The following is a 144,179-nucleotide window of genomic DNA, read 5'->3' as shown; positions in this document are numbered from 1 at the left end:
AGAAATTAGTGCTTGCTGAATACGGCCCAGTTATTACTGCATTAATTCATACAGATCAGCAGCTGACATTGGCTGAAAGGCGGGCATGGGGACATTTCAATAAGTTTGGCTGAAGAGAGCTGCCTCTCCAGGGCTGCCAAACTCCCTCCCCCGCCGCAAGGCACAGATGATGACTCGTGTTTGGAATGACTTTCACATCAAGGGTGCATGATGTTATTTTAATGTCTGCTGGAAATGGACAAATTAAAACATGGTTGGGAGATGTTCCAAAAGTCAGTCATCAAACTGACACCCTTGGAGACCTGCTTTCTCCCAAGCCCATCCTTCAATGACTCCTCAAAGATGGAAGAAATTGTAACATGCTACCAAGGAGATGTAGCAAGACACCTTCTTGTGGATCATCAAACTTGGTATGTGAATCTGTACCGTGTGTAAGCAGTTAAGCATGGTCTCAGCTGTAAGTAACAATAGCTTAAACAAATAAAGGATTATTTGCTTGCTGTTATGGGTTGAATTGTGCCGCCCTCCCCAAAATAATATGTTGAAGCCCTAACTCCTAATACCTCAAAATGTGGCTATATTTGGAGATAGGGCCTTTATAGATGTGATTAAATTAAAAGGAATCCCTCAGGATGAGCTCTTGTGTTAAGTCAGCACTCTCCAGGGAAACAGAACATATATATATATGTGTGTGTGTGTGTGTATATATATATATATATATATATATACACACACACACACACATATATATATATGAGAGAGAGAGAGAGATTTATTATAAGAAATTGCCTTGCATGATTATGGAAGCTGGCAAGTCCCAAGATGTGCAAGGTTGAGTCAGCAAGTTGGAGGCCCTGAAGAGCAGATGCTTTAGTTCCAGTATGATCTGAGGGCCTGGGAACCAGCAGAGCTGACAGTGTAGCTCCATCCAAAGGCTGACAGGCTTGAGGCTCAGGAAGAGCTGATCTTTCGGTTGGAGTCTGAAGGCAGGAAAAAAATGGAGCCCTAGTTCAAAGAAGGTAGCCAGGCAAGAAGACTTTTCTGTTCCTCGGGAGAAGGTCAGCCTTTCTGGGTTCTACGTTCCTTCTTTGCTGATCTATCACCAGTTCCCAAACAGACTCAACTTCATGCTGTACTTACTACCTCAAAGCCCTCCCACCATTCATTCATTCATTTGTGCACAAAAGACTATTCTAAATGCTTGGCATGCATTATCTTATTTAATCACTGGAGTAGAATGGGGGAAAGAAACAGGAAGTCTCTGCTTTTATATAATCTATTATAGATTAGAGGAGAGAAAATATTCACGTTATTACAATGAAATGTAGTCAGGTTTCTGAGAGGGAAGCTGCTGGGAGGTAGAGGCACCAACAGCAGAGAAATCTAACCTACTATCTGCTCACCCAAACCCTCCCCATTCTGCAAGGCCTGAGTCAGCCAGCACTCAGCAACACCCATCAGAATAACTGTGCCTTTGTGTTTTGCTGTACTTAATAATATTAAGGAGCGCTTACCTGGTGCTAGGCTTTGAGCTAAGTGCTAAGCACATTGTATCATTGAACCTTTACAACAATCCCATTAAGTGAATTATCCCCCAATTATAGACAAAGAAGCTGAAACTCAGAGACTCATGTGAGCAGACCTTTGCAACAATAATTCCCTCTTCCTGGAGTCCTCGTCCTCTAGATTGTCACCAGAATGCCTCCTTCCTTGGGTCTCAGTTCAAATGTCACCTCCTCCAAGAAGCCTCCCTTGACCAGTCATTCTTAAAGAGCTAGCGCTCTGAGTCACTCTTGCACATCACTCTATTTTCTCACAGCCCCTATCACTCTCCGAAATTCTATTTTTTATCTATGTGTCTCATGCTTATTGTCTGTCTTCCTCCATTAGAATAAGTTCTATGAGGGTGAGAAAAGTCACCTCCTCTAAGTTGGGCCACTCTAAATCGTTGGCACTTAGAAGGATGCCTGGTACATATTAGGCCTTCAATTAGTGTTCTTTGGATGAAATCATGAATATACCCAGAGTCATATAACTAGTAAGTGACAGAGTTGAGATTTAAACCTAGATGTGTCTTTCTCCAAAGTCCAGGATTTAATGCCTTTTCTAGACTTCATACTATCCATCTTGCTTTTTCTTTTTTTTCATCTTGCTTTAAATTTTATTTACTTTTCTGTCTCTGCTTCATGGTTCTGAGGGCAATGCGACCACATCCTCTCATAGACCCTATAAGGACCCTGCTTTGCTCTCCAGACACTCAGCCCATGTTTGCTGAGATGACGAAGTTTCCATGACAACGCCAGAGAAGGAAGAAGGGCTCTGAGGCCCTGTGTGATTTTCCTCCCCTCTCCACCGAGGTTAGTATCACAGACTGAGAAGAGGTCCTCCTCACCCCGACTCAGGCTGGAAGTGTCATTTGCAGCCTTGGGAGGCGTCACGGCCCCCTAAGCCGATGGCTCCCCGTGAGTGTGGCCACAGCTTACCCTCGAGTGACCCGCAAGCAGGGGTGGAGGCTTCAGCCCAACCCCCATTTGAGGAGTAAGCACAGGTCAAGTCCTCGAGTTTCTTAGAAGATGCTGGTCCTTCTGGCAGGGAAACTTGCTTGGCCCCTGTTCCCGCGGGCAGGATTCTTCTTGACCAATGAGAGAGGCTGGGCATTTCAGAGGGCAGTCAGTCATCCTCTCACTCGGGGAGTGGACACAGTGCAGCAAAAAGCCTTCCCACCTGAACCTGCTTCGGCTTTTCCCATTTTCCCCTGAGCTGAAAAAAACGATGGAACCTTAGGAAACTCCTCGTTCCATCCCCTATATCCGTGCCTGTGTAGAGAGAGCTATGAATGAAGCCTTCCTTTGGCGCTTGCAAATCATTCATTCTGTCGTCATCAGAAAACCCAGAGGAGCAAAGAAGGCAAACTCGGCTCCTCTCTGTGGCCACGCTGAAGCCAAGGGCCCTCTTGGAGGCACACAGAGAGGGTGCTTTCACCTCCTCCTGCGTGGGACCAGCCGCAGCTGCAAAAGCTGCCTCTCCTTCCCTGTGCTCGCCACTCTGCACGGGGATTTGGAAACAGCACTCCACTTTCCTGGACCGATGGAGAAGGCAGCTGCCTAAAGGGTAGGGCTTGACAGCAGCCAGACAGGACTTCCTCCCTCAAAATAGCTCCCTACTGCCTGAATTTCCTCCAGTAACGTAATCCCCTTGAGTCTCACAGAATCGGCCTTTAGGAGAATGCGACTAAAGTGCAAACTCCCTTAGGAAGGCCAATAGTCCACTAGAGAGGAGTTGGCAAACTTCTTCTGAAAAGGACCAGATGGTAGACATTTTAGGCTTTGTGGACCACACTGTCTCCTTTGCAACTAACAGCCTCTACAGAGGTTGCCCTAAAGCAGCCCCGGACAGTGTGTAAGCGAATGGGCATGGCTGTGTTCCAGGAAACTCTATTTACCACGCCTGCGGCAGGCTGCACAAGGCCCATGGGCCGTGATCTCTCAGCCCAGCACGAGGCTGTAAGTCAGTGACCTTTCCTTGCCATCCCTCTACCCCCAGTGCCTCTCCCATGACGTGCACAGTGACGAGATGCTGAAATGTTGTCTGTTGACGTACTTATCAGCTAATGACAGTTCAAGAGAGGCTGTGTGAGAGCCAACATTTCCATAAGGAGCCTCAATAGAGTACGGAATATTTAGAGGCTGAGCATTGAGGAGGGCGGGGCTCTAAATTCAAGTTTGTCAACTTAGCAATTTTAACTAAACAGATCCATTATGCCATTATGGAGTCATAAATCTCCAAATGCCATACCTGGTTGAGATCATCATGTTCCCCATCTGGGGACCAGCAAAAAGTAAAGACTGGGAGCCATGGAGACAAATAAGAAACCCTGGGCATGGTCACCCTTTCCAGCTTTGGCACTTTTGTTATATCCCTGCCCTCAGGGGTCATCTTGTCATTCCGGAGAGTGAGCCGGAGTCCCACTGTTGTGGCTCAGGCGAACCACTAACGCCCTTTGGTAACAGGTTAGCTGTTATACAAAGCTAGGGCCGCAAGGCAACGTGCCGCTGCCCTTCTTTTCTCCCTCACTGCAGTCACATCACTGTGGCGGTCACAGCATCAAAGATCTGCCTGTTGATCTCTTTCAAGATGGTAGAAGCGATGATGGTGAAGCTGAGCAGCGATTTTAGGAGATGATAATTACCGTCACCTTCACTTGGTTGTTTTCTGGACCACCGTCTTGGTTTGGTAGAGGGTAGAGCACAAAGGCCCGAGTTGTGTGCAGTCATTGTGATTCCAGACCTTTGGGGACTTTGTGTCAGTCAGGATAGGTAAGGTTCTGCTACAATAACAAACAACTTCAAAATTTTAGTTTCTTCACACAACCCAAGTTTATTTCTTCCTCATGTTACAGGTCCAACACGGTTGTCAGGCAGGCTCTCACTTGTCGTTCAAGGACTCAGATGCTCCTGGTTTCACCATGACACATATCTTTTTGGTCATCTCATCAGGGGAAAGGGGCATGACATATCATGCCCCGACTTCTAAAACCTCTTCTCAGAAGTGTCATATCTGCTCACATTTGATTTACCGAACAAGTCACACGCCACACGGAACTTCTAAGAGGGTGGGTAAGTGCAATCCTACCATGTGCCTGGAAGGATGGCATAATTGTGAGCTGGCCTAATGACTACTATGGGACCTGAATAAAGGGTTGGGGGCATCAGCTTGCATGAAGAATCAAATATCTTCATTGGAGAGCTATATAGCTAGAAGTTGAATGCTGATACTGAGGAAAAAATTCTGAAGACCCTAGAAATGGGAGTTAATCTGAATATTCCACATGTGTAGCAGGTGAGAACAACACTCATTAAGGAAAGGCAATTGCTGAGGGTCAAGTTGAAGTGGGCTATGGGCTGAAGCAGGTATTAAGGAGAACTCAGGGCTCCACAGCGGGAGAATAGTCACTGCCTTCTTCCAGGAAGAAGCAGCTTTTTAAAAAGTCTGAGATAAATGCAATGTGGTTATCAATAGATTCGGTATAAAACTAAGGGTTAAGCACAGAGGTAGCTCTGAGAGCGGGTAAGACTATTGACATGGGAAAGAGTTCACATGTTCTGATTCAGAAGACAACAAACAGAGTGATGAGGAAGATGCTGGTATGTCTGTCCCATCCTGGTCTACAAGTAACACCCTCCAGGCACCAGAGTAGCACCAGTGACCAAGACAAAACAAACAAACTAGGCATTATAGCACAGCTAGTACAGTTGCACAGGTTGGGCACTGTACATCTTGAGTTGTTGCCAATCACACTGTGATTTATGTGAATGGAACACCCAGGAGTTGTCAATGAGCAACATGAAGAATCCTGGGTCGGGCTTCCCTGGTGGTGCAGTGGTTAAGAATCCGCCTGCCAATGCAGAGGACACGGGTTCGATCCCTGGTCTAGGAAGATCCCACATGCCACGGAGCAGCTAAGCCCATGCACCACAACTACTGAGCCTGCACTCTAGAGCCCAAGAGCCACAACTACTGAAGCCTGAGCGCCTAGAGCCCGTGCTCCACAACAAGAGAAGCCACCGCAATGAGAAGCCCGCGCACCACAACTGAGTAGTCCCCGCTCGCCGCTACTAGATAAAGCTTGCACACAGCAAAGAAGACCCAACGCAGGCAAAAATAAATAAATTAAATCAATCAATCAATCAAAAAAACAACAAAGAATCCTGGGTAGTAGCCCTTTCTCCACTCCCTATTCAAGGCAAGATTTGGACTCTTGCTTTTCCCTTCCCGCAGCTCCTGACCCCATCAGTGTGGTTTCCTGTTTCTGGCCTTGCCCCCAACCCTTTGAATCTGACACAGAGCCAGGTTTTCTGATTTCAACAGTCGGGGCTTACCAGTGCCTCCCTTACATGTTTCCCAGGAGTGAGGTCACAAAGGGTGAATTGAAGACCATGCAAGGTATGCCAGCCTAGAGAAGAGAGGTAGAGGAAGACTACTGTTTGCAGGCACATGGACATCCCCACAGAACACCCCAAACCAGGGGGGACTAGGATGAGACTAGGATTCCCATGAGCGGAGGAAGCAGGGAATTAGGTTTTTGTTCCAGTTCTTGTCATCCTCCTGGTCCACCGAGGCTGGCCTGACATGGAAGAACACTCATAACAGACGTATGCTCAGTGCCTACCCAATTCTCAGTATAAAGTAGGTCCTCATTAAATCTTTGTTGAAAAAATAGCACAAATGTGTATATTTAAAGAACAGTTCATCTTCCCTCTTTCCATAGTCATAAGAATGATGAGAATTTGACCACCAGATAAGCTACTGAAATGTGAAAAAGTCAACCAACAAGTGGAGGGAGAGGAGGTGGGTCTTTGTTCTATGGGAAACCAAGGGACCAGCTAGAATTGGACTGATGCTTGGGGACTGTGTCTGCTAGACAAACCGTCCCTTGTGAATTGGTCCTTATAATTTCAGTCCTAAGATGTTCAGTGGTGGAGTGAGTTTCAGCTCTTTAAATGCTTGTAAAAATACTAGGCAGGGTTAGTGCTGGATCTGGTATTGGCACAACATTTTTTTTTTTTTTTTGTAACAGAATACTGAGGATTCTTTTATTAACTAGCTTGCAGGTAGCTCTTTTTTTTTTAAACATCTCTATTAGAGTATAATTGCTTTACAAGGGTGTGTCAGTTTCGGCTTTATAACAAAGTGAATCAGTTATACATATACATATGTCCCCATATCTCTTCCCTCTTGCGTCTCCCTCCCTCCCACCCTCCCTATCCCACCCCTCTAGGTGGTCACAAAGCACTGAGCTGATCTCCCTGTGCTATGCGGCTGCTTCCCACTAGCTATCTATTTTACATTTGGTAGTGTATATATGTCCATGACACTCTGTCACTTTGTCCCAGCTTACCCTTCCCCCTCCCCTTATCCTCAAGTCCATTCTCTAGTAGGTCTGCATCTTTATTCCCATCTTGCCCCTAAGTTCTTCTGACCATTTTCTTTTTTTTTTTTAGATTCCATATATATGTGTTAGCATACGGTATTTTTTTTCTCTTTCTGACTTACTTCACTCTGTATGACAGACTCTAGGTCCATCCACCTCATTACAAATACCTCCATTTCATTTCTTTTTATGGCTGAGTAATATTCCATTGTATATATGTGCCACATCTTCTTTATCCATTCATCTGTTGTTGGACACTTAGGTTGCTTCCATGGCCTGGCTATTGTAAACAGTGCTGCAATGAACATTGTGGTACATGACTCTTTTTGAATTATGGTTTTCTCAGGGTGTATGCCCAGTAGTGGGATTGCTGGGTCATATGGTAGTTCTATTTTTAGTTTTTTAAGGAACCTCCATACTGTTCTCCATAGTGGCTGTATCAATTTACATTCCCACCAACAGTGCAAGAGGGTTCCCTTTTCTCCACACCCTCTCCAGTATGTATTGTTTGTAGATTTTTTGATGATGGCCATTCTGACCAGTGTGAGATGATATCTCATTGTAGTTTTGATTTGCATTTCTCAAATGATTAATGATGTTGAGCATTCTTTCATGTGTTTGTTGGCAATCTGTATATCGTCTTTGGAGAAATGTCTATTTAGGTCTTCTGCCCATTTTTGGATTGGGTTGTTTGTTTTTTTGATATTGAGCTGCATGAGTTGTTTGTATGTTTTGCAGATTAATCTTTTGTCAATTGCTTCATTTGCAAATATTTTCTCCCATTCTGAGGGTTGTCTTTTCGTCTTGTTTATGGTTTCCTTTGTTGTTCAAAAGCTTTGAAGTTTCATTAGGTCCCATTTGTTTATTTTTGTTCTTATTTCCATTTCTCTAGGAGGTGGGTCAAAAAGGATCTTGCTGTGATTTATGTCATAGAGTGTTCTGCCTATGTTTTCCTCTAAGAGTTTGATGGTGTCTGGCCTTACATTTAGGTCTTTAATCGATTTTGAGTTTATTTTTGTGCATGGTGTCAGGGAGTGTTCTAATTTCATACTTTTACATGTACCTGTCCAATTTTCCCCGCACCACTTATTGAAGAGGCTGTCTTTTCTCCACTGTATATTCTTGCCTCCTTTATCAAAGATAAGGTGACCATATGTGCGTGGGTTTATCTCTGGGCTTTCTATCCTGTTCCATTGATCTATATTTCTGTTTTTGTGCCAGTACCATACTATCTTGATTACTGTAGCTTTGTAGTATAGTCTGAAGTCAGGGAGCCTGATTCCTCCAGCTCCATTTTTCTTTCTCAAGATTGCTTTGGCTATTCAGGGTCCTTTGTGTTTCCATATAAATTGTGAAATTTTTTGTTCTAGTTCTGTGAAAAATGCCTGGCACAAAATTTTGAAGGTATTTTCACCTTGAAAACTAACATCACCTATAAACGGTGTTGCCATAACAATATTAAACAAATAGAAAATTGCTTAAGTCCTTGGTCCTTTTGAGGGAAAGCAATGTATTTACATACCTCTCCTTAGAGAAAGCATAAATATAAGTGATAATTGAATGTGCGTGGGTGTGGAATAACCATTTTTCATGAAATCATGATGCTCAGGAAAATAAATACTGAGGCTGAAACCAAGTCAACTTCAGGCAAACATTTGCCTCCAAATGCATGTGTGACCTCCTCTCTGTTGTCCTTCCCCATTTTCTTCCTGACAGAGACACATGTTGAAATGTAGGCATGGTGAAAACTCGACTCATCATCAATAAGGCTCTTGGCCCATAAATATCTGTCCTCAAATAAACAAAAAACCCTACCGAGAAACAAAAAAGAAAATATGGAAGAGGGGAAAGGGCAGGATAGAGCACAGATCTGACTTGATTTTTAGTACATTATCATCCAATGGCTTATTCTCCGCCAAGATGTGTACTGGCCATCATAAAACCTATGCTTAACGAAGACTTCCATCAACAAATTTGCATAATGCCTTACTTACATGCATAGAATTCCACATAGCATTGCTTCTGACCAAGGAACTCAGTTCTCAGGGAAAAAAATTGTGACATGGGGTTCATACCATGGAATTCACTGGTCTCACCATGTATCCCATCACTCAGGAGTAGCTGGCCTTATAGAAAGTGCAATGACCTGTGGAAGACTCAGTTACAGCACAGTTTGGGAGAATAACCTGAAGGTCAGAGTTCTAGTTAATAGGATGCCACATATGCTTTGAATCAGTTACCAATATGTTTCTCCCAAAGCTAGAACATATAGGTCCAGGATCAAGGGTGGAAGTGGGAGCGGCTTTTCTCACTATGACACCTAATACCCACTCACAGCATGTTTTGCTTTCTGTCCCTGCATCTTTGGGCTCTTCTGGTTCGGAGGTCCAATGTCATAGTGGAGAAACGCTTCCACCAGGTGACACAAAACTGCTGCACTGATTTGGAAGTTGACACTGCCAATCGGCCATTTGGGGCTCCCCCTCCTGCTGAACTAGCAAGGGCAGAAGGGGGTTTCTGTGTTGGTGGATCCTGATTATATACTAAGAGACATCAGTTTTCTACAACACAAGACCTTTATCTAGAACCCAAGGGATTCTCCAAGGTACTACGTAGTACATCCATGTCCAGTCGTAAAAGGTAATGAAAAAGATATCATCTATAGCCAGGGCAAGAAGTTACCATTTTTGTATGGACATTTAAACCTGTTGTGAAAGTGTGTACAGTAGCTGAGTAGGCAAGGGAGTGATCTGTGCTCTAAAGCTACGTTTCTATATTCTGCTCAGTGATGTGAGGGCTGTATGGCTCTTTTTACAGTTGGCTCCTGGTTATATTCTGCCAATAGGGGGCACTAGCGGGATACCAGAAAGCTGGAATTGGGGTAGGGTGAAGACCTGCTGCTCCTATAAACATTGCCTCACGGGGACCCTTCACCCTAGCGTTGATGGGGTCCATCCAGTTTCAGCGCTGCCTAAAGCAGCCTCATTGCACCTTCTTACAGGTACAAGCATAACCAAGTCCCTTCCCTGGAGCACCTAGGTTTTGCTAATCCCGCATCCTTCTCTTTGCTTCCTCAGCCCCAAGAGTAGTAGCTACTTTCACCGATAATGACATTGGTTACTTCGGTAGTCCCTTTTTGTTCCTTTATCCCTCTCACATCTGTGTGATCAATTCTCCATCTTAAATTTTTCTGTTGATATTTCAAATGTGGTTTTTGTTTTCCTGCCTGGACCCTGACTGATACCCAGCCTTAGAAGGAAACTCAAGATTATGTGACATTTCAGTTATTATCAATTTTTTCAGAAAGATTCATTAGGACACTCAGTTGCAAAAAAGAGGCGGGGGGGCATTTTTAAGTAAGTTTAATATGGAATTACTATTGTTCAAAGGCCACTATCCAAATAGGAATGGGAGAAATTCCTGTGAATGCCTGCTGGAAAATAAATTCATTTTATTAAAAGGTCTTCCTCTTTGTATTTGGAGGTTAAAGAAATGATAGAATTTATTATTCCACCAAACAAACAATTTCACTTATTTTTGGTAAATTGCACTAAATGTGGTTTAATTACTGTGTCCAGAATAGCATTTCACATCTGTGGCCCCAAAAGCTATTATTGCTATGGACCTGTGGGACAAAGAAATAGAGCCCTCTTGTGGCCAATCTGAATACTACATCCCCCTGCAGTTCAACATTGATTGTACTAACAGCTTGATCTTTGAAATTAACATTTCTGATCTTTGAACAGAAAGATATCATACAGATCCTGCCCTGGGTTGCCAAGAAACAGAAAAGAAGCCTACTATCCAGAGAAATAATGCCCGTGCTTCTTGGCACTACACAAAAATAACATAAAAACACTTATAACTTGTAAACAAAGTCATTATTAAATGCCCAATTTTTTAAGTAGTAAGTAGAGGGAGTGAGAATAGGTCTGAGATCAAAAGAGATACTTAGATCCCTCACGTGGCAGGGGTCTTAACACAAACCACAGTAATTTCCTTCTGAATTGGTTCTCCACACAAGAAAGGCCCCCGGGGAATCACAGGGAGGAAAATCAATAAATGTGGCAAGAGTTTGACGTGCAGGTGGAATGTGATGAAATATGCACATTATTATCTTTTGTGGCAAAGACAAGAGAACCCAGTGAAGAGGAGTGTTAGAGACCTCTCAGGACAAACTGGAGAGAGAGGGGGCACGGAAGCATGGAGCATTTACACTTGGCAGTTGGATGGCACTGGGTTCAAATGCCATCTTAGCACATCCTAGCTGTGTGACTTAGGGCAAGTTGTCCAACCTCTCAGATTCTCAGCTTCCCATCTGTACAATGGATATAACAACATCTGCTTCAAGACAATGTATAATGCTTCAGAGCCAAGCTCCCTGGCTTCAAATCCTGACCCCGCCACTTACTATGTGACCTTAGGCAAGTTATTTAACCTCTCTGTGCCTAAGCCATAAAATGGGTTAAAATAGTTCTGACCTTCCAGGGTTGTTCTGAAGATTAAACGATTCAATATATATATATATATACAAAACACTTAGAGCAGGCATCTCAGATGAATTTGCCATCATTACTACTGTTTAAATTGTTTTGGGACTTCCCTGGTGGTCCAGTGGTTGGAACTTCGCCCTCCAATGCAGGGAGTGAGGGTTTGAACCCTGGTCAGGGAGCTAAGATCCCACATGCCTCGCAGCCAAAAAACCAAAACGTGAAACAGAAGCAATACTGTAACAAATATAACAAAGAAAGACTTTTAAAAACTGGTCCACATTAAAAAAAAAAAATCTTTAAAAAAAAGTGTCTTAAGATGCCTTCCACGTGGTAAACAGACAAAAAATGTTAGCTTTATTATTGGCTGTAAATCATCGCAGGCAATTTACTTGTTATCTATTCCCTACCTGCTTCTTTTCCTATTAAGTAGAGTCATGTGAAATTGTCATTTTTTAGGTGAAAAATACCTGAATGCAGTAACTTCTTGGTTTGTTGGAATACAGACCAGTGCTTGTCACCAGGTCACATTGAGGATTATTGGCAAGAGTCTAAGATGGGGGAATAGAATAGAGCTTTCTGTCCACATTTGTACCGCTGAGCCCAGGAGCCCTTTCCCCACCTGCAATGATAAGCCCCTTGAGCAGAATAAGTGAGCTTAGTCCCCCCGGCTCCTGTTCTAGCCCCTGGGAAGGAGGAAGAGGAAGCGATGATTGGGGTATCTGTACCAATTAGAGCCCGGCCAGGGAAACAGAGTCCATCCCAGGTAGTTTTAATAGGGGGAACCTTTATATAGAGAACTAGTTACAAAGGTGTTGGAAAAGTTCAAAAGCCACATAGGGGATGTTGAAGCAACCCTGAGATTAGCAACAGCAGGGAGTAGCTACCATCTTGACTACTGGCGGGACAAAAGGCAGAGGGGGCATTGCCAGAGGCAGGGCAGGGCCCCGGCAGGAGAAGGAACGATGCAGGGCTGCCCAGCCACTCCCAGAACTGCCCCCACCCAAAGCAGAGAGGAAGGAGGGGGACCTCTCTTGCTTTTGCTCCCTGGTCTCCTGCCAGTGACCCCCCCGACCCCCGCCCCGGGCTGAACCTAATCATTCTCCTTTGGCAAAGGGGCATGGAGTTTGCAGGGCCTAGCCCCTTGAATACAGAGAAGAGCAGGAAAAAACAGAAACAGATTGGAGAACAGAGAGGCAAATGCCAGTCTGGAGAAGCAGTAGCTGGGAGGACAAAGAAGGGAAAAGAATGGGCGGTGGCAGGGCCATGACATAAAATCCGGCTGCCGCCGTTTTGTCTCTGGCGCTTCAGCATCTTCTTAATCTAATCGGGGTAGAATCCTGACACTTTGCTACTCCAGCCAGGTAATTCCAAATACAAACGGTGGGAACCACAGTTATCTGTCTTTGGTGACTTCATAAGATGGAGAGGGGCACAGGCAACCCAGGCAAGAACCTTCGGGTTGACTTATGACCTCCAGGCAGAGAGGTTAAAGAACCTTCACTGCACGTTCTTCGCCTCCACCCTTTGCTCCTGGTGCCAAGTCCAGGGTCACGGAGCTGGACTTCAGGAAGAGACTCCTCATCTTAGAAGTTACCTCCTCCAAAACTATGGAAATAATGGAATGCCATGTGGTAGCCTGGATTGAACGCTGGAACAGAAAGGGGCAATTGTGGAGAAAGTGGGTAAAGTATTCAGGCAATAGGATTGTTCATTTCTTATTTATTTATTTATTTATTTATTTATTTATTTATTTATTTATTTATTTATGGCTGTGTTGGGTCCTTGTCGCTGCGCACGGGCTTTTCTCTAGTTGTGGTGAGCGGGGGCTACTCTTCATTGCAGTGCGCGGGCTTCTCATTGGGGTGGCTTCTCTTGTTGCGGAGCGCGGGCCCTAGGTGTGCAGGCTTCAGTAGTTCTGGCACGTGGGCTCAGTAGTTGTGGCTCATGGGCTCTATAGCGCAGGCTCAGTAGTTGTGGCGCAGGAGCTTAGTTGCTCTGCGGCACGTGGGATCTTCCCGGACCAGGGCTCAAACCAGTGTCCCCTGCATTGGCAGGCAGATTCTTAACCACTGCGCCACCAGGGAAGTCCAGGATTGTTCATTTCTTAGTTTAACCAATGTTAATGTCTTAATTTTGACAAATGTACTATGGATACGTTAGATGTTAACATTAGAGGGAGCTGGGTGAAGGGTATATGGGAATGTTCTGTACTATTTTCTCTTCTGTAGATCTAAATATATTTTTTAAAAAAACGTTGTTATGACCTCCTCCAGAATGGCTTCTTCCCTTAGCTTCAGCAGGCAGCTCCAGCTAACACAGTGAGGCACCACCAAGGGGAAGCTGACCCCCACCCCAAACCCCCATAACACCAGTAAACACATCCAGGAGAGTGTCGGAAAGCCCATATCTGGGAAAGACTTCTGTAGGACTTTTCATTACCGGTAAAAAGCATGAATTCATAACAGTAGCCTACGCACAAAGAGCATGATTAACTCATGTTGTGACCACACCATGCTGTTGTTCTCAAGGACGGGATTTTTGTTATACCCCCTTCGGCTAAGGCAACGAACTGGGTGAGGTTCAAACTTAATGGACAAAGTTCATGCTCTAAACAAGTTCCTAAGTCAAGACCAACCATAGTACTGGGTTATTTATAAATGAACTGACCTCATGTAGACACTCACTCATCTTTTAAGGTTGCCTTAGATAACTTCTAGAAAAAGCAGAGTATAGCTATACACACACACACACACACACACACACACACACACACACACACACAACTAGTTTAGGAAGGGGTTTGACTCAACAGCACAGAAGTGCGAATTGACTTTTTTCCATTGTCCTCTATCAAGGTACCCAATTTCCCACTGGGCAGTGGCTCCCTTTAAGCCATCTCGATCCAATTCTATAAATTTTCATTCACTTTTGGTAATTACAACAGTCTCATTCTGGTTACCAAGACTTCGTTCTGTGCATCTGAAATTTTCGATATTGTATTTAATTCAAAGTTGCCTCCCCTACCCCCGACTCCCAGCCTCGGCTGGTGTGACCAGTCTTGAAGGAGCCTTTCTCCTCTGCCCTCTTTCGAATAGTTACTCCTCTGGCGTTGATCTGAGAAGAAAGAGGCAGGGGGTGGGGAAAGTCTCTCTTGAAGACTGGTTATGATAAAGTATATTTACCCCCTTTCTGTAAACTCCTGGCCACTGATGTAGCTTCTAAACTGTAGACTCCTCTGTGGTTACAGATGGAAACGGTAACAGTCCTTAGTAACGAGACACGACTGCATCGACTTCAGATCCACGAATGCTGGCCCTACATCTGCGTTCCCCGACAGAATGTGCTTCTGTGGTCGTCACTCTGGAAGTTCCTGGCAAGCCTGTGGCCCCCAGTCTCACGTACCGTCTGCAGCCCTAATCCACAAGCTCAGCACATCTTCGGGGCCCCTCAGGGACCTGCACCTGTGTGGTCTTCGGCCCTTCGTCTCTGCCTGGCTATGCCCTGCTCAGACGAGGGAGGTCAGGAAGTGTGGTGTCTGCTCCCCAGGACAGGGAATGTCACCCCTTCTGACAGAACTCATAATTCGGTAAGTAATTTGGGGGGTGGCCTTCTCTGAACTCTGGGGCAGGACCCATTCATGCTCGCCCTCCCATCCTCCAGGGGAAGGCAGAGGTGAGGAAATGGCCTCTCTTTCTTGTACTCCCCAAAGGAAGTTTGGCCTCGACCTCCAGCTTACATCTCTCCACAGTATGGGACCTAACTCCAGTCACCCCTGGAACTGCAGAGTCTTACACCAAGGATGATCTCTTATTTGAACTTGGCCCTGGAAAAACACAGAGGTTTCTCCCACCAGGAGACCTGTGTGTGAGCTCCAGAGCAGAACAAGATCTCAGTTGGCACCTCCCACCAGACTCCTGGGCACACATGTGTAAATACATTCCGACATGAAACAGCTGCCCTGTCCATAAGACTGACCTCTACCGCTCCAAGGACGTATTCTTTGAGATGCACTGTGGATGCTATAGATCTGTCCCACCGTGACATTCCTTTGAACTTCATGAATTCTTTTTTGCTCTTTTAGCACAGTACTGGCAGGGGATTTGGAAGGCAAAAATGAGCAGTGACTGTTTCAAAGCTCCATCCATATAAAATCCAGAGGATGGGGGAGGTGCCTCCCCATGGACCAGTCTTTGAGGGAGAGCCGTCCATATCAAAGAACAAAGTACTTGCCCAAACTCATCTCAAACGACAGCTTCACACTGGCTGTCTGTAGTGTCCCAGGAGGACGTCCCTCATGTCTTTATTCAAGGGCCACTTGTATTGATGATTTCACAATTCACATCTCCCTGCTTCTCATTTATGTGCTTAGACCGTGTTGAAAGGTCATTGCTGCCCACACTTCTTTCCCTTTGCGCTGCTCTTTCGAGGGATGTAACCAGAATAGAGCAACGGCGACCAAGAGGTGGAAAGGTTCTCTCTAGTTCCATCTAGACAAAATAAATGTTTACACACTGAATATAATTTGTTTTTAGAAGCATTTGCTGATGCCCAAGTGTAAAATAAGTACTGAGAGATAAAGATGAAGGAGGCGTGGTCCCTGAGTTTCCGGAGCTCAGCAGCTGGCAGGGGAGACAGCTAACTGTGAGTGTGCGGATAACGTGTGTCCAGGGTCCTTGGGGAAGGATTCACCTGTTGTTCTTGGTGCCACGGCAAGGCTACAGAAGGAGAGTGTCATCGGAGCTGGGGTCCTGAAGGGTAGGAAGCTGAGGGTGGAGGTGGAGGGAGGCTTCAGCTAAACAAGAAACGGAGAGGCAAGAGCTCATGGTGTGTTTAGTGCTGGTGCTGTGGGGAAGAGCCAGAGCCCAGAGCGCAGATCTTTGGGGGTGATTGCCCTGGTAACCACAGGTCAGTAGATCCTGAAAGATAACCCTGTTGTCTTGTGTCCAGTCCACAGGAATGTGATTACTACACTGCAGGATTTGGGAACAGAGGTGCCCACAGCCAGTCTTTGGTGCTCATACTTGCGCTAAACACTTACTCACTTACCAGGTGGTCCGCTAAGCATGTTACATGCAGCAAACCTCCTTGAATCCTTACAACTACCCTAGGAGTGGGTATTATGTGTCTACGCCCCATTTTACAGAGGAGAAGACAGGTTTAGCAATGTCAGTAATTCTTTCAAAATCGTATAGCAAATAAGTAACAGAGCCAGGTTTTGAGCTCAGGTGAATATGACTTCAAATCTCTTCTTAACTGCCTCTCCTTCCTAAGAGGAATTGTGAGGCACAGAGTTCCACTGATGAATCCGTGTGTGCGATTTATCTCAATTTTATAGCCCAAATCATATTTTGGAGACTCCAAGACTCCAACTAATCAGGATCAGGTAATTTTACCCAATATCACACAAGGGATTAATTACCTTAAGCTTAGGTAAGGAGCATCTCTCCTAAGAAGATTAAAGTTTTTAATTTGGGAGAATGACAGGAACTTATCCCGCACCAGCAGGGGGTCTCCAGGAAGGAGACATGGACATCCCTTAAGGGAGAGCTCCTCCTTTGCCAGGCTCCCCCATTTCTATTCCTCTTGTAGTTTGGTACTCTGGTCCCTGCTGCAAACGACCCTTTAAAGCAGGTCAGGGCTGATTAAGACTGTGGTATAAGAGAAAAACAGTTATTTTCCACCTTGTAGAGTTACTAGACAGAGCAGGGGATCTGACTTTGAAAGGCAGATGTATCCTGTCATCAGAGCTTCATTCACCTTTGAATCAAGATTTTGCCCTCAAATCAGGATTTTGATTATCTTGCCAAGATCTTACCTAGAGCTGTTAGTTTTGTTCAATTCAGCTGTTTCAAGATAGAATGATTTACAGAGCATAGAAGAAAGCTGGGAGTTACAAGGAAAAAAAGCAGCCTCACTCTTGAATCTTATTTAGAAAACCTTATTCATTCATTCATTCATTCGTTCCATACAACAAATTCAGATGGAGCTCCTCCATGTGCTGGGTTCAGGAGGGTATAATATAGACCTTGAGACCTGATGCTTGCCCTTGAGGAACGTGCACCCTTTTGGATGAGAAACAGGTGAGTAACCAATCACAGCCCACAGTGACAAGAGCTACGATATGTACACACAGTCTTAAAAAGTAAAAAAAATGGGGCAACTACCCAGCAGAGAATGCGGTTGAGGAAAGATCAGAGAAGGCTTCTTGGAAAGGTGAAATCTGAGTCCTGAAGAATCAATCTTCAGGAGCATTTAATTCATGGTTTAAAGTCGATTCTCACTTAAAACCAAATCATGCGATCATGCACTCACCTGGACAATAATAACATATGCAGTATTGGTAGCCAACAGTCCAGATTATGGGCAAATTCACTTTCAAAGCAAAGATCAAAAGGAACAATCAATACAGCAGAACACACAACAAAATATACTCTGATGTTAGTTGATGAGGAAAGCTTAAAATTAGTGTTCTTCCAGTACAGCTGTAATTTCAAAGTTAGACACTAGGTGGTGTTCTTAGCACAGTTTGCTGTCTTTGACATTGCCTGGAAAGAGCCAGCTAGGGAAGGTTCACTCTTTCCAGGAAAAAGAAAACAAAACAAAACTCTGAATACAGCTATCATGAAAGTGGTTGTATAGGAAGGAATAATACCTTTCATGGTATCTTTTCCCTACAACGAACAATAAATGTATCTTAGGTTTACAGCAAATGCTTTCTTGTAGACAGTCACATCTACAATGATGTGAACCCCTGGAAGAACAGACTCTCTGGACCCTTTCAGCCAAGTTGTTTTGTAAAGAAAGCAATGAGTCTGGATAATGGAGCCAGCAGTTCATATTCAAGAGTCCCCAGGCAAACTTGACCTATATCACTCAACTTCATAGTCTCCAAGGAGAAGCTTGCAACTTGGGGGAAGTTGTTAGAGAAACGTCAGCACCCAAATCACCAGGTCTGGGCCTTGATACAGAATGCCTGCCTCCCCCTCTGTTAAAAGAAAAATGCTATCTTAGAGAATTAGAGGTACTATGCAAAGCAGGTTAAGCTTCTTGACTTAAAGGAATTATGAGAATACCAGATGTTAGCAATAAGTCTCAAAGATGACAACGATAAGGGGAAGCCTAATCTCTTAAAGCCATCCTCATAAAATGTCAAGAATTTGATAACACAAGGGAAAAAAGAAAAATGAAGGAAATAATTACAACTGAAAGTATTTTAGGCAAACAGGTAAGTTATAGGGGAGAGGAGTGTAGATCTCATTTATTATATGTAAAAGGAATGTTGAAAACAAGAAATCAGCAAGATGCTAGGCTGAGAATGAAAAAGGAGAAAATGACTTACTCTTGATAATATATTAGGCAAGCAGGTCATTTATACCTGGTTTCCAAACACTTGGCTAAGAACCAGTCCTGATCCATGCCAAGGTTTCACTAATCTGTGAGGAAAAGGGGAAAAGAAGGACATGGCAAAAGTTTTTCAAAAAGGTAAGTATGTTGAATTTAAAGAATTTGCTTTTATCCTTAGATTAGATCTTTCCTACCTTTCTGAAATTGAAGGGAAGACTTCCTTCCATGAAGTGGTCACCATAGAGCTGTTCGTGTGTTATTTTGTTATTTTGTTGTTAAGTCCTAACACCACCAATACGTGGCACCAGCGTGTGGGTCCTGAAACATGTTTTTGGAAATGTCATTGGTCTGAGAAACCCAGAAGTCTGAGAACTGCTGTATATCAACAACTCATTTAAGAGAGAAATAGTCAGCCAGGTGTAAACACTCATTGAGTCGACAAGTTCTTGCTGAGCCGGTTCCGTGGGCCAGGCCCTGTGTTGGGCCGTGGGAGGTGAGCCATGAGTCAGCCAGCTCCATCCATCTCTGACACCCACGGTGCATCTGCGGGAGCGGACGAGGTGCTGAAGCAGCTGGGGGGAGGGGTCACATTAAGGATGGTGGCGTATTAGTCTTGAAGTTGGCATGGGATAATTTTTAACATCTTACATACAATCGAGCACTATATTTCTTAAAAGCCAGCTTGGAGTGAGCAGTGTTTCTTTCCTGTAATAGTAGAGTCAGTGAATGTTACTATGGAGTTACTTAAGAGACACCATCCATCCCCGCTCTGGTAGTCGCCGGTCTCTCTCCAATTCTGCGCGGATTCTGACTCTTGCTCCCTGTATACAGTGCGCCACGAAAGGAATCCCTCTAAAGACAGAGCCCCAGAGGTTCTCATACTGAATATCCATATCTATGCTGAAAACGTAGACTGGGAAGGTCTAGGCGTGGACAAGATATTTCTCACCACATCATGGAAGGAAGAAAAGTCTGTTTAAGGGATCCATGGTTACTCTCCTTTCTGATGTGTGCAGGCATCCCTGAAGGACATTTTGAGACTCTTGGGATCATTGACTTATATTTGGAACTCAAGCCATTTACTATCTGGGTCTCCAATCTTCAACGGTCAAATCAGCAGGAGGGTTTTAGATGTAGAAGATTGATAGAGCCTGACAGCACTTGTGCTGGTTTCCATGGTGACATGCTGAGTACTTACTGGTCCTTAAAGACCAACCACATGAATAATTTAAATTATTTATTAAGGGCTGCCTAGCCTAGAATATGGAGATCTGAGTTAAGAAAAAATTTAAAGCCTCTGCTTCTGGAACATAAGTGATAGATAGAGATACCTAAAAGGAGGCTTAAAAGTAATACTTAGGAGTGGTTTTCTTTATAGAAAAATCAAAACATACAGAGATTGGCTATAAACATTTATATATCAGAGAATTGTTTCAATGCATTACCTGGAGCTTTACTTTACAAGATTTTCAGGCCCTTTAGGGAAGTGTTTCAGTACATGTACAACCTTATTCATTCTTTTACCGCACCTTAGTTCCCTTAACCATGCACCTGTGGGCCTTACTTTACCTTTTTAATTCACCTGGAATTATTGTATCTGCAGTATACCTTTCAGCCCGAATCTATCTGGCCAATTTTGGGCCCCTTTGAAACCACGTGGGCTGCCAGCAGCCGTGGACGGTGAATGGTGAGTGCCCTCACCCCTGCCTGGCATCCGTAAACTTGGTCCAGAGGTGTCTTTCCTGTAACCCTCAACACCCCGGCTGGATCCCATGGATCAACTTTGCGCACATCTCTATTCCCAGCTGTGCAGAAGCCACTCTGCTTCTGGCACCTGACTAGGTAAGCAGGATTCCCAAGTGGCTCATCTACCTCTGGCCACCTGGTCTCTACACTCTTCTCCTGTCTGGACTCTCTCATGGATAGATCTGCCCCAAATGCCCTTCTTTCAATTATTTCTTCAATAAGCCACTTCCTCAAGGCCAGCCTTGTGTGGTAAGGCCTTGGGCCACCCTCTTTGAGGACCACCCTTAAGACAGCCTCACCAGATACCAACTGGCTCAGCAGGAGGGCCTGGATCAGAGTCACCCTCCGTTTTCATTCCTTCCTGCCTTCCTCCCTCTCTTCCTTCTTTTGTAAATTCCACATGAGATCTCAGATCCAAATCCTCAGCTCGTGGTGCCTCGTCACAACGGATCCACGCAAGGCTTCCTTCCATACCTTTCTGGTATGTACGAAATTATGTATTTCCTGTGAAAAAAAAAACATTGATGTCTCTATGCAGGTATTTTCAATGTACCCAAATCATATTGCACCATATACCTCATTCTGTTTCTCACTTTTTCACTCAGCATTCTGGTCCAAAGGTCTCTCCATGTTGCTAAGCATATATCAAGCCTGGGTTAACCACTGCTTTATAATGCTCCCTAGAGAATATCCACTACAAATGCTTCTCCATTCTCCCAGTGAGGGACCCCAGATGGCCTCCACCTCCCTGAAAAACAATGAACATCTTCATATATGTCCCCTCATGGGCCTTTGTCAGACTTTCTCTGGTGCAGGCACCCAGATATCCAGCCCACAACAAACCGCTGGATTCCTCAGTAGAATGGCTGGGTCGCAGGATGTATTTAGTCTTAACTTGACCAAATAAGGCAGATGGCTATCCAACCTGGCTGTACCAGTCCACACAGCCAACAGCAGGAATTAAGGATCTTGACATCCCCACCTCTACACAACACTCAGCGTGAGCTCCCGCTTTGTAATTTGTGCTAATCTGATGTGAGTAAAGTAATAGATTTTTGTTTTAATTTGCGTTTATTGCAAACCTCAGTGAGTCTGAGCATCTCATCACAGACTGGATATCATATATTATGTTTTCTCTTCTTATAAATCCAGTGTTTTTTTCCTTTGACTGAATGTCTATTGGAATTCACAAGCTCCCTATCTGTTCTCTGCCTGTTACCTTTGTGCATGATTATTTTCATTGAACAGAAAAACTTATTTATGATGTAATCAAATCCATACACTCTAGACTCATGGTTTGTACTTTGGGGCTCTTGTTTAAGAAGTTTGTTCCCATCTCTGAGTCACAAAGATATTCTTCCTTGTATCTTCTATTAACTTTATGTCTTTGCCCTTTGTACGTTTAGGTCTTAATCTAGCTACAGTTCATCCATGTGCGTGGTGTTAGACAGGTATAGAGTTCTCTCTCTGAGCCCCAATTGTGTTTCATTGGTCTATTTGTTCTTTTATCAGACTTGTACTCTTTTTATTACTATGACTTTGTGGTTAAAGTGAGCCCCCATTCCCCCACCCTTTGCTCTTCTTTTTCAAAGTTGACTTGGTTACTCATGGATCCTTAAACTTCCTTATCAAATTTACATAAAATTGTTGGGTTTCTAAAAAGAAAAGCTAGCTGGAATTTCATTGGGATCTCATTGAATTTATGGCTTTCTTTGCTAAGAACTGACATCTTTATTATATTAAGTTATCCCATTCAAGAGTACAGAATAACTCTTCATTTACTCATATCGTATTTATATCTCTTAATAGAGTTTCATATTTTCTCCACTGAGATTCTAAGTATTCGTTTCTTAATCAAATTGTTTTAGTAACGGCTGCTTAGTAATACTTCTAAATTTCTGGTAAGTCTAGCTCCCCCTCGTTGTCTTATTTTTTTGCTCTTCAGAATATTCCGAGCTAGTCTTTAAAAGAAAAAGCTTATGTATTTATATCTAACCTCCATACAGAATTTATTTTTACAGCTTGATGAATATTCCATAAGATGAATATTACATACTTGTATACCAGAGAGATCACTAAATGTTCTTTGATAAATTAATCCCTAGGTACTTTATCACTTTTGTTTCTGTTGTGAAGGGTATCCTATTTTAAAAAATATATATTTAGTAAATAGTTGTTACTGGTGTAGAGAAGTGCTAGTGATTTTTTTAGTTGTATCTGGCAACCTTGCTGAAGTCTTATCTGTTCTAATAGTTGGTAGATTATTCTAATGGTTTTCTATATAGATGATCTTATCCATGGCAAATGACAGTTATTTCTTTCCCTTTCAAATCCTTTTGCCTCTTATTCAATTTCTTTCCTTGCAGTGCATTTCTCAGGACCCCCAATATTAAGTTAAACAGTATCAGTGATAGTGAGCATCCTGTCTGGTACCCAGTCTCAGAAGGAATTCCTCTAGAATTTCTCCACCAAACATAATGTTTTCTGTAGATACTTAGCATTTGACCTTTATAAAATAAGGGTATTTCCTTCCAGATCTGATTTTCTAAAGAGTTTTTATTTTTAATCATACATAGTTATTAAATTCTATCAGTGCTTTTTCTGGTTCTATTACAGTAATTGTATAGTTTTTCTCTTTTAGTCTATTGATGTGGTAAGTTATATTGACTGATTTTTCTGATGTTGAATCATTTTTGCTTTCCCAGAGGTAAAACTTTCTTAATAATGTCTTATTTTTGTAATATAGATGATGATGATAATGATGAATAGTTAGACTGGACTCACTATATATATATTTTTTTAAATAAATTTATGTATGTATTTTTGGCTGCGTTGGGTCTTCATTGCTGCGCACGGGCTTTCTCTAGTTGCGGCGAGCAGGGGCTACTCTTCGTTGCGGTGCGCAGGCTTCTCATTGCGGTGGCTTCTCTTGTTGTGGAGCACGGGCTCTAGGTGCGCGGGCTTCAGTAGTTGTGGCTCGAGGGCTCTAGAGCGCAGGCTCAGTAGTTATGGTACCCAGGCTTACTTGCTCCACAGCATGTGGGATCTTCCCAGACCACTGGCAGGCAGATTCTTAACCACTGCACCACCGGGGAAGTCCCTCACTATATTTTTAAAGACAATTTTTTTTAGAGAAGCTTTGGGTTCACAGCAAAATTGAGCAGAAAGTACAGAGTTTCCACATGCTCTCACCTCCACACATGCATAGCCTCACCCACTATCAACATCCCCCAACGGGGTGGCACATTTGCTACAATTGATGAACATACATTGACATATCTTAATTACCCAAAGTTCATAGTTTACATTCTGGTTCAATCTTGGCGTACATTCTATGGGTTTGGACAAATATATGACATGTATCCATCATTATAGTATCATACAGAGTATTTTCAGTGTTCTACAAATCCTCTGTGCTCTGCCTATTTATCTCCCCCACCCCACTGCAACCTCTGGCAACCACTGATCCTTTTACTGTCTCATAGTTTTGCCTTTTCCAGAATGTCACAGAGTCGGGATCATATAGTATGCAGCCTTTTCAGATTGGCATCTTTTAGTTAGCAATATACATTTAACGTTCCTCCATGTCTTTTCATGGCTTGATAGGTTATTTCTTTTTAGTGCTAAATAATACTCCATTGTCTGCATGTATCAAAATTTATTTATTCATTTACTTTTTGAAGGACGTTTTGGTTGCTTCCAAGTTTTGGCCATTACAAATGAAGCTGCTGTAAAAATCGGTGTGCCGGTCTTTGTGTGGACATAAGTTTTCAACTCCTTTGGGTAAATACCGAAAGTACAAATACTGGGTCATATGGTAAGAGTATGTTAAGTTTGTAAGAAACCACCAAACTGTCTTCCAAAGTGGCCACAGTATTTTCCATTCCCACCAGCAACGAATGAGAGTTCCTGTTGCTCCACACCTTCACCAGCATTTGGTATCGTCAGTGTTCTGGATTTTGGCCATTCTAATAAGTGTATAGTTAAAATATCTTTTTTAACAAAGGAAATAACACCACAACACTTCTCCCGTACTCAAAGTCTTCTGCTGTTTTCCCATCACAATTACATCCGAGCTCCTTACCATGATCTATTAGGAAAGTGACCATAAAATTTATCTATACAAACCAGGCACTTCTGAGAAAAAAGGAGGCTCTATGTATAATGATGCCAGGAAAAATGACAACCTCACACCTAACCCTTTCCCTGATCCCTCAGCTCCCACCACACTGGCCGTGCTGCTCTTTTCAACAGTTCCCACATTAAGGCTTTCGCACCAGCAAAAACTCAATAAGGATGTATGAAATGCTTAGTACGTGTCAGGCATTGTATCTGGGGATACAGTGAAAACAACAAAGTTTCTATTTTCATGGAGTTCACATTCTAGAAGATCCTTCCTGCTGTGTAAAATAATAAAATAAAATTCAAAAAACAAAAAAAAAAATCCTTCCGTCTAGAAGTTTCTCCCCCCAGATTCTCACATGGCTCAACCACTCACGTCATTCAGGTATTTGTTCAAATGTCCTTGAAAAGGTCTTCCCTGAACATCCCATCTACAATAGGCTGCTCCCACCACCCTGTCAATCTCTATCCTCTGCCCCTAACATTATTTCCCATCAGTACCTGAAATTTTATTAGTCACTTGTTTGTTTTCTTATTTCCCTTAGAATGGAAGCTTCAAGAAGGCCAGGATTTTGGTTGCCTCAGTCACTGCTATATCTCCAACTCCTGGAGCACTGCCTGAACCATCAATCAATTATTATTTGTTTAATAAATAAATAATGAACAGTTCACTGAGGATATTTAACATAGACAAGCCTTTCCCTTTGGGAACATTTAACTATGTTTTTCAAGTGTATTTAATAACAGTGAATTCCTCAAAGATATCTAAAGAGAGTATCCCTGTCACAATCATGCATCCCCTTAATTTATGGGGATCCTCTCTCTGCAGTAAAAATTGGGCTACACGAGGAGACGCCACATATAATTCTGAGCTCCCTTAGCATCACTAAAACCCAGATTGAAAGCACATGCGTGAAAGAGTTAATGAGTCCTTCTCTTTCTGAGATCTTCCACGGCAGATTCATCCACCAGTCTCCCTACTGAAGAGCTGCGCTTTTGAAACTGCAAAGCAAGCACTTGAAAGGGAGCCCTGCCTTTCCTGAATACCCTCAGTGCTGAAGTCTGTGCCGTAGGGGCCCGTCAGGGGTGTTTCCACCTCTGGGCAAAGTTCAGCTGGCTGGAGTTTTTTCAGGTTCTCGCCTATATGCTTCCGAAAGCTCTCTGTAGATAAGCATGTGAGTGAGAATGAGCTATAATTATAAAATAATGAAAACAATTTTCTGTAGAACTTATGGATATTGTTCTCATGAAGATTGTCTGGCCAGTCAAATGTTTTTCCTTCATTCTGCCAACTTTCTCAGAAATTTAATTAAAACTGGCTTTGACGGTGTGTATCCAAGGGAAACCAATTCCTGGTTTTAACTAAGGAAGAAATGAATACTTAAAGCAGGTTGCTATGATGGAACAGGAGAGCACAAGTAGGGTTTTGAACTGGCTTGCATGCCAAATAGAACTGATGGCTTAAAGAATTTGTGGAGAAAGATGTTTCTTTGGAGAAGAGAATATCATGGAAACATTTTACTCAACAGGACTTTTCAAGAGTCATATGTCAAGTACTCCTTGGGAAGTAATTCCGTGGAAACTTATGGTCATTCTGCTGTAAGCATACAGTTATCTCAATTTCAATTATAACACTGCTGAGAATGAATTTTATATGTTTCAATCCAGTATTACCTGATTCCCTATGCTGTCCTTTGTCTATTGTCCTAGACTACAGTTTTGTTTTGGGAGTAAGAATGCAGCTGGTGTTCAAATTCAACTTGAACAACTTAACATTTTCAGTTAGCTGCATGAAGTTTGGCAAGACACTGAATCTTCCAGTGGCTCAGTTTGTTTCACCATAAAATGGAGATAGCATTACCTCCCTGTCGGATTGCTGTGAAGAATGAATGTGCTCCTATGTGGGAATATTTGCCAACTACAATTTGGTACGAGCCAGGCCAGGACCAAGGTAGGGCCAGTGAGGAGAAAAATTTAGGGGGACTCCCCCAAAAGTCAGCAATCAAAATAAATAATATTTAAATACCATATTTTTTAAAAGTCAAATTTAATGCAAAAAAACCCCCCATGATGAACAAAATATCAAAAACACTAACCCTGGGTATGAAAATGTGAGCATCGTTCATCCGTTTGGTAGAGGTATAAATAAATAACAGTTTATTTGACCAACAGTCTTTGCCATCTCACACATTTTTAAGACTGTCCTTTCTTTTCAGCAACTGGTTTCAGAGCTGGGCTGCCATCTGCTTTTGCTTCTTCACTGTCTGGTCAGCTGGAAGCTATTGTCAACTTGCTGTTTGCTTGAACTCTTGCTTTCTCTTCCTTGCAGGTACATGGTTGCCTGACCATACTTTCATTCTTCAAGTTCCTCTCTTGTCCTGTAAGGGGTGCTCTGGTTCTTTGAAAACGTCTTCTTTTAGCTCAAGATTTGGTGTTCTTTAACCTTGGTTTCCTGAGTTAGGCTCCTGCGTCAAACGCTGGCTTTTTTCCGAGGCTCTCAAGGTGATATAATGATGTCAAAAGAAACACTTCTTTACAGTACACTCTCAGGTGAGTTTTCACATGGACTTGCATTCACTGGTCCAGCCAGGTGCCAAGCCCAGGCATACAACCCTCAGATTTTCAGATTTCTTGGAAACACAAAGGCAACCAACATTTAAATATGGATGACATGAAGCAAGTTTAGAAGTTAAGCACGTGTCCCTGACAGAACTTTCTCAAATTCTCTCCTCCTGTGCAAGCGGGGAGTATTCATTGATCTATCATTATCATCATCATCAGATCCCTATTTCTACCCCAAAACTACTCTTTATTGCTTACTTACTATGCGCTAGCTGCTGTGCATAACATTTCTCATCCAATTCTTACAGCATCCTTTTGGGGTAGGAATTATTAGCCAATTCATGGATGAGGAAACACAGTTTTAGGCTATTACAGCTAGCGATAATAGGTTCATTCATTTATTCAACAAATATTTACAAAGTTCTTAACAATGACTGAGGCTCTGTGTTACTATCTTTGGAGGCTAAGACAGACTGCAGCTGAGTTAAGCAGGAAGGGATTCATAGAAGGATACTGAGTAGCTCACGGAATCCTGGAGAGATGTGGCTATGCCAACAGGGAGAAACCCTAAAGTCATTTCACAGACCCAGTCTGGTGAGGAAATTGTCGCCACTGACCCCATCATGGGCACTGGAAGATGCCATCAGCGCTGCCACCACTGCTGGGCTGCAGCCTCCACCAGAGAGCATCTTTGATATCCTTGCTGCTTTGTATCATTAGCTCTCCGTTTGGGGCATCTGTTTGGAAGAACATAAGTCACATGTCCAAACCCTAACAACAAAGAAGGCTGGGAACATGAGTGCCTGGGGACTTCTGTAGTAGGATGTGGGTTGGGTCTTTAACAAAGACTCAATTCCCAAAATATGGAAAGGAACTTCAGATTCTGGTACAGCCAAAATTATGGCAAGTGACCACTACATGGAACATGGAGTCCTTGCCCTGCAGGTACTTACAAACTAACAGGAGAGAAGGTCCACACAAATGACCACGGTATATAAGATATACCACCAAAATAATGTGGACAAGGAGTGCTTCTTGAAGGGAGAGGTAGGAGTTCAATTCTGGCTGGAGATGACAGATTCAAAGAAGGGATCACACTTCTGCTGGGTCTTTTAAAAATTTTTTATTGAAATATAGTTGATTTACAATGTTGTGTCAGTTTCAGGTATACAGCAAATATATGGTAAATCCTGTGTCGAGGCGTATGGCCATGCTGAAGGGAAAAATACTCACGAGTTTAATTATGAAAGAAGCATCAACTGAGCTTATTTCTCCTTTTAGCACTTGTCCTGGTTATAATTCCTTATTTGTGTCTATGATTATTTGAGGAATTAAAGTGGGGTCCAGGACATGCTGGCTCTGAAGAAGATGGGAGCAATAAGCAAATGCTTCGGGCAGATCCCTAGAGCTCACTGCCTGGATCCACAAAATAAGCAGAGAATATATATATATATTTTTTTCTTTTTTAGATTCTTTTCCATTATAGGTTATTACAAGATATTGAGTATAGTTCCCTGTGTTATACAGTATGTCCTTGTTGGTTATCTACTCCATATGTGTATATATATAGTAGTGTGTTTTTTTAAATCCCAAACTTCTAATTTATCCCTCTTCCCCTTTGGTAACCATAAGTTTGTGTTCTATGTCTGTGAGTCTATTTCTGTTTTGTAAATAAGTTCATTTGTATCTGCTGGGTCTTAAATAGTGGTAGAATTGGGAGAGATAACAAGGGTGAGTGGGTAAAATAGGAAGGACCATTCAAAGAATGAGGCACCCAGGTCCAAGAAAGGTCCAAGGTGTGTTGGCAATGAGGACTCCTCATATTGTGCTGAGTAGGGGAAGAGAACAGGAGGTTTATTGCAGAGATCTAGACATGAGATGATAAATCCTGGTCAAAGTACATGGTCATGGTGGGAAAGAAAAAATAAACTCAGGAGTAATTATGAAAGAAGCATCAACTGAGCTTATTTCTCCTTTTAGCACTTGTCCTGGTTGTGATTTCTTAGTTGTGTCTACGATGGTTTGAAGTAACACCTGTCTCTTCTATCAGACGGGAGCATCCATGAGGCAGGAACCATGTCCCCTCTTCCTCCCCATCATATTCCCAGGGCCTTGCACAGTGCCAGCTGCATGGAAGGAGCTCAGGAGATACTTGTTGAGGGGAAGATAGGTTGATAAACAGACTGATACATAATTAGAGAACAGGATATGGAGATAACAAAGATAATTCTGAGGTTTTGGTCATACGGAAGTCTCAAAGACATGTTGAATTCGAGGTTCAGAGGGAACACCTTTGAGGGAGTTTTTCAGCCGGTTTTTGGAGATGAGAGAAAAGTGATTTGTAGCCTAACAGAATTAAGCAGGTAAGCCTGTTCTGCATATACGTGTGATGGTTAACACAACTCAAGCATGCATTGCAATGATGGAATTCCACATGCAGCGTAGATTGGCTTTGGGGAAAAAAAATCATGTTTGAGTACTATTATTTCACACTATCTGCGCCACTGTTCCTATGTTCTCTGGACTGATAGAGAGAGTCAGGACAGCACCGTGTGGTCTGAGTGGAAAGGCATGTTTCCCCTGACGAGCTTCATCCAGCTGCCCACCCTCCCACGCTTGGAGTGTGAGACAGAATAAGAGTGGGCATCTGATCCAGGTTGCGAGAAAAAAAAGAATGTGTGTCAAAGATGCAGCCCTCAAACCCCACCAGGATATATGTGAGGTTGTTCCTCTGTCTTATGCCATAATTCATATCAAGAGCTGATGAATTTTTCACAGTGGGGCTCTAGTGTGTCCGTCTCGTTTTTCAGCCTTGCTCTTCTGGGGTCAAGTGACCCAAGCAGGGTTTGGTGGCTAATAGGAGTGCAGGATTTAAGGAATTACACAAGTGCTGGAGGGTTTCCATCGAGCTCCCTTGGTAACAGCAGCAAAGTGATAGGAAACATTTTATAAATTAAGCTGCTTTAGCCAGAAAAGAGAGTAGAACTGTTGCTTCCTTACAATTAACTGTTTCTCTCCCAATAATAAGAAAAGTGAATGCTGTATATCTGCTCTGTCTTCCCGAGTTCAATTAGAGATAACAACTGAATCTGGGTTGCAGGGAGCCCAGAAAAAACTAAATTATCCAGGTTAGCAAGTAGGGGACATGTTTGAGAAGGGAAAACCAGATAGTGGACATTTGTGGCTTTGAGCTTCCCAGCAGCTTTGATTTGGGTAACAGAACCCACACCTCCCCTGGGACAGTCACCCCACTCTGGTCCCAGTCTGGGCTACCAGGGTGGGCATGTGGCCTACAGAGAGTACTGTACCCTTGGCTGGAGAGGTCACTTTAGGGATTGACACATTTCTTACCAAGTCAGTCAGAGAAATCCTTGGGTCTATAGCTATTGTCATTCCCAAGCAGTTTCAGATATGTACACACCCAGCCTCATAACACAATTACATCAAAAGGGTATTGGAAATTTCTTTGGAAAATGAATTTACCCAACAGCTCTTTGTTCACACTTTGTAACACTCCTAAACACAAGTATTATGGACTGAATATTTTACTGCTCAATTATTGTAACTTGGTAAGATTTTTTGGATTCCCTCATCTTCACTCTGCACTTGTTCTAATTTACATATCTCTGACCCTGTTATTCAGTTTTAAGCCTATATTTTATTATGTGTATTTCCTATATTATTTGTTGAACAAATTATGGGATATTAATAGCCAATTCTGGCTCAGATAATACAATTTTTTTCAAAGCATAGGGATGCCTGAGACAACAGTGGTGAGTGTCTAGAACAAGGGGATATTTGCTTGACTCTTACAAAGTGGAATGCTTTGTTTTCCTAAAACATAACTCCGGTTCTGGAGATGGTACTGGTGGTGAGAGTTCCTTGTTGGGCTTCTGCCCTGATCGGCAATGAATTATTTAACCTTGACAGGTTCTCTTTTCTAATACGGGGTTAGCACTGCTCACTGCACAACTCTATTTGGATTCATGGGTTAACGTTTGAAATCATTTTGACTACGAAAAATTCGGTGTTGTTTCTGTCTTAGTTGCAATGTTAATCCTGGTCTCTGTGAAAGATGAGTGTGCTTAAAGTCTTTCTGTTCTACGAAAACGTTTCCCTTAAGAGTCTGCCAAAGTCACCAGAAAAATAGGTAGAGCCGGCCACCAGCAAAAAGGAACCCACGCTGGACTTCTGAATATGACTCAGAGACACCAAACAAGGGACGTAGAAAGGAGGTGGGGGAGAGGCAAGAATCTAGGACTTGTGGCACAGGACCATCAAGATTTCCAGGAGAAATTAAGGAAACATCTGCAAGGTCAGAGCAGGAAGTCCAGGGCCGCTTCTCAGAGAGGGAAGTGCCTTCCTTGGGACTGTTTCAGTGGAGCTGAAATGCCACATAACCAGGGCCAGGGAGGCCAGTGGAAGACCGGGGAGTAAACTCCAAGAATGACCAACAGTCCATCAGCTCAAATCCAAGTCTTTCAGCCACACAGAAGGGAGGACCGTCCTGTGGATTTGGGACCCAGTAAACCTTGTTAGCCAGGCCCAGATGTAGCTCAACGTTAATTGCATTACAATAAAGAATCTGTGTTCCGAAAAATCTCTTGACTGCTTTTGCCTGAGTTCCCACCCAAGCTTTGCCAATCATGGCCCCGCAAAGGGCTAATGAAAGGGTAATGCAAACAGGGTTGATTGTGGAGTTATAATCAAACAGTTGGGAAACTTTGCAATTTCGGTGCTTGGAAAATACAAAGTCTATAAAACCTCAGCTAAATAACATATAATTGGCCAGAAAAATACATCCAGGAGGGGCTTAGACTGTTTTGGGTATGAAAGGAATGTCTCCCTCTCGCACCATGGGGGTGTGGTGAGGTAGGACAGGGGTGGGTACTAGACCATTGGGGACTCACTTCAAGTCCTGCCAGTTTGGCAAGAAACCTCCTGCTTCCCTGGGTTGGCTCACCCAGCACACAGGCTGCCCCTCTCCGCCTGCGGCACACCCTTTCACACCATCCCCCAGAAGACAGCTCACTTTCGGCCCGACCCTTTAGCATCTCCAACCTTTGTGACCCTCACACTTTACATCAGTCCAGCATTGTTCAGCCTGACAGATGACCCGGCCTCCTGATTTTCTTTAAATAATAGGAGAACGTTTGCTCTCTGGAAACACCAGGCTGCATCCAAATTTAAAAAAGAAAAATGGGAGAGGAAAGCGTTCAAACAAAACTCTTGGAATGGGGCTCCTGTGGTAACATACCAAATAAAGGAAAACAGGAAAGCAATTGCAATATTAAAAATAGATGACTTCCTGCATGTAAATTCTTCGCTGACCTTGTTGATTGGAGTGTGGTCAGTGTTTGCTGCCTGCCACCTCCTGACTTTGTACCAACAGGCAATTCTCAGGGCTCAGGAATCCCCCGGCCCCATTTTAAAAGCATTTGTTTATACATCTGCCTCTGGGCATCAAACCTTTTCGCCCTGATGCTCAGGGCCTACCAGAGACCAATTCCTTATACCTCATTTCATTGCTATGTGTCTAAGGAGAATTGACTGACTATCGAGGGCGCCTCAGAGGACCCTGGAGCGGAGACGTTACCTGTGCGTAACGCCATGCACCTTGATGATGTCAGCGTCTACCACCAACGAAGCATGAAAGTAACATGGAGAAAATAATGCATCATCCTGCTGGAACAGCATTCACTGAATTCTCACTGAACACTCACCACATGCAGGCACTGCTTTATGTACTTGGGACACTCCCATGCCCTTGGTGAGCTCGTATTCTAGTTGGATAAAACAGACAATAAACAATGAGCACAGTACATCAGTAAATTACATAGTGTATTCTAAGACAGATGTATAGAAAAAAGGAAAAGGAAAGTAGGGTGAGGAGGCTGTAGCAGATGGGCGGTATTAAATAGGATAGAAAGGACCTCAGTAAGAAGGTAATAGATAAGCAAAGACTCCACGTGAGGCAGGTATCTCGAGAAAGTGTCCAGGCTGATGTGTAGCCCGAGCAAAGGTCCTGAGGCAGGACCATTATGCCTAGTGAACCGTAAGACTCGGCTTCTCTCTCTTCCACTGCCAGGGAGGCCCCAGACAAGACAGTTTCTCTCCGGGGGCTGCAGAGGAAATGGCTTTGAAGCAGCAGGAGCAAAGATGAAAATGGTTTCAACAGGGGCAGCTCTGGAATTGGGGTGTACATGTGTGAAAAGGCAAAGCCAAAGGTTAAAAAAAGGAGCACGTTCCAAGATTCCACTCCCTGAGTGGAGAATCAGGGCTGGAATCTCAAGGACACACCTAAAACAAGTCAGCAGGAGACAAGGAGGGTCATTGTGTTTTGATTCCCCGCACAGTTAGGAGTGTGGCCCGGTGCCTTCTGAAGCACTAGTGGAATTTGGCCTTGGATCACAGAATTTTAGGGCTGTTCCTTCCCAGTGTGCGTGTCCCCTAGTCCCCTTCTTTGGATCGCTTTGGTCACTGGGATTCTCTTAACAATTTTTCTGTTCAGGGTCACTCTTGAAATTAGATCTTGCCAAGGGATGATCTGTACCTCTCAGGACTCCCCCTCCTCTCTTATTGTAATCGGAGGGCCTGGGGGGAATTCACACCCACAGTTAAAGAGGCATGGGAGTGGCCAGGGCCTGGGAACTCAGGTAATCAAAACACATTTGATTTTCTCCCATAGCCGTTAGAGTTCTAGGACGAGAGACAGAGAGATGGAGCTAGAAGCTTGTGTATTTAAAACCCTCCCAGTTTCCCATGGTTCTTGGGAGAAAGTCAACACCCCTTAACAGCCTTCATGCCTCTATAGTCTATCTTTCCATCCTCCTCCTGGCTTACTGAACACCTGGGCACTTCACTGAGGGACCCTGCTTCCTATAGCCTCCAGGTATACCTGCTGTCCTGGGATTCTCTTCCAGCCCCCTCTTCACCTGTCTAAAGCCTACTCACCCTTCAAGTCCCAGCTAATCAGTCCTTTCCACAGGGCAAGATTTCCTAATCCCCTTACTGGGTTGCGCCACTGTCCTTCCAGAACTTAGCACGGCACTGGTCCATAGTAAGTGTTCAATAAATATTTATGCTTCATAAATTTAGTTAATGAATGAATGAGCAAATGAACAGAAAGAGAAGCTAAAATCAATGTGTATTTTTTTAAAACTGAGGACCAGGTGGACAAAAGTCCCTGCGACAAAGGAGGGAGAGGAGAATAAAAGAAAATAAATTCTTTAAGGTCTGAAGTGCTTTTGCTTAAGGCAATTTTCAGGCCAGGTCAACAAGGTCAATTGCCAGAAAAAGCAATGGGGATTCGTTCTAGGACATTCATCTTCTGGCTTAGTGTTGAAAGTAACATTGTTAGCCTTGTTCACTGAAACTGAAAATGAGCTGAATCCCCCCCAGGCAGAGGGGCAGCAGAAGGGCACAGCCAGGAAAGCTAAGCACATCCAGTCTGGAGGGTAAAGAAACTAAATTACAAGGACATAATTTTAACTTCTTGCTCTGTCTTGATCCAGTGTGGATGACCTTGGGCAAGTCACTTATCTTTTTGAATTACACTCTCATTGTCCAAAAAAAAAACCCCAAAAACAAAATACCGAAAAACTTGGGGACTTTGGGAGAAGAAAGGATTTTAGCCAAGTTTGTATATGACCAAAGGTCCCACACAATAGTGGTATTATTAATGATCACTGATGCTATCCCCAGCTGTTCCCCAGTATGATTTTATTAGTCCCACTGCTGTTTCCTGATTCGTTTCCATTCAGGAAGCTTTAAAATAATGGTTAGCAGAGGGGCACATTGCAAAAATAAAAATTCTCCCTCTTTTAACTTCTCCATCCACTTTAATCCCACTGCCCATCCTTCCTCTCTCCCCAGCTTCAGCTGGAGACCTGCCATTCCTGTGATCAATCACGCTCTGGGGAGAATCTTACTTGGGGGGAGGGGAGAGGATGGGGGCAGGGGGGTTCTGGCCCTGCATGACTGTGGAGTGTGATGTCCTTTTGTGGTGCCCTCAAAAACAGAAGTGAGGAAACAGGCTGTCATTTATCATGTGGCTTTGTAATAGTTGCTGATAATGCAAAACAGCCGGGCCATTTTCGAGGTCTCCCCAGTGAAGTACCAAGTCAGCGGTCGGGGGAGGCCAAGTCAGAAAGGGAGGTTCCCTGTGCGGCTTGCCCTTCTGCCAGGGATCTCCCTGTAGCCACAACTTCCTGCTCGCTGGTTGAGCCTGCCAGTTGCCCCCTGGAGGGCACACTGCCAGGCTGGGGCCTCTCGGGGAAGCTGAAAATTCCCCCATTCTAGCCACTCACATCTCAGTCCTCCCCAAGCTAGGTACCTTATTGGATGCAGGTGCTGTAGGGTGGAGCTTTTGGTGTGATGGTGGCTGCTGGCCCTTGGACCAATCACTGTGGCAGAGGAGAGCCAGCATTCTGGTTGGCTAAGCCTAGGTCACCTGCCCAGTCTTGGCTGGGGGTGAGGCAACCTCAGCTATATCCACACCACGGTGAAACATGGTTCCAGAGTGAATGAAAGGGAAGTGTGATGGGCACCAGAGCGACCACGGGAATTACACCTCCTATTTCTCTGAATTCCCTCTACCCTGCTAACCCAGCACACCAGCTAGCACCATGCCTTTGCCCAAAGGAGGCTTCCATCAATATAAGTTTTCTGGAAAAAAACAAAAAACACTTGAATCCACAAATGAACACAGGAGAAAAGCCATGCAAAGGCAGAACACCATGGAAGCACTTTTAAAAAAGGGACCTTTTCTCCATCAGGTACCCACCTAAGAAGATGCCAAGCCAAGAGAATGACCTTGCTAAAATAAAATAGGGGGGGGCCAGCCTCTCAAACCACTCAGCCGTACTCTCTGCTTTTGACCTTTGCTGCTCTTCTCAGTGTCACAAAGGCTGCATGTTGCTAAGTCAGGGGCTCCTTGCTCCGGCCTCACTTGACTTGCCGGAACAGCAGCATTTGACCCAGTTGATAACATTCTTCTCCTTGAAACCTTTTCTTGCCTTGGCTTCTAGGACATCACACCCACTTTGTTTTCCTCACACTTTACCGGCCTTCCTTCTTGGATTCTTTGGCTGGTTCTCCCCACCCTCCCTTTCTGAATGTTCAGTGCCCAGGGATCAGTCCTTGGACCTCTTCTATCTAAGCTGGCTATCTAGGTGATCTCAGCCAGTTTATGGCTTTATTTTTTAATTTATTTATTTATTTTTTTTTTTTAAACATTGCTTTTTTTATTTTATTTTATTTATTTATTTAGTTAGTTAGTTAGTTATGGCTGTGTTGGATCTTCGCCTCTGTGCGAGGGCTTCCTCCAGTTGCGGCAAGCGGGGGCCACCCTTCATCGCGGTGCGCGGGCCTCTCACTATCGCGGCCTCTCTTGTTGTGGAGCACAGGCTCCAGACGCGCAGGCTCAGTAATTGTGGCTCACGGGCCCACCTGCTCCGCGGCATGTGGGATCTTCCCAGACCAGGGCTCGAACCCGTGTCCCCTGCATTGGCAGGCAGATTCTCAACCACTGCGCCACCAGGGAAGCCCCAGTTTATGGCTTTAATACCATCCATGTGCTATGATCCAATGTGTATGTGTCTAGTCTAAACCCCTTTCCTGAGCCCAGATCTTATAACTATCTGCCCAGCTGATATTTCTACTTGAATGTTTAATAGAGCTTGCCAACCTATCTCATCTACAACTGAGCTCCTGATGGCTCTCCTTCCACTACTACCAAAAAGAAAGCCGTTCCTCCCATAATCTAGTCACCCAGGTAGATCCATCGTGCTGTTCCTGGCTCCTCTCTTTCTCTTCCTCCACATTTTGTACATCAGAAAATTCTATACACTCTACCTTAAACTATATTCAAAACTGAATACCCTCTCTCTTGCTGCCACCCTATTCCTAACAGGTCTTCCTGCTTCTGCCTTTGTCTCCTATCCACGCTCATCCTCATGTCTTATTCTCAACATGCGAGCCACACTGATCCCACTAACACATCACTCAGATTGTGTCAGTCCTCTGCTCCAGAACTACAGTGGCCTCAGAGTAAAAGCTAAACCCTTGTTATGACCTATGTGGGCCCACGTGATCTACCTCACACTTACCTCACTCACTTTACCTCCTGTTAATCACACCCCTACTCCCTCCACTTCCTTCCTCATATATTCCAGAGATGCTTCCACCTCAGGGCCTTTGCACTTGTTCTTCCCTCTTCCTGAAAAGCTCTTCCTCCAAATATCCACACGGTTCCCTCATCAACTCCTTTGAGTATTTACTTCTTAGACAGGTTTTCCCGTCCAAAATTCAATACCCTCACTGTTCTCGTCCCCCTCCCCTTCTTATTTTTCTCCTTTCATCACTATCTAACATTCATATACATTATATATACATATTATATATATATATACATTTTGTTTACTATAGTCAGTAGAATGGACTTTCTCTTGAGATCTATTGAAGGAGGATTCTTACTAAGAATTCTTACTAAGATTCTTATAAGTCTGTGTCATTGTCCAGAAACTTAGTACACAAATGTAAAGATTTATATAATTCATTCTTTTTTAAAAAATTGAGCTATAATTGGCATATAACATTAATTAGTTCCAGGTATACAGCATAATGATTTGATATTTGTATACATAGCAAAATGCAAAATGCTCAACACTATAAGTCTAGTTAACATCCATCATCTTACAGAGTTAAAAAATAATCTTTTTCTTGTGAAGAGAACTTTTAAGATCTACTTACCTAGCAACTTTCAGATATGCAATATATTCAAAATATTCATATAGTCTCCTTACTTATTTTATCTTGTGCATTATGTCTTCTCCCTCTAGATTGTTAGCTCCATGAGGACAGGGCTATTTTTGTTTGTTTTAATCATTAATATCCTCTTAAAACCTACAATAGTGTTTTTTTAAAATTTTTATTGGACTATAGTCGACTTACAATGTTGTGTTAGTTTCTGCTGTACAGCAAAGCGAATCAGTTATACATATACATATATCCACTCCTTTATAGATTCTTTTCCCATATAGGTCATTATTGAGAAGATTTCCCTATGCTATACAGTAGGTCCTTATTAGTCATCTATTTTATATATAGTAGTGTGTATACGTCAATCCCAATCTCCCAATTTATCCACCCCTCCCCCCCCCCGCCACTTTGCCCCCTGGTAACCGTAAGTTCATTTTCTACATCTGTGACCTATTTCTGTTTTGTAAATAAGTTCATTCTACAATAGTGTTTTTACATGAAAAAGGAAAGTAAACAAAGTAGCCTAATTGTACAACTGAGATCTGAGACCCTTGAAACCCATGTTCTGTATTTGGGCTTAACTTCTAACTAAATTCAATCATTGGGCAGGATGGGTTTCCAAGTCTTGAGGTCCAGTTTTGGTCTGGAGGAAGCCAGGAAGATTTTCTACTCATGTTGTTTACTAGCCCAAAAGTTTTCAATAGCTTCCCATTGCCTTCAGGGATCAAGTTCATCCTGCCATCATCTGTACCTTTCCAAGTTATCTCCTGCCAAACTGGTCTATCCACTATTTCCCCAAATTGCCTTGAACTTATCTTCCTCCGTATTCTTTCTCATTCCCTTCTGTCATCTGAAACGCCTTTCTTCATCTCCTCTACCCATCTATGCACACCTACCCCATCCTTCATGACCTCTTTCCTTCCCCACCCGCTGAAATCCAGCTCGTCCTTCAACTCACATCATGCCTCCTTTATTTATTTATTTATTTATTTTTTGGCCACACTGCGCAGCTGGTGTGATCTCAGTTACCAGGGATTGAACCTGGGCCATGGCAGTGAAAGCACCAAATCCTAACCATCAGCCCACCAGGGAACTCCCACATCATGCCTCCTTTAGAAGGTCTTCCCTGAATACTACAGGTAGAATGAAATGCTCCCTATATAGTAAGTTTATTATAGTATTTTTTTCCAACATTATTCCAGCTCGTTGCACAGTACCATAGGGGAGTAGTAAAGTGAGGGCCCACAGCACAGAGTTTAGAGCCTAAGTGCATTGATTCAAACCCAGCTTCTGCTACTCACTGGTTGTATGACCTTGGGCAAGTATTGTAACCTCTCTGTGTCTCAGTTTCTTTCTCTGTAAAATGAAGACCACAATAGTACCTAGCTTACAGAGTTTTATGAGGATTAAGTGCATTAATATGTAAAATACTTGGAACGGTGTCTGCTCTGTGTTTGCTGTTACTGTAGTGGTGGTGGTAGTGGTTCTTAACAATCCATCTTCAGTCCATTTGATGTCGGGGGGTTGAAACATAACAGCTGGATTTCTTTCCAGATGTTTAAAACACATACCTTAATTTTATTACATAATGAGTGTATCCTTTTTTTCTTTCTTTCTCAGTTTGAAGGTACAGGTGAGTTAAATCCATTATAGGGAATTCTTGGTACTATAAACAATTTCACTGATTTTTTTCTGCATACCCAATGTACAACCATAATGCCAGTGTGACACTGAGTTGAATTCAACTCCTGTTTATTGAATTAATCCACTATGAGGAACAGAAGGATGAAGACAAAGTCCTTCCCTGGACCACTATCTATAGAACCACTGTCTCTTCAGGAAGATCAATGTATACACAATTAACTTCCCAATAGCTACTCTATGCTCCATACTACATGGTGCTTTTATTTCTATCTTAAGGTTTCAGCTTTCCTCAGCCTCTCACTCACACTTTTTTTTAAAATAATTTTGAATCCAGTATGCATTCGTTCATTTGAACCAGTTTCTTGTTTTAATGTGGGAACACATAAGTTGTAATCTATTAGTGTCTACTTAATGAAATTGTTTTTGAAACCCTGCCCGTTAACCTTTAACCTGGAGGCCCGTGCATAGTTTCCTTATTCATTAAATGATTAACTCACTGACCAGAGGCATTCATGAGTTCTTGGCTCAGCCTGTACCTTTCTGGCCTAGTCCAGATACTGGGGAGGTTCCAGAATGATCTCCCCAGCCTTCTCCTGAGACACATCTCTGGCTGCCCCATTTGTCTTCCCTTTCCTAGCCGTCCCCACATGCTACTCTCCCACTGCAATCCACTCCCTTTTCCAGGAGGCACATCTGCATCTGGTCCTCATTGTGGTGGTTATCCGACTTTGCAGTTACTTTTATAGATGTTTAATCAGGTGTGCAGGTGAAAAGATGAAAAGTGAAGGGTAGATGTTTCTAAATATTTCTTCAGAAAACAAATTCAGCAATATTCAATCTAGTCTCTTGTCTTCCCCAGAGGCACTGGCATCAACATCCTCTTGTTCAACAGCAGCCTGAGACACTGATTCCTTGAAGATGAAGCCTGGAGCTACAGCTTAACACCCATGAAATTGTTTTTCATGCCTATTAGTGTCCTCACCCTCCACTCTGGATAAACAGGCTCAGAAGTGGTTTATATGCCAGGTTGTTTTCCTTCTGAAAGATGATCCTTAAAGTAACTTCAGAAAACAGAAGGGCAACTCTAGAGATTAAAAAAAAAAAAAAAAAGGAAGCCATGAGTATGTTTAAAAGCCTCTCAGTAAGCTAAGATGTTGTTCACAGAAGTTGTAAAATAATCTTCTACCAGTTACTAACTTTAAAGTAATTTAGAACAAGAGGACTTCTAAGAAAAGATGCCTTATGAGGGTAGTATCTTGGGTCGTTTTCCTGAAGGTAGTTGAGAGGAAACAGTACTCCACAGCCTGATATGGGCCCTTCAGGCTATAAAACACTGAGAATTTTACTCTTGAAAGGGACAAAGAGTTAGCAAACAATGGTATGGAGGAGAAAGGTTGTGGTAATGGCTCATTTTCCTGAAAAATCAACAAGACTGGCCAAGAGACAATGGTCCTTCCATATTGCTTTGCAAATCCTCTAATACGGAAGCTTCACCTTGAAGATCTCTCTGTAATCCAAGGTCAGGGATTGTGGGCCAGCTTTCCCCAATGTACTCAGTGCCCTTGGTCCCAGGCTAACAATGACAAAGGGAAGGAGCCGCACAGAGAAGCTGGATGGAAGATTATAAGACACGCTAAAACTCATCTCAGGAACTTTGGAAGACTACTTTTCCCATTGAGGCCATAACCAAGCTATAATCACAAGTATTTTGATGGACAGAGCCCTGCCTTTTATCAGGTACAGATAACCCTGCTTTTCAAGAGTTCAGTTTACTCCACCTAGCTCTTATGAAAGACTTACATTAGTACCTGTTTTATCTAACCAAAAGAAATCCGAAGAGGTTTCGCTATTACAAAAAAAGACAAAAAGTGAGAATAGAGTTCAGCGTTGGTTTTGCAGCAGCCGTTATAGAGGCGGTGTGCGCCTGAGCAGAGAGAGTGGTACCACCCAGCTCCTTCCCCAGGAACTACACTCAGCATCTCAGCATCAAGCCCCCATAGCTTTGAACTGTGTCTGTGAGCATCTGTGCTTCATCTCCATTTATTTTGTGCATCTGTTAGCAAGACATATCCCAAGGTAACTGCTTCTGCACTTTATGCCATTTCAGCTTAGGAAAGGATTCATAGGAACCTCTACTTTCAGATAGTAGGGGGAAATTTGAAAATTCCAATAAAATGGCTATACCATTTACAAAGGATTAGAGGAATCCACATGATTCCCCAGGCCAAGGACTACCGATGGGCTATGAAGTTCTATCAATGACCACAGTGGGTAAATAAAATAGGAATTTGAGATCACAGACCTCGAGGAGATGAATGAGACAGATGAGGCCTTCATGGGCAGGCAGAAAAGCAGAAGCAGCGGCAGTCTCCATTCATGGGGCTCAGACAAACAAAACTGTGTCAGACAAGATTGAACTACAAGACGATTTGACTGCAGTTTCCAAGGGTCACAGAAAAAGAAGGTGGGAGAATGGTTTTTGTTGAAGAATGGCTTTCTGGAACTTCATCAAAGTAAAAGAGGACCCTATCTAGTTAGTCAGAGCCTATCAGAGACACACCTTTGCAAGCCTAAAACCAACACTCAGTACAATGAGGGCCAGGTTCTTGGACCTCAATGAAAGGTACTGGTACAAAGGTGCTCTTTACTGAAAAAAAAGTCTTTGGCTGAGATGCTGACATTAAAGCATAAAAGTACTACTCATCAATTAAAATAAAGATAGGGAAAACTAGCTGCGTCAAATGTCTTTATGCTACCTTATTTAATCCCAACAATATGTGAGGTTATAAGAAAGGAAAGAGAGGCTCAGTGAAGTGGAACAGTTTTACCAATGTTACCTAGCCAGTAAGTTTCTACCCCAAATTTAAATCTAGAATTGAAAGTTTTTAGAGTCCCTGCTATTTCCACAACACGCTGAGGCAATGGGCTCATATGAGGCAATGGGCTCTGTGTGGATGAAAGAGGAAAAAGACCAAGATGATGCTTTTAAGAGGAAAGTCCGAGGCCTTTCTGTTACTGAATAATAAAGTAACCCCTGAAGGATGAATGGGTAAACCATTCTGCATGTCGGGGCTAATAAGATCATGTTAATATGTCAGCTTTTGCTGGCTCCAAAGTCTCCATCAGCTGAACATCGGGATCCTACTTTCTCTCCACTCAAGATTCTCTCCCCTTTAGAATCTCCGGGAATCCCCAGGGTGTCGTGGGCACAGCAGACTAAAGCTATCCTTCAGTAACACTGCTGCCCTTCCTCAGGTCTCTGCTGCCTAGTCACACCCCTCAGGGCTCTACCTGAGGTAATGACATCCCTCAGCCACCTCCCTAAAGGTGATGGTTACCTGAGCTGCTTCTCTCCTCTCTACTCCAGTTACCTTCTCTGAGTTCTGGGCCTATATATCCAAATGCCTTTCAGACACCTCAGCAGAATGTTCCCAAGATATCTCAAACACAACACATGCAAAAAAGAAATTACCTTCTTCTCCAAAAAGCTTCTTTTACTCTTGTGGGCTGAATTTTGATGAATAAATGACACCAGCACTCACAGTGACTCAAGTCAGAAACCTGGCATCACTGCACCTCTGTCTTTTTCAACCAGACACCAAGTCCATCAGTTCTACCTTCCTAACAACAGTCCATATTTCCTCTCTATTCCCTGAAGGGTGAGAGGGTAAACCAAATGCTCTTGGGCTACATCCTCTTTACTTCCTTCCATGTTTCCTACCAGGATCGCCTTTCCTAAATGCAGATTGTATCAAGTTACCACATTCCCTACACTGCAAAGTCCTAAGTTTGGCACTTAAGTCCCTTCATGATTTGGCCCCTACTCATTTTTCCACCAAAATTGGCTAATACACATGTCCTTAACCTATGACTCCAAAACAGCATGGAAAGACAATATATACCAGGGCTCAGGATGTAGACCACGAAGAGTTGAGTTCCGTTTTCCAAGAATAAGGAAGTTAGATTATGCATACTTGATATGTCAAAGAAGAAACAAAGGATGGCTTGCTATTTGAAATAAGCAACACTGTGGGAGATGGAGACTACTGAACTTCAGCCACTCTCTTAATCATATCTGTTCTGCTGTGTACCAGCCTCCAACGAATGAAAGAGTCATCAAAGAAAACAGCTTTGAAATGAAAATAACTTTATTGAGAATATATAGACGGAATATAGTCTGTGTAAGAAGCATGAATGAATGTAAGAAGCATGACTGGAGGTCAAAAACAAGACTGATGGTTTGAGAAAGAACCAATGGAGACTCAGGAAAAGATGAAAATAATTAACACCGAAAGATAAAAACAGCCTACTGCAGAATCTGGGAGAAATTTCTACTAACCTTAAGGCAAATGGAAGTGCACTGAGAAAACAAAATGGTAGTCTGCTTGTGCTTTCCCTCATGAAACAGAGCGGCCCTAGCAACCTGAGAGATGGTAGCAAGATACATAGATTCCCTTCTCTTGCTCAGAGACACAGAGTCTGTCTAAGCAGAACTTCATACATGGTGGCTGTCTTTTGAGACGGAGAGAGAACTCTTTCTTACTTCACTCCACACCCAAGTTTCTAGCCCTACTTGTAGACTATTAACTTCCTTAAGACAACATGATGTGTGTGTGTGTGTGTGTGTGTGTGTGTGTGTGTGTGTGTAGTAAATGCATCCATATGAGGCTGGTTCATCATAAGTAGAGTAATAAATAGAGTGATAAAGATGTAAGTGGAAACTAAAATGGTCCTTGCTAAGAATTATGGTTCTTTTAAGAAGAGGACAAAAGGGAAACATTTTTACAGCACTTAATATTCTAGGCATTAATCCAAGTGCTTTCTATGTTTTAATCAGTGTTTAGAACAACCCGGTATTAGTCAGCATAGTATAAACTCTGCTGTGGTAAAAATGAAATAAATAACTCCAAAATCTTCGTAGTTAGCATAACACAAGTTTATTTCTTACTCCTGCAAAGTCGGATTTGAGTAGGCAGAGACTCTCCTCCACCTGGTAACTCAAGGATTCAGGCTCCCTCTGTCTTGTGATACCACCCAAGGGCACCCTGGTAGAGAAAGAGAGGATGCAAAAGGCAAACCAGCTCCTACCTGCCCCAGCCTGGCAATGACACATGACATTTCTACTTCCAGCTCATTGGCTGGAACTAGTCACATGGTCCCAATCACAGCAAAGATGCCTGGGAAATGTCAAGGAGCTCATGGATATCCTAGTGAGCACTAACTGTCTCTTTCACAACCCTTGTGAGGAAGGTAATAGCATAATCCCGATGATTTTCACAGACGCTGAGAAACTGGCACAAAGAAAAAATAATTTACCCAAATCCACATTGTTAGTAAGTGATAGACCTGAGATTTTAACCAGACTATCTGATTCCAGAATCTGTGCTTTTAAAAATTATATTATGCAGCTGATCCTTGAACAACATGGGTTTGAACTTCACGGGGCCACTTATATGCAGATTTTTTTCTGTCAGTATGTGCTACAGTACTACACTATCTGTGGTTATGGAGGGCCAACTGTAAAGTTATACGTGGATTTTCAACTGAACGGGGGGGGCACCCCAACCCCTGCATTGTTCAAGGGGCAACTGTATTGCCTCTCAAAAGTAATAGAAATACCAATGATATTATTAATGATTTGTATCAGAGAAACAAACTGTGGATGGAGATAGAAAATCCTCTCTCAGAACCCCAGAGCCAGGTTACATGAGTACCAGCTAGATACTGAGGATTAGGAATTAAATGTGCAATCACTGTTCTGTAGACCTGAGAAGGACTCCACCAGAAGGCTAGTGACCAGCAAGGACAATTGAGGGAAATCCCTGCATCCCGCTTAGTGACCAACACCTGGTCTAGATACATCTCTCTGACTGAGGATCAGGAGCATGAAAAAAATCAACTCAAGACATACAGGAAAGTATTGAAAATCTAAGATAAAGGGAATAGGAGAGTGACAATGCAGGAGTCTCTTCTCTAGAGCAGGGTGGCAAACCTTTTTGTAAAGATCCAGATGGTAAATTTTTTAGGAGTTACAGATTATACTGTTTCTGTCACAATTACCCAACTCTACAGAAGGACACAAAAGCAGCCACAGGCAATACATAAATGAAAGGGTATGGCTGTGTCCTGATAAAATTCTATTTACCAAAACAGACGATGGACCAGATTTGGCCCATGGACTGTAGTTTGCCAACCTAACACTTGTTCTCAAAATAAGGAAATTAACAAATATAATGGATCATTACACATTTGAAAAATATTCAGTTTAGTAGGAATCCAAAAATTAAAAATCTAAACCGTGACGGATATCATCATACCCAGCATGCATGTTAAGTGAAATAAGTCAGACAGAGGAAGACAGGTATAGTTTGATATCGCTTATACGTGGAATTTAAAAAGTCAAACAGATTAGAATGGTGACTACCAGTGGTGGGGGGGGAAATGGGGAAATACTGGTCAAAGGATACAAACTTCCAGTTACAGGATGAATACATTCTGGGGATGTAATCACAGCATGACTACAGTTAACAGCACTATATGGTATACTTGAAAGTGCCTAAGAAAGTAGAGCTTAAATATTTTTACCACGAAAAAGTTAATTATGTGAGATGACAGATGTGTTAACTAATCTTATTGTGGTAATCATTTCAATCGTTTCAATATATATGTGTATCAAATCATCACATTGTACACCTTAAACTTATACAATGTTATATAACAATTACACCCCAATTAAGCTGGAAAAATATATACATGCATATATGTGAGCCAATCTTATAAATATGTATTTAAAACTGCAGAAGATAAAGACAGGGTGCAAACCATAAAATGTTAATAGTGAGTTAAGATGTAAGAATATAGGAGGATGAATCTTTGTTTTTTGTATTATTTGGGTTTTTCTACATAAACGTTTCATATTCAGAAAAAAATTTTATAAAATACAAAAGGAAACTCATGGGCTTTTGAGTCAGACCTGCCTTGAATTCTCTGCTACACACTAGCTGGTGATCTTGGACAAATTACTTTACACCTTTGCCTCCCAATGTTCTCATTTGAAAAAAAATGGACATAATCACACTTCCTTCACATGATTTCTTCAAGGATTAAATGAGTGTGTGTGTGTGTGTGTGTGTGTGTGTGTATACACACACAAATAGTATACATATTAAATGAGTGTATATATATAGTATATATATATCCCTATCTCTGACCTCCAGGAGAGTTAGCTGTGGTTTCTAGAACCCTACACTGAAACCTGCATGGCACTCACTGCTCTACAGTGGCATTGTCTGTGTGCCTGTCTGTCTCATCCACTAGACTGTAGTACACAAACTGAGGACAGAGATGGTCATGGTCATGGTTTCCTAGGCTCCCAGCAAAGCATCCGGCACATTATTGTAGCTGGGCTCTTCTTACAGTCACTTTGGTACGTCTCCTTCACTACCACACTGAACACAGCTCCCCTTGGTGCCTTAAGACCCAATTCTTAGCACACAGGACAAAGTGATCTCATGAATCCTGAGTGAGAAGCAACAAGGAGCTGCAGGCAGCACAGACCTGTACATAATGGGAATGATGGACCTGAGCTGTGGCAACAGAGAGGACCAGGGATGCATAACAATTGCATAATTTCAATCTACCTCACTTTCTTCCAGTCCTCCCCTCTGTTTCACATTTCTTGCAATATTGTAAAATGTTTGCCGAAGACTGGGCAGAGATGAGTGTACAAAATCTGTCTACCAATCTCCAATTTGACTGGTCGTTCTTGCTCTTCATACAATCTTGAATGTAAATCTGTAGTCTCCCTCTTCTTGGCAGTAAGTCGGCAACCCATTCTTGGTAGAACTGTGAACACGATGCCCTTATTAGTAAGGAAATCAAAACAACAACTACTACGAACTGAGTGCTTACTCTAAGTCATGTCCTATGCTAAATGTCTTACATACATTATTTCACTTAGTCCTCACAACAAATCTTTGAGATGAACATTATTGTCCCAATTTTGCAGATGAAGAAACTAATGGAGTAACTTGCCCAAGGTCCCCCTTTTAAAAAGTGTTATAGTCAGGATTTGAAACAAGTCTTTCTGTCCTGTCCAAACTGTACTGCCAAGAATTATGGATATAGGGGACTCACTATAGATCACTCAACAAAAGCTTAGTTAGGAAAGACCCCAATAACGAATTAAATGTCCAAGTATGATGGTAAGTGACTCATCTAAAAGACCAAGGGTCAGTTTGAACTACTGATAAGTATGCAGCCTTTAAGAGACTTTGGTTATAGGGGTAGCAATCACAGACCTCAAAAGCATGTTGGAAGATGACCCCAATTAACACCACTGTGCATACTCAGTTTAGCTGTAATATCAAGTAACCACTACAACATCCTCAAAGCTCCAGGTTCAGTTTTCCAGAGTCACTGATAACAGTTTTGTTTTCAGAACAAACAGGTAGAGTGGGATAAGGATTCCCAGTGGATAGTTAGTCTCTAGCGGTGTCTATGACCCACATTTTAAGCCCTAGAAATAAACACAGAACACAGAAAGGTCTGTGCATCATGTTGGTTCAGACAAAGGTAAACCCAATTAGGTGTAACCAACAAAGTGAAGAAAGTTGCTGAGTAGAAGAAAATTCCTCACCATTAAAAAAAGGCAGCAAGACAAATCTACTTTTCTAGGGGGTAATGGGATTAACTCTGACGTCTGTGCTTAGATTCGAATCTTTGGTGGAAGAAAAGCTTATAGCTTAATTTTGCAAGACCCAGCATGGAACCTTTGTTGGCCAGTAGGGAGATGGGGTCTGAGAAAATTGGATTAGAGCTCCTGATATAAGGACCTGTGTAATCGAGAGGAAAGTGCAATTATAAGTAATTGTACCAGACAAGTCTTTCCCTGTGTGATGTTTCAATTTTAGAAAAGACCACAAGCTGGATAACCAAGCCATCACTGATCTGTCCCAACCAGCAAGTAAGCTGATCCTGTACTGCAACAGTTTTTGCTCTTGGTAACTGGAAAGAATAAATCCTTCTTCAAGACAATCATTTTGAGTTCTAATGTCCCTCTTTTTAGAAAAAAGAACAGTCAGCTCCTGAAAGAAGAAAGACTGCTCCTTCACTTGTTATTGATGTGCCTACCTCTACTTCACTACTCATTTTAATCAGCAACCACCTTCCCTTTTTCCATCCCCAAACTATACATGAGCTGGTTTCAGGGGTGATGCCCTTACCAATGTTCTCATAACTCCTATCATTTAACTTACTGCACTATAATATAATTGTTTCTGTGTCTTCCCATATGAGAATGTAAGCTCTTTGTCTTATTCATTTTTGTAGGTCAGTGTCTAGCACAGTGTCATACACATGGTAAGTTATCAAGAAAGGTTTCTTGAATGGATTCACAAATGGTTGGATGAGTAAGTAAATGGTTAACCCAGAGGTCCTCTGAAGGCCTGCTTTAGGAGGATGTGCCTGGGTGATCTTTCAGAACATTTTGGCTCCTTCTGTAGCCTTCAGATGAATTACTTAATATCACTGAGGTTCAGTGTTCTTACTTATAAAATGAAAGCAACGTTACTCATTTCATTAGGTTGTTGTGAAGCTCAAAATAAGTACATCATGCTGGGTATCTATCCAGGAACCAGACACTGTCCCTTCTCACTTTATGTTCAGTTTGTCTTCTACTGGAAGAAGTTAGCCAGTGTTTCACTGGGGCAGCAGCCATACTATAATGGGGGTAAAATGGTAACTTGGCCCTAATAGCTCAAGTGTTTGAGTCTGAGGGGTTCAGAGGATTTTTATCTGGCGGTGGGTGAGGGGGAGTGATGAGGACTATATCTGTTCCTCAATTCAGCTTATCTTACAATAGAGCTTGTAAATTAGAGTATTTAAGAATAGTGCCCAAACTTCCACTTCTCACAATATTACAGAATAAATACCATGAGGAACCTCCTCGGTTTACAACACCTAAAAATGTGTAGATAAAAGATGTTAAAATGCTTACCTGAGCTGTCAGGAAAATGAAGGAAATCATCAGAGGCTAAAAATACAAGAAAGCACAAATCTTCAGAGGTAACCACCCTGAAGCAATGGGGCCCTGTGGTCATTAACTTATCACTGGTGGCCTAGAGTCTTTATTTTAATGGGCCTCAAGCAGGGTTGGGGAATACAATGCCTAGGACTTAAACCAGATGAAGACATAAAAAGATTCCTAAATAGTTCAGGACACAGAAGTTGACATTTTTAATGCAAAGGTAAACCAAAAGAAGAAAATCTATCCCACAAAGGAAAATAGTAAAGAAACTTTCTTATCTCAACATTGACTCTGGGTAGAGTCTATCTTGAAAATTGCTATTTACAAGTGATCCTCATGAGGGTTTACAGCCAAAATCTAGAATTCACACTACCTAAGTGGTCCCCAAATACTCAACTTTGGAATTTAATTTAAAGTGATTCAAGATTCATAATGACTTCCTGGATAAATATTCCTTAAATCAAGGCCTCAAATAATTCCCTCAGGTAATTATAAACTCACTGAAATATAAAAATTATAAAACACAAGAGGAAACAAGTCATTTGAGGGAGAATAAGTAGAAATAACAAATAGGATTATAGCCACAAAAATGGATGATATTGGAATTATCAATTAAGAAATATAAAATAAGTAGGTTTGATACTCAATAAAAGAAAGAGATTATTTGAAGTATAACAAGGTACTAGATACTTTGAAATATGGTCAGGTGGATTTTAAAAAAGAACCAAAGAGAACTTCCAGGTGAAAAAAAAAAAACTCACATAATAAATGAAACTAGAAACTAAGTGTATAGGTACAGCATTAGATACAATGGAAGAGAATATTAATGAACTGGAAGACAGAACTGAAGCATTACTCAATATTCAGCAGAGGGAAAAAGATATTGAAAAAATAAAACAGAAGTTAAAAGACATTGAGAAGAGATGGTAGCAGTGGAGGTCCAAGCCATGCTGTTGCCCATGGTATGGCAGTGGCTCTGGGGTTTCACTGAGAGGTTCCTGATCAGAGGGGCCACTGGGTTGTCATTATAATTTGGAGACAACAGATTGAGAAATGCACAAGCCACTATACAAGTTGCTCTGAATGTTCTTGAAACATGAGTAACATGTTTGGAAAATGAACTCAGAGTGGCCTCTGTAAACTCTGGATTGTCAATATGTACAGTGAGTCTCTGGATTGATCTTGGAATTTGACATGAAAATAAGAATAATGGAACAGCTCATTCTCTGGAACATATGAACTTCAGTGTTACCAAAAAGAGATTCAAATTAGATCTGGAACTTGAAAATGAAAACATGGGTGCTCATTTCAACACCTATACCTCCAGAAAGCAGATCATGTATTATGCCAAAGAATTCTCTAAAGATTTGCCAAGAGCCGTACGCACTCTTGCTGATATAACACAAAACAGTACATTGGGAGAAGCAGAGACTGAACACAAGTATAGAATAATCCTTAGAGAGATACACGAAATCAAAGCTAATTTACAAGAAGTTGTCTTTTTATTATCTTCATGCTATAGCTTATCAAATACTGCACTTGGATTGACAATGTGGGGACCAACTGAAAATATCAAATCTATAAGTCATAAAGACTTAGTGGACTATATAACCACACATTATAAGAGGCCAAGAGTAGTCCTTGCTATGGCTGGAGGAGTCTCCTATAATGAACAGCTTAAGTTAACAAAGTTTCCTTTTGATGACTTTTTTTCCACACACAAAGGAAAAAGAACAACTCTGGCTCCCTGCAAATTCACAGAAAGTGAGATTTATTTGAGGGATGACAAGATGCCTTTGACATACCTTGCAAGAGCTGTTGCAGCTGTTGGTTGGGAACATCCTGATACAATCTCTCTCATAGTTGCAAACACACTGACTGGCAACTAGGATTGCCATTTCAGAGGAGGAATGAATTTAACTAGTAAGCCAGCCTGTCTCATCTGATGTGGCAACCTCTGCCATAGCTTCCGATCTTTCAACACTTGCTACACAGATACAGGATTGTGGGGACTCTATATGAGTTGTAAACCAGACATTGTTGCAGGCATGCTACATGTTGTCCAAAAAGAATACATGTGACTCTGTATAAGTGTCACTGAAAGTAAAGTAGCACAAAAATTCTTCTAGAAACAAAACATGTTTTTGCAACTCTGCGGTTCAACTCCATGGTGAAGATATTGGTAGGCAAATGTTATGCTATAATAGAAGAATTCCCATCCCTGACTTGGAAGCAGGAATTGATGCTCTAGATGCTGAGACAGTTCAAAAAGTGTGCGCCAAATATGTTTATGATAAGGGTCTAGCTATTGCTGCTGTTGGTTCTGTTGAGCAAGATTTTAACTGGACTTGCAATAACATATGCTGGTTTTGTGATTAAAATGCTCTTAGTCAAAATATTTAGAAATACTTATTAATAAAACTAATAGTGATCTGCAAGTTTTAAGCTATGAATTCTTTTTAAGAAATGAACAAATATTTGGAATTAAATATATTTGGAAAAGAAGATATAGGGACTATAGTTAAGATATCTAACATATACCTAATCAGAGTACAAGAGATAATAGAAAAACTGTAGAATAAGGCAATATTCAAAGAGATGTTGACTAAGAATTTTCATGAATTTACAGAAACAGAAATCTTCAGATTTAGGAAACCCAATGAATCTCTAGCAGAATAAATAAAAAGAAATACAAGGTTAGATAGATATATTGTAATGATACAGCAGAATACCAAAAGAAGGAAAGGAAGAAAGAAGGGGGGAGGGAGAGAAGGAAGGAGAAAAGGAAGGAAAGAGAATAAAAGAAAAAGAAAGACAATCTTAAAGACAACCAGAGAAAAACACAGATTACTGACAAAGGAACAAATTAGGTTTACATCTGATTTCCCAGTAGGCACTATGAAAATCAGAATATAATGGATTTTTTTTTTTTTTTTACTTTTTTTAAAAAGCTTTTAATTTTATATTGGAGTATAGCCGATTAACAATGTTGTGATAGTTTCAGGTGCACAGCAAAGTGACTCAGCCATACATATACATGTATCCATTCTCCACCAGACTCCCTTCCCATCCAGGCTGCCACATAACATTGAGCAGAGTTCCCTGTACTATACAGTAGGTCCTTGTTGGTTATCCATTTTAAATATAGCAGTGTGTACATGTTGATCCCATAATCCCTAACTATCTCTTCCCCTCATCCTTCCCCCCCGCCCCCCAGTAACTATAAGTTTGTTCTCTAAGTCTGTGAGTCTGTCTCTGTTTTGTAAATAAGTTCATTTATATCATTTCTTTTTAGATTCCACATGTAAGGGATATCATGTGATATTTCTCTTTCTCTGTATGACTTACTTCACTCAGTATGACAATCTCTAGGTCCATCCATGTTGCTGCAAATGGCATATTTCATTCTTTTTAATGGCTGAGTAATATTCCATTGTATATATGTACCACATCTTCCTTATCCATTCCTCTGTCAATGGACATTTAGGTTGCTTCCATGTCTTGGCTATTGTAAACAGTGCTGCAATGAACATTGGGGTACATGTATCCTTTTGGACTATGTTTTTCTCCAGATATATGCCCAGGAGTGGGATTGCAGTGTCATGTGGTAGTTCTATTTTTAGTTTTTTAAGGAACCTCCATACTGAAAGATCAGAAAGAGAAATTCAAGAAACAATCCCATTTACCATTACATCAAAAAGAATAAAATACCTAGGAATAAACCTACCTAATGAGACAAAAGACCTATACTCCAAAAACTGTAAGACACTGATGAAAGAAATCAAATAAGCTGCAAACAGGTGGAAAGATATATCATGTTTGTGGATTGAAAAAATCAGTATTGTCAAAATGACTGTGCTACACAAGGCAATCTACAGATTCAATGCAATCCCTATTAAATTACCAATGGCATTTTCACAGAACTAGAACAAAAAATCTTAAAATTTGTATGGAGACACAAAAGACCCCAAATAGCCAAAGCAATATTGAGAAAGAAAAATGGAGCTGGAGGAATCAAGCTCCCTGACTTCAGACTATATGACAAAGCTATAGTCATGAAAAAATTATGTTACTGGCACAAAAATAGAAATACAGATTAGTGGAACAGGATAGAAAACCCAGAAATAAACCCATGCACCTATGGTCAATTAATCTATGACAAAGGAGGCAAGACTACACAATGGTGGAAAGACAGTCTCTTCAACAAATGATGCTGGGAAAACTGGCCAGCTACATGTAAAAAAATGTAATGGAATTTTTTTTTTAAAGCAGAGAGGAAATAATCACCAACGTAGAATGATATTATCATATGACCCAGCAATTCGACTCCTGGGTATATATCTGAAAAAAACAAAAACAATAATTCAAAAAGATACATGCACCCCAATATTCATAGCAGCATTATTTACACTTGCCAAGATATGGAAGCAACTTAAGTGTCCATCAACAGATGAATGGATAAAGTTCACACACACACACACACACACACTATGGAATACTACTCAGCTATAAAAAAAGACAAATTTTGCCATTTGCAGCAACATGGAGGGCACACATTGTACCAATATCAGTTTCCTAGTTTTGACATTGTTCCATAGTTATGTAAGGTATAATCACTGGGGGAAACTGAATGAAGAGTATATGGGACCTCTCTATTATTTTTGAAACTTCCTGTGACTTTATAATTTTTTCAAACTAAAAAACCTATTAAGCCCTTATTTTGCCAAGTTTTTGGCAGCAAGGATGGACAAAACAGGGCTTTAGGAAATCCTGCCACCTGGATAACTTTATAATCCTTTTGGGAGAATAGGTAAGACTCAAATATATTAAAGATAGAAATAACAACCAAAAAAAGGGTTGTAGCTGTATGAAGAGTGCTACGGTTACAAAGTCCTTACACTGCCAAGACCCGAGTACTGAGTCTTTCAAATAACAATTCAAACTGCCAACTGTTGGAAAAACAGCTGTGGTTCAATGTCAAATTCATGCAGTCAAGGTAGAAAGTAGGGTATCCCCAATATTAGACCAAACGGCCTTGCCCCAGAACAGCCCTCAGTTTTCTGCAGGGAAAATCATCTAAAATAGATCTTGCCACATACAACATTCATGTGCTAAGTGGCATACCTTTTCCATAGCTGATCACCACTTGCCCACCAGGCCACTTGCCAACCTGAGTAATAGGGTGTAACCCTGGGCACCGGTCCTGGTCACTAGGCCAGCTGCCCATGTTCTGGGAGGACCTCCACAGACACACAAATTATGCAGACCCTCCCCGACAGAGAGCAATCCATCACTTCTTGAGTACCGTTCCCCTCTTATTTTGGTGAGACTGATGTTACCAAGATCTCATGTTTTCCTTGACAATGAGCCATTAGAGATTTCTGTCCTTTGTTCACCCCTTTCTTTTCTTAACAAATTAAAAGAAATGTATTATGAAATATTCTGTGCCTACCATGGAATATGTGTAATATACGTAAAGTCACTGGCCAACAGAAGATTCCCCACATTAAAAATATGATTATAACTGGCTGTGCCTTCCTCCCCTTTTCCCACCCTCCTGCCTTCACCTCAAACATAACCACTTTCCTGAATTTTGTGTTATCATCTTTTGCTTTCTAAAAATAGTAGACTACAATGTAGGCATCCCCAAACGATGGTGCTCAGCTGTGTTTGCATTTAGCATATGTGTTTTTGCTAATATGGGTTGTGCTTCTATTAACAGTCTTATACATGTCTCCTAGAGCACATACGCAAGAGTTTCCACACTTCCACTTGAAGTGGAATTGCTGGGTCATAGAAATGTGGTCTTTACTTGTTTTAGATAGTGCCAAGTTGTTTTCCAAAGAAATTGTACTATTTTACAGCCCAACAGCAGTATATAAGATTCGGCTTTTCCACATCCTCACCAACACAGTAATATCAGACTTCATCATTTTTTTTTCATCTAGTAGATGTAAAATGATATCTCATTGTGATGATTTTAATTTGCATTTCCCTGATTATTAAGAGAGTTAAGAATCTTTTGGGAATTCCCTGGAAGTCCAGTGGTTGGGACTCCATGCTTTCAAAGCTGAGGCTTTAAACACTGGTCGGGGGAATTAAGATCCCACAAGCCATGCGACACGTCAAAAAAAAAGAAAAAGAATCTTTTAATATCTTGAATAGTCATCTATATTTCTTTTTGTGAATTACCTTATCATGTTTTTTGGATATTTTTTCACTGGGCTGCAGCCATTCTTTGTATATTCTTCATCCTAGTCCTTTGTCAGATGTGGTATCAAGATTTTCTCTGAGTTTGTGGCTTATCTTTATGATATTTTCGGCAAGCAGAAGTTATTAATTTTAATGAAGTGAAATGTATTCATTTTTCCCTTTTCGGTTTGTGCTTTTGGTGTCTTTCAAGTCCATAGAGAAGGAGGAATTCATTGTGAAAGGGAAATTTTAAAATCTTTTAGAAGAAAGTACAGGAGAACATCTTTATGACCTTTGGATAGAGAAGGATTTCTTAAGACCCCAAAAGTGCTAATCATAAACCATTGCTATGTTAACAAACATTTTTAATGATTGTGAGGATAAGACAGGAGGATAAGCTGAGCTCCAGGCACTGTTCTTTAATTATTTTCCCTGGAGAAAAACACTGCTCTGAGCTGCGCTGAAGGGGTGGTTTCAGAACAATAGGCTGTCGGGACAGCCAGGGCCACTGCCTCTGTCCAAATTCCCATCCTTCTCCGCCCCCTCGGCACCGGCCACCACCTTCCCAGAAGGGAGGCACAGGGACCCACAGCAGTTTCTTCACCTTTAATTCTTCTTTGTTACTAGAGCTGATGGGGGTCTGTTTCCGCTAATCTTAACTGTGGCAAAATGCTCCAGGATGTCTATTCTTCTGGTTACATATGGAATTTCCTGGACTTCAGTTGATTGCTTGGGATGGGGGCTGATTAGATGCAGCTATTTCCAGGCATCATTGCTTTTTCTTTCCTGAAAAACCATTGTGTTAGCAACATATTTTTAGGTGGGGCTACATTATTCACATACATTTTCTTTTCTTTTTCACCATACAATTTCAAAGCAAGTTTTCTTCCAAAAAAAAAAAAAAAAAAAGTAGCATCAAGGGCTACTTTCAACAGTCCTATTCTTTATAATACTATTTGGGTAGTCCTGGTAATATTGTACTTCTATAATTTTTATCATTTTAAGGCCCATTTTTTTCCCTGTGCAATCTCATGAGGCTTCCCTCCCCTCTCCCCTCCTTTCCCATACATCTATTTATGGATCATTATCCCCTTCTCCATCAACACCTTCTCAGCTTAGCTGAACGCTCCAGGGAGACTTGGTTGGTGTGAGGTTCTCTCATGATGAATGGGTTTCTTTTCACTCTTCCTAATGGGCTGGCTTCCACTAAGGGCAGCTAATTTCTTTGTAGCTACTTGGAGTAGGTAGATTAGGTTACCAGTATTGCTGCTTATCTCATTCTAAAATCAATGATCCAGTTCACATGATCACCCCCTACAAATCTGGGGAAACTGTTACACAGAAGCCCTAGTAATTGATTAGTGGGTACTTCCTGAAATGAATCATTTACAAGACAATGCTTTGGTTCCCAGAGTATTTGTGAGGCAATTAAGACCTAGTGAGTTGCTTATTTGTTGACTGTTGGATCATGGTCACTTTTTCCTGGTGTAATGTCTGAATCTTACCCCCATTTTCTCAGTATTCTGGCCACCAGCTCTTTCTCATTTCTTTGTCCTGTGCTTCTATCTGAAACCATCTCAGGTAGATGCTTGTGAAACAGCTGATATTGAGTTTCCATCTGTCTTGGTTTGGATGGCACTGAAATGTCATGGATGTTTTGATCCCTGAAGCAAACTGTAGCCCGGATCTGCCTTCTGCCTTGCCTTCCCAGGTTCGACCAATCACGTCAGAGGAAAAGCGAAGGGGATGCATGCGTAGAGGACAGAGTGCCCTGCCTCTCCTCCTGAGACCTGGATGGCCATGGGGCATGCCGACAGAGAATGGCTGCTCTCCAGCTTGAGGGGCTGCTTGAGGCTGGAATCCTTGGTTTTCTATGCATAAGGTATTTATGACTTTGTATATGCCAGGCACTAAATTGCAGACTGTGCCTTAAAATCTGGGTGGACGGGAAGTCAGATAATAATTGCTGTTTTACACCAGGCACTTTCTGTGAATGAGGTGATTCATGCTAAGAGTTTGACTTTCAGCATCATATTTAATCTTAGAAACATTGTGTGTCCTAGATGTGCTCACCCACATAAGAAACCCAAGGCTAGTAGAGGTTGGGTATATTTTCTAGGTCATTCAACAAATAAGTGAAGAAATTCGATTCAAACATAGATTTATCTAACTCAATAAGGTGCTTTTAACCACTACACTGTCCTGCCTCCCTCTTAAAAGAAATAAATGATAGGCTAGAATTACATGGTACTAACTAAAAGGAGGTTACAGAAAGGTGAGTTCACGGTAGGCTGGAGTAGTCAAGGGATATAAAGCAGAAGGGAGGGGTCCACAGAGAGCATCTAATCCCATGTTTCTCAAACTCTTTTTTTAAAGTTGTGGTAAAAAAAAAAATGTAATATTAAAAAAAATATGGAATGCTTCATGTGTTTGCACAGGCGCCATGTTAATCTTCTCTGTATCTTTCCAATTTTAGTATATGTACTGCCAGTGAGTACTCTTAAAGTTTTTAACTTAAACCTATAACATGACATTTATTTTACATTATGACCCAGTAAATGCATGTAGTGATAACTGAAACAAAATTTTACTTCACAATACTTGCCCTATTCTATGCAGTGTACTCCACTTTTCTATTATGTTTTACATCATTCTTTAAAGATAATTCTGGTCATGGCCTATTAAATAGACTTTATGGCCTACAAATCCTGATCTAAAAACCTCAACCGATGGGGACGTTGAGGCCTGGAAATGCATTGAGTACCTAGTGCGATGTCTTGCAAATATTAATCCTAAGTGTCTTTGCTTTATCTCCTTATGTGACCCAGCACACGCGTGTAGCACCTCAGTGGCAGAGCTGGGATAGAATCCAGATTTCCTGATTCCCAGTCCAGGCTTTTTCAGTCAAGGAAAGTTTGTCAAAGGGGAGGGACTCTCCCATGGCAGGGTTTCTTCCCAGGCACCGGTAGAAATAGGAGGAAACAGAGCAGCTGTGGGACACGGACACAGCCTCCACAATAGGCCTAGTCGAATGGCACAGGGCGTTAGAACAAGGCCGTCTAATTCCAAAGCCCATGCTCCTTCTGTGGTTGTCTCTCTTGTTTGCTCAGTAAAATTACCTGGGAGCTCTTCAATAATACTTACGCCCAGGTGACACTTGGAACCAATAATTAAATCCAATGATTTAGGGATGAGGGTTGCCTAAAAAGCTTCCCCAGGTGATTTTACTAGAGAGCTACTGCCTCAATGCAGCGTAGACGGTATCCCTTAAAACCCTTCCTGCTTATCCTTCAAGCCTCAGCCAAAACTACCACATGTAAACTAGATAGCTAGTGGGAAGCAGCCGCATGGCACAGGGAGATCAGCTCGGTGCTCTGTGACCACCTAGAGGGGTGGGATAGGGAGGGTGGGAGACGCAAGAGGGAGGGGATATGGGGATACATGTATACGTATAGCTGATTCACTTTGTGATACAGCAGAGACTAACACACCATTGTAAAGCAATTATACTCCAATAAAGATGTTAAAAAAAAAAAATGACCCCCTCCCAGGCCCATGGAGTCCTGACTCAAATTCACAATCAAAAATTAACTGCTTTTTGTATGGATACCAAGGGGGAAAGGGGTGGGTTGGGAGGAATTGGGAGACTGGGATTGACACATATACATTGATACTATGTATAAAATAGACAACTGATGGGAACATACTGTATAGCACAGGGAACTCTACCTAATGCACTGTGGTAACCTAAATGGGAGGGAAGTCCAAAAGGGACGGGATATCTGTATGTGTATGGCTGATTCATTTTGTTGTGCAGTGGAGGCTAACACAACATTGTAAAGCAACCATATTCCAATAAGAATGAATTTGAAAAAAAAGTAACTGCCTTTCTTTTCTTGTATTCATCTAGCACTCACAGATCCTCTCATCCTGTGTTTGTCTCCCCTGTTACATGATGCTCGGACTGAATCCAGAGCTTATGCCTTACTTATCTTTGTATCCAAGTGTGTAACAAATATTTACAGAATGCCCTTTGCTCAGATGGCTCTTCTTCCCCAAACCACCCAGACCTCTGAAATCTACTCTGATTCAGCTGTAACTCCTAATGAGGGTGATGAAAATTCTCCCCCCCGATCAGTTCTACCTAGGACAAGAAGGGCACTCACTCTAGGAGCTGCAGAATCCTGACTGTGAAAACAGTCGCTAAAGGCAGTGAGACTGCAGCATCCCTTCTCGTGTGGCTGGGCTTTCTCTCCCACGCATTCCCCTCCAGCCGTCTCCTCCAGATTTTCAGATTTCTGACAAGGCAGTGTGGTCCAGTGTTCAGAACCCTGGACAGGAAGTGGGAAAGACGGACTTCCTGTCCTGGTCATGACCGTCAGTGTGTCCTGCAATAGGCCCTCACTTTTCCGTTTTGTTAGCTGGGAATGACCACGTTCCAAACTCAATTGTCACCCTCTGCCCCCTTTCCCCTTGGGGATTATATAAGAACTCTTATATATGAAAACAAGCTTTGTTCAGGTCCTTGAGCTTTTCTGAGGGCAGCTTTGTATAAATATAAGATACCTTTTGTTATTGTTTGCAGCCCAGGGGATTTGCGGAAAGAAGTTGAGAGCCAGCGATGCTCGTTTTTATAGGCAGAAAATAGCTGCTGGAAAAACAACCTGGTGTGTAGAGCATAATGTTCTTATCGAGCAGACAGAATTATCTTTCCCAGGCCGCCATGAACACAAAACACCTGGTGCACACGTTTCCTGCCCCTTCACATATTTTGAAAGAAAGAGACCTTTACCCTGACCTGTCAAGCAGTGATCTTCATGAACTTCTGTCCACAGACTGCGACAGTTATCTTGGCTTGCCGCTGTAGATTTAAATGGTAAACATAGCTGATCGTCACTCGTAGGGCATCTTCCCCACATATCACTCAGATCTTATCAGATCCACACATGCGTTTCTTCTTCCTTAAAATACAGCCCCTGGATGGGCTAAGAGTCAGGGCCTTCCTGACACATCCACCCAACACTGAATTGGGTGCTGTTGAGAAGATGGGAAACTTGAAGACTTGATCCTGACCTGGCCATTGATTAAAATCTTTGAAGGGAAAAAAAATAATAAATCCACTAAAAACATTTAGAGAACCATACAAATCTATTCGTAGTAAGATTCACTCCGTACTTTAAAGACTCAGGTGTTTAAAGAAGGTAGAAATCAGTGTGGAAAAGCTCCCTGGAGGACGAGGATGCAATATACATGGAAAGTGCTCAATAATATCAGTTAAGTGAACACAAGAAACTGGAGATGGGTCTTGAACGACAAAAAGCATTCGAAATGGTGGAGGAAGGGGCAAATAACCATACTGGGAAAGCCAGAGTTTAAGGATTGACTTTGGAGTGAAGCTGATTGACCTGGGTATGCCACTCACAAACTGTGTGATTCTGAGCATGTCACATAAGCTCTCTAGACTTTACTTTCCTCTTCCATTATAAGTCAGTACTAACAATATCTCTATCATAGGTTTGGGGAAGAATTAAATGAGATTAATGTAGGCAAAGTTCTTAGCCCAATGCCGGGCATATGGTAACTGTTCAACGTTTATTTATTGTTATTGTTGTTATTAGTACTAGGGAAAATATAAACAAAGACAGGAATTGCTCAGTCTGAAAATCTGAAAATATTTTCGCCTTAATAAAAATAATCAAAATACTTGGCATTAAGTGATATTGATGTAAATTTGAGCAGCCAGCACCTGCCTCTTGCAGTGTTGGAAAGAAAATGTATATTTATGCCTCCCTCAAGCTCTGATTTTCTGCCTCTTCCCTTTCTTTCAGCACCCTTCCCCATCCCCACTACCCCCATATCCCCATGGCACCACAGAGAGCCCACAATCTCTCTTCTCTGCCCTCTTCTCCCCGCCAATACCCACCTTCTCCCCTAGCCTGGTGAGAGACTGGTGAGTCATAAGGATGGACATGCAACTGTAGCCTTTCAGGCAATGATGACAGGCTATGGGTTCTGGGGACAGAGATTCTCTTGAATATTTCTTGATGCTATCAAGTCAAATATAGACAGCTAACCACCTCTAACACAAGAAGTGCTCAGCAGGAGAATTTTGAGTTCCTTTACAGATCAAATTTTCAAGAGAGAAAAACTTAGGAATTCTTCATTTTCTTCCTTGAAGAGACATGGATTGGACCACAGCACCATAGCTAAGCCATGATGTCACAGGTCATTAAGGCTGTCGGTAGCTGCACACAAGAGCCTGATGCAGGCATCTGCTTGTTGAGCTGTGAGCTCCCACTCCTCTCCCTGCCCAGTGTTGACCATCATATTCCTACTGAAATGGTCTTGGTCTCATTCCCAGGTTCATAAGGCTCTCTTGGCTTCAAATTACGTACAGTGTAAGACCCAAACTTCTCATCCTGGCAGATAATCCATCCCCTTCACATCCATCCCTCCCTTCTTCTCTGCCTTCTCCTCATCTCCTGCCATGATAAACTTCTCCCAAGTGTGCCCCCCAACACCACACGCTTTTAGGTCATTGTCCTTTGATCCAAACCCTTTCCCTAACCTTCACCTAGTCAACTCTTGCTCATTCTACCGGAACCAACTCCAATATCATTTCCAAAGTCAAAACTATCATCTCTTCACCAGCCTTTGGATTCTACAGTTCTTTGTTCCGGGTTGCTTGGACTCCAAAAGTTTAGCATATAGTAGATGCTTGAGAAATATTTCTTGAAAGAATAAATGAGTTCTGACTTCAATACCAGCGTTTATTATGACATATGATAATTGCCCTACTTACTTGTTGGTTTCTTCATAGGCCATAAATTTCTCAAAAGAATAAGGTGAAGGGAAATTGTGTCTTTTATATCTGTATTCTAGGACCCTAGTACAGTGACTCATAAGGTAGGCTTTAAGTCGAAGTGTGAGGAATTTAAAAATTTCTAATATATTTTTTGCAAAAATAATTTTTTCTCATTAGGCATTCTTTCTTTTATGATTTGGCTACCCTCCTCTCTTAATGTTGAGTTGAGGAAAGGGATAGGGAGATGTCTCCAGAATACAGCTGAGAATATGAAAAGCAGGAAAGCAAGGGAAGCCTGCATTAGGTTAGAGTCTCTGGAATCAGAGGCTGAGTCTCATGCAAGTGCTCTCAGGGACACCTTGTAAAAGAGCGAGGGAAGCAAGACAGGGCATGGACGAAACAAAGCGAGATGTGGATTCGGCTACAGTCCAGCCTCAGCCCAATCCCGTGGGAAGTTCCGGGACAAGGGACAAGGATGGCCTCAGAGAATTACCCCACCTGGAGGCAAAGGGGCTGGGATTTTATACCCCTGAATTAGTAGTTGGCTGCAGCCATGCCAGAGGTAGGGGGACACTTCCCCAGCATTTCTGGGTGGAACAGCCCCTGTGGACCAAGAGTGAGTCTTCAGGGAAGGGTCCAGCTGCAAGCCATTGATCATCAACACTCACGGCAGCTGAGTGACAAGAGAACTAGTCTGGGAAAGGGATCTGAGCAGCACAACAAAAGCTCCTACCATACCCCTAAAAATAAAGATGATAGAAAGTGCTTACTCCTAGGAGGATTATGCAAACCTTTATTCAAAACCTACCTCCTCCTACTTCATCAACAAGTCTATCTGGACCAGTTGCTCACTCCTTAACAGATTGGAAACAGCAAGATAGAAGAGGGTGCAGAGACTGTTAAAGGTAAGTGCACCAACAGAAGCCAAAAAGAAACAGGAACTCCAAAAAGCAGAGCAGTGTGGAACCGTGTAGTGTAGTGCCCTGGAGCGTTGTAAATTAAAGTCTAAAAAACTGAGATTGACAATGATGCCCTAAGTCAATGATGCCTTAAACAAGTTGTGTTTTGCATTCTATGTTTAAAAACACGGAGTGATGTGCCACGGAATTTTAAAAGATTTCATTTGAAATTTGGAAGCTTAAGGGATGTGAATAATTACACGGACATTTTATTTTTGCAGATTATCTCCTTCCCTGCCAGCCCCTGAATAAGTGAGGTGTTACTGAACTACATCTTGGAAAACATCTGACCTCCAGGAGCCGTTGAAACTCCTTGGATAGTAGCACAACTTCAGACTTGTTTAGACGTTCTGACCGTTCTGATGCCACCTGGCACATGTGATTACATAATCAGAGCTGATAGAAACCTCTGATCACCACATATACACACAGTCTGGTACAGAGCAAGCTCTAGCCGGGCATCAGACATGTGGGGCTCAAGTTCCTCCACTGTCATTAACATCTGTATGACCCTAAACAAGTCATTTGTCTTCTCTGAATCTCAGTGTCTTTGCAAAGGAGAAATAATCATATTTATCATATTATTATTAATATTACATTTCACCAATATATGATATGTAGTATGTTATATTTATTATATTAACAACATTATTATTATTATGTTTCATCAGCCTGCTATGAGGAGCCAATGAGATAATGTTTGTGAAATTGCTTTGTAAGGGGTGAAAAATAATTAAAATGAAAATGGAGTATTTGGAAAAGTAAATACTCTTTCATTCCTTTCTCCTTTCTGATGCAATTTTTGACAGTTTTGTAAACCCATAAAACTGGCAGAATATACACGGATGCCATCTCCCATCGATTTATTCTGTCCCAGCTCTCTACCACTTGGCCTCCTAGGCCACCCTCCCGGTGGCCAGCCTGTACTCCCATTTCTAGCTCCAGTTTCAGAATGACTGCCTTTGGAGAATGGGGTTTCTCAGGAAGAATATTGCACAATCAGAAAACACTGATCTGCCAAGGCTGTAACATTTTTTTCCTGGAGCCTTTTCAGGAATGTGTCACAGGAGGTGGGGGAGATGGGCCATGGAACAGAGAGTACTAGGCACCGGCCACCAGGTAATAAAATGTCCAAGCATTCCTTTTCAAAATCTAATGAAGACATCAATCTTCATTAAGTCAAAGGGTCTGGGGTCCACAGCGGTGAGATTCACTGAGCCGCTTCAAAAAGCAGGAGGAACAATGACCAAAATGCAGGCCATAGAGCAAGAGACAGTGAATTCTAGAACTCGATGATGTCTGTTTTCAACAAGGGTTGAATTTGCCAATAGCTGTTATCACTAAACATGAGCCCTGAGCTCAGTGTGATGCCAGAGCCAGCTTGCACCAAATCAAGAGAGCCAGTTCTTCATGGCTCTTCCCAACCCCATGCTCAGGGATGTCAGGTTGGGAGCGTGTAATCAACCCAGGTGGCAGTATTTACACCACGGAAACCAGCAGGTGCCACCAATAGGGTCCCCCACTCCCCACCCAGAGAGCCAGCTTACCGGCACACCATTGCTTAAGCTTGTATCCAAATGTCAACAAAATGTGTGGAATCCTGAAATAGCTTTCAGAAGAGCAATGTTGTTCCTGAATTTCCGTGTGAACCACTGGAGGGAAAAAGTTTGTGTATATAAATATAACAAATCCTTTGCTTTCGGATTCCAAATCACCTTCCTCATATAGCCTCTCTTTTCCTTCAGGCTGAATGTGGAGAATGGCTACCACTGAACTGAGAAAAACCTGAGTCACTGTTACATCCTTGGCATTGTCCACTTGATTGTTTTTTCCATGAGTGTTTCCCAGGCTCCAACCTCCATCGGTACAGAGGACCCCTAGGGACAGCAATTATTCTGCAGGGAGTACACCCTCAGAGCTTGAGGGATCCTGTAGAAAAGCAGGGGCAAGATGCTGCTCTCTGCTTGGAGGAAGTCTGCAAAACAGACTGGATTCAACTGAAAGAGGCCAACCTCAGGAGGAGAACATAATTTTCTTCTTTCCATACCAAACCATAGGATTAATGAAGAATCAAGGGGAATAAAAATGCAAACATGCACAATATTCACTTCCACAGACTTTTCTTTCCCTAATGTCTTTGGGGCTATAGCTGGTGATTTGCACCACTCCTTCCCATAACTTACCTAGAGGCTGAAAGGAAAAGGAGTGGGGAAGAAATTAGCATTTATAGAGCACCAGCTCGCTATCAGGTCCTAGAGTGTCTTATCTAGTTAACATAGCAACCATGCAAGGAAGGTACTATTACTTCCATTTTTTCAGAGCAGGAAAGGTAAGAATTATCTAAGGTTACCCAGCTAATGGGTTTGGGAGCAGGAATTTGAATACTGGTCTCTGACTTTAGATTTTGTGCTCTATCCACACTTTCTACTACTTTATTGACCCATGGAAAAACAAAGCCCAACTGTGGAACCAGTTCTGGAGACACGGGTGCAGGCTGAGTCTGGTCCCTTGGGGCTGGCCTTCCACAAGGATACACATTGGATTGTCTAATGAGAGAAAGCTAACAGATATTCAGGTGCAGGACTTGCAATTTCTCAGGGGCAGTTTTTTGTTTGTTTGTTTTTGGTTTTTTTTTTTAGTTTTTTAATTTTTTAAATGCTATTCTTGTCTGCTTACATTCTTTTTATGTATGTATGTATGTATGGCTGTGTTGGGTCTTCGTTTCTGTGCCAGGGCTTTCTCTAGTTGCGGCAAGCGGGGGCCACTCTTCATCGCGGTGCGCGGGCCTCTCACCATCGCGGCCTCTCGTTGCCGAGCACAGGCTCCAGACGTGCAGGCTCAGTAATTGTGGCTCACGGGCCCAGTTGCTCCGTGGCATGTGGGATCTTCCCAGACCAGGGCTCGAACCCGCGTCCCCTGCACTGGCAGGCAGACTCTCAACCACTGCGCCACCAGGGAAGCCCATCAGGGGCAGTTTTGAGACAAACACCAATTCTTTGTTGTCATGCTCATTAAAGATGTAAAATAGGAGAAGAGCATGGGAATCAGAGACAAATCCTGGACAAGGTTTTTAAGAATTTTGTTTTCAAGCTCCTCTGTTCTATAGCCTAAGTAGCCAACTACTCCCAACTTAGCCTCAAATTACCACCTATGTTCTTTAAAGAAAAACAGAAAATAATATCTTTTCCAATAACTTTACACTGGGAGAAATACATGATGGTCTTACCTATAGACTTGGCATTGGCAATTGTGCATCATTTTGTGTCATATCCCAGGCTAAGGAATGTGACACACTCCCTTTGGTTTCCTGGGATACACGCCAACAAAGGACTTTGTTTTTCCAGGTTTCAGTGATAAATATGTTACTGATACTCATACCTTAAATTCATAGAGTATACCAAGTCACAATTCAGCGAGGTTAACAGTTTTCTTTTTAGATTTTGGATGAAGTGGCAAAGAGATACTCCATTGATTTCTGCACACTACACCTTTACACAATTGAAAACAATAATTTATGCTTCCTCTAAATCTTCTTTTCACCTGGGCAATGACCTCATTTAATAGGCTTTTTATATTTTTGATTATGCAAATAATAGATATTCAAAAGTTAAATAATGAAAGAATTCTAATGTAAAATGATATAAAATAGGATGTTATTTTAATTGTTAGTGCACATCCTAACAAGAAATGATACCTTAGGAATTTAATGTTACCCCAATTCTTTAAATATACTAAATTTTATATACAGTTTTGTGTAAAATATTTTAAAGTTGTTATTGTGATAACCTAAAGTCTGGCAGGAGAGAAAGAAAGAGAGGGAGAGAGAGAGAGAGAATTATGTATGTGTTAAGTTATGAATATGCTCAGTTGAAAGTGCCTTTATGACCTCCAGATAGAAAGGTATGCAGTGGATATATGGGTCTGGAACTCAGGAGGAAAGTTTGGACTATAAGTGTAGTTTTGGAATTTATCAGTATATAGACAGTAACTGGAGTCATAAGAATGGATAGGATCATCCAGTAAAAGTACACAGAGTGAGAAGAGGATAGGGTCTAGAACTAAACCCAGAAGATCCCCTACATTTAAAATCCAGGGCTGTTCAGGTGTCTAAAACCATCCAAATACTTCCACCACCTCGGGGCCCATTCCAGTGGGATTCTGTCTTCTTCTACCTGCTGGGTAAGTTCTGATCCAGAAAAGACACTTCACTGATATTTCAGATCATGTTGGATTTTTTTTCTACACCAATGCGAAAGCTGCATCATGGGAGAATTAACATTTTTTAAAAATGGCACGGGAGAACTCACACTTGAAGTTAGGATGTAGGAGCAGTCAAGTGAAGCAAATCCAAAGATGACTCAGTTATTAGAATTACCAGACCAGGACTTTAAATCAACTATTGTGATATGTTAAAGAAGTTACTTAAAAATATGGATATAATAGGTAAAACTATGAAGTATTTCAGGAGAACAATTTAAACACTAAAAAATAGAAAATATAAAACTGAAAAATATAATATCTAAGACACTTGGGGCTTATAAGTAGCATTTAGACATTACAGAGGAGAGTGAATGGGGAGATAGAGCAATAGCAATTGCTCAAATTGAAGGAAAGAAAGAAAAAAGATAGAAAAATGAATAGATTATCCATACCATGAATAATATCAAGTTTCTAATGTACACGAATTTGAGTATGAGGGGGAGAGAGATAAGCAGGCAGAAAAACATACTTAAAGAAATAATAACTGAAACTCTCTAAATTTGATGAAAACACCAACCCATGGATCCAAGATATTCAACAATCCCCATGCAAGATAAATACAGAGAAAACCCCTTCTAAATACATGATGGCCAAATTGGTGAAACATAAAGAGAAAGAGAACATCTTAAAAGCAACCAGAAAATAAGACATACATATAGGAACAATGATATGAATGATAGCTGATTTCTCATCAGAAACTATATAAGACAGAAAACATCACAGAAGACAAGACAGAAAACATCTCAGAAGACAATGCAACACCATCTTTAAAGGAAATAAACTGTCACCATAGAATTCTATATCCAACTAAAAACATTCTTCAAAAACGAAGGTAAAATAAGGATATTTTCAGATGAAAGAAGGCTGAGAGAATTTGCTGCAAGCAAATTTATACTACAATAAGTACTAAAGAAAAATTTTCAAACTAAAGAGAAACGATACCAGATAGAAACTTGGATATACAGAAAGTAAAAAATAATGAAGAAAATAGGTAATGGGCTCTCAGTTTCCAGTCCAGCGTGTAAGGAGCTTTAAGAAGTCACCACTCTGTGCTAAAAACAGTAAAAAGCTGAACAAACTGGAAAATCAACAATTCTTCTTAGACCTGTCAGAGAAGTGAGGTCAAAGGTCAAACTGTTGCCCCTCAAATTGGAGAAACAAGTGAATACAGAGAGTCACAACTTATTGGAGCAGAAACTCACAAGTAGGATTTTCTGTGGGAACCACTACCTGGGCAGAAAAACCTGAACTGTAATTGACAAATTGCTGGAGGCTGAGTGTGGACAACTCTGAGAGTTCTCAATGAACAAGTACAACTTGAAACTAAAAACACATTTTCTTGCCTTGTAAAAAGGCATCTATTTGGCTTTTAGTACAAAATTACTCAGAGGAGCAGAGAAAGCCAGTTATTGAAAAAAATTCCCCAACAAATTTTAGTCACAGTCCCTGTCTTTAGCTTGGATTAGAAAACAGGAAACTACAAACCACCTAATATCTGCCCTTTTGAAGAAATCTTATTTAAAGAATAAAAAAAGAGGGAAAATAAAACAGTCCCTGAAATACGGCAGGTGGTTTTTTAGAGGGCCCTGGAAGCTTGCCTTAATCATTCTGGTGAAATGGAATACATGTGGTCATTGGAATATGGTCATCTCCTTGTTTTATGCTAGTAATGATCTTCATCTGAAGGGAAGATGCTGGCCTGGGCACCATTTGATACCCCTGATGCAATCTGAGACATCAAGGTCAAGTAGCCCCAAGCCTTCCATTCCATACCTTCACTGAACCTCCCCCATATACAGTCTCTTGTCACTGGATGATGAGAGAATGATGGACTCATCAGGGTAGAAAGACACTTCATTGATGGAGCCAGCATGGCTGGGCAGCTTATACAAAATCCTCGTGCTTCTGATATCCCACACAAACACAAATCTGTTGGCTGAGCCAGCTGCTATCTTGCTTCCATCAGATGATCAAGACCATCTCAGAAGATTCTTTTGAAAGTGGTGCACATTTTTTGGAAATATCTCGTTATTTACATTATCACCCTCCAAAATCAAATACTTACAGATCTAACAAAATATGTACAAGATCTATATGAGGAAAACTACAAAATTCTGATGAACAAAATCAAAGAAGAACTAAATAAATGGAGAGATATTCCATGTTCATGGATAGAAGAACACTATATTGTCAAGATGTCAGTTCTTCTCAGCTTGATCATAGATTCAATGCAATCCCAATCAAAATCCCAGCAAGTTATTTAATAGATATTGACAGACAAACTGATTCTAAAGTTTACATGGAGAGGCAGAAGACCCAGAAGAGCCAACACAATATTAAAGGAGAAGAACAAAGTTGGAGGACGGATACTACCCAACTTTAAGGCTTACTGTAAAAGCAACAGTAATCAAGATAGTGTGGTATTCACAAAAGAATAGAAAATGGATCAACGGAACAGAATTGAGAGCCTAGAAATAGCTTTCCAAAGATATAGTCAACTGTTCTTTGACAAAGGAGAAAAAACAATCCATTGGAGCAAAGACAGTTTCTTTGACAACTGGTGTGGGAACAACTGGACATCCACATGCAAAAAAAAAAAAAAAAAAAAGGCTAGACACAGACCTTCACAAAAATTAACCCAAAATGATCACAGACCTAAATGTAAAATGTAAAACTATAAAACTCCTAGATGACAACATAGGAGAAAATCTAGATAACCTTGGGTATGGCAATGACTTTTTACATATAATACCAAAGGCATGATCCATGAAAGAAATTGATAAGCTGGACTTCATTAAAATTATAAACTTCTTCTCTATAAAACACAGTGTCAAAAGCATGAGAAGATAGTCCACAGACTGAGAGAAAATATTTACAAAAGATACATCTGATAAAAGACTGTTATCCAAAATATACAAAGAACTCTTAAAACTCAATGATAAGAAAAAACCCAACATGATTAAAAAATGGGTCAAAGACCTTAACAGATACCTCATTAAAGAAGATATACAAATGGCAAATAAGCATATGAAAAGATGCTCCATATTGTATGTTATCAGGGAGATGCAAATTAAAACATCAGTAAGATGTCTTCACACCTATTAGAATGACCAAAATCTGAAACACTGACAACACCAAATACTGGCAAGGGTGTGGAGTAACTGGAATGCATACATTTCTGGTAGGGATTCAAAAACAGTACAGTCATCTTGGAAGACAGTTTGCCAGTTTCTCACAAAACTAAACATATTCTTACCACACAATCCAGCAATCATACTCCTTGGTATTTACCCAAAGGAGTTGAAAACTTACATCCCACAAGAATCTACACACAGATGTTTATAGTAACTTTACTCATCATTGCCAAAACTTGGAAGCAACCAAAGTGTCCTTCAGTGGGTGAATGGACAGATAAACTATGGTACATCCAGACAATGGAATATTATTCAGTACTAAAAAGAAATGAGCTATCAAACTATGAAAAGACATGGAAGAACCTTAAGTGTATATTACTAAGTGAAAGAAGCCAATCTGAAAAGGCTACATACTGTGTGATTCCAACTATACAACATTCTGGAAATGGCAAAACTGGTGACAGATCAGTGACTGCTGGGGGAGGGGACACAAGGGATGAATAGGCAAAGCTCACAGGAGTTTTAGAGCAGTTAAAATACTCTGTATGATATTATAATGATGGGTATATGTCATTACACATTTGTTCAAGCCCACAGAATGTACAACACCAAGAATTAACCCTAAGGTAAACTCTAGACTTTGGGTGATTATGATGTGCCAATGTAGATTCATCCTTTGGTAACAGATGTAAAATTTGGTTGAGTGATGTTGGTAATGGGGAGGCTGTGCATGTATGGGGCAGAGGGTATATGGGAAACCTCTGTACCTTCCTCTCGATTATGATGTGAACCTAAAACTGCTCTAAAAAAATAAAATCTTCAGGGAGACTCAGTCATGGGGGGGGGGGGTCCCACACTTTTGTGAGTTTTACTTCCAAGAGTTTTAGCAGGCCTTCATAGTAAACAGTGGAGAAATCTCTCCCAGTGCTTCCAGCAGGGAAGTGGAAAAGGAACCATTTTGAAATAGGCTAGAGTATTCTGTTCTTCTTAACAAGGACTGTGTTCAAGAGAAACTATTTTATCAAAGCCCAACTTCCTGGGGTTCTATCAGAGCCTAACCTACCTGGGGAAAGGGAAATATCTAACTCTAGCCCCTCCAGCCATTCTGTCCTACCTAAGGGATGAGTGGGGAATAAAACTGAGAAGCACTGATGAAATTCACTGTCCAGGGCACAGGCTCACCAAAAGACTGCAACCTAATCACAGGACTGTGGAACACTTTCCCTCTTCCCACACCTTACCACCACATTACTAAAGGCATATTTACTGCAGCTCCTTTACACACTACATCATGCCCACCTTTCAACAAAAAATTATAAGGTATTCTAAAGGGCAAAAAACTACAGCTTGAAGAGATGGAGCAAGCATCAGATCCACAGTCAGATATGACAGGAATGCTGGAATTATCAGACGAGGAATTTAAAAAACTATGATTAATATGCTAAGGCTTTAATGGGAAAAGTAGACAACATGCAAGAACAGATGTATGATATAAGCAGAGAGGTAAGAATTCTTAAAACTAATCAAAACAAAATTTTAAAGGTCAAAAATTTTATAAAAGAAATAAAGAATGCCTTTTGATGGCATTAGTGGACTGAACATAGCTAAGGAAAGAATCTCTGAGTTTGAGGATATGACAATAGAAACTTCCAAAAGTGGAAAGCAAAGAGAAAAAATAAAAGACTTAAAAAAACAAAACAGAGTATCCAAGAACAGGCATAACTACAAAAGGTGTAACATACATAATGGGAATCATGGACGGAGAAGAGAGAAAGGAAAAGAAGAAATATTTAAAGCAATAAGGACTCAGAATGTTTCCAAGTTAGTGTTAGACATGAAACCATAGATCTAGGAATCTCAGAGAACACCAAGCAGGATAAATTAAAAACAAACACGAAAACAAAAACCACACCTGGGCATATCATATTCAAACTTCATAAACCAAACATAAGCAAAAAATCTTGAAAAAAATATTCGTGTATAGAGGAGCAAAGATTAGAATTACATCCAACTTCTCTTCAGAAACCATGTAAGCAAGAAGAAAGTGGAGTGAAATATTTAAAATGTTAATAGAAAAAAAACTACCAACCCAGAATTCTGTACCCTGTGAAATTATCCTTCAAAAGTAAAGGAGAAATAAACACTTTCTCAGAAAAACAAAAATTGAGGGAATTCGTTGCCAGTAGACTTGCCTTGCAAGAAATGTTTAGAAGTTCTTTGGAGAGAAGGAAAATGATATTGGTTAGAAACTCAGATTTACAAAAGGAAAGAGCATCGGATAATTAACAAGTGAAAGTAAAATAAAAACATTTATTTTTCTTATTATTAGTTTATCTAACAGAGAGTTTGTTCAAAATAATAATAGTGATAATATGTTCAGTTACGAATGCTTATAAGCATATACACATATATAAGCATACGTATATACATATGCTTATATATAAGTGAAATGAATGACACCAATGATATAAGGGATAGGAATATTCTGTTATTATACATACCTAAAAGCCAGAAGAATACTAAAAAATTAGGAATTAGGAATATTAGGAATTAGGAGTATTCTGTTATTAGGAATAGGCAATATTCTGTTATTATACATACTCAAAAGCCAGAAGAATACTAAAAAATACCCAATTTATCCAAAAGAAATCATGTAAGCAAGAACAAAGAAATAAACAATCAGATGCAACAATTTGAAAATAAACATAAGATGGTAAGCTTAAACCCACTTGCGTTAGCGTTAAAACATGGTTGCAAATTCTTTGACATCCACTCCATTGAAAGTTGGAGTCCATCTCTCCTCCCTTGAATCTGGGTAGGCTTGTGAATGCTTTGACCAATGTGACTTTTGAGTCTAGGTCACAAAAGTTCACACAACTTTGGCCTTGTTCACTGGAACACTCGCTTTTGAAACCCTGAACCAATATGTAAAAATTTCAACTACCTTGAGGCTGACATAATAAACCTGTGGCTTAGTCATAAAATGGAATGCTACTCAGTAACATAAAGGAATGAAACATTAATACACAAAACAATATGATCAAAACTTAAAAATATTATGCTGAGCGGGAAAAGCCTTACAAAAAGAGTATGTGCTATACTACTCCATTTATACAAAATTCTAGAATAGAGAAAACTAATCTATGGTAGAAAAAATCGAACTGTGGTTGACTTTGGTGGGGGTGGGAGTTGGCAGAGATTGATCGGGAAGGGCGTGAAACAACTTTCTGAGCCTGATGGAACTGTCCTATATCCTGAAAGAGGTTTGGCTTATACAAGTTTATGAATTGTCAAAATCAGCGTGTATCCTTAAGATAAATTAAGATTTATTTTGTTTGTATATTATATATCAAAGAAAAAACTGCAAACAAATACTGAACACTACTTAATGTTATGCAAACCGAAATGTTTATAGGGAAGCATACTGATGTCTGCAATTTACTTTGCAATGCAATAAAGAAAAGAAGCATTAATGGATTGGTAGAGGGATGAATAGGTGAATAGATACACAATAAAGCAAATATAGTTAAACGTTAGTGGTAGACTCTAGGTGGAGGGTGTACAGGTGTTCACTATGAATTCTCTCAACTATGCTGTAGCTTGACATTTTTCATATTAAAATGCTGGACATTTTTCCAAAAAAGGGGGAGAAAAAATTTTTTTAGAAAAGGGGAAGGGGGACAGGCGGGCAGGGAATGAGTAGTTAGGGAGTTGCTCCTTCTTCTTTGCTGTGATTCTTGCTTTATAGACAGAAGAAATTGCTTCTATAAAAACTGATTAAACAAAGATCCCAGTAGAATGTAATTTTACAGGATATCTATATTAAGTGGTTTTCAAATCCTTCCAGAATCGGTCGGAAATGTCCAGGTTCCTGAAGTTGTAGGAGAGTTCCTTGCCTGAATTTGCCATGGCCTGTTCATGGCTGGTGGCCTGTTTGGGACTGAGCTGGGGATCCCCAAATGCAGCAAGCATTGCTTCCAAAGATGCTCAGACTGAGAGATCTGCTGAGAGGATAAGGTCTCCAAATGGACATCTCACAGGATCTCATTATTCTAAAACAGCCCAAAGAATGTTTCCTACGTGGCACTAAAAGGGATATAAGGGGGAAAAAATCCCCTGTACTATCAACTCCAGGAAGGCAGAGGTCTATGTATCTTGCTCATCATTTTTTCTCCAGCAGTTTAGTACAACGTATAGCACAAAGTAAAGCCCGGTTAAATATTTGTTGAACAAATTAATGAACTGAATGATGTTCCCTCCTATTGGAAATCTTGGAGTAAATTTCAAAATTAATGATCCACACATTTCAACTGTCCTCTCTACTCAGCATCAGTGGAAACAACTTCCAGCAAAGTCTTGCTAAAGTATAGAATTTTATATCTTTGCCAAAACGGTTAATAGGTTTTTCCAGTAAGAGGACAACCAAAACGACAATTACTACTGCTACTATTATTTATTAAGCAAGTGCTATAAAGCTAGGGGCTATGTTAAGCACCTTACCTTGTCGCCAATCCCTGCAATAACCCTGAAAGGTAAAAATGGGATGAGAAAAACAGTGCTTAGCTAAGACAAATAATTTACCAAACGATATGCTGCCTGACTCCAAAGCTTACTTACAACACTTATCACAGTATAAGGTGCACGTGCTCTGTGCAGAATAACACATAAATAAATGTAGAAGACCATTATCTAGTTAGGTTGCTTTTCCCCATGTGCATATATGGAGAATCTACTCTTAGCAAACACCCACTGCACACCATGGTGTGTGTGTATGTGTGTGTGTGTGTGTGCGCGCGCACGCGTGTGTGTGTAGTAACTGCCTAAACAATTAAAAGAAGGAAGGAAGCACATCCTCCCTGGCCTTTGGCCTCTCCCTTCCTCACCCTCTAGTAAATACAAGTCTGTCCAAACCAGAAAGCTCTTCCTACCTCTAGTAGAAATAGTTACCCCAGCATTATTATTCTCTACCCAACAGTTTTTTAAAAAATATCTGTTCTCATGAAAGGATACTCCTGGGGGTTTGTTGTTTCTCCATGCCCTCAGTGGACACTCCAGAGCCCTGTTCCTCTCTCCAATGAAGGTTCATTTGAACCCTGGACATGTACAAACGATCCTGCTTTGATCACAACCATCCCTAAATAATAGCACAAGAATAGCACCCATACAGGGACATAGGAACCATAGATCTGGGGAAGAAGCTCATCCTGCAGAGAATCAGGAAGTACCAAAGATTTGTCTTCAGTGCAATCCACCATTCCCTGTCAGGGTCCCTCTACTCCATGTTGAAAACCTTCCTACCCAGCTGGAACCTTGTCTAGAAATGAATATCTACTAATAACATGGGTCTGAGTTAGGACATGGGATTTCTAGGCCACAGTCACAATGTCACAACTAGACTCATGTTATACAGGTTCAGTATTAGAAATCAGAGTTCTATTCCTGAAAACACGTCATATCATTAGATATGAAAATTGATCAAAAATAAAAATTAAATTCCTCTTATATTTTCTTTTTAACATGAGGTATATCATAATTCAGAATAGTGCATAAGATTTATATCTACAGTTAAAATAATAATTACATCAATATCCATCTTGACACCCAAATCCCAAAAGAGATCCACTTCTGAAAACAATGACCTAATTCAAGAAACTGAATATAGCCAGTATTCCAGGAGCCCCCTCAGGACACTCCCGAATCACATTCTTTATGAAAAATCTTTTTTCACCTTTATGAAAAATCTTTTTTCACATATTGGAATAGATGGACTGCAGACTTCATCTTTTTTCTGGATAAATCTCCAAATATAAAGCTTGGGTATTCTTCATTGCTGCCTGCTGCCTGGAACGTTTTTGTTGCACATGTGACTTACAGAAATGTCTTTAAAAAGAAAATGCTGGGTATGCTAACTTCATTCTCTCTTCTCTTTTTTCCTTTTTTTTCCCCTCCTTCATCTCCTTCTTCTTTCCTCCTTAAAGATCACCGGACACCATCTTTGAGGCTGCCTACCCCAACTCATTTGACTCTTCCATGATTTGTGAGAACTATTTAGACCACAAGTCACAGATAAGGAAATGAAAGCACAGAAATGTTAATTACCTTAATGCAATACAGAGAGCTAAGAGATGAGAGATGTGAAAGAAAAATCAAGGAAATCTGGAAGATAGGACAAAAATCTCCAATCTCTAATCCATCTAATAAAAATTCTGGAGAGAATAGAGAGTAGAAGAGAGGCAATATTTAGAGAGATTATAGATGAGAATTTTCTGGAGATAAAGAAATAAATGAGACTTCAGGCTGAAGGAGCACACAGGGTCCTGAGCAATATAAAGAAACATAAATCTACACCTAGGCTCGTTGTAGTAAAACTACAAACATTAAATTCAAAAAGAAAAATCTTAAAGCTGCAAAGGAGAAAAACCAATTATCTCCAAAGACATGGCAATTAGACATACAGCAAACGTCTCATCAGCAACAATAGGTACCAGAAGATAATGAAATAATACATTCACAGTTATGAAAAAACTGTGAAGAAAGAATTGTATAACTGGCTAACCGATCATTCAAGATTGAAGGTGAGATAAAACCATCTTTAGACTAACAAAGGTCAAGGAAGTTTTTAATGCATAAATCCTCATAGAAAAGAATGTACACAAGAAGAAATTGAAAACAGAAGAAGCGAATGCATAAAGTAATGGTGAACAAAATGTTGGTAATATGTTATTAAATCTAAATAAGGATAAAAAAATTTTAAAACGAAAACTAATTTTAGAGAATTTAAATTCCAGTTCACATGAAGATGAAGACTGGGACAGTTTAAAATGAATGCATTCTAAATTCCCATGTTATTTGAGAAGAAACTGGAAATAGTGATTAATGTTTTGCTTTGTTCAGAACAGGTGGATTTTCTTACAGAGCATTGTTTTTAAGCATACCTTTTACATAAAACAACTTTCATGTTTTCTAATTTAAAAAATAATACTATCATGTAGGCATTGCACGATGAAGCTCAGGCAGGATACATAGCTTTTCAATGCTTTAAAATCTGATGAGATTTTACATTTATAAAATCAATATACTTTGAATACTTCATACTTGTGCAAAAAGAGTTAACTTATATTTTGAAAACTCTCTTTCCCCAAAAAAGAAATTAAATGATTACGGGTTGAGTATTCATTATGAAAAAAGTTTAACATTTTGAAAGGTGTAAATGAAACTTTTACAAGCTGTAATCTGGAACGGGAGTCTGAACACCTTAGCTTTCTGTGTGATCCTAGGGAAACCACTGTAACTCTACGGACACTAGTTTCCACATTGAAAAGTAAGAATTAGATGATCTCCAAGAACTTCCAGTAATGTGTTTCTAAAGCATTTAGAATGTTTCCAAAACTTTACTGTTATAAAGGCTGCGGCCAGTAACATCTTTGTGCAGATAGCCTTCTCTTACTTTTGTTTAGTTCAGATTAATTCCTCAGTATAAATTTCCCAGGAACAGGATTAGTAGATATAAATATTTTTAAGGCTTTTGATACAATGGACCAGATACATTCTCAAAATTGCTTTCCTAAGGCATTGTACCACTCATATCAGTTGATAAACTGGCAGTAGTTATTAAAGGCTTTAAAAATGATCTTAATCTTAAGTCTGCCACTCCACCGCTAGGAATAGATCTCTAAAAGAAAGAGAAAAGTGGCACAATTATGTTTATCAAATTAATATTTTTATATTTATAAATATTACCTATAATATTTTTACATTTATAATGTAAAAAACATGAGAAAAACAATTATCAAACAACAGGGGACTGGTTAGTACACATTTAATAATGGAATACTATGTGACCATCAAAAATCAAGATTTAGAAGAGTATTTACTACCATGGGGAAATGTTCACAGTATATTTTCAGTGAAAAAGCAGACTTACAAAATACCATGCATATTATTATCCCATTATATCCTTACATATCTATCTATGTATATATATGTAAAATATACACACATATATACATAAAATATGTATGTTTTTGTATTATTAATATTTGGTTTCTAATCATATATATTCTAAATATACACATATATTCTAAATATATATAACATATATATTTAAAATACGTATGTTAAAACCAAGTAATAATAATGTTATTAGGTAGAAACTAATGTGATTTTAATTTCCTGAATTTTAAAAATTTTGTACAAAGAACATATTTTAGTTTTGTGACTTGAAAAAAAAGCAGTAAAAAGAAAAATAAAACCAAACAAGTCACTCCAGTTCACCTCATCACTCACAGTGAATGATTCCCTCATCCAGACTTATTTTTCTTCATAACAAACCCAGTTTATTCAGGCACACGGTCCTGTGCTTCATGGCAAAGCCATGGGCTTCGGCCATCCCACCCTTGGTTCCAAGGGCTTCCTGATTGATCTAAGGATAATCCCATCCTCCTTGCCAGTGACTGATTCAGAAATGGCCAGCTCTGACCAATGTAGGTGAAGTCCAGGGTGTAAGTGGGGATCATTTGCTTGTCTCTGAGAGACGGCCCCACGATGACATGGTTTCTCTTTTCTTTCTCACACTGTCACGTCTGTACCAACCACAGCCATCTTGCTTTCTGTGTGACATTGAAACTGCCACTGAAGATCAAAAACCAGAGAGATGGAAATAACCTGGGTCTCTGGTGGCATCGCAGAGCTGCTAAAGCCAGCTCCACCTCCAGACTTGTTGTTATGTGAGGTAATACATTTTCTTATTGTTTAAACCAGTTTTTCTTAACTTTCACTGTGTATCAGAATCTCTAGGGAGTTTAGAAACTACTGATCCCCAGGTTATTCCAAGGTCAAGTCAAGGTCTTCAGGGGCAAACCCATCTGAGTCAGGGTTTTCTGTTCATTACACCTGAAAGCACTTTGACAGATAAAGACACCTTTGCAGACACCTCCATTGTTGTTTTCCTTAAACCTTCAAGGCAGGGATTTGCTTTGGGGTTTTCTCACATTGATTCCTCCTGGGCTGAGGTCTTTGCCTCTAAAGTGCACGATTACTGACGTCTGTTTCTTGGGGACCTAACAAAACCCATCCAAAGCCCGTTCCATGTGACTTTGCATATTTGTAACAAGTTAACGATCAAGGATGTGGATGAATCTACTCAGTCATCCCGAAAAGTGTTTATGTTTTCAATAAATATTTTGTGACAAGTCACCTTTAACAAAAGTTACACTATATTTTAGTAAATGTTGAGTTTAACTATCAAGTGAATACAATATTTGAATATCTTATGTTTTTGGTTGGTACACTGTGGAAGGTATAGGGTGCTAGAATCTTCATACATTCCATTTTTATAAATCGCCAAATAAGCTTCAAAAATATTTTTCATGCAAGTACATTCATAAAATCACTCTTAGCAAGGAAGCTGTTATAAATAGTACCTGCTTAAAAGAGTTCAACAAGCTCTGGGAAATGAAATCTTCCAGAGCATCAATTCTCAACACAGACCATCAAAAGCACCATATCTGAACAGTTGGTGGGTACAGTGGAGGGGGAAGAGAGAGGGGAACACAGGTATCTCGTGAGATACATAGTGAAAAAAAAAAATCAGAGCCACAAATAAGAATGACAACTTTCAAACTGACCCACCACTCTACCTAACCAGGCCCTAGGAAAGCAAACTGGTGTGAGGAGGGACAAGCTTACACCTTTCAGGGACTAACGCTTCATAGGGATGGCTGTACAATTAACATGAGCTGTGGGCTGCCAATAAAACGTAATAAGCTGGGCCCACACAAGGGCAGGATCCCTGCGGGAACCCAGTCAGGCCCACCACACTAATGGTGGTTTTCGTGCCATTAAACAGCAAGTATGTTAATAATTGTGGTGGTTTATCTCAACACTCCCTGGTGCTCTCAGTGCTTAACTCAAATGCGATGTTCATCAGCTTTTGCTAGTAGCAAGAGGGAGAGCTTTATCAGAAAATGTAAAGATCACTTTGTGATTATTATTTCACCTTGGGGCAAGCCTACCCTAAGCGTCCCCCGCACGGCACCTGGTGGGACATTATCTTCTGAAGGTTCTGGAAATGAGTACCACAGCATTTAGATTTTCGTCCATGCCTGCCCCACTCCACCACTGCCCCCATACTTTTAAAAAAATTTAATACTGGGCTGACTTAAGTCACACAAAATGGCAATTGATAAGACACGGAGTAAGCTGTGTTTTCGTCTCGGCATAGCCTAGCTGACCTGGTCACTCTGTACTCCACTCCCACCTGGTTCTTGCTGGCCACAGAGCCACTTACTGTCTTGCCATCCTAAGTCTACTGCACAGACTCTGTTATCTGGTGCGCTAAATGCTCAAGGCTGTCATGCTGTCCCCCTGTGTGCACTCAGCACTTTACATACAGTACAGGGTCCGAGGACAACCATGGACTAAGAACCCCAGCAGGTTGTGGAGGTCGGTAGTGGGCTGACACTAACTTTCAATAAAGTGCCTGGTAGGAGACCCTCTTGTCACTTAAGAGAAATCAATAAAGCTTCCACTTGGAGTGAATCAGTCTCTAGGAATCTCCCATCACAAGTCAGTGGATGGAAGATTCAGCCAGCATCTTAAAGAGAGCAGTGACATCACTAAGCGGTCACATCACAGTCTGCCTTGGCAGGGAATGCTCATTGGATTCTCAGATCAGACATTGTCAGTGTTCAAATATTTCTGATTGGAAGCTGCATAGAGGAGACCAGAAGAGAAAGAGAATGTCACCTTGAAAAACTGTAGTCTGCCACCCACCCAGCCTTAAGCATCTTATCCTGCCCGGGGAACACAAACTCCAGAGAGCCTGACAGCTGGAGTGCTAGCTGGCCAATTCAAAGGAAAGAGACTTTCCTATAGTCTGCTTAGAAATCCAGAATCTTAACTTGATTTCCTCAGCATCCCACCCCAACTGTTGGTTATTCGCCTGAAAAACCCTGTCTCTATAAAATTTGAAGACACTCAAAGACACAATTACAGGAGTTTTCACCGATTGTTTTGTTCTTACACCATCTCACAAAGTTCCCAAACAACTTAAAGTTAACTATGACAGAAAAGCCCCAAATGAGTTTCTGAAGGTCAGGCTGAATCAGGCTGATAAAGAGAGGGGATAGAGAAGATTATATTGTTATGGGCGCTACCAACATATTTTTCTAATACATCTTATTTTGGGTTGGTCTTGATACCAATTGGAGTCTGAGGAATGGCAGATTTCTCCACAAGCCTAGTGGAGAGATGTTTCTAACAGGTCCTACAATATTTACTATGAGTTTCAGTGCTTGAATCAGCTTCTGGGATTAAAATCTGGATCCACTATTTCTTACTAACTGTACAATTTTGTACAAATAGGTTAACCCGCCTACACTTCAGTTTCCTCATCTGTAAGTTGGTGATAACATTAGTACCTAGCTCAGAGGGTTGTTATGAGAACTATATTTATAACTGCTTAGTACCCTGCCTAGCACAGACTAAGTTCTTAACAATTTATCGATTATTATTGTTGCTGTTATTATTATTTCTATGAAATCAATGGAAGTAATGAGGAGGTGCCATTGGTACACAAGGTAAGGGCCATTTAGTAGCTATTTGCCCAGAAGTGAGACGTAGAGTCTCCTTCCTTCTGACAGATGCAGTTTTAATGGCCTTGCCAGGCAGCAACCTGGCCATTCTGGAGGGGCACTCGACCTTCACCAAGCTCACCTGGCAACCTAGTGCCGCAGCGCCAAACCCTGAGTTAGCAGGAAACGCCGAGCCAGCTGGCTGCCACACTGAGCCTTGACAGGACTTCAAAGCCTCCCTCAGAGGTGACTCGTTAGCCCTCCCAATATTAGGGAAACAAATGGTCCTTCGTGGCTGCGGCTCCCTGGGGTCCTTCCTCCTCAGGAGGTTCATGGCTGCCGAAGCTGCAGAAAGCTCAGCCTCTTGACCCCCATCGGTCACCATTCTAACGATCTGGCAGGAAAAGATACCTGCCCTCGGTCCCCCTGGGGTGGACTCACAGTAATTTACGAGCCAGCAGAGCACCCCTTCCTCACGACTTAATATGCTTAACAGCTAATTGCATCTGTGTAGGGATTACACTTTACATTGTGCAGCTTTATGGAAACAAACCCCGGGCTTCCTCGGACTCCCTTAAACAGCTCCTTATCTCGGAGAGGGAGATCCTTATCAGGGCCATATGTTAGAGGGCCTGGACTGTTTCCAAATGACCCCAGGAGAGTCTGGGGCCTAATCAGTCTGCAGGCCCAAAGAGGGGCCTTGAACAGCGTCCCAACCTGAACCAGCTGGGAGGCCAAAGCCAAGGGAGGAGCTTCCTCCCTGCCTTCTGTCCTCCATAAACCTGTCAAAGGCCAAGCTGGGGCCCAGATGACCCACATCAGCTCCTCTGCCCCGGCGACCAGGGCTTCCTGTGCTGACCTTCATGCCACGTGGAGCTGGAGCGAGCAAAGCCCAGGGGATTACTGAGCACCTTATCCAAAGTCAAAGTGAAGCTTTTGCCCTCCCAGGGGTGCCGTAGAAGGATTCTTTTGGTAGTAACACTTGGCTTTTTAACTCACAAGCTAGCTAAGCCCCTCCAACCCCCGAGGGAACCAGTCAACGCTACCGCCTTCCTTTGGCCAGGACGGCAAGGTAGGCCCCAACCCGGAGAGACAACTTGCTTCATACACAATTACCGCAAGGCTTGGGAGATTCCCGGCCTTGGCAGACACAGAAAACACTCCTTCCCCTGGGTTACAACAATTCAGTTAAAGACCCAGACTTAAGGAACTCCTGGGGGAGGCGGGGCCGCCAAGTGTAAAGAACAGGAAATGTCTCCCAGCGTGAGGAGCCCGGGAGCCAGAGGGGCCCTGCCTGAGTTTTCCAGCCTGTGACTCACGGGGCCACTTCCCTGCTGAACCCGGCCTGCACTCCGGCTCCTCGGCCACTGTGTCTCAGAGCCTCTTCCTGTCTCCATTCCACCCAGGCCCCTGAACAAAGCAGAAGTCTGGAGTCCACGGCAAAGACTAAAGTGTTGTGTATATATTTGGGCGTCATCTGTGGAAGCAGCTATTTTGAAAACAAAAAAGTAACTTCCCTGCCCTCAGAAGAACTTGGTGAGCTCTTAGAAGTGTCTACGTTAACAATTTGAGACTGAAATCTTGATTATCACCTCTTGAAAAAAGAAAGGAAGACATAGTACATTCTTTTTCATCGATTCATAATAATAGGTAAGGAACTTATTGAGCACTTGTGTGCCAGGCACTGTCCTAAGCCCTTTACATCCATTACTTTATTTAACCCTTACGACAACCCCTGTACGGTTGTTATCTCTATTTCATGAATGAGGAAACTGAGGCTCAGAGAGGTCAGTAACTTGTACGTGATCACACAGCTAGTATATGGTAGAGCCAAGATCCAAACCCGTCTGTCTTACTCAAGCACCCAGCTTCTTGGTCTCTAATATTCTGGGCTGAAAGAGGACTTGGAGGCCATCTGAGCCAACTGGTACTCTGATCCTCAACTCTTATAACTCCTCTCCAACAACCTTACAGAACAATCTCTACTTACTCCAGGGAAGGGAGACTCTGTGAGGCACAAAGGAAAGAGCATGTGATTGGGCATCAGATGACAGCTTGTCAAATCATCTCTTAAGTGTGGTTACAAGAACGGAGAGTCAGAATCAAGTTGGTCTAATCAGCAAGGAGACTGGGGGACAACTCCCTTCCTTGATCTCCCCATATTTACACAACTTAAAATTTCCTTCACCTCTTTGGAAACTCCAACGTACCCTAACATGTAGTCAACAAAAGCCCTTAAGTTTTTTTTTTTTGCTCTTGCTCGTACCTAGGAAAGCAAGCTAAAATGCCAAAAATCAATTTGCTGAGAGCCAATTGGCTAAAATTCTATTTACCAAATGACCGATTTTATCATTGCATTCCACAGATATTGAGTACCTACTACTGTCCAGACACTGTTCTAGACACTAGAGATAAAGTAGTGAACAAAATAGACAGAAATTCTTGTCTTGATGAAGCTAACATTCTTAGTATAATGGAATTGCTCCAGCCACTTTTGAGTTCGTATTGCTTTGAATGTCATTTCAATAATGCCTCAAATGGCATATGAGACTTCATCTTGCATTTCTAGCAGCAGTTAGTAAAAACAATTCAGCATTTCATATCATTGTGATTAGTTTGGATCCCTTGACAGAATTTATATATCAATGGCAAATATATAATACAATTTTATGCTGAAATTGACAAGTTTGAATGACTCATTGAAAATGATTAAATGTATTCATGGGAAATGTAAGCCTATGTCCATCAACTTTTGAAGAATTGAACTTTCCATAAAATTCTGTTTTGAAGACAGAGTGAAAACCAGTCCATTACAACTTCACAGAAATCTTCAATACAAATTGATGTAAACTTTATAGATAATTCTTAAAAGTCTGGGGTTTATTGACAAGTTTAATTTGATGAGTTCATCATTGGGCAAACCGGTCATCTGACAAGCTGATTTTTAGCAAATTGGTCATTGTCTAGCTGATTTTTGGCAAACTGATACTTGTTAACCAATTTAAAGTTATTGCTAAGCCATGGTGCCCCATCCCAAAATTTGTGCAGAAAAACTGAATTAAGTTATTTGAGTCACTGACCAGTGAGCTTTTACTGAGTCTTGACTCTATCACACTGCAATCTTCCCAGGCACTTGTCATCCAGCAATTTGGTCTTCATGCTGAGTCCTTATGCCAGTCTTCAAACCTAGGGAACCAGGGGCAGCAGAAAGTACCACTGGAGACCTCCAAGCAGTTTGTCAATGGTAAGTTAATTAACAATCTTTGAGAACTATCATTCAACAAGCTGTAAACCTAACTTCCCTTTCCCCAGCAGCATAAGAAAATAGCTACCTTTATTGAATACTTTCCACTTATCAGGTAGTATGGTGGGTACTTTACATACATATCTCATTTAATTCTTATCCAGCTAAGGAAAAGAAGACTCAAAGAGGTTAAGTAACTTGCGCAAGACCATACAGCTAGTAAGTAACACACTTTCTTCCCTCTGGAAATCAGATGTTTATTGTAACACTAAGCTTTTACATTTAGTCAAAGTGGATTTAGCTTGTAGATAAAGCTGCCTGAAAGATGGAAATATTTAAGCCAACATATATTAACTAAGACACTTAAAGGTACCAGGCCACCTTCATATGTACCTTTTATTTGGTTGGTTGATTTATCAGATGAGTCAGCTCACTGCCTTCCATCAGGAGAGAGGATCCCATCCTGGTTCCCATCCCAAATACGAACATGTCCCCAAGGTATAAGGAGACTGGATTCAATCCCGGCATAACCTTGCTTACTGGGGCTTCAAATTTTAACTGCCAGTCTTCACTTGTAACCTGGTGATAATAGCACCTAACAGGAGGGCCCATTACAAGGATTTAATGAGATAAAATGTGAGGAGTGCATAGCTCAATGCCTGGCATATGGCAGACGATCAACAATCAAGGTTATTTCTCTGTCCTTCAGGCTACTCAGGTCTGAGTGACTGCAGAGCTACTTGAAATGTCTATCACCATGAAACAGAGAAACATAATGAAAGTTGAATCCATGATATATATTTATCTAAAAATTCTATTACCATGATTAAACTTGTTCTAATATATATGTCATCCAAAATTAATACTTATTGGTACTTCTTTTTAAAGTGAACATTACTAAGTAATTCTGTAAGATTGGACTCAGGAATAGTTTCTGGCACGACATCCTCTTGTCTTGTTCATCAGTCAGAGAAGGAATAAGCTCTCCTGCAGTGCAAAAGACTACAAGAATGAAAGCTGGGCAGAACACTGAAATTTATTGATGAATGAGGTTGATAAAGGAAGAATAAGGATCTTTTTTTCTCTTCATGACAGGTCCTCAAGGCAATTTGCCAACCATATTAGACAGGGGCAGGGGGAAAAGGCACAGCAATATATCATGATCTATTCATGGTGATTGAACTAAAAGAAAATTCTGTTTCTATTGACTTCAAGTATATGCTGCTTAAAAGATTCTCAAGGTGGTTTATACAGGAGTACACTTTGATTTGTAAAACAGATGTATTCATGAAATGTTGCATGCTACTTGATAATATTTTGAAGTACCCAAGGGGAAGTCATTATACATTTAGAACAATCCCTACTGAAGAATTCCTAGTCAAACTAATGGCAATGATGGAATTTATTCTTTCCGTACTCTGGATTTTCATCCACTGGAAAAGTTTAAAAGGTAGAACAGTAGTATAAAGGTCAAACAGTGTTATATGACAAAACAAAAGATTCCTTCTATGTTGCCATACAATGCCTGCCAACATGGAATTCTTCTGGATGCATTAACAGAATCTCCTCTTGCTTTACAAGGGAAATGCAAATTTTTCAAGGTGAGGTGAACCAGACCAAGAAAAGCATTTCCTCAGCCTTCTGTCAGAAGGCTTCTTATCTGGTTTTTCCCATGAGCATCCTGACTCTGAAGTCAGGTTAAGCCCCCCCCCATGGTGGAATCTATGTATTACAATACCTAGAAGGGTTCTTGAACTCAGATCTTTATTCAAAAATGACTGAATGAAGAATGAGCCAATAATGAGAACTGTGCTCAGTTTGTTAAAGGGGTACCATAAGGATCTGTAGAGAGTTCTGGAACAAGATTGGAGTTCCTCCTCTCTAGGGTTCTGCTGATAACCTGTAACCCAAGCAGCTAAGAAAACAGTTTTGACCACTGTCTGCTAAGGTGCGTGGCACACAGTAAATGCCTAACAAACATTTGTAGAAACCATCAGTGAGGATCCCTTTATGTCTCCTACATAAAAGGAGGAGATTGCCACCCAATCTACATTGTGATGCCTACATCTTGCTTTAGGGTCCCTATTAATTCAATGAGTTAATATTAATAAACTCTTTTCAAAAGAGTGTCTGGCACATTGTAGCATTTTTAAAGTACAGTTAAATATAAACAAACAAATAAATATTACTTGCTTAAAGTTTAGTATTAAGGGCTGAATCTTTGGTACCTGATTTCTCTGGAGGGCCTTGCTTTTCCCCACTATGTGCTGCAGGATTCCTGTCTGCCAGTTTTCTTGTTAGCTTGGGGGATGAATGTGGAATGTTGTTGCTCACTGTGTATCCAGCCTGAATTCTCTACTTTGCATCTGGGTTTTCATTTCCATTTCTGTTCTCTCTGTGGCAATGAACGGAATGTTTTCAATCCCCTTTATCAGGATAAGACATTGAGCTTAAAGAGATTCCATGCAAAGCACCAGGCTCCCATGAAACCTCTCCCCATAACAATGGTTCAGAGGGCTCTTGATGAGTCATTTCTTACCCCATATCCTGTGAAGTACACATGGGATCAGAGTCAGCCACTGAGAGTATCCTTCACACTGAAGAACTCCACTCACTTTCCTGGCCTTATTCCACACCCCCTGCCCCCCACAAACGTCACTCCCTGAAGAAGGGAGACGACAGAGAGCAAAGAATGGAATACAGCTGGAGCGAAGGACAGCTTTCTTATTCCCTGCCCTTTTTCTATGCCAGTGTATCTAAAAGTTGAGAGCTTCTAGCAATTATAGTATAGTATGGGGGTATGCTGTCACCAGTTACTGGTAAGTACACTGATCATAGGTTCTAAAGTACTCGGAATAAACAAAAGGTGAGACTAACATAAAAAATCAAACCATATGTTTTCATTCTTTTATTTTTAAACCAAAAACTATCAGTGAAACTATTGAATGTAATGTTGTTCTACAGGTATCAAGAAGTCACATAAAGGTCATATGTTGTGTTGTAAAGAAAATAAAATCTAAGATACAGTTTGATATCTTCTCATTAACATTCACTCGTCAAGTATCTGTCACAGTTTACTGTAATCCTTGTCTTATCAATAGTCTTCCTTAGAATACTTCTTTCCTAACTCAGAGCTCTTATCTCTGAGTCAGACCTCAGCTGAGCCTGGTATGTTCTACCACTTTAGCTCCAGAACTTCAGGCCAACTTACATTTCTCTCTGAGTTGCTCCTCCCAGATTCTTCTAATTCTCTCCATTCTGATCGAAACTAAAGCAAATGGCTTTATTTTACCTTTTTAACCTCTATTACCTAGGAGCATTCTGTAACTTTCCCCCGCCAAAATCAGACTTAATATTGGTGTCACAAAGACTGCCCAGACTTCCACTTATGTCTAAACCCTTATGTGGGAGAGACTCATGTAGAAAAAGGAATTTTATAAAAACAGATTGGAACCCCCCTTGATCCTGTGCTCACTCCTTACCTGAAAGCATGGACATGACATGCCTACTATCCCTAAGGGACAAGGGCACACAAATGTGGAAAGATTTATATCAAGAGTTACTCACTGAAAGGCTTTAGCTTTCTGGGTTTGCCTACATTTTACCATGTGGGTGATGAATATCCGAGTGAGAGGCAGAAATAAAGACATACTAGGGGAGACAGGAAAATGGGTTAACTACAAAGTTGTGGATTTGAGATTTTTACTTTTCTTCTTTCATTGAAACAGACGTTGATAGGAATAGTTAGTCCAGGGGTAATGAACTTAAACTTCCCACCACTCTCCTCTCTCCTGTGATGTGGTTGAGGAGAAAGGCTGCTGGGGGGAGGGTTCACAGGAGAGGAAGTTTAGTGGAAAGAGAGAAACAGAAGGAGAAGGGACAAAGGGGTTTGAGAAGAAGGAGAAGAACAAAGCAAGTCAAGGGAGAGAATGAGAGAGGTCAGGAGCCAAGGGGAGACAGTGTGGCCTCACCTAAAACACACCAAATACCTTCAGTGAAAGCCTTGAAAATGAGACCATGCAGGAAGCACTTTAAAAAGCTACAACGTTCTCTTCAATACAGGGGCAAATGAGGAGAGAAAAGGAGCTAAGAACAAGGGGTGTGGAAAACAGAAAAGAGAAGAAGGAGAGGGCCAAACCTCACCTCTTAATTATTCTGCCTGAGGTGCTGAAAGCATTTCTTTATGAAGTGTGAAGTTTCAAATGAATCCAAATTCCTGGCATTGGAAACAGTGCCAGGGGCCGCTTATGAGAAATAAAATCTCTTTTTCCTCAAATGAAGAAAATTCTGTTTGTCTATGAGGTCTTCTCCATCTTGAATAACCTAGACTCTTCTGCCATTCATTTACTGGACAACACTGTAACAATAGGAAAGACAAGACCAGGCGTGACCTACAGTTTAACATCTGTCAGAAGACCCTACTCCACTAACTCCAGCCAATGGCCCAGTCTGTAAGTGCAGTGCCCAGGAACCACACACACCCGGAGGCACCCTCTTTTCCATCATAAAGTTGTGCAGAATGTCTCAGTGAGATGATAGGGTTTGAAAAATGGCACAATGTGTATTTCCCCAAGCACAGGGGAAAAGAGGTATATTTAATAAACAATGCTGCCATGATGGACAGCCGCTTAAAGAAAACAAAGCCAGATCCCTACCTCACTCCATATACAAAAATAAATCCCAAATGGATTGAAATGTAATAAAAGAAGGAAGGCAATTTAGAATTTTGCGTTATTTTAGAATTGGGAAGACCTTCCTCAATATGATTAAAAAACCCAGAAGACATTAAAAAAAAAAAGGCATATTTTTTGATTATATAAATGTTTCAAAATCTTGTATAAAAAAATCCCACGAAGAAAGAGTAGGACCACACTTTGGCGTCAATGATCTTTGGATAATTCCACTCACTGAATTCAGGCAAAAGTAATCATTTAAAATGGCAATGTTGGCTCTGAGGTTCTGACACTGCAAGGATAGAGTAAAGCATTATTGAAAACTATAGATATGCTCCATGCTTCCCTGCGCTGCCAGGTCTGGCCACCTGTCTCGGGTTCTCTCGCCCCATGATTTTCATGGTTGGCTGTTCTAACAGGCACAGGGGTTACTAGCGAGCAACAAATACTGTTGGAGTATTTATCAGGTATCTCTCAGTCCATGTTTTAAGAATCTCAGAAGTGCTTGGAATTTAACAAGAGTGCATGTGTGTGTGAATTATTTGTGTAATGAAGAAGAGGAGGGGTAGAAGCAATTAAGCCAGAAATATTTACCCTCAAAACAGCTGTGATAGTATTATACCACTATATTTTTTTTTTTTACTAAGAATACATTTATTGGTTTGAAAAGTATATAAACATTTAATGAAAATATCCTTCATAAGAAGAATAAGGGAACAAGTGAACATAAAAAACAGCCATATGGAAATGATGTCTGATTCCCCCTCCTCCATTCTAGAAGTGAGAGAAATGATAGGTACAGTGATGCAACCTGGCAAAGGGATTACTTCAAGTTTTTCACTTTTTTTTTTAATAAAATGGCATCAATTGCTAAAAGCTTTATGACCTTTGTTATGCTACATAATACTGATACAAAATGTGATAGTACAAAGTTCATTATATATAATATAAGGTTTTAATATATTACATTTGTTTCTACATAAACAGACTATAAATATATGTGCCATAGCATGTTTTATAGTCATGGTTCCCAGCATCTCACACTATGGTACCAAACGAAAAATACATTTTCTTTTTTAAAAAGGAAAGAACAAGGGCAGAAACCAGTAGAAAGAGCTTTACATGTTAAAAGTCTAAGTAATACAATAGTTGTTGTTATAACTTTGGCTACAAAGTAATTTTGAAATCTGGCTAATAATTACTCAGAGAGTGAACAAACCAAATCAGCTTTTACTAGGGTGTAGAGGCCAAATTACTAGAATACTGACTGGCCGGGAGGTCAGGAAAATACTGAAGGGAGGGGGAAGGCATGGAGAGGGGAGAAGGAACAAGAGAGTAATATTCTTCCTGAAGCTTTGACACCACAGCTTGATACTGAATCTACTGCATTCAGGCTCAGACATATCACATCAGGACAGACATGTCGGTGTTCATCCAGAAGAAACCAGAAGCTGGTTTACACAGTCAGAAATCTTCGACGCGACAGACAGCCTGAGTGTCCTTTGTGGTGTCCTGAATAAAGGATCAGCCTGGGAGACAAGGAGCCAGAGCTGCATCATTTCCTTCCTGGGGCTTGGCCAGGAGACACGTAAGAGTCCGGAAGGAACTCTCATTAGGAGTCGGAAACAGCACAAGGAACTCTCATTTAGCCCAAATGGGAAGAGCACGCAACCTTCTGAAACCAGTCACCTCGTATGAAGCCTTTACGTTTCCTAACAGACCCTATGCCCACCTCCACCGGAGCCAACGCAACGCATGTGCAGCCTCCAGTGCATCCTCAAAGCAAGCCGGCATCTTCCTTTCCATCAATCCAAACCCCACACATAAGACTTGGCTCAGGACCCATCTCCTAAACAAAGCTTCTTAGATGGACTCAGCCCTAAAGGTCTTTCCCATCTTCAACACCTAAAGCACTTCCATTGCCTGGTTTATCTTCTAGTTTTACAGAGGTGTCAACTCCCCCGGTACTCCTACTTCTTGGAGGATGAAGCCATTTCTTGAACTTCTTTTGCTGTAACCCCTGGGGCGACCCTCATTAGGGGGCATCAGACATGCTTTTTAAATGAATTTTAAAAAGAATAAGGTCAACACCGGGAGAAGACGCAAACACATTCTTGGGTCACAAGCATCTTCTCAGGAAATGCCTAGAGGACTGCCTCCCTGCAGTCCGAGGTCCTTGTTTTTGAAATGAAAATCAAATGTGGCTACTTTCTGGTGGTGGAAAGAACAACACTTGAAAATCTGAGCAGCACCTCTCATGTGATTTCCAGGACTGGGGGACGTGGGTGCCTCCTTTTACACAGGAGGGGAGCTCAGTGTGATCCCAGTGTCAGGCTGGAGAATCTGAGCTGCACTGCCAGCTTGCGGTCCCATCTCTACCAGCTTTAAAAGTTCCGCCTCCTCGCTGGAGTACACAGTGGTGTCCGTGTCATCGGAGTGATACCCCGACTGGTAGCCGCTCGTCTGGTTTGAGCCTTCAGATGCCACAGACTCCTTGCTTTTGCTGGGCATCATTCCACTGCAGAAGAGATGGCAACCAAATGAGTCGGCAGAGAGAAGGGAGTTCTTTCGCATCTTATCCTAACCCCGTTCCCGACCCCGTGTGGGCTGGCATCTCCCTGGAGACACCAGTCCCTCTCCCTCCCACTTGTTAATCAACATAGCAGCCTCACTCAGACAATGTCTATTTTCAGGTACTCGCGTGAATTTGGAGTTTCAGATAAGTCCTCTTATTCAGGTCCAAGTCTTTCAAGCCCGAGACGAGATAAAAGGCGGTTCTCCTGAGTTATGTGAAGGCTCCAACCAATGGAACCTTTTTATGGCCTTGCAGATTGACAAGTTTGTATACAAGGATAGGAGCCAAAGGGACTCTTTCAGGATGTGGAGCGAAAGTGGGATGCTCTGAAAGTCCGCTAGTGCTTGCCCCACACTGTCAAGTAAGGGATTACAAGGCCTGTGGGTGGTGTTAATAAAGTTCTTGAGCAACTTTAAACTTTAGTAAGTCGAACCGTGTGTGTGCAATCAAGCCAGACATGTCAAAAAGTGCTTTTTACTCATCAAACCCACATTCTTTGGAAGGACGGAGGACCTGGATCACTCAGCAGCAACTAGGGAATGTTTTCAATGGCGTGGAATCGTGACAGACGGTAATCATGTCCAAGCTTAGAAAAGAAGCTTAAAAAGGCTTTTTGTAGCTTGGTGTAGGCTATGTAGAGCTTAAGCCATTCTGAAGTGTGGGTTTTTTTGCCCCCTTAGTAGGTGTTTTACCAAGCTATTCACGTTAAAAACTGCAAAAAAGGATTTTATTAACTCCGTGTTCATATATGGTTTAAAAGTTATTTCAAATGACTAGATATACATTTTTTCTTTCAATTCAACCTCAATAAGATGAGCTTATTAGTGTCTCAGACAATGGCATGGTACCTATTCATTGCTGAACAAATATATTGGAATCAGTGAATGAAACATATGATTGGCTCTCACAGTCTCTCATCCTGGGCCTATGGCAGACAATGAAATTGCACAGTGGCACATTTTAATGGGTTTTTTGTTTGTTTGTTTGTTTGTTTTACATGAGCATCACTCGATACCAAGGGGGGGTCCCATTTTATCCAACAGTTCGATTATAAGTAGATCAAAGTCTTCTCTATTCTCACCTAGAGTGAACCTGCTAGCAAATAAATAACTACTCTGCATCCCAATATTCTTATAAATACAGAATCTTATTTATTTAAGTTAAAAGCGGGTATATCCACTCAAAACAGCTACCAATTCCTACAGAATCACATGGAAGAAATATTCAAAACCAAATTCAGCATTTTTCCCACAATTAAGTACTTAATGATTCAGCCAAAAAAATTTAAGTATCTTAAGCAAATAGATAACAGCTTCTTTATACATTATATTTCATAAGGACAGGTGTACCCGTTTCTGTTCAAGTTTGAAAATTCTTCAGAGTAGAGTGCACAAAGATTTTAACTATCTCAATAGTTTTAAGGATCACATCCAATGACCTCTTTCTTACTTAGCCAGTACCACACAAACCACTGACCACAGTAAATATGCTCAAAAATCCCCTAGTATTCATAAATTCTCATGAAAACTGACCAAATCCTCTTATTTCAGATTCTTTTTTAGACTTGCCAGGTAATTAGTTTGATTTGTTTCCATTCTTTATTAGTTAGGTTGATGCAAATTTGCCCAACCAACAAAGACACAAAAAGGGAAAACTCTGCACCTACGCTCAAAGTCCTAAGTTCCTTCCAAAAATTCCTGTTGAAATGTGTCCTTCTATTTTGGCTGAGCCTTACCTAAAAGACGGGGCTAATTTGGTTCTGTCTTCCAGGGTTTTCAGCTCTTCAGATGCAAGAACCATACCACTGTCCGTCTGGTTGTCCTTTTTAAGAGACAATGAGATGGCATAGTTGATTGTGTACACTGAAAAATTACTTAATTAAACTGATTTCCTAACCCATCTATCAGACAACATTCCCATGTTCTGCAGAGGCAGTTAAAGGTATCATAGCTAGAAACCGTGCAGGCTACAAAAGGAAGTAACTGCTTCCAAGAAATAGACGCAGGCCTGGAAGAAGAGAGAAATTTAGGAAGAAGAAGCCGAGGAGACCCGTTTCTATCCCTCTTTCATAATGATGCTATCTATGTACACTTGAGTGGAATTGGGCATGAAGCTGGATTGTCTTGAACCTTAGACCAGGGGCTTTGCTTATGGAAAAACCAAGGGGGCCCAATAAGTTCCATTGCTGTAATGACCCCATCACACATACCCTCAAGGACAGCCTTATAATGAGGCTCCAAGTCTCTAATGCTTAGGTTAATATTTATCTAGCTAATGTTTCACCTTTGGTATTATTTGGTATTATTTCTAAGACTATTTTTAAAAGATGTGCTTACATCTGGGATTACTTTTACTTCTGGTTCTTCCAACGGGATATCTTCAAATGTTTTTACACTGACAGGCCGGCTCTTTCGCTTACTGTTCTGCAGATACTGACTGCAAAAGAACAAATATTTATATTTTAGTGGTGGTATATTTGGCTGCAGATTCCACAAGTGATACCTAAGTTCATTATCTTTCAACCGCAAGTTTAATAGCGACCTTCAAAACATCCTTTGGAAAAAGAAAAACAAAACAAAAGTCTTTCTCTGCTAGCACACACTGAAGGCTTAATTTCCTGTGAAAGTCCATTTAAAAGTATAATATAACTGAGGGGCCTAGATGAGCCCCTTTTCCTTTGAATCGTACTTCTGAGGTCCAGGGCTGGACTGAAGACAACAACAGCAGACTCAGTGGTCAGCTGCCTTCTGCTTGGCTTGCTGATTGCCTGTGATTCTTCCACTGAGCTCTCGGCATATTACTGAGTGTTTCACAGCTTTCTGGCCATCTCCTAGGCAAGTTTTCTAGACAATGCCCACAGAACAACCAGTCAATGAAAGATGGGCAGAGGAAACACCTGCAGATCTCACTGAATCTCACCTGGCTCCAGTAAAGGATGCTGAACCCAGCAAGGTCTGGAGATAACCTTCCTCTACATGTAATAGAGGCGTAATGGGTACAGGGGCAGGTGGGCTGAATCTCCTATTGTTAGCCCACAGAGTTGGGGGTGTAGTTCGAGAGTCACAAGGTATTCTGTCTATTTCAAAGTCTACCACGAACTACACAGACTTGGGAAAGTCACAAATATATTTCTGTGCCCCTATTGCTCCATCTTTAAAATGTACTGGCAAGAGCTTTCCTTTCCTCACGCACAAAGATATCTGGAGGATGAATGAGGGGATCATTGGTGGCTGATAAGGGGGTCTTAGAAAGAATGATGCACCATCAACCAAAGCTTGTTTTCCTCCTTTGAATTCCAAAGGGTACACGTTTCTTTCAGGAGTCCAAAGGATTGGACTAGTCACATCAAAACAACACATCACCTGTTCCCTAAGGGTGTTCCTTCCCTACTATGTGACTTTGGGTGAGTCTGATTTTCTGTTAAAATCAGCCCAAGTGGAGAGAAGGAAAGTCCTTTTCATGGGAAGGGACAGCAAATTCACTCTTCACTCTTATCCCAGCATACTTCCCACTTTAGACGGCCTTCTGGATATATTATATATTCCGTGTGTTTTCTGTGATCAAGTGAAGAGAGGACTCATTTGGGCAAAGAAGGATAATGGAAACTAAGTCTCCCTCCCCTGCCCCAGGAGGCTGGTTCCTCCTCTTACAGAGAAGAGAGAACGGGGTTCACCAATGACATCCTCACTCAGGAAACTCCACAGGAAAGAGGACATGATGTAAAGTAGAGAGAAAAGCCTACTTCTCCTAAGTCCAGTCCCTAAAAGTGGTGGTTACCAAAAATTATTGGTACCATAGTCATTCATTCATTCATTCACTCATTCAGGAATCCTTTATTGAGACTCTCCCACGTGCCAGGCACTGTGCTAAATGCTCCTCAACCACTGTCTCATGGCATCTCCACAAATGGTACCTCTCTAGGTGGATATCATTATCCCAACTTCAGATGAGGAACTAGGACATAGAAAGGTCAAGGAACTTGTCCAAAATCACATAACTGGAATATCTGGATTATTATCTTGAGGGCAATGAGCAGTCACTGAAGGAGTTTAAGCAGGAGATTGACAAAGTCAGATATGCCCTTTAGAAAGATGACTCTGGGCTGAGGAGGGTAAGACCAGAGGCCATGAGGCCAATCGGGAGGCTGTTGCAATTATCTAGGAGAAAGAAGAGCAGCCTGACTAAAGAAAGGTGATGCCCACAAGGTCTGGAGAAGTGGACAGATTCCAGAGGTATTTGGGCTGTAATGCAGCTGCCTTAGAAAGGCCAGCTCCTTGATTTCTGAGCCCAATAATAATAAACATTGCTCGGCCCTTCACAGTTGACAAGGCATTTTCATGGACATCATTGCAACTGCTCTTCACAAAACTACAAAATAGGTTTTCATTATTTCCTATATGGAAATGAGGAAGCTAAGGCTTAGGGAGGAAAGAGCTAGAACTGGGGTTCAAACTTAGGTTTCTAGAGCCCATGCAGGGTTGCTTTTGTTTGTTTTTACCTTATTCCACATTGACGCCCTTGGAAAAGCATTAGGAAGGAGAAGGAAGAAGAGAGCAGTGAAGATTGCCCAAGTCTTTACTGAGCACCTAGTATGCGCACAGCCCTGCTCTCTCCCATGTGTGCACTGACCATGCGGTGGGGCGGGGGGGGGGGAGGGGGGATAGGGAGGGTGGGAGGGAGATGCAAGAGGGAGGGGATATGGGGATATATGTACATGTATAGCTGATTCACTTTGTTATACAGCAGAAACGAACACACCACTGTAAAGCTATTATACTCCAATAAAGATGTTAAAAAAAAAAAGATAGACAAAAGGTGCAGAAAGGACAGTTTCATTTCAAGCAGTCTAATATCAGAGCCAAATTCAGGAATATCTAGCCAGCAGGCTGTCCCAGGCATCAATCTACAAGGAGCATTTAAATCATCGCTAGCAATTAACGAAAATGAAAAAAAAAAAAAGGTATGTGCCAGAACCTTTCTCTGGGAGAGAATTGAAAAGAGATCTTTGATAAGCTGCTTGGAGTGGGAGGTGAAATTCCCAGGGGAATTGGTGGAGCAACTGCAGATGGTCCCCAAACTGCCCTCCAAGAATGATGAGTCCAATTAAGATGTGTTTTCTTGCAGGAAGCATGCAAACTTGGGGCCAGAGCTGATCCACAGGGGAAATTAGAGACAAACCTAAGTCTAGACACTAGTGGTCCTTCCTCCTCACCCTTCCCCCACATATCTCTCAGCCTCTTCTCTAAATAAATGCTGAACAAATATTTTAAAAATAAAGGGGCAAAAAATCAGGAGGTTGGCTCCCACAGGGATGTCTCTGTCCAGCTCTATTTATAATGCAATGAAATTGAAAATTATGAGGAAGCAAGTGAGAAAGACTCCTTGGCTCTTGGAAGATAAGAGCACAAGTCCCTTGAGAGGCACCCCAGCCTCACTTCCTCTTCCCCAGGGAAGCAGAACACAAGAGAGCATCCAAGTGAAATGTGCTGTGTGCAGATGCCTCGATTCTGCCTTTTCTTTAACCTGGACGATTAAAATGTGATCGTGGTGCCTTATTTTTAGTAAAGGCAAAAAGGTGGAGGGGGTCGAGTGGGGATGCAGACAAACGATTCCAATTTCCATTTTAGTTTTCAAATTACAGCTGGATAAAAGAGAAACTGGACTGGAAAGACCAATTCAAAAATCACAGACAGAAAATAGGAGCCAGGCCTGTGTTGGGAGTGTGGTGTCGCATTTGTCCACGCCTCTGGGGATACATGTTGGCAGCCCTGTTTCAGATCCAGCATCGCATTTGGCACTTCCATTACACATACGTGACTTCATCGACTCTCAGCGCCACACGCAAAGCGCCTGAGTAAGCCAACAGGCTGCCGGCTTAGGTCCTCACCCCACCTGGTCACAGAAAAACCCAAGGAACACAGCTCACGATCAAATGGCTTTCTGATAATGCAGAAGGCAACAGTGTTTCAGGAATAATTACCACACCAGAAGGCCAGCTGAACTTGAACAAGGACTTTTTAAACGTTGGGGTGGAACTATAGGTTTTCATTTCATTCCTCTTTCTCTTTGAGGCCCCCTCCTTGGTATGGGAGAAAACAGCCCTGAGTTAGATATCAGAGGAACTGGATTCATCCCAGGGATGTGATTTTAAGCAGCTCACTTAATTGCTACCATTTATTGAGTGTTCTCTAGGTGCCAGGCACTTAGAAACTCATTATACCATGTAATTCTCAAAGTCATCATTTTTGTACAACACCAGCAATGTCCTTGCCTGGGTCACGGTGAAAATTTGCCCCAGGTCACAGCTGCGAAGAGCAGACTTGAGAATCCAACCCAGTTCCATCTGACTCTAAAATCTGGATCTTTAACCACAATATTGTATTCTCCCCAGGTAACTGCTCTGACACTCACGTTCAACATCTACATCAAAAGGTAATAGTATCTACCTTGCCTAACTTTGGCAAAATCTGGTAAGAAAAAGTTCTTTGAAAAATGCTGAAAGTTCTTTTAGAATTTATGATTCCCAGTTGCTGGTCCAGGACCACACTTTGAGAACCACTAGATTTTTTTTTTTTAATTTATTTTATTTATTTTTGGCTGTGTTGGTTCTTAGTTTCTGTGCAAGGGCTTTATCTAGTTGCGGCAAGCGGGGGCCACTCTTCATCGCGGTGCGCGGGCCACTCACTATCGCGACCTCTCTTGTTGCGGGGCACAGGCTCCAGACGCGCAGGCTCAGTAGTTGTGGCTCACGGGCCTAGTTGCTCCGCGGCGTGTGGGATCTTCCCAGACCAGGGCTCGAACCCGTGTCCCCTGCATTGGCAGGCAGGTTCTCAACCACTGCACCACCGGGGAAGCCCTAAAAATGCTGTAAGTTCTTGACACAAATGGAATGGACAGCTTACGAGGTGGCTTCTTCCCACTATGAGCTTTCTTCTCTCCCACGGCAGCGTTCCTGCTGCCCTCCCTGTGCAAGTCCACAGGGCAAACCGTCCTGCGTGACTCCCCACCTGCCCTCTGGCAACCCGGCCAAAGGCTAGCACTCCATGGCCCCCCCCCTGCAGCCAGAGCACAGTCAAGGGGGCAGGCTGGGCTCATGCTGCCAGGGGTCTGGTTACAGGAGGAAGATACCCAAAACAAAGCAAAGTGAAGTAGTTCCAGGCTTAGTAAAAGGCAATTTTAATATGACATTGTAGAAACCATACCAACTCTTTCCTTATGCACAGGTGCTGGGAGAGAATAAAAAGAAAGCTGCCTTTAGGACCCCTCTACAAATCAGGAAAATACGGCAGTGCATGTGTTTTAAATAAGCCCAGCAGTCCCATTATGCAAATAAAATGCTGAAAATCAGACTTGGGATGGGCTTCTGAAGTTGTGCTGCCCAGTCTAACTCAGGACGCATCCCCATGGCACACTGTATCCCAGCCAGAGAGGCAAAGGTCTGTTTTCATAAATGCATAGAACTCTTCCTTCCTGAATCTTTCCTAAGCCATTTAATTCACATTAATAAAAGAGTACATGGGGATAATTTAAATACAGATGTCTTTGTAAAATTGGTCTCTTTTTCTGGAGATTAACAAACTGTGGCATTCCAGCTATTTGCAGCTGCAGGGCTTAGAATTCTGAAAGGAAGAGCTTAGGCAGCAATGTGGACCACAGATGGAAAGAGACTCACCTACCCAGGCCCTCTTCAAGGAGGACCTCTCAGGGCGAAGGGTGAATGTGCAAGTGAAATGCAGCAACTTTACACGATGTCCTTCCTCCATCCCCTTCCCCAAGATGACCTTGAAGCTCCCTCCCCCAGGGGATGTTGACCTTAGACCGTACCTGATTCCTGCTGTGTTGTCATAATGGAATTTGGGGTCACACACTTCCTCTTCCTCCATACAGGAAACAGGTGAGGTAGGCAGAGAGAGTCCCGAATCCTCTTCCATGCTCAAAGTCTCTGATATGGGAAGAACAATGTAGTCTTTGCCATCCTGAAACAATAAACACACAGTGCTATTGTTATGGCTTCAGTCCTTCAAGAGCCTTTCCATGAAAAACAAAGGCCATTGGGGCTTCTTGTTTATGGGGAATGTGGCTTTCATATCTGAATGTAAAACTTTAAGACAACTTTAAAAATGGCTTGTCAAAAACAAAAGGGCACTCAAAAGCTATGTGTAGATGGAAGTATATTAAAGGATCTAACAAAAAACAAGATGAGTAAGGGGACCACAGAGCACTATGGCTATAATGAAGACAAAACGGGTTGTGGTTACAGATGGAACAGAACAGGCAGAGCTCCACAGAGCTGAGAAATCGTTTCTTCACATAGTCCTATCTACACGAGCTGGGTCCTTTAAAGGGCATGTCATCCAATTTTAGCGTCTACGCTTCAAGGCAATGGGAAAACTGATGACAGTCTAAAGAAAGGCAGTAAATGTTCAGGAAAATGGGTCTACTGAGAAAAGGTTGCAGAACTTAACACTATTTCATCAAGAGAAAGAAATAAAGGGCAATTTGATACCTCTAAATGTTTGGAAGGTTTATCGATAAAAATAGAGTTGACCCATTGTCCCCCACCTGTTTAAAAGAACAGCAGGAGGAAATTGGCTTCCATTCACTGTAGTAAGAGGTGTTGACTGGAGATTAAGTAACTTTCTAATAGTAAAGGCTACCAGTCTAAAATCCTCCAATGGAAGTTATGAGGGCCTGGGATTTTACAGAGGGAAAAAAAAAACATCAATTTTGCAGGGTTCAGATGTGTTTTTGCTTGAAGAATGGATTTAAAATTCCTTGAAATTCTGTCCACTGTTGATATTCACTTGATCAACTAGGTTTTGTTTTCTTTGTTTTTTGGTTTTGTTTGTTGTTTGTTTGCTTTTTTACTTTATAAGAGCCTCTGAAGACACCACAATATACATCAGTAAAAAATAAAAGTGATCAGCTCCCAGGTTATGAATTAGGATCTCATCTGTCAAAAAGGTAATTAGGACTTTTAGAAAAACATTACTGCTCAGATCTGGAAGAATATGGCTCCTTGGATTCAGTGGCTGAGAGGACAGTATTGTGGCCATGAGAAGGTCTAGGCAGCAGACGAGCCCTGGACACCTATGTACTCTCTGTAGAAGTTTCTTGGATGGAGGTCACAAACCTGCTGAGCATTAGCTTGTAACAGATTTCCCAAATGTTCCACCAGCTCTGAAAACGTGGGTCTCTGATTGGGCTCCCCATGCCAGCAGTCAAGCATGGTCTGGTACCTAGAGAAGCAAAACACTGATGTCATTAACCGCCTCTTTCCTCCTAATCTGATGCTGAAAATAAGCACTTGAATGAGTAAATATTTATAAAGAGTCCACCATGAGCCAAGATGCTAAAGAGGGATACGAAACTACGTAAAACACAGAACCCTACACTTGGAGCATCAAGTGTGTATAGAAAAGGAAACATCATAAATCAACATCTAGTAAAAACTGACTGGTTGGTATAGATAAAGTGCTGTCATTTCAAGAAGGATGACTCTGTGCTTGAGATTATCAAGGAAGACTTCAAGGGAGAAGTAAGACACAAACTGGGCCACGAAGGAGGTACATATAATGGAAAGTCTTCTAGGCTGGGAGAATTTTTGTGAGCAAAGAAGGAGGATAGAAAAATACTTGTAAAGTCTTACATTTCGGGTGTGGTATAATCAGGAGCTCTCATTCTAGTTCCTTCTTTCAATCTCCTACAAAATTCCTCATCAATCTTTACTCCAGGATATGGAGAAGCACCTAGAATAAAACAGGAATGGGGCATTATTTTTTTTTTAACATCTTTATTGGAGTATAATTGCTTTACCATGGTGCGTTAGTTTCTGCTTTATAACAAAGTGAATCAGCTATACATATTCATATATCCCCATATCTCCTCCCTCTTGCGTCTCCCTCCCACCCTCCCTATCCACCCCTCTAGGTGGTCACAAAGCACCGAGCTGATCTCCCTGTGCTATGCGGCTGCTTCCCACTAGCTATCTATTTTACATTTGGTAGTATATATAAGTCCATGCCACTCTCTCACTTCGTCCCAGTTTACCCTTCCCCCTCCCCGTGTCCTCAAGTCCACTCTACGTCGGCATCTTTATTCCTGTCCTGAGGAATGGTGCCTTATTGATTTGATTTTCTCTTGCAGAAAGCCCTGAGCCTGATTCTTCAATACATTTTCACACATATATATCTTTTGTTCCTTTCTTTCTTTCTTTCTTTTTTTAGGTTTTACAACCCAAAGCTTCCAAGTAAGTTTCATCCGATAAAGGTGGAATACAGGAGAGGGAAAGGCGTACTGGGGTCCCTGAATTTTATCATTTTATTTGGAGTATGGATGGAGGGACAAAGAGAAGGAACTTACCTAAGGAAAATATTTCCCAGAGCAGGACACCAAAAGACCACACGTCACTCTGAATTGTGTACACTCGGTCAAAAATTGTTTCTGGGGCCATCCATTTCAAAGGGAGGCGAGCCTACGGGGGTAGAAGACAAGGAATGAGAACCCAACTTATCACATATCTGAAGGAAAAGCTTCCATTGTCCCTGGACACAGGTCCTGAGGCTTGCTGAGAGGAGTTTGAATTCTGCAACTTAACAGATCACTGGGTGCATCTCTGAAACTTACATCTCCTTTTCTGACATAATCTGGGTCTTTATAAATATCCCGAGCCAAGCCAAAGTCACAGATTTTAACCACATTCTTCTCCGACAAGAGGATGTTTCTCGCTGCCAGGTCCCTGTGGATACACTGCAAAAAGAATCGTGTGCATTAGGACTCAACATAACTGATCTCTTCTACATCTGTTGTGACCTCATGGTTTAAAAAAAAGAAAAAAAAAAAAACCCACATTAGAAAACCAACTGATTAACAAGCACTGGGTTAAACATCTTTTATCAACTCTTCCGGAAAAAAGTCTGTAAGTTTCATTGAGACACACATCTGCTTATTCCATAAACAGCCCCAGACTCTGGAATTAAATAAGTTATAGCATGCTGATGGAGTCATAAATAGACTTCTCTTGGACACAATTAAGAATGTGTTTCTGGTCACATCCACACGTCCCTTTTGCCTGGCACCATATACGGTTAAAAGGTGTTATTCTAAGGAGGCCCTAGAATGGGGTTTATTTTGAATGAATGCACGGAAATCAGAAACAAGGGGCTCTCCTCGGTTTGGTGCCCTTTGTTGGTTTCTCTATTCCATACGTAACCGAAGCTGGACAAGCTCTGAGAAACAATTCCCAGTGGGGCTCACCCTGTTTTCAAAGCGCTGGCTTATCGTGGAGGTCTATGAAAGCACTCTCAGCCTCTCACTAGTCAAGGGGATTCTCTGGTACACGAAAAAGGAAAAGCGAATTCTCCTTGGCTTTCCTTCTATTCTTTTCTGTTCCTCAGTTTCTCTCTTCTCTGTATCCCCCTACCTTCATGTAACTTCCTACCCTAAGCAGCTTTATCTCCACCTGATAGATTTATAAGAGAACAAGAGTCTCGGGGAACGTTGAGAAATGAATGAAAGGCTTAGATGAGAATTCTTATGTCAGTGGAGGAGTGATGTGTGAGCCAGGCATTACGGACCCCCTTACACCTCACATCTGTAGAGCACTTTCCTCTGAACGAGGCACAAGGATGTATTGTACGACACAGGGAATATAGCCAATATTTTGTAATAACTGCAAATGGAGTGTAACCTTTAAAAATTCTATTAAAAAAAATTTTTTTTTTAAAAAGCACATTGTCTGGCGTGATCGATCAAGACAGGAGACTCCAAAAAACACAGTCCTTCCTACTTTGCCCCGAACCGAAGAGCTTCCTTTTTTAAGCAACCAGGTGGTATTCAAGAAATTCAGCTGGTAGATGCAAGGGAAGTAAAAGGATCCCCCTCCACCCCTCATTCCCTTCCCCATCGAAGGAACCCTGACTAAATGCCAGGCTCTGGCCTTTAAAAAATAATAAAATAAAATCAGAATCTTCAAGAAGGGCAAAGGGCCTTTCTCTTTGGAAAAATCCTCTAAGATCCCACTTCTCTCCCCTCCCCTTGGAAGACAGAAGACAAGAGGTCCTGGGCAGAAACCTCGGAGATCCTGAGGCTCTGAAAGCGGTGACAAGCTTTAAACTCCAGAAAAAGACATGGGTGAGGGATTTCACTCTAATTTAGGAAAAAAACACAAAGTAAAAACTTTACGTCTTTCTCCCCCAGGTAGGCTGCAGCAACTGCATTCTGTCAACTGATAATTTTTCCTGATACTTAATCTGAATTTTTCTTGTTTAATGTAAAACCATCCATTTTACCGAGGGGTGCCTCCACAGTGTTTACAACCTTTGGAATGTTTGTAACTTGTCACGTACCCACCTCAGCCTTTGTTTGGCCTACTTTTCTAATTTTAGCTCTTTCAATCGCTCTCATCTAAAGCCTGTCCTTCCTGGTTTCTAATTATGCTACTACCAAATACTTTTTGATGGATGGTGATGAATGTCAAAGAAATGAAAAACAGACTTGTGCCAAGATATTTGCAAGGCTCAGCCCCTCACCTCTTCTAGGCCATTACTCAAATGCACATTCCCCTAAAGCCTTGCGTGTCCCCTTGGTTTAAAATCAATGTACACAAAGAGAGAGGTATATGCCCACAGGAAAATAACGCTCCTGTATACTCTATAACTCTTTCCTGCTGATTTTTCTCCACAGTACTTACTCCCATCTAGCCTACCAGGCATTTCACTTGTTTATATTGTTTGTTCCACCCACTAGAACATAATCTCCATGAAGGTGGAGAGTTTTGCCTATTTGCTCACACAGTGTCCTTAGCGCTCAGAAGACTGCCTGCACTTAGTAGGTATTTATCACATGAATTAATTTCACGAATTCCTAATACCACTTTAATGAGCAGAAATGGGGCCTCCTCAGTAGAGCTCTCTTAACAGTGCTCCAGCAGTGGTGAATGAATTACAGTCCCAAACACCAATGGCTGGCACTGAACACCTCATTTGCAAATCTGTGATATGAAGAGATACTTTGTCTCACCTTCCGTGATGCCAAAAACTCCATGCCCTTAGCCACTTGGAAGCTGTAACAGATGAGATGCTCCAAGGTCAGGAAGTTCTTGTACACATCTTCAGAAACTGTCAGAAGACGCAGGAGGACAGAGATTGGTATTTCGGCCAGAAACTGTTTGTAAGTTTGATAGAGCAATCTTCATTTTAAAAATTGGGAGTTAAATTTCAGGAAATAGAAGCAGACAGAAAGTGCTTCTATCTTCTGTAAGTATGCTGAATCCTGGTATATTATTAGCCTTCATCATACCCCTTAGCAAAAATATTGGTTTTTCCATTTTAGCCAAATTGGACGAACAAATCCAGGAGGCAAAATGGAGGAAAAACTGGCATAGATAACACGGGGGTAAAAGCAGGCTTTTACAAATTTGCTGTTTTAAAGTGTTGTGTTCTTTTCATATACTCAGAGGGATAAACAATAGTTTTCATATCAAGAACTCTAAAAATAAAACAACAATATCCAGGGTCATTGAATCTTTTCTCTCCAGGCTTTGTCCTGGGACAAAGGCCAAAGGTCAAACCATAATCTACAATGGCTAACTAAAAATACCGGAAATATATTTACTTCTCTCACTTTTAAACTGAGAAAGGGCTGTAAACACATTAAAGCTGGCCTGTGAGGATGCTTTTTTCCTTCAAGGATACGAATGAGAGACAGCAGGAACATCGAGAGAAAGATGAATTTACGTTAAATTTGTGGTATTCACTTCCGGGCAACTAGTACAAAGAAACACTAAGACATTAATGGGCATTTCAACATGATCGCTTAACTTTGGTCAGATAAGATAAGACATGGCTTCTTTCCTGAAGACAAATACCAGAGCAAATGAAAACTCAGTTGTAATAATAACCTTGTAAGTATTAAAAAGACTACGAAACTTTTTCTCAGCGACTTTCTACGTTCAGGGCTGGAGGGCTCTCCATGAATAATTAGTGAAACACTTTCATTTTCCAGATGAAGAAATGGAGGCAAAATTCTGGGCCAATGACCCCTCTACTCCGACTGACTCCCTCAAGCCCTTGGGTTTCCGGCTCTCTGGCCACCATTCTGTGAGAGAGAGGACGGGGCAGAAGTGGCTCCACTCAGCGTGCACCCAGTTATGTGAGGTCCAGACAACCTCCCCACGCTTTTCTAGACCAAGTTCTAGCCTCACACCGCCTGCTTGGCTTCTATGGGAAAGAAGTCAGTTTTAAGTTCTCTCTATGGCCTCATGTCAAAGGGAACAGAAGCAGGTTTCTTCCACTATTTCATGATTGAATCCTTCTAAGCTCATGCCTCAAGAAGACCCAAATGTCAGGAAGCCCCATCTCCACCTCCACAGAGCTGTCTGCTCCTTCTGCGGGAAGCAGATATACAGCGTATCCTGAAGCTGGAAGAGGTCCTGAAAGTTAGGCTGGGAACACAGCTCCACTCATAAAGAGCACTAAAATATCATTGGAAGCATAAGTGGATAAAGAAAAGTCTATTGACCAAGACTCTTCTGACGAAATATGGAAGACTTGATAAGCCACTTGGGGTAGAAACAACAGATGCCTACACTGCCTTGGAGAAGGTTGGGTACGATGAACTGAAGGACTTCTGTTGTGCTGGTGAAGCAGACAAGCTGGGACTGAACCGCTGTGGACAATGGGGAGGCTGATCAAACACCAGAGAGCCTCCTTTGCCCATCCAGAAGGTGGCGCTGAGCCTCTCCTGCTGACAAATGTTGAACCAAGACTTGAAGAGCATTGGTTCGACTGGTGCCAACTGCTAAGCCCTCCTGGGGGACCGAGATTTCTCAGGCGAGCCATGCTCTGCCTCACCACGTAGCCTGCTGCTTATTTAGACCTTCCGCCCCTCACTTTTGGGGAGACTGAATGAAAGCCTCCTAGAAATTTAGGTCTCTTTCAAATATTAGGTAATACTGGACTCTTCCAGGACAAAGTTCGTTGTAACACCCTGTCACCTTGTCTGTTCCTACAAGAGCATGCATTCGGTGCAGAGGAAGCAATGGCAGGTACCTTCCTCTTCCTCCACATCACTGAGGGATTTCTCCTCCACAAATCCGGAGCTGGCTGAGCTCTGGCTACTTGTGATGCTGTCCAAGCGGCGTTTAGGATCCACGGTGATCTCCCCAACGTATTCTTTCCCTTGTCGGAACCGTGCCCCTTTAGTCTATAAGGAAACCGATGAACAAACTCCTTGAACACCAGAAAATCTCTCCAATGTAGTTAAACTATAGAAACAATTGTAACTATTCAAAGAAGATGAGAGACATCAATTTCAGGATCATGGAATCTCTGGGCTGAAATTTTGGGCAAGTGTTCTACATAATAGATTTTCTTCCATAAAGCCTATCTCTTTTCTAGCTTAGAGATAAGGGCCTTGTTACAAGTTTCACTCAGACACACTTCCAACATTAGGGCGCTTTTGACACTGGGATTGACACTCCATAGGGCCACATATGGCCAGGGCAGAGACAGAATAATCCAGAGCTGTCCTTCCACCTGTCATTCCCTACCCTTACTCACACCCACCTTTCCGTCCTTGGCATCATCTATAATGGGTCAGTAGATTAGTCACAAAAATAAAACATGAGAGGTATGTGTCCTCCAGAAGGTAAAAGAGGAAGTTACAACAGCCAAGAGGTAACATGAAAAGATTCCTCACAATTTCTTTGCAGAATTTTACCAAAAAACTTAACCTGTACCACTTTGAGTTTTTCTCCATTTTACAACGTGACCACAGTTGAGTTAGGAAATGACATACCTTGTAGGGGACAAATTCATTTCTCTTGCTCCTTAAGTAAGTGGACAGGTTTCCAAACTTGCAGAATTCCACAATCACCATGAGTGGCCCTGCAGACAGCACAGCATACCAAGAAGAGAAAATGTATTTGTATTTTCTCTCGTTTCTCACCAAGTGTTTAATATATCAATGAGCTAGAAAATATCACAGAAGAGGCTACATCCTTTCACTGGAAACAGGATCATACAAATCAGCTGGCTGCATTCCCTTATGTTGTAACTTTTCTTTTTCCAAAAGGCAATTCCACAGAAGACGAACCAAAATTTCAGAAGAAAATCCACCCACTTGCTTTTCAACACAATCACTTGAGATGACTCCATTTTAGGGGGGACTACTCTTAAAGTCCTTTGTTTTCAAATTTGGAGGGAAGTTTACTCTTCTCTTCTGAACACCTATTACATAAGTAGCAAACTGTATTATAATGCTGTAGTATTTTTTAATTCACATTCTAGAATAATTTACAGTGCCCATTAAACCTCCATGAAATATATTTATATATAGGAATCTGCCAAAGTTTCCTAAGTTAAGGAAACCAAGGCCATGGGAGTTGGGTGGTTTCCCTCAAATACCAGCAGAAAAGTATATGCCAAAATCCCACAGCCAGAGCCATCTATAGACACTCACCCCCTGGCTTGGTACAGGCACCAAGAAGATTGACCACATTGAGATGGTGGCCAATATGAATGAGGATCTTGAGTTCAGACATGAGGGCTCGGTGTTCGCTGTGTGTTGCTCCTTCTACAAATGCAAACAAAGAGGGAAATCATACATGAGGCATTACCTTACGAGGATTAATGCCACACTGTGTGCATCTGTGCAACTTTCCCTCCAGGGATAATACAACTGTAACCCAACTGACAGGCTAGCTGCATTAAAAGACAAACATAAGTTATACTTTATAATTCTAAATCGAATTCTTTAAGTGAACCCAGAATGTTTGATATTTGAAGGAAGCCATTGTGAGGTCTTTTGCAAAGTGGAGAATACATCTGCAAATGAACTCACGCCCAGCTTTTCTCCTTTTACGAAACTGGGTTTTCACATATCAGGTTTACTATGCTTCTTAGGGCCTGATTATTTCAGTGCTTCCTCGTAAGGAAGCAACACCATGTATTGCTCATGCGTTAGGGGCTATGCTGGAGTTCCCACCAATCTGTGCCGAGCAGGAAACTTAACAAGGGCCAGCTGGCAAAGCCAGTTTGGCACATGAGGCCAATGAGGCTAAGACTGGGAGTTTGATCCTGTACAGACTGGTACACTTCCCTCTAATGCACAGACATGGTCCACACCTCAGGCCCTGATGAGCCACCTCAAAACTACATACTCCTCGGCCACAAGGGAGAAAAGGCAAAAGGACAGAGATGCCTTCAAAATGCACAAGACCCATTGGCTAAGGGTCAGTAGCACTGTCTCCATCAATGAAAGCACATCACAATTCTAGCAAAGAGCTTTATACGCATCACTCCCCCAAAATTAAAAAGGCAAGACCAGAATTCCATTACAATTAGGCTTAACAATTGTTTATGAAATTTTAATTTTAAAAATGTCCCCCTTAATCCTTTTTTTCCCAGCACAACCATTCTTATTTTGCACATTGTCTTTTATATGTGAAAATCTTTTACATATTCCAATTCTAGGGAACATGCTGTTTTTTGCATGCTGCTATTTTTACTTATTACATCAAATTTCTTTTTCTGTTTCTTGATGGTCTGTAATTCTCTTACTAATGCACTATAGTACACTAAGAAAACAGTTTTGATGTAACCAAGGTATTTTTTTCCTATAGCCGGGCTACTAAATATAGCTGTACAAGCTGTGATCTGTGCAAGGGCTCCCAGGCAAGGTGGACGGTAGGGGAGCTCAGATCCATCCCAACTTTGCCTGCCAGGCTGTGGACCCTGGCATGAGTCTATAAGAGAGGAAATTTTTATCTAGTTTGTACAAAGGCATCGTATAGTCTGGCTGCATGTTTGGCTAGTGGGCCCACCTAGCCACAGAGCCACGGATACAAGCCTTTCATCATGTTTAAAGATGGGATGAAACAGATAGAGGGATACATCACCATAGAATTTTGCTTTTACCTTTCAACATTTTGACAGCCACTGTCTTGCAGGTTGCTGTCTTGTCAATTCCAAAGGCATCTGCTTCAATCACTTGCCCAAAGGCACCACGGCCAAGAGGCTTACCTAGAGTCAACAACAAAACAGACTTGGACTATTTCACCACCGAAGCGATAGGCAAAGATTCTGACTTGACAGGGTGACCATACATCCCAGTTTATCATGGACAGTACAGTTGACCCCCTTGTCCTGGCTTAATGATTTAATACCTCCCTCTTCCCCCTCTAAATGTCCTGCTTTGGGTGATTATACAGGGACCCTACTTCTAAGTGACTAAATGGACGATTACTCAAATTCAAGAGATGGAATGCATTTTCTGAACCAGGATCCAACGTTTAAATAGACTAGATTTGTCATCAGCCTAAAAGAGGAAGAGATGGCCTGGTAAACCCAATATCAAATTAATATCACTTGAAAACACACCTAGTTTCAGCCGGTCTCTGGGGAATTCCCATTTGCTGGCATCATAAGGCAGGCGCTCACAATGCTCATCCAGGGGGAGTTCGTCTGGATCCATGACGATGGATAAGTAGCCCGTCTTCAGTTCCCCTCCACTGGCCTGGAAAGCATTGCTCCTTCAAGTCACACACACCCTGTTATCTGGCTGTTGTTCCGTGTGCTTGTTATTGTTGTTTATAGAAGCCCCATTCTTGGTGTCTCATTTTCTAAACGGCTCATAGTGTGTGAGAGTAGTCCTATTATAATTCTGCTCCCAGTGTCCCCTCGACCCCCAAATGAGCTCAGAATTTAATTCTTAAATCTTAATTACACTAGACAGTCTAAGCCCATTTCTCCTCTTGTTGCTTCTATCAATTAAAGCCCAGTGGTCCAGCCAAAAGCAAGTGGGTAAGAAGGTTATTGTATAGAAATAAAATTGCGCCTATTGAGCCAATAACAATGGGAAGAATCAACTCAAAGAACCCCAGTCAGCTTTCATTAATCATGAAAACCAACGTGCATGGGACGGAAGGGAAATTATTTTGTTACCCGCTTAACGGTCCGTAGAACGATGACAAGAAGTAGCCAGAAGAACATGGCAATCACTGCAGTGCCTACTAGAATAATGACTTCCAAGTTTGTCTTTTCCTGGGCACCTGGAAAGACACAAAGGAATGAGCACCAACAACTGGAAACTCATACCTTTTGATATAAAATAACAAAGTTCCACACTAAAGCAAAATCTCAATCTTAACCAACTCAGGAAAATCCTAGACAATAGTAGTCACAAACCTCTAACTTGAATGGAATTTATAATATTTTTAATGGATAATTTAAAGTTTGCAAAACACTGCTCATGAAAACTTCCAACAGTAAAATTCTAAAGTAATTAACAGAGAAATATTAATGTCCTAAAAGACAAACAGAAAGCATTTGGAAGAAGAGCAGACTTTGATGGAAAAAAAAACAGATCATGTTCTATAGAGAAGAAAAGTATTCTATTTGGGGAAAATAAATGTTTGGTTTTATGCTGTTGGTCTATATTTTGATCTGTATGGAGTTTGCGGAAGGACTGTCTAAGAAAACAAGTAGGGAAATAAATGTAGTCCTTTGGCCAGAGAGCTATTGGTGACTAGGCACCTACAAGATGCTCGTCACTTTAGATATGTCATGTCGCTCAGTCTTCTCAATAACTCTCAGTTTTCAGATGGAGAAGCAAGCTCAGAGAGGCTAAGCTACTTCATCAAGGGCACACAGCAAGTTGATGGAATGGTCAGGAGTTAAACAAGGTCTGTCCAACACTGGCTAACATTTCACTACCCCATCCTTGTGTGGCAGGAGCCTCAGTGAGGAAAGAGAAAGAGCTGAGGGGACTGCCTCAGGCGTGGCCTGGCAGTATGAGTTTAAACATGCTCAGGAAAGGAAAGAGAAGAGAAAAAGCTGGAGGTCAGCAAGGAAAGCTGCAGATGTTCAGGACCCCAGAGGACAGCTCTGAGTGGGGAAAATTAAGCCCAGAGGAGGCTTTCAACCAAGAGTGATTAGCACAGTGGTGATAAGGAAGCAATTATCACTTAGGGTCTCCCATTGGATGAGTACAGTGTGAATCAAACTGGGCCACAAGCTGTGAGAGTGGCTCAGGCAGCCTCAAGAAGACAGAAAGACAAGTAATTAATTAGTTAGCAAAATAAGAGTTATAGTTGAGAGACAAGCACCAAGTATGCTTGGAAGTAGATTTTGTTTCTCTGGTGGTCTTACTGAAGGAGTTCTCTATTTATAAATAGAGATTTAAAAGCCTGCTTGTTCATAGTAAAAAGTTCAAAGATTCAACTGTCTATATATTTGGTGCATTAATATTCCCATATGAACATTTGGGAAACTAGCAGGAAGCATTAAATATTTACCTCTTCCTTTCTTAGTATTCTCTTCTGGTGAGAAGTAAATATAATCTCTGTGCCAAGGTTACCTAGTTAGGCCTCTTGGTAACCAGCTGCAGACAGCTAACAGAGCTGAGGCAAAGCATGGGAGAGAACTGGAAGTCTCCCTTAGGATTCTGCCTAAAACATGAAGCACTTTGAAAGTGACAAAACTACCGTGTCACTTGAAATCTTTATTTGCAAGTGCAGTTTACAAAATGGTAATAAGCCTATAGATTTGAAAAGAAGTCAAGGTATTGAGATGTAATACTTGGCAACATAGATTTGACAGACTAAAGGGACTAAAATCTAGTCTTTGAGAGACAAATTAGGATGAGTGCTTCTAGAAATCCATCAGTTTCTCCATCTATCACCACCCCTCTCTTTTCCCCTTGCATACCATTCCTTCATCCACATAATACAGTTTCATTGTCCCCTGATGGGTTATTTTTAAAAAGACATAGGAATACACTTTTGAAGATAAAATATTCTGTCACAAATTCACCTTTCGCATCTGAGAAAATGCCAGATTTCACATCATTCCTGCATACACATTTAGATAAGAACCCCAAATTTTCCATTTCAGAAAAGCAATGGTCTATTGTTTACAAATGAATCTTAATTATCTTTAGTCCAATAAAAACTATGAACCTTTGTGACTATCTAGATAGCACTGACTTTCATGACTACGCAGTAATTCTACCTAATAAATATCGAGGCATAATTTTCATAACAAGTTAATTAAGCCATTCATATGAAGAAAGAATCAGGGAAAGGAGGACATTCCACCCGCCTGGCTAAGAATTTTTCCACAGTGAGAACTGCGGGGATAGAAATGTGATGAGAGCAGAATTAAAATAACATTAATTATGTTTTCTGGTTAAAATAACATATACTTAGAGTAGAAAACATACAAAGTACAAAGAATATTAAAACCACCCATAACCCTCCTGCCCAAAGTATATGAGTATATATAAGATACAAGCTAATTTTTAAAAACCACCTGATTGTCGATGAATTCCCACTGACCTTCCACTATGAAAAACGCCTCCACTTTTGCACACCCGAGAATACTGCATGCCTGGCAGGTGTACAGGCCTTCATCCTCTTTCCTCACCCTGCGGATAGTTAGGTTCCGGTTCCCATCTTTTAGCACGATGCCTGAGAAAGGGGGAAAATGATGGTTTTGATTTATGATGTGGTCTGGTAGAGTTTTTCAGGACAAAAAAAATTTTAATGTAAATGTTTCCCTTTATCTTGGGCTATTATCTAAGTCTAAAAAGAGTCATACAGGGTCAACTGCTGTCTCAGCACCCCTGGCTTCCACGAGAATTCAGCAGGCTCTGAAGACTCGGGTTCCGAGTGTATGAGATGAGCCAGACCATGGACAGTAATATTGCTTTCTGTTCTACCCAGAACAAATCAAGAAACCATATGGATTTTATACTGTATGACACTTCTAGGTGGAATCTAAAAAATAAAACAAACTAGTGAATATAACAAAAAAGAAACAGACTCACAGATATAGAGAACAAAGTAGTGGTGACCAGTGGGGAGAGGGAACAGGGGAGAGAGAGGCAAGACAGGGGGAGGGGATTAAGAGGTACAAACTACTATGTATAAAATAAATAAGCTACAAGGATATATTGCACGGCACAGGGGATACAGTCAATATTTTATAACTATAAATGGAGAATAATCGTTAAAAATCGAGACTCACTATGCTGTCCACCTGCAACTTAAATAATATTGTACATCGATATACCTTAATAAAAATAAATAAATAAATGAGTAAATAAATCATTTTTTTAAGAAAGAAATAATATGGATTTTAGTTAATATCTCTAGGGAAATTTTGCAGCCAAAAAGAGACCGACATGCTCTATTCTCACCTGAATCTTCCACAAGCGTCTCATTATCTTTGAACCACGTAATCTGTGGAGGGGGATTCCCAGACGCTGTGCAGGAAACTTCGATGGTTTCACCAATACTTGTTGTCTGGTTCTCCAGGTTTCCTGTGATCGTGGGTGCCATGCGCTCTACGCACACGCGCAAAAAAAAAAATCATAGGACCTTTAGTTATAAGTTTTGAAGTGGTTTTCATATCAGTAAACTATTAAACCATTTAGTAAACTGTTAATTTACTAAGCCAAAAATACACAGAGGTCGATAACTGGAGCATTCTTCATGGCGTAAAGTTAAATGAAACAAGTCAGTCAGTTCAGACGGATTACCGCATCTCTTTGAACATTCATATTAGTGATTCAAGCTGGTAATCACATCACAAAATAAAAGTTGTCACCCTTGACTTCCCTCCAAATAAATAAATAAATTCTAGCCAGTGACACACAAGAATTCTGCCATGTTTCTCTTGGAAAGTACATAACTTCAGTGTAATTCAACAAAGAATGCCTTATATTTATTTGGTACTTTTTACAAAACTCATTTGTCCTGTTTCTGTTTTTCACTATCAACCCTATGGTGGGCAGTATGAGCCTTATTTTGCAGATGAAAGGGGTTAAACAACTTATCCCCGTCCTTATAACTAAGTAAACAGTTGAACTCAGCATTTCCACTAAAACACAGACAAAACAATGATACTCTAAGGAAAGTCAAAGATTTTTAAAAAAATGAAGCCCATAGGTACTTGTTTAAATGTACAGGACAACTTTAGATTTAACCTTTCCTACAAATCATCAAAGTGCTGTGGAAATATCTTGTCCAAACCAACTGAACATCGAAAAGAATCCTGCTGGAAGAATCCACTTCAACATTTAGCAAAATTAGATTACCTCAATGGTGAACTACGCTGGGGCTTAAGCAAATGGTCTCTAGTCTATTTCCAAGAATAATTTTTGGAAAACAACTTGGGAGCCCTTAGAGAGCAAACCAGCTCATTGTGAGCATGTATTTCCTGGGCATGGCAAAGCCAGGAACCTCCTTCACATCTCTTTCTGAATTTTTTCATTAGCTTGAAACCAGACCAGTCACCAAGATGAACAGAAAAACCATGATCATATATGGGGTGTGATTTGAAGGGCCTTGGGATGACTTCACTCGAAAACATCTCTTCTTCTGACAACAGAGTCTCAACACTAGCAAAATCTATCCTAGTGCCTGTCTGAAAATACCTCTGAAAATATGTCAAGGCCTTTGAAAATATTATTCCTCTAAAACTTCGGTATAAGTTAGTTTATCTGGGCAGTTCCCCCTTCCCAACAGTTAAAAAAAAAAACAAAAACAGAACACATGCATCCTAGAAACTAGGAAGGGACACTAGGGAGAGGAGAAAATGGAAGGAGATAGCACAGAGAAACTCCCCAAATTTGACTGATTTTCCCAGAGACAGGGCCGTGTCTGCACAGATTTTGTGCAAGGCACGGGGTTAGAGGAGGTGTAGAGAGTGACTTGGTGTGGGATTTACAGAGTTTTCTGCTCACTAAAATGCTCATCTCATTGACCGTGAGCTGTACCACAGAGGTACAGGCACTGAGTGCAGCATCCCTCCCAGAGGCTCTCACAGGTCTTAAACAACCCCATTACCACACTCTTCAGGCAGCAAATGTTTTATCAAGCACGCAGTATGTGCCACTATGTTCTATGCCTGGAGCTCAGCAAAGAGTAAAACAGAAACAACCCCTGTCCTCATGGACACAGAGACCTCACTGTACTCCACAGCCCAGCAGTTGTCTGTGTTCTCACTCTGTCCGCCACTATGAACTTCCGGCACCCTCCTAGCTCACGGTAGGCATTCACAAATATGTGTCTATTTAAATAACTGAATGCCCAAGAATGAGGCAGAAACTTCCCTGGTTTAGGGGAATCCCTTGCAGATAGTAGTGAGTGACCCCACCATCAGGGTTGGAAAGAATGGGGTTATTTTCTCTTTTTAATACATCACTTCACCATGATTAGCTTCCTTCTGCCTTGAGGACTTTCTGTAAGATAAGTGCTCACCGGTCTACTTCATAAGCTGCTAGAGGACAATCTTCACACAGCCCCTGAAAGCATTACATTTACGGCATCCCAACTGCTTCTGGATGGTCCAGAGTTACCTCCCTACCTAGGACTGTGAGCTGCCTGGCCACGCAATGTCTTTTCTTGGTCTTCCTGTCCTGAGCAAAGCAGATGTAGTCTCCTTGGTCCTGCAAGGATGCATTCTGCAGCTCCATGATCAAAATGTCATTTGTGCTATTAGAGATCATCGTGGCATTCATTCTCCAAAGAGCATCCAAGTTCTTGCAAACAGGTGTGGGCAGCTCTCCCACATGGATGGGCAGAGCCTGTGGGCCAAGTTTGTACCATGTGAGGTTCTCAAACATAGTTCTGTCCGCGGAGCACCACAGAGACACGCTCTCCTGCTCGGTGGGCTGTGTGCTGGGTTGCAAAGTGATTTCAGGACCCCCTGAAATGTAAAACCCATGCTTAGGAGACAGTGATTTAACTTGGGCAGCACACTATTGCTTCCTTGTTGCCTTCAGTCTGCGGTAAAGCACCAAGAGAAGTGAAGCTCTGGCATTCCCAGACGATGGAATACAAGGAGATAACCAAACTGGACAATTCCAGATTCAAAATGTATTAGTCTACCAAACTACATTATTTGGAAATGTAAATGAATTCCTCAGATATATATGAAATCTCCACTTTGAGCTCTAAGCACGGTTTTTAAGATTTAACCACCCCCCCAATTCAAAGCAGATAATTATAACTTGGGATTTAAAAAATTAATTCCTCATTAATATATAACACTCACTGACAGGAAAACTATGTTTGTTACAGTGAATTAGCTCAGACTGAAATATTTTATTCCATCCAGTCAGCTAAAGCTGAGCCATAAAATTAAGATGGACAAAGTCGGTAGTATTGGGAAGGCACTGATCCAATGTCACTACAATTGCCTCCCAAAAACCCAACCTTGTCAGCTGTTCAATAGCAAGCGCATAAATGTTGACTGAACTTCTCTAAGCCAAGCACTGTGCTACACTCTGATGACAAAGACAAAAATATGATGCAGGACTTAAGCTTCAGAAGCACGTGTGAAACCATACTCCCTCTCCTGTGAAGTCAGATATACTGACTTCACGTGAGCCCAGGAGCTACCGGAGGAACTCTCCTTTATGAACAAAGGCATCAATTAGCCATCCAACTCCCCTTCCTAAAGCCACGCCACTCGTGGGAATGGCCAGGGCAACAGAGTATCAGACAGCCCAGCCCCTGGAGAGCACTTACTGGTCACGTGGAAGGAGATAACCCTCTCTCCTCTCCCAGCTTTGTTCACCGCTTCACATTTGTACAAAGCGGATACATTGGCTGCTTGGATAACAAGGGTACTTACAGTCTGTGAAAAAAACAAATCCCAGGCCATAAACAATGGAGGCTGTGTTTACGCACGTGCATTCAAACTAAAATTCAGCATCCCCACCACTGCTGCGACCTGCCTACTCCATTCAGACTCCAGCACTGACCACGCTCAAATCTGTGCAATTATAATTATGCTGGTGCAGCTCACACATCATACAAAATGAGCTTTGGAAACCATGGAATAAAGAATGTGTTTTAATACAACATCACATACCTTTTCTCATTTTCATGTTTATAAAATCAGAATTACCATACATCCTATGTACAGAGTTAATGGCATATGTGTTTTATTTTTCTCTGATACAGTAACAATAAGTCAATGGTGTTCCTAAAAGTTAATGGTGTTTTCAAACTGACTTAATATGCTAGTATTTTATCATCCAATTTCTTTGACGATCAATCGCCAATATTCCTCACACATTGATATTATTTTACCCTGCTTTCACTCCATCTTTCCATAAAAGAGAGATAGATTTTCAGATTAAAGAACTTCAAACTCACTTTGTTTTTTCCTTCAATTAGGGCAAATTGATTTTTGTTGACTTCGATTTTGTTTCCCCCCTGGAAGTCCTCCACGTTTCTCCATTCTTTACAGGTATGTGGGTTTGTCGTTAAGGCAGCTTGGCTATAAGAAAGAGGTAACAGATGATATCATGACTTAATTTTTCTTTAATTCATATCAATAGCAAGGAAAGGAGTCAGACTTCGGTTATTACGTTCTTAGAAATAACTTCCAACGCACCCTACCACGTTACAAGACTTGGCGCCAATTAAAAATAGGCCTCAGCAATGAAGGAAAAGGTTCTAGGTAGATTCATTCAGGATACAGGAGGGAAGCAGCTATTCTGGGAACAAACCTCCATTCATAAATTGGATCGACAAGACAATTCAAGTTAATTTAGTTCAAAGGAAGGCAAGGAAACTAAGAAGCCATTGGGCTTCTTAATCTCCCTGGGACTGTGGCCTTTGTGTAGGAAATGGTCAGCATCTGAGGAAGAAACTAAGAGAGGCCATCTCAAAAACAACAACAGGAAGTGAACTGCTTAGGGTGGTGGTGGGTGACTTGTTGTTGTTTTTTTTCCTAAGGATGTCTGGACTTGTGTTAGGACCTGATAAGCCGGGCCTGAGGCTCCGAGGTCTACCACTCCCTTGCACCCATCGGCACTTCCTCTGAGATGTACCTTCTCACAGATAAGGAGATTGTGGTATTCACCGGTTGATTGGCATAAGGAGAAAAACCAAAGACTGGCAATTAACAAAGTGAGCAAAGAAACTGCATTCAGAGAGATGGACATCAGGGCCAACCTGAAGAGAGAGCTAGCTAATCTCAAAGCGTGATACCCCAAGGAACGACATCTCCTAAAGACGTAAGCACAGAGAAAGACGGAAGGAGATTAAGAGTACCACTTGAGGGATAACCTTCTTAGAGATAGTCTTCTTGGCTTAGAATGGTGTCATATCATAGCTTGGCTATGTCCATCGACAGAGGAATAGATAAAGAAGATGTGGTACATATATACAGTGGAATACTACTCTGCCATATAAAGAATGAAATAATGCCATTTGCAGCAACATGGATGGACCTAGAGGTTATCATACTAAGTAAGCCAGACAAAAACAAATACTGTAGGATATCACTTACATGTGGAATCTAAAAATAAAACAAATGAATAAATATTTTTTTTAATGCAAAAGAGCAGGAAAAAAAAGGGTGTGGCCCTACTCACGTGGGCTGGTAGGTACACTCTGTTTCCAGCTGCCAGTACCAGTGGACGTGACTGGGGGGAGGAACGGCATAGATCGTGCACGTCAGCGTTTGGGAGGTGCCATACTGGTAAGAGTCCACGGGAGAGATCAGAGATTTCTCACCAATCTGGGGTGGGACTGGAGATGGGAAAGACAGCTTTTGAATTGTCAATCAGCTTTGAGGAATGGAAAGTAGAAGTTTTCAGCAACTAAAGCCTGTGTTTTTCCAAGCATAGAATTTTTGCCCCCATTTGCTTTTTCAAAGAACATCTAGATTTGGAAACAGGACACCTGACTTCTAGTGATACTCATGATAACAATAATAATAAACTAGTAAGTTGAGTGACTTTGTGCCAGTCTCGTCACCCTGTGCCTCACCTTTTTCTCATCTACATTACAGAGATAGTTCTCCTCATCCTCCCAATTTCACAAGATCAGACAAGGCTCCAGGAAGAAAATAGTTGTGAATAATACAGTAGGTACATGTATTATGTACTGAGCATTGTTCTAAGTGCTTTACATCAATTAATTCATTTACATCAATTAATTCATTTAATCCTCACAGCCACCGTTACTGTCCTCCACTTTACACGTGGGAAAAATTAAAAAGTGAAATGACTTGCCCAAGGTCACCCGCCACGCCTGCTTCTCCATCTCTCCCTCCTTCTTCCCCTTCCTTCCTTTCTCCCCTCCTCTCTCCCATCCTTTCTTGTTTTCGTCCCTTCCTCCCTCCATTCCTTCCCTGTCTTTTCCTCCTTCTCTCCCTTTTTTCTCTCTTTCTTTTTTTGGCTCCAAAGTCATTAATGCGAAACTATCTTCTCATCACTACCAACCTAAAGCCTCATTATACTTTCAAACCTTGACTTCTTTTTTTATCTTTGTTTTATAGAGCAGGGTAAATGCTAGGGTGAATCAAACGTTTAGTGACTTCCTGGATGAATGAGATAGAGTTATTCATTGTCCATTTTTATATCTTTATTTCTTGTTCCTTTCCTTCTCCCCACCCTACTTTTCAGCTTCCCAGCTTCTCTATACTCCCCAAACTCCTACACCCAAGTGGCTCCTAAGTGACATTTCTGGAACCTGTTATCTTTAAAATACTCCCCGAAGCTGATGTCCCAGCAAAGAAATGAAGCCAAGCTCAGCAGACATACAGAGCTTGGCAGGATATACAGGGAAGCACCTTAATGTCACATGAGAAGATCCTGAAGTTTTAATCTGCCATGACAGTAGAAAGCACAAAGAATTACAACAGAGAAGCATTTCCCAACCTGTGTTTGGAGCAAGATATTAATGGATGTATGGGGGAGGGTTGCTCTGGTCAAATAAGTTTGTTAAACCTTGGCTACTCTATGTCTCCCACCCACCACTGGAGAATGGCAATAGACTATGTCCATCAACTTAGCATCTCCCACATTTACTTGACCATGATGCCCTTTTCCTCCCCACCCGGAGTACTTATTGTAAATAAGTATCTTTCAGTTTGGAAAAATAAAGTTCAAATCATTCTTAAATCAAAAACTTAATATCTCCCCCTTTACAGCCTCAGAGTCAGATCCCAGACTTCTGTTGAAAAAAAAATTAAAACACTTCCAAGCAGCCAACAGTGTCCACCTGCAAAAGCCTTCTGCATTGGAATCTGCCTGTGCATCACTGATACATCAACCCCCAAATCAAACTAGCAGCTTCCCACAAAATCCAAGAAGAGTCTTAAACATTTGCATGCCAGGAGCACAATTCAAAGGTACTGCAACTGGAGCCTGATGACTGTCCCTGTGGGCACTCTTATGTCACAGCATTTAGCCATTGGCTGCACCATCTACTTTAGGCTCGAGTTCGACCACCAAATGGTTCATTCACATGGCCTCTTAAGCAGACATGTCCAGAGCATACTGCCCCACATCTCACTTCAGCCGCACTGTCCTGGATCATTTTTATACACTGGAGCTACTCATGATGTAAGTGAGGCAGAGATACCAAAGGAATGGTGGCCTGGCTCTTCAGGAGGACATAATCATACTCTTTATAATAGATAAAGAGAAGGAAAACTGAATGGACTCACCATTCACAACCAGAGATACCACGTGGCTCTGTTTCTCCTTTGAAATGGGATTGGTAAGGATGACAGTGTAATTTCCTGTATCTTTTTCACTCACTTCCATAATGGTCAGTACGTGCCCCACTTTAATTGTGTGATTGGACTCAATGGGTCTTCCATTTTTATACCTGTGGGGAAAAACAAATCCCAGAAATGAGTCCGATCTAAGGATCTGCTTTCACGTGGAACAAGGCTTTGCATTTATTTCCAGTCGTTACCATTTTATTTCTGGAGGAGGGTAACCAAGGCACTTCACAGGGACTCTGACACGGTCTCCCACGGTGGCTTCCACCAAAGATTCCATGCCACTACCGAAAGCAACAAAAGGTTTTTCTGGAAGAAAATAAAAATCATTTTTCTCATAAATGGCAACTTCTTATAAATGGCCATTTGGTTTAGTTTTTCATTTCAAGTGAAGAGTCAAAGACCTTGGGGGTCTGAGTCACTGCTGTTCAGAGAGTCCCCATCTCACCCTTCTACAGGTCCCACCCCAGGTTCTCCCTCACCTGTGGTCTCTACGTTAGCTTTTCTCTCTCCCCAGTCTGCGCCACAAGTCTACCGAGCACTCAGATCTCACTCAATTCAAGCATTTGCTTCTCTGTGAAGCTTTCCCTACGTCCCCCAGGGGACCTTGGGTCCTCCTTCTCCTCTGCTCCCATGACACCCTATACATACCTCCCATGTGCCCCAGGACTCAGTCCTCCGACCTCTTCTCTTTACCAACACCTTCCTCTTGTCAATTACACATTCCTCCTAAATCTATATCTCCTGCCCCTGACTTCCCTGGGTTCTAGGTTAATATATTAAAGTCTCCACTTGGATGTTTAGTGGGCACCTCCAAATGAAGCCACCCAACCCTGTGTCCCCAAATCCTACTCCTCTTCCTATCTTCCCTGTCTCGGTTAAGAAAACTACCGTTCACTCAGTTGCTCACACTAAAAACGCAAAGGTCATCTTCCATTCTTTTTCTCTTATACCCCGCAGCCAGGGAATCGACAGGCAAACCCTATTGGCTCTATCTTCAAAAATACATCCAGAATCAGGTCACTTCTGACCACCTCCACTTCTACCACCCTTGTCTAAGCCACCCACCATCTCTCACCCAGATGACTGCAATTAGCCTTCTAACTAGTCTCTCTACTTCTGCCCTTACTTCCCTAAAGTATTTCACATTAAAATAACCCACATAGTGAGCCTATAAAAAACATAAGCCAGAGCATGTCTCTCTCTGCTCAAAACCCGTCTATGCATTCCCATATTATAAAATCCAACCCTTTATGAAGGCCTATAAGTTGGATGCCATACAAATTATCATCTAAACTGAGACGTTTATGTGAGTGAAAGAGAATAAATGGGAAATTAAGTTATTTTCTCAAAGCCCCACAGAAAGTAACTAAATACAGGTTTCCCCAATTGCAAGGCCCATGCTTATTCAAGGAAGCCCCTCAGCCTTGCGATCAAATGAAAATTTTAAAATGATCTTAGATAATAACCCTCTGCTTACTATAGTGATAATAATAATAGCAACAACAAGTAATACGTAGTGAGCCCTTACTACATCAGTTCATCTCATCTTTAAAGTTGGGATTTGAACCCAAGCTATGCTCTTGACCTTGAGGTCAAGTGGCCTTCCTAGCAAGAGCTCAAACACACCTTCTGAACGAGCAAAATAGGAATCACTAGCTGACCTAAATTTATTGAAATCATCTCACTTTTCAAGGCAGAGCATAATTCCAGAGGAAATCTTAGCTTACCATGGACCCTGATGAATGTGCTGTTCCTCTTGGTCATGAGCCCACTGGAAGCGGCACAGGTGTACCATCCTTGGTCACTCCGGGTTACACCATCTATAGTCAAGGTGCTCAAAAATTTCTTCATCTCACTCCCAGACTGGGTTTTTAGGTCCCGGTTTACAAGTTTCTTATGCTGATGCTGAAAAAGAGTTTAGTGAACTTCCAAAGTCCAGAATAACATTCCCTGGTAGCTTCTAGATACCCACAAAAGTCTTGGCCTTCAGTGAACACTATTTAATGCTAATAATAGATACTTCTGAACTTTTATCATCATGCTGATGACAAATACATTTGGTTTCAGGAGAAATAAATAGAATCAACCGAATCAGGCATTTTAAAACCTCACATAATGGGAATGAGATCAATATAAACTGCAGAAACACAAGGAAATATGACCACTGTTTAAGGAGAAGTCTCATGCCACCTCTTGAAAAGAAATTCCCTTAAAGGGAAAATAGATCAAGGACTTTGGAGAACAGAGAAATAATGCAACCTAGAAAGACATAATCCCCTAAAGAAAACTAATCTTCACAGCCTGGACAGAGTTCTTGGTTTTGCATCTTTTTTTTTCCATGGGTGCTGTATGTCCTACAGTTTTCTTAAAATGTGTGTGTGTGTGTGTGTGTGTGTGTGTGTGTGTGTGTGTATGTGTTAGTGTAAGTTAAGGCCCTTACATTTTATCTGGCCAAAGAGGTCCCTATCTCTCTCAAGCAAACGTCGCTGGAGCTTATTATCAAAGTATTTGGAGGTCTGGCTTTGAATTGTTAGTGTTACCTTCAAAGAAGGGTATTCCCAGTTGAAGTCAATCCCCACATTTAGTTCAGTTCTTGCCGTACAATTTAAGACAAGCTTCTCTCCAACAGACAGCTCAACTCCGTGAGGGGGGCTCAGAACCACATCATAAATCTTGTATCCTGGAGCAAGTAAATTGGAAAAACAGAAAGTGAGAGGGAAACCAAAATCTATAACTTGGCACATATTTTTTCAGACACGATGCAACTTCAAAATGTGTCACATCATTTTTCCCTGAGGGCCTCCCCAAACCTTGGTTAACTCCCAGGAAAATGGTCTACAGAGATTCACAAAGCAGCCCTAAAGGGATCTCAAAGATGTTGTAGCCCAGTGGATAGAAAAGCAGTAAAATCTGAGAAGTCAATAGTCAATGGGGTTACCAAACTTTCCATAAAATAGGTATAGTTAAAAGATTTGATGCCAAGCAATGCTCTGAACATTGAATTTTCCAAAAAAATACGCTCCCATAACAGAACTCTTATTCATCCTTGGTCTTGGTAAGGAAGGAGAAAAACCTCAGTTGCACATAGGTTTACTGGGTAGAGAAGAGCAGATGTAATGAATTGCTTAACAACAAATCTTGAAATAATATATTTCTCAATATCTCTTGTCCTCCAGAATCTTAATATAAGAAGCTAATCTTTATTGTCTGACATTAATGATACAGAAAGGAATTGTCCTCTTACCTACAACCACAACTATGTACATAATAGACTGGTAACTTTCATCATTAATTTTTGCTTCACAGAAGACCATGCCAGCATAGCTGATCATGTAGCTGGGAATAGTGAAGCCTTTCTTGCTGTCCCAGGAAATTCTGTTCCCATCAGGAACAAACCTCTTTTCTGGATACCTCTGGGTAGAAAAAGAAATATCAAATATTTAATCAAGTGCTATCCAAAAGTAAAAACCATGAACACTAAAGAATTCATCTTATTTTAAGAATACAAATTGGTTTTATTTATTGTCATTTTGACCCTTCCTAAAGTTTCCTTTAAAACTCACTGTTGACTTAATGCTATATAATGCATGTAATATATATATTTATAATATATATAATGTTATAAACAGGCTACCCATCTTAATACTAGCTTAAAATTATGAAAGGGTAAGAGATGAAGAAAGAAGATGTAACTTACTGCACAAAGTGACACATTGAGGTTTGAAATGGTCCCCAGACACGGAATCACCACAGTTTTGTTTTTGTTCTCAGTGATGTACACAACTCCATGTTGGTCGCTGACAGAAGCAATAAACGGAGATCTGTAATCTAAAAGAAAATGTAATTCCATTAGTTAATGGCATTTACTAGAAAAGTGGGTCATCTTTCAGGTTCATAAACTCTAACCAGAGAAGTAAACTATTGGGAAAGACATTTCACACTAGGCAAAGGAATCCAGAGGTAGGTCTGCTGGTAAATATCTGGCTCCAAGGTTATGTTACAGGAGGGGTGTGTGTGTGTGTGAAAAATCTGGAAGAAAACTCCCAGAATGAGACTGGCTCCTTTTGTACTGATGATCAACAAGTAGAGTGTACTTTATAGGTTCCACATTTAAGCAGATTGATCATTACAGTTTTTTCAAAGTGAAGGAGCATACGTCTTCATTTTCATATGCACTATACATCTTTCATGTACATAAATTTTAAAGTAAATTTAAAGTTAAACCTGTATAGTTTACCTACTGAGTTTTATTGATGTTAAAAAATTAATGTTCTCTCTCTTAAGGCAAATAGTGTAACTGTCATGAAAATAGGTTAATGGCTCCCAAAGACTCTTTAAAGTAAAGAAATAACTAACCATTTTTAATTCAATAATTCAAGAGAAAGTTTCATGTGAGTATTTTAAGATTGTGAAGACTAGATATAAGATTCTTTATATAATAATGTTGAATAGTTAAATTGTTTATGTTTACTGTTTAATTGCATTTAGTTTAAGATTCAGCAATCATTAATATCTTCAATGACAAAAACCTGAAAAGCCACCATGGCAAAGACTGAGAAAAAAACAAAAGAGATTTTAATGCCGTTCAAACATTGTTCGTATGATGTTAACACGCTGCTGGGAAACAACTCCTTTTCCCAGAGATAGAGTTGATGGGTATGAAGCCATGCTTGAAATCTCAGAGAGATAATGGTTCATGCCGCTCTCCCCAACACACCTGACCAAGCATTTTCAGAGCTCTTCAGGATGGTTGGTTCAAGTAAAGAAAGAGTTAATTAAACCAAAGGGGAGAAAAGCAGCTAATTCCCTACAAGAGCAGAAGTTTGATTTCCCTCCCAGCTGGAAAGCACAGAAAGGCAGCCAATCCAGCCACCACATGCCATAGCCATTATCTTACGAGAACAAGACCCACTTCCCGGCTCCATCCATTGCTGGAGGTAATGGGGTCAGAAGACTAAGGAAGTAAGGTGGGGACCAGAGAGGATATTAAAGGACCGTCCATAGGGAATACTTCAATGTTTTCTTTTCCACTGTTAAACTTCATGACCAAAATCCTGGACAGCTCACCTCCTAGAACACCAGGCTTAGACGGGAAGCAGAATTTGATGGTATACTCAAAGACAGGCAGGGTACAAATAAACAGTGCTGGGGATTGCTACTTCTTAATATTACCTACCTTTCATCTGCATGCTATGAAATATTACATAGCTTGCTTACAGAGCAAGTCTTTGGAAGCTAAATTAACCCCTTGACGTAAGACTAAAGCTATTCAGTAAATCAATTCTATTTCAGTATCCCAAAAAGAGGAAATAAACAAAAGAAACCCAAACAACCACCCATCCTCTCAAAATAAAATATTTACTGTAACTCATGAAATGAATTTTCACATGTCTCCAGGTTTCCTGACTTGGGGAGAAGGAAATAACGAGATATTATGGGAGAGGTTCATCTTGTAGTATTTCCAGACAGCCTGAAAGCAGGAAATCCTTGCAATCTTCTGAGAAAGCCTGATCTCCCAAGACTGCCAGATCAAAAGGAGCCAGAAATTCTCGAAGATCTGAGCCTTGTCTCTTTCAACTTCTGCAGAGGGGAGGAGGAGAGCACGAAATTCTACCTTGGATTGTGCTTACCCTGGGCAAAAGAAATTCTCAAATATTGTGCAATTCAGAAGTGACATACGTTATTCTGATGTGGTCCCCATTCCTCCCTTGCACTGACCATATTGCACTACTGAAATGCAAATGGAGATATGCAAGTGTGTCTCCCAAAGCTGATGAAATTCCTGTTCTGTAAAAGATGCTTCTGGAAAAAAGTCTAAGCCATCTTCACCTGCTTCAAATTCTCTGGGATATACAGAGGTATGTCAATGTATAAATAAAATGTCTAAAAAGCTCATCTTTACTGAAAAGAAAAATATTTAGTATATCTAAGCAAAATACTATACTATAGACTTATACCCACCCAAGTTATATGATTCATATCTCATTAGTTAAGTCAGGTTTTCTTAAGTTAACATAAGATTTTTGAAACACGAAGGAAAGAATAATTCAGATTATAAATGCTAAATCCATGTGACATGGAGTTTACCCTACATGGATGTTAAGTTGGCCTCCACAGTGTAAATCCCAAATTGCAAACTATAGAAAGATGGAGCATGTCATCCAAGATCTCAGACCACACAAGCAAAGGAAAGACACACTGCCCTCAGAAGGTCTTTTGAGACAGTGACTTTATTTGCACAAGTGTATGGAAATTGTATTTTATAAAGTTTAAGTGGGAAAAGAAAAGTTCCTATGAACAAAAATAGCTCCAGAGCCTTTGGCTGATTCCCTGTGCATTCTTGGGGAAATCTCCGAATCTGCTGTAGATAACCTATCTCTCCACAGAAACCTCTCTGTAATTCTCCCCTGAATCTTCCTTTTCGAGAATTTCAGGGTTTTTTTTTTTCTCAAACATCAGAAGACTTCTTATAAATCTCCATTGCCAACTGTGAACACAGATTTCCCTTAGAAACAAAGATCAGAACCAAATCAACTGGGCAATAGTGTAGCAAGGCCCAAGCTGCAGAACAAATCACTGAGTCTTGTACTCAGAGGAGGCCTTGGGAGGGAAGAATTTTGTAGATTCCTGTTGGCAGAGAGCCTTTAGAGCGAGCCTTTGTTGTCCGGATTCTTCTTTGCACCTGTTGTGTTTTGTAACTGGTAAATTAACTTGGGAAGTGAATTCCATTTAACCACTTACCTTGAACATACACATAGACGACGGAGGCCATGTCAGTGTCCCGGTAGAAGCACTTGTAGGCTCCAGTATCATTTCCGATCACTTTTGGAATGGTGAGCATCTTACAGAAGACGCTGTCACTGCAATCCGTCACCTCCACCTTTTTCTCAGAGCCGCTCTGATTGTTGGGCCAGAGCCAGTCCAAGTCCCTCTGACCCCTGAAAAATTCATTCCAAGCAAGTATTCAAGTGAAATGCCTATGAGACTGTTTCTAAGAAAATAGAAGTTTTAGTTCTCAAACTTATACAAACTCCTCAACAGACAGATTCATAGCCTTCTACCAACAATGACAGATTATACGGACAAATGACAAAAAGCCAGAGTCTCAGCTTCAGAAATCACTTATAAGGATTCCCGAGTTTTCTATTACTTATTTCATTCATCCAACATATATTTATTAAGCATGTGTTATGTGTCAAACGTTGTTGAAGACTGGGAATACAGCAGTGAACAAATCAGATAAAAATCAATGCCTTCACGGAACTTCAGTCTAGTTGGAGGAGACAGGCAGTAAAAAAGTAAGTAAACTTCAATAAAGCTGAAACTTTTAAAAAGTAAGTAAAATATATTGTATAAAAGGTGGTGATAAATACTATGAGGAAAGTCTAGAAGATGCAAAGAAATAAGTGAAGAGTTCTAGAGGGAGGGGGCTTGGTGAAGTGGGCCGTATAGATATCAGGAGGAACAGAGTTTCAGGCAGAGAGAACAGCCAGTGTCAAGGCCCTGGGGTGGGTGCCTATCTGGAGTATTTGGGGAATGGCAAGGAAGCCAGAGTAGCTAGAGAAGAATGGGCAGTCAGGAGAGTAAGAGGTGAGGTTAGGAAGGAAGGGGATGCAACTGTCTAAGGGCCTCGTAGGACCTTGGAAGGATGGCATTAAAGCACAGATTACTTTCATTGCAGCATTTCTCTACAAAGCCCCAAGGAAGACAGTCAACATCAAGAAGAATGTAACATCACTGACCCTTCTTTAAAGAACTTGAAATTTCCACGAAGTTGCAGCTACATTAATGAAGTTACTTTTAACACACTCCGTTGTTTTTCTGGGGACATAAGAGGAGTATATATAGAATCTTGGGGAATTTTAAATAACCTTTGTTGTTAAGGGTGGGTAAGAGGAAAATCTGCTGAGAAATGCATCTTGAAGTAGCAAAGCTAAGCAAACGGCACCTGTTACTATGTTTTTCCCAAGGGTTGGGTATTGGCGACCTACCCTTGATAAGGCAACTAGGGTATCCTTTACACTCGGCAAGCTAAAACAGATCTGTGTCACTGTGCTGAACACTTGGCATTCATCAAGCAGAAACAATGGCAACAAGCTCCACAAGGTTCTTTGTGGACGATCAGCACTCTTCTCAGGGGGCAAGGTCACCTCTACCCACCATCTCTGCCAAAACCACACTGGTCCCAAGAAGCCTCTGGGTCTGTCATGCATAATCACTACATTAAACCCTGAAGTCTTCTACTTTTCTTCCTGAGGTAGGGGCTGGAAAGCAAAATTTAAAAGCCTCCTCTTCTTCTCAAAGAGGCCTATTTCCCCAGTTAGCAAAAATCAAGAGCATGACTTCTTGCTAGCTGGTGAAAGAGACATGCCAGAACCTCAAGCCAGAGCATGACATGCACTCAGCAGTATTAATGACTGAATATAAAATTGCTACTACAGTCAGAATTTTACCATAAAATAAAGTTCTTGAAAAGTGCTAAACAGATGTCTAAGAGCCATTCTGAGTATAACAAATATGTCCCCAAACTTCTTTAACTCTAAAGATTTCATTTATTCATTCAATATTTATTGAATGTGTATTACATAATATATGCTAGGTGCTATACTGGTTATTAGGGTGTGTGTGTGTGTGTGTGTGTATGTGTGTGTTGGCAGAGGGTAGTAGGAAAAAAATGCCAGCAAAATTGTACAGAATTTTCCGGAGAAGACCTTCCTCATGTTTTCATTATTACATTAGTTCTTAGAAACCTCACTACTTATACACAATTACGACAACTCTATTATAATTCTGCTGTATGGAAATTATTTTTTCTTTAATAAACAATGATATTTGACACAGGAAATCTGAATCTAAAATGTATCCTTACCTGCAAGTAATTTGAAGCGTTGTGTTAGCCATAATTGTAAGTATGTCTTTTTTTATGCTGAGCCTGGGTGGATCAAGAGAAACACTAGACAAACCTAGAAACAAATTAAATAAATGAATATAATTGCCACTCAGACCCAATAGGAAACACCTTCCATAAACAATGCACACTCTATACTTTAAAAGGCCTCTTCAGCAATTCATTGTGTAAAACTTGTGAATTTACTCTTCACCATTCCCAGTAAAAGTTCACAAGCTGTGTCATAACAGGAAGAATGGGCAGATGGTCATAAACCAACACAACAGTTCTGCAATTCATTGAGCGAGGGTGGAGTTCCTGTTTTCCTGCATTGCCAACTTCAAGGTCTTACAAAAGGATATGGGACATTGAAACCAAATGAACCTTCATCTGATGATCTCACTCCCCTGGGAAAGGACCCACTGACATTTCTTATAAAACATAGGATGCACACATTCGACTAAATTGCTGATTAATGAATACTACTTAGAGAGATTTCTATATAGTTCATCCATGTACTTTGAGGGGGGTGGGAATGTCCATGACATTGTCTCATTTTCCTTTATCAATTTTCTAGTGCACTTCCTCTGGTAACTGAACTGCCAAGGTTGAAAGACTGTACATTAGAACTAGATGAGAGGAACTGAGGAAAGAAACATGTTCCCATGTCATATAACATGCATATACTTTTCCTCAGAGAACAGAACCTAAAAAGGGTAATGCAGGACTTCCCTGGTAGTCCATTGGTTAAGAATCTGCCTGCCAATGCAGGGGACATGAGTTTGATCCCTGGTCTGGGAAGATCCCACATGCCGCGGAGCAACTAAGCCCATGCACCACAACTACTTAGCCCCCGCTCTAGGGCCTGCGAGCCACCACTACTGAGCCCACATGCTTCGGCTACTGAAGCCCGTGCACCTAGAGCCCATGCTCTGCAACAAGAGAAACCATGGCATTGAGAAGCCTGTGCACCACAACGAAGAGTAGCCCCCGCTCGCCGCAACTAGAGAAAGCTTGCACACAGCTACGAAGACCCAGCGCAGTCGTAGATAAATAAATAAATAAATAAATAAATAAAAATAAGTTTAAAAAAAGGGTAATGCTAATGAATTACAACTGGGGGATCTCAACTTACTGATCAAAGCGCTGAGCTTGTCCTGACACCAAGCTTGGAACACAGGAAAAGTGTCCACCTAAATATACCATGGGACAGATTCCTTGCCATGGGTCACTCCACAGCAAGAAGACTGAGTTCTCTGCCAACTAAATGCAAAGAGCTACCAGGTGTTGAAAAAGCATCGGAGAAAGAAAAACTGTCCACCATGTTAGGGTCTTAACTCACATCTAGATCTTCAAAACACCACCTTAAAACGTGATTGATGCTGGGTAAGCACCCAAGCTTCATATGATCCTTTACTCACATCCACTAAGAACAAATGACTCTCTAGGCCTAAACTGGGATTGACATTGTTGGGCAAATAAAAGAGTATTAGCAAATATGAAAGAGTATGAATAAATAGAGTATGAGCAAATATCCAGTGTAAATATGCAGAGCATTGAATCTGTGGACCCCAACATGAACAGCTGCAGGCAGGATGAACAACTGATCACTCGTGTTCTCATACACTCACTCAGATGTGCAAAGTAGGTTGCTGTAGATGTGTTAATCAATATTAAAAAAATTTTTTTTTAACTGGAAATTACTTTATATCAATAAATCTCAGAAACTAATTGGCGTTGGAACTGCCATGAGTTTGGGGCAGTGGTTCTTAAACTTTAGCATGTGTCAGAATATGCCTAGGCCTACAAATCTGCATTTGTAGGTGACGCGGTCATACATGGTCTATGGGCCACTGTTGGATGGCTATTGGTCTGGGTGGTCATGCTAAGTTAATCAGCAGAGCACTTTTCAATATGAAGGAAATAACTGCTCCCAAAGTAGGCAAACAATAAAGCAAAGTGTTTAAAAGCAAAAGAAAAGTCTTCCAATAATGGAGTCCCATTTTGTCTAACAGAAGGAAAATGAAAATAATTCATTTGGATGAGCACAGATATCAAACTTGACTGGGAAACACTAGGTTGAGAAACATGTCAAAAACAGTAACTTAATACAATTCCCATGATGACCCAAATGAGAAAGAACCCATTATTTGGGCACATTCATGTGAGAAAAAAATGGTAGTAAAGACTAAGCTCTAATTAAGCCAAGCTCACCCCACCACAAAAATAAGAGATTCTTGAACCTCTCTTGTAAATCACTGCCACAGATTATCTCACACTCTAGACACACTTTCCAATGTTAAAAAAAAAAAAAAGGTTCTTCATTCATAGGGAGCCAAAACAACACCATACTATTCTAGAGACATGTCTCCAACAAAAAACTATTCAACAAGGCTATCAATAATGATAACTTCAAATTCATATATGTAGACCAACACTCAATTTCTTTTTGCTCCAATAAGCTTCATTCATTTTCACAGGCAAGTTTGAGTTCTGCTCTTCAGAAAGTTCTAAAGAAATAACTCTAAGAAGTACATACGCTGCTACTCAATAAAAAGCTCTTCTATGTTCAAATTCCATAGCCAAAATTAATTCATTTGTGCACTATTACCCTTCCAGCTCAAAGACAGGAAGGAAAAACAACAGTGCCTCTGTCTCTAGAATTTGATGGCATCAATTATAGCCCAATCCAATTAAGCAAGTCACACACTCCAAAAGGGTAAGCTCATCATTATATTCAGGGCAACCCGATTACGGTTACTACTGCTGTGCTATGAAACACCCCAGGCTTAAAAGCAACTCACTTCTTTGTGGGATACAGAACAAACCACAAGTTCCAGACCTTTATTCTCTCACCATAAAGGGGAAGAGAGAGGTCTTGTCAGGGACAAATGAGTGTTCCTGGTGGAGCTGGCCTGGATGAACCAAGTCATTATTCAGAAAATTCAGTAACTATAGACAGATGATCTTGTTACTGTATATGTGTGTGGGTGTCTTAAAAAAAAAAAAAAGACATGTGGTTCTTAATTTATAAGGAATTTTCGCCTGAATCATTTTACCTTTTCTTCCTTTTCCCCCCTCTCCCCTTTCTCACCCTCCGAAGAGTGGAAATCTGGAAATCAGCAAACTGGCTACAGAAAAGAGATTAGAGAGAGAAATGCGAGAGAGATGAGAAGGAGAGATAAACAGAGAAGGAAAGAGGGATGGGGGAGAGAGAGAATTTACTGCATCAAGGGCATGCGTGTTCCTAATCTTGAAGGAGAGTGAAATTTTAGACGGCAAGGAGAGTGGCGAGTGGCGCCCAATCTAGGTACCAAATCCCTCAGAGTAAGTTTTCAGAACGTGAACTTCTGACCATGTGCTTCTCCGAAAGACCAAAGCGCTTTGAAAGATGTTAAATTGTTTTACATAAGAAGGTGACTATTACTTGGAGACACTTTGGGAAGCTGTCACAGCCCCAGGTCCAAGCCCCAATTCCCCTTTCTCTCTGCGAGGAGAGCGGCGTCCTGCACCAGGAAGAAGAAAAAGTTTCCCTCTCCCTTAGACCCCACCTTATCCAGTGGGTGTGTATGTGAGTTCGAACCAAAAGGGAACAGTAGACCGGGCTCCCGGTTCGACTCCTACAGAGGCAGAGCTAAGCGTACGGTACCGTCTGCCGAGGCGGCTCGCGGCCCCCTAAGGGCTTCCTTCCCCGCGTCCTGGCTAGGATGGTGCGCGCAGCCGGACAACGTTTCACCGCCTGTTCCCGCCTGCGGGGGCATCTCCCGCCTGCGGGGGCACCTCCCGCCTGCCAGCCCCAGGTGCTTTCCCACTCCCGCCTCCTAAGAGCACGGGTGTATCGGTTCTGCAGGACACGCTCCAGCCCAGGCCCTGTCGGAGGCCAGAGTCGCGGAAATGGAACTGGGCTCAGGAGACCACCAACTCGCTGCGTAATCTTGGGCCAGTCACTGAGCTTCAGTTTCCTCTTTGGTAAATGAAAGAACACAGTGTGAAGTCACTTTCACCTCTCCAGCTCTATGACTCCGAGTTAGGTCCGGCCTCCAGGTCCTCTCCGCATCCCTATCTCTCCGCCCGTACCCGACCTCTCCGCTTTCCTTCTAGGGAGTGGGCTCCTTACCCACAGAGGCAGCCCGGGTCTCCACGCAGAGCCACAGAGCAAAGGCCAGCAGCGCCTTGCTCTCCATCCCGCACCTCGCGCCGGGCGCAGTGCCCAGAACTCGCCGGCGGTTCTCTCTCCCTGGTCCTGCTCCGCGAACAAGGCGCGGAGGTGGAATGCGCGCCGCCGCGCAGGGCTCCCGCGCTCGCAGGGCGTGGGTGCCCCGGCTTCGGCCGCGGCTGCAGGGGCGTCTGCGGGTGCCAGTAGGAGAGGGTATCCCGGCTGCCAGACAGCTCCGGGCTTTCTGTAGCGCGCAAGTGGTAACCCGCGCGGGCAGACGAAACGCAACCATACACCTCTGGCTCTCCCGGGGTCCCGGGATTCAGTGCTGGGTGGGAGCCAGAGCCGAAACTCTAGAGCGCGGGGGCGGGGCTATGCGGGGCGGGGCTTCCCTTCGCAGCCGGCCCCGCCCCTCAGCCGGGTTCTGTGAGTGGACCCGGTGCTTCCCACGCCCACCACATCTCCCCATCTCCCCACTTGCCCTGGACTGCGTCTGGCCCGGAGTGGCCCGAGGGTGAACGTCCCGGGCGCAACCGCTCCATTTCTGAAAGAAGATGTAGCCCATAACGGGTTCTGAGCCACTCCAAGTTTCAGTCGGTGGCCGCCCTCCCACCCCGAGATGTTGGGGAGCAACACGGAGTGCGGCGAGGGACACTGCGCCCTCAGGAGGAGCGCCGAAGTCTGGGGCGGCCTTGGCTCTGCGCGCCTCTGAAGTGGCTGGCGGACAGGCTGAGGATCAGCGGCAGGCTGAAGCAACGAGGCAGAAGCGGATACCGAGCAGAGGCGAATGCAGGATCGCAAACTGCGACTCCAGCCAGTATGAGTGTTTTGCTTGGCCAGCACAGCTGTAGTTTAAAAATCTGAATCTGAATGCCTGTAGTACGAATATTCACTTGCCCAGCTCTCCGAAGTTCCCACTATTTCCTCTTACACCTGACGGCTTCAATTGTTTTTAAGATACCTGCCTCGCCCCCCAGTGCATTTAAATTTGAGACCCTCCCCCTCTACCTGGCTTTCTCCAAAAACCTACCTCAGGCCTCCGGGGAGCTGGAAGTACCCAGGGCTCTGGAATATCCGGGTCTCCTTGAGAAAAGGTTTTGTCCACCGGGTTACCCGACCAGGAGTCCGTCGCTTGACGCTTCCCGGGCATTTTCAGAGCAGAGCTTCCAGCCAAGCTCCCCTTAGGCCGCGGGGAAGGAGGCCCGCAGCAGCGGGCTTCCCTGGAGACGCAATGAAGCAAAGCCCAGACCCTGTCTCACTCTGACAATGAGACAATGAGTTACTGCCCAGACCCTGGGCACCCAGAACACTCTGTACCAAACCTCCCAACTCTCTCAGCAGGTGTAGATTCCTTGTGGCTCTGTAGACTCTCTTGTTTCCTTTCTAACCACATTTGTTCTTCTTTTCTCTCCATCTGTCCGCACACCTGGGAAGTGACAGACGTCCCCTAACTTCATTAAATGCGATCTTCCAGATCCCTCCGTCTCTTACTTCACAGGTGCTTTTAAATGACAACTTAAAGGACCATCCTTCAGGGAGATGAAGAGGTAGAAATATTTTATTTCTACATCTAGTCCAAACTCCTCCTCCTGAAATACACATTAATGTAAAGTGTTTCTTCTCTTCTGCTATTTTTTTATATGTACTGTATTTACTCTTCTACTTTGCCGGGGTGACAGTTGAAATGCTTTAACTCTGAAATATAATGAGTGCATTATGCTTAAAAAATCTTTTTAATATGAAAAGGTTTAGAATGAAAAGTTCTTCCTTCGGCAGAGGGAGGCATTTTTACCTTTCCTTTTTTCCCAAGCAAATTCTATGCACATATAGGTATACGTATATCATGCTCCTCCTTCCACAAAGGGTACCCTTGGTATAAATACTGCTTGAGTGTTGGCTTTTTTCACTTAAAAATATAACTTGGAGGTCATTCTACATCAAGCTTTAGGGCTCCATCTTGTTCTTTTTCATAGTGGCATGGTGTTGCACTGTATAGATGCACTAATATTTAATCTAGGAGGTATTTGTCAGGGCCAGGGGTATACTTAAAAGAAACTCCTCTCTTCCTGCAAGTAAACTTAGCAAGGAAAACAGGATGGGCTCTGGCAAAGTTGGATAAGGGGGAGGGAGATGGAACCTGGTTTGGAGCAGGCAGTTTTTCTCCGTCTCCATCTCCAAACAATTCTTCTCTCTCAGCTTTATTTACAATTCATGACACTTCCTCTTCCACGTCTCACTTAAGAAGATAGTGTCTCCTCTGAATGCAAACCAGAACCTGCAGGCCCATGGTAATAGCCCCCTTTAGAAGTCTTGGAGGAAATGATGCGTCTTTGATGGCCACAAGACCAGAATTTGGCAGGGTCTCAATGAAATCAGTCTACCACATTCCCTCCCACACAGCACTAAGAAGTGCCTTGTGTTCATGAAAAATGACAAAGTCTGGTGGGGTTTTTTTGTTTTCTTTCTCTTTTTTTTTTTTTTTTAAGTCTGTTCCATGTGCAACACCCCCCCCCCCCCCATTATCTGGCACTGCTGCAAAGGAGTGATTTGTGAGTTAATCAGACAGTACAGGTAAGATCACCACCTATCAAAGTAGGCAAGTGTGTACAGTGCCCCGTAAATGGTATTCAGACACCTTTGGGGGTGAAGCAGCCAAGAGTGGTGCTAAGTACACAGGGGCCACACCGGCTGGGCTTGCCTCCCAGGTCTACCGCCTTACTATCCACATGATCTTGACCAACTTACTGGTTGTGTATCTATGAAACACAAAAGATGATAATAATACCTTCTCCCTAGGGTTTTTGCAGGAATTGAATGAGTTACTGCACATAAAGCCTGACCTAACACCTAATAAGCACAAGCACCTAGCACATAGTAAGCACGCAATGCACAGTGGGAAGCATTGTGCAAAGATTAATTATACTATCTCCTTCATGTTGCTAAGATCTGAATGGTAAATAAGGCTGATTTCTTCAACAACAGTTTCCGGTCCTACTACATGCTAGATATTACAGGAGAGACTAGGGTTACAGTGGTGAACGTGAGCAGAAATGAGCAGTCCTCACAATAGCTCCACCCAGGGCAAATTTAACTTAATCACAGAGTGCTCTGTATCTCCAGCTGTTTCATCGGGCTTTGTGCACAAAGAATATAAATTGCTCATATCATCAAAGCATACTGCATAAATTAAACTCCACAGTGCCAACTTCTGTTCCATCGCCACCAGTATTTTGGACTTCATATCTTAAAAAAGTAGATACGAAGGCTAGCAAAAGGTTAATAACTGCGGAAGTTGGATGATGAGTACATAAAGGGTTCATTTTACTATTCTCTCTACAGTTACACATTTAAAATTTTCCATGATTAAAAAAACCTGTTTTAAGTAACTATAATCAAAGTGCTGGCCGGTTTTGTATAATACCATTGACTTTTCCATAGTCGGTCTTGACATTACCTCTGGGAAATGGTTGAAGCAGGGAGGCAGGTGGATGGGAACTTGCACTTTTTACTTCATGTATTTCTACAACATTTTGTCAAAATGAGAAAGTGTAACTTTTACAAATAAAATATATAAATCAAATTTCAACTCTCCCTTCTAGTGGCTGTTATAGTTTTCAAATATTGCCATTTGTTGATTACGTATTTGCATGTCACTTTCTCCTGTTTATTTCACTTAATTTGTTTCCAATATTTGTTTATGCTCTAACTTACCAGAGCCCTGACTACCTTGCCAGATGTTGGCTGGATTTCATAGCCCATAGTACTCATGACTATCATGCGCTGGGAGATCCTGAGCACCCTTTATCTCTCATTATCCACCTTCCTTACACACCTATGTGTATTTTTCTGTGTGACTTTTTGTGTGTGTGTGTGTGTGTGTGAGACTTATTTTTAACTTAAACTTAAAACATATTTGTATGTTCAAGGAAAAGAAGGTTTTGTCACCACAAAGCCAGGCTTGCCTTGGATGTTTCTATCAGTGTTTGGCTTCATTCATCAAGTCTTACATTCTAATAAAGATAAAACAAACTTCCCATTCTTTTGGTGAAACAGAACTTCATTACTTGCCACCTGCACAGGAAAAATCTCAGTTACTATAAATATGCATGCCTATGTGCCCTCCCCAAACTCACCCATATAGTTGCTTGCTATATCTCACAAGGATAAATATAACAATTTTTAAAAGTGGAAAGTATGCAGGGAATTTAAGTAACCAACTGAAAATCCACATAACACCAGAGAAGGATGTTAGAAAATAATAAAAGTAGCCAACACCCACTGAGCACATTCTGTGAGCAGGTACTGTTCTGAATGCTTTGCTGCATCCTTTGCTTCATCCTTGCAACATCCCATGAAGGCAGCAAGCACTGTTAGCAATTCTCAGTGAAGAAGAAGAGTGAAGACAAGGAATTGCTTACCCTTAAGTAAATGCTCCTTTGCCTTCCTAAAAGTCTTGCAAAAAAGAAAAGAAAAAGTTGTTTTATCTCTTTGCAAACAATCAATGCATAGTTTTCTTACCATTAGTTAATGATTGGTTAAAAATCAAAACACTCTTTGCTTTTTTTTTATGATAATAATAAGAATAAGTCGATTTTTGGAGCACTTATTATATGCCAGGTATTTTCTTTCGCTTAACTTATTGTAATGTTTACAATAACTCAGTGAAGATACTATAATTATTTTCATATGGGGGTGGGGGGTGAGATTTGAAGGTTTAAGTAACTTTTCCAAAGTCCCACAACTATAAGTAGTGGAATCAGGACTTAAAAGCAGAGAGGTAGTAAACATCCAAGACAGACGCCTCCAAGCACATAGTTTTTTTCTTTCTTTTTTTTTTTTTTAAGGGAATAGTTTAATATTTTTATTTAACATACTTCCCTTCTTTTTTTTTTAACATCTTTATTGGAGTATAATTCAAGCACATAGTTTCTTGATGAGGACTGGTCTCCTTCAAGGGGTGAGGCTGAGTCAATAGATGCCATTGGCTTCCTCAGCCTCTCCATGATGATGGCTTCCATTTTCCTAGGTGGATGGAAGGCCAAGGGTGACATAGGAGAATCACTCTGCGACAATCAAGGCAGAATTAAAGGCAGGTAACTAGATCTCCCTCTCCCCTGCCCCAGGAACCCCAACCCAACTGGATCTTCACCTTCTTACCCCTTCAAAGAGAAGCAGTTGCTCCTATGTGCATAATCACTTGGGCATTTGGGGTATTTGTTTTCTGCCATGGATTTTTTTTTTGTCCTTTAGTGTCTTAGAAAACTTTTATTTGACCTTCAATACCCAGCTCAAATGTCCTTCCCAAGTAATGTGTTAGCTTTTTATTCAATTGCCTTCTTCAGTTGAGATCCTCCCAGAAAAAACAGGCAGAGGTTAAATCTTACTTGAGCAGGTGGTTGAGTTTAGAAGGATGGTTGTTAGGGTATAATAAGAATGGTGAAATGCATGACGTTGATGCATATTTAGTAAAATGTACCCTGTACATTACACACTTATCATGATATGTCTAGTTAAATAGAGCTATCATCAAAAATACTGTGGGGTTCAAATGCTATGTACTAGCTATGTAAAATGTACCTTACAAATCATTCTTAAATTCACATTTAAATAAGTCATACACTTAATAAATATATCCAGAGCTATACTGAATTTATACTTTATCCTAGACCAATTAATTTGGACTATTTTGTTATTCACAGAGCCAGGAAATTACTTTCCTTTTCCTATATACACACAGCACTTTTATGATATGATATATGATAATATGACTATGTTTATGTGAATGTTTCTCCCTCAAAAGCAGGAGTTTAGGTCAAATCTATTTTGTATTTTCAATGCCTAGCACAGTCTCTGTGCATCCTCTCTTCTCAATACTTTGATAAAGTTCAAATAATTTTTATTATTTCCATTTCTGCTGTTCTTTGTTTCTTCTGCACTTTTTTCCCCCTCAGAATCACATGCCTCTTGGGTATCCATCACAATTATCTTTACAGGAAGCAACTTACTGGAATAAATAGAACCATACAACATCAACATAGACACAGAGTGAAAAAGTTCTTAATTTATTAATCAGTGGAGATTGGAGTTTTGTATTTTTGAGTAACGAAGAAAAAGAAAAAGAGCATTTATAAGGTTTGCATGTGCTATACAAAAAATGTGTGTCCCGAACTTTATGTCTGTGCCCTTTGCAGGTTGTAACCATTTTCCAGTGAATTAATGTCATCTCCCCTCTTAAAAGTTTCTCAAGTTTTCAAGGAACTGAACAGTGCAAAAACAAATGCTTTTGTTTCCTAGAGAATTATTATAAGTCACTCGTCCCTCACAGAAGAATATAGCCACTTCCAGTTTAGTTGTATTAGTATTCAGTGCTTTTCACATTTCTCCAGAATAAAGATAGCATTTTCCAGTAGTGTTGCTTCACCAGCAATGACAGCTAATCAATGGAAGCAGAAAAGTTTTATGGTCTTTGTACAGAAATTTTGTTTCCAGAGTTTGCAAAACATTGGTGAGGAGTCCCTTGAGGCACAAATTAAAATTCTCTTTCCGTGTGTTTCTGAACATTCACTTCTCATACGTTACTGCTTTGGTGAACATAATAAAACCAAGCAGAACAACTCAGCAAGGAACACCTCACACAGAGAGACAGTTTTAAATAAAGTAAAAAATACAACTTCAGATCTAACTGATAATCATCCCAAAATTAGTCAGGCTGGTTATAGGCAGATGAAAGGCCATAAGGGAGTCATTTCATGCATCTGACCACGTAATATAAATAGAAGTTCCAGATGTAGAGAAAATGAGTCTTGTAACAAAGCAACACATAGAAAATATTAGACACTAAAATGGTCTTTGGATTGTATACAAAAACACTTAGATTTCCTTATCCTAAGAAATAAGGACCTTGACCTTGCTTCTTCCTAAAGCTACTTGGTTTTTGGTTGCTTTTACCATTCCTCATTGTGAAAGTTCTGGAAAGAGAGAGGTGATCCTGCATCTTCTCTTCTCAAATACAATAGCTTCTTCTCAGTTTTGACTCTACCCAGCATCTCCAGCACATCCATCCCATTGCCCACCCCATCTTAAAGCTCTGTCTTTGCTTGATTCTCATTACACTGTACACGCCTACCTCTCCAGCCAATGCCTTTCACTGGCTTAAGCTCCTTTGCTCAACCTTAAACACAGGGAATCTCCAAATCATTCTTGGTCATCATCCCTTTTCCTCTTCCATGACTCTCTCAGGGACCTCATTCCTCCTTGTGCCTTCAACTGTCTTCTCTATGGGGATAACATGCAAAGTTGTGCTTTCCAGCTCTGGTTTCTACCCTAGCTCCAGACTCTAACCTCCAGCCCTTCCTGGATATCTCCCTGTGTACGTCCCATGAGGCTCTGAAATTCAAAGTGTACAAAACTGAACACTGTTTCTCTTACTCCTGTACTGCCTCCTGCAGCACCCTCAAGTGCAGTCCTTCCAAGTGCTTATACCCCATACCTTGCAGCTGTGTTACTCCCCTGACGTTTTTCTCCCACCCAAACCAATCTTGTCTACATTCTTTATATCTCTCATATCTATCCCCTATTTTCATTCACCAGACTGCCCTGATTCATGACCATTTTGCCTTTGTCCTGGAATTTTCCAATCCATCCATCACTCTGCTGCCAAAGTTATCTCCCTAAAACACAAGGTTCATCTGTCCTTTATCTTTGACAGTTGGCATTTGCACACAGCATAAAGCCCCAAACCCTGAGCCTAGTGTTCAAAGCTTCATTCCTCGCCTGCTTCCTGTTTTTCCAGCTTATCTTCTAGTATACCATAGACATACTCTATTTTCCAGCCATATAGAGTCCACTGGCCACTTCCAAAAAATGCTTTATACTCTCTCGTCTCCAGGCTTTGCCCAATATATGTTCTCTTTGCTTAGAATGTACTTTATTCCAAGATCTGCCTATAGGAGACTGGCCTCCATTTAAAACCAGGCCCCAAGAAGTCTCCTCAATCCCTACTGCTGCACCCCTGGCCAACTGAATTACTCGTTCCCTACCTGCAATAGTTAGGATTCCTTGGATTGTAAGCAACAGAAAAAACCAACTCAATCTGGCTTAAATGTATAGGATCATGTTGCTGTAAGTTCTGGGCTGATTTCAGATAGTTTTATCTAGAATCTCAGTGTGTCATCCTGCTATTTTTCTGTATAATTTTCTCAATTCTGCCCTCAGGCTCACTGTAAAAAAAAAAAAAAAAGGCTGTATATCTTCACAGCACACTGTCCACAGAAAATTCTTTGCCAGAAGCTCTTGAGAAAAAATGAGGAAGACTCTGTCCTCAGCAAACATTCTCTTGCATCTCATTTGCTCACCCCTATACCAGTTACTAGGGGCAGTATCTTAGTCCATTTAGGCTGCTATAACAAGACACCACAGACTGGGTGGCATACAAACAACAGAAACTTATTTCTCACAATCCTGGAGGCTGGAAGTCTGAGATCAGGGTGCCAGCACGGTTGAGTGAGGGCCCTTTTTGAAGTTGCAGACTTCTCATTGTATCCTGACATGG

General features: G+C 41.5%; 1 protein-coding gene and 1 pseudogene across 10 annotated transcripts; one reads left to right on the top strand and one right to left on the bottom strand.

Moving 5' to 3' along the window:
- Positions 1-38,419: 38,419 nt before the first annotated feature.
- KDR (kinase insert domain receptor) lies at positions 38,420-140,114 on the bottom strand. Of its 9 annotated transcripts, XR_014243984.1 has the most exons (31): positions 135,590-135,975; positions 131,455-131,548; positions 129,327-129,523; positions 126,283-126,413; positions 125,830-125,998; positions 125,126-125,265; positions 124,313-124,490; positions 122,777-122,891; positions 122,523-122,686; positions 120,442-120,598; positions 119,216-119,339; positions 118,583-118,691; positions 117,417-117,758; positions 115,246-115,392; positions 114,383-114,514; positions 111,990-112,096; positions 111,426-111,561; positions 110,964-111,068; positions 109,507-109,620; positions 108,844-108,932; positions 108,096-108,249; positions 106,066-106,163; positions 103,672-103,794; positions 103,408-103,519; positions 102,695-102,794; positions 102,179-102,284; positions 100,870-101,021; positions 95,382-95,481; positions 94,781-94,866; positions 89,941-90,154; positions 66,557-88,192 (listed from the first exon to the last, which is right to left on the bottom strand). XR_014243984.1 is itself a non-coding variant. In XM_082390062.1 (30 exons), the coding sequence occupies exons 1-30, from the start codon at positions 135,918-135,920 to the stop codon at positions 90,142-90,144; spliced, it is 4,125 nt and encodes a 1,374-aa protein (XP_082246188.1). In that variant the 5' UTR covers positions 135,921-135,975; the 3' UTR covers positions 66,557-90,141. The 9 variants fall into 9 exon arrangements, 8 of the variants coding, with proteins under 8 accessions (XP_082246191.1, XP_082246188.1, XP_082246190.1 ...); XM_082390062.1 differs by having other exon boundaries at positions 66,557-90,154; XM_082390064.1 differs by lacking the exons at positions 66,557-88,192; positions 89,941-90,154; positions 135,590-135,975 and adding exons at positions 91,294-92,988; positions 139,908-140,114.
- LOC309627889 (mitochondrial-processing peptidase subunit beta pseudogene) lies at positions 49,788-59,932 on the top strand (annotated as a pseudogene). Its single transcript has one exon. The product of its transcript is annotated as a mitochondrial-processing peptidase subunit beta pseudogene (transcript).
- Positions 140,115-144,179: the final 4,065 nt, after the last annotated feature.

Source organism: Balaenoptera borealis (assembly GCF_965194805.1).
Source record: "Balaenoptera borealis genome assembly, chromosome: 4".
Lineage (NCBI taxonomy): Eukaryota > Metazoa > Chordata > Mammalia > Artiodactyla > Balaenopteridae > Balaenoptera > Balaenoptera borealis.
The sequence above is the reverse complement of the archived record's forward strand: the minus strand, read 5'-3'. Positions and strand labels throughout refer to the sequence as shown.

Excerpts from the sequence above, each read along its gene's own strand:
- KDR (XM_082390061.1), bottom strand. The coding sequence starts at position 135,920 with ATGGTTGCGTTTCGTCTGCCCGCGCGGGTTACCACTTGCGCGCTACAG. Across the intron at positions 125,266-125,829 it reads GTACATAGTTGTGGTTGTAG|GATACAAGATTTATGATGTG; the intron begins GTAAGAGGACAA and ends TACTTGCTCCAG. Across the intron at positions 124,491-125,125 it reads GGGAATACCCTTCTTTGAAG|CATCAGCATAAGAAACTTGT; the intron begins GTAACACTAACA and ends ACTCTTTTTCAG.